The following is a 128,035-nucleotide window of genomic DNA, read 5'->3' as shown; positions in this document are numbered from 1 at the left end:
CTAGTGAGCTTGGGTTATGCACCTTTGTAGTTTTTCTCACTTTGTCTTTTCATTCCTCTGTTCCCTCCTCAGCAGCACTTTCCTGCTGCTCTTCCCTAACTCCCCAGCCTCTCTTCCACCACAGGTGGGTGATGATGAGGTAACAAAGAATGGTTAGGGAGAAGGGAATCCCACCCAAGAATAAGAGTTGGGTTCTTAAGAAGCAAAGGATATTGTGCTGGAAGCAATCATTCTCAACAGTTTCCGGTTTGAGTGATGTTAGAAGGTCCCTGGTAACCCAAGAATCTTCAGTACAGAATGATGTTATCCCATAGGACAACCATGGTAGTAGGAAGGCCAAAACTGGAACAGCAGCTGTGTTGAGAGGAGCTATGTTTAGGTTACACTATATTGTTTGAAGGCATTTTTTATGTAGCCAAGCAATTAAAAAAAAAAAAAACAAACAAACAATCACTGGCAGTAGCAGCAGCAGTCTTCTGAACAGTAGTGGACACAATTTTTATTTGTTCTGAGCATGGTTTGTTTCCGTGGCTAAGACTCTGCAATAGAGCACCTTCATATACACCCTGTTCCATGCCACTGAAATGTCTGAACTAGCAATTAATTATTTCAGGGGAATAGCTTGCATGATTTTGCAACAACAGCATGTGACTTTCATTTGGGCATCCTCTATTAATAAGTTGTACAAACCAGAGGATGTCACAAAGCCTTTCTGTTGCTTCAAGTGGCTTGGTCTGATACTGCTATGGGGTGTCTGCCTTCTCTGAGCTGGGAAAACAGGATGGAAAGGCTTCACTTCTGCTGCTCTGATGAGATATTTGTCCAGATTTAACTTGGCCCATTTTCTTCACCATTCTCCATATTGTATTAGCATTGGCATTGTGCTCTTCTCCAACAGCACACAATGCTGTGTGTTTGTATATGTATTACAAGGACAAAAGGGACCAAGTGTGATCATCTAATCTGACCTCCTTTTTCAGGACAGGAATAGCCCTGTGTTAATTAATTTTCTTTTAAGTAGAATATACTATTTTAAAGAAATTTTAGAACCTACATTACTATCTTCTGGTGGTCATGAATTTACCACAGTTTCAGGCAAATTATATAAGCCTGGGTCTACCTGACCCTGGAAATGATGCATAATCACTATGAAGAAGCAGTCAGCTGCTGTAGAGGAGCCGAACTGAAGCTACTAATGCTAATGGTAATGCTGACATTGACACACCAAGAAGCTGTAGCTTAATCACCATGGACAGTCAAACACTCATGCATACAGCACCGGCAGTCAGTCTTAGACACAATGCAAATGAGGTTTGTGGTATGAGAGTCTTAGTCAAGGTGGATGATCCTGCAGCTGTCACTGGGACAGCAGCACCTCCAAGTTTTTTCCAAATGCTCCCTCAAATCACCACTTCCCTCAGCATGGATTCACATGGTTCCTCTTCCTCTCCTTCCAAGTGAGATCTTGAACTACAGACTGAAGCGTTATGTTGACTTCTGGAGTTTGATTTTGCAATTTGGTTTCCATTCAATAACAGAGAGTCTACCCTGTTATTGAATGGCTTTCTGGAAGGAGAAGAATTAAAATCCACAAGACTTCAGAGGACATCTACCCCATTTGCTTTCCTTCATTGAATTGCAGAATCCCCTAAAACCATCTGCTTTCAACCACTCCTCATGGATTTTGTATTTCATTCTCTCAAGTTTTGTCTAGAAAAAACACACTCTAACTCCCTCTTCTTCAGAGACTTTATTTCACTCCATTAATGAAACTCTTCTGTCATGTTTCTTAGGCTCCTAATTTTGACAAAACATCTGTTCACCTTGGGGTAGGACCTTGCTGTAAGACCCCAAGTGGAGAACTCAAAGGTTCCCAGATCCAGCAGGAATCTCCAAATCTTTCCCATTGTGGAAAGCTGTATCTTCTGGAAGCTGTATCAGAAAGATACAGGATCTCCTCTTTCGGACTGCAGGTGACTCTACATGCATCTCCTTGCCAAACTGCTTTTGTTTTCAAATGGTATCTTATACAAAAGGCATATGTAGCTATCTGCCTATCTTTGTATCTTGTCCTGTCAGCAAGATTTCTGACAAATCACTCTTTTATATATTAACATATTAACATATTAATGCAGTCTGAAATCAATAAACCAGCTTTCAAATTAACAGTTGAACAGGTTCAGCTTCATAAGCTTTGCCTCTTCTGCTACATCTTTGAAGTATTACAGGGGGAAGCATGGCCATCTCTTCAGTTCTCAAGAGCTGGTGGTCTCAGGGATTGGTTCGCCCCCTTTGGTGCTACAGAAGGGTTTGTTGAGCACACTTCACCCACTGAGACTGCACAGATCTGGTGCCTGGATTTCCTTGACCCATGCAGGCAGCATGCACAGACAGTACTGGGCTGTGATTTGGAAGGTCTCCATAGATGGGAAGGGTGCTCCAAGCTGGCTGTCCTGTGCCAGCACACAGCACAGTCATGTGTAGGCAGTCACAGTATATGGGATCACTCCTGCCTCCAACCAAGCATCCTTTCCAAATTCCCACACAGGGAGTTTTCTCCCCATCTCCTGTCATAGGTCATAAAGCATAGGGGTCATGAGGTGGCCCCAGATGCCTGTAGAGGTTAGGCTGAGCTTAGGCAGCCATGTGGGGCTCAAGTCCTTGCTCAGAAAAGCTTGGAGTGGTGCTGTGCTGGCTGCAAGCTGTCAACGGAGGCAACACAAGCTATCTCACAGCTCATTACAGAAACTGAGCCAAAGGGAAGGCACGTTCCCAGCTTATCAGGCCACCTCCTCTGTGAGCTCTCTGATCTACTTTTCCAGTGATTGTTCCTGACCTAGGAGAAGCCCCTGAGAAATCTCACCGTTCATAGCCTGCAGCTAAATGGGCATCTGCAAGCTGCTATGGTGGGGAGACGGCAGGATGGCACGCAAAGTCTGTTTAACCAGATGGAAAATTCCACTCTTCTTCATCACAGCACACCATGCTGAAGAACTTGGGAAGCAAACCAGCAGTGTGTTTATCTGCTTGCCAGGCTGCTGCTCTGCTTTGGTCCCATGAATTGTGCACATTTGCCAGGATGCCTGCACTATCTGCTCAGCCCTCTTTTAGCACTGTGATAAGAAGTGCCTCTGGAACAGCATCTTGCATACTTTGCTCTGCTTTGAAATATTTTTTTAGCACTGCTGACAGTCAATGCAGTGCAACATGAAGGGTGAGGATCCAGCATGGGGACCAACAGAACAGACCTTTCCTTCATCTCTGGCCATGCTGAGCACAAGAAGCCTGTTCCCTGATGCTTGAACTCCTTGCACCTCTGCTAAGTGATCAGCTCTGGACATCTCCGCATCCCAGCTTAACTCAAACCCTGCTACCTCGTGTAGAATTAGTCAAACTTACAGACTCTTCTTACTTAAAGACATGAATGATAAAGTGACTTATGAATGCCAGCCTTTCAAGAATTCAGGAATCCTGGCTGATGGTCTGAAAACCTTTGTGTGCTCTCCCTTTGACTTATTTGCCCCCTTCTGGTGCTTTTCCACACACAAACACACTCTTACCTCTAATCTGCAGCTGTGCTCACAGCTGGTTCAATTAGTTCCCTGTGGAGAGGTGAGAAAAGCGTGTGTGTGTCTGGGCAGAAAAGCCTTGTGCTACAATGTCACTCAGGTCACCAGTGTACAGCCAGTGCTAACCAATGCGAATGAATCCCATGGGATTTACACAGCTGTAAATCCTGGCAACTATGCTACACACTGTGAATGTACTATTGCTGATTTCCTTGCAATGCTATGCAATTAAATTATACAAAAACAGCAAATAAAGTATTAATTATTAGCATACAGTATTATTCAGACTGTTCCTTCTAACACTCCTATACCATGGAGCATCTCACTTGCTAATGGCCACAAGGCACCTGCTGCCTCTGATCACAGCAGAGAAGAGAAAATGCAGAGCAAGTGCCTCCACAAACAATCCCAACCCCGGCGGGGGTGGGGGGAGGCCAGTCGTCCACCTTGTAGTGGAAACATGCTTAGGCACTGCCAAGAAGGGAACGACCCTGAGGAAAGACGTGATCTCTGAGGAATCTTATTTAGGTATGCAGTAACAAGGTTATTTAGTAAGGCTTCAATTCCATTATATGCTTCCCTTGGATGAGGTTTTATATGCATATATGTTTCATCCACATGTTTAAAACATTGTCTCAAAAAACACTTGATTGGGAGGTCTGTTAGCCCTTTCCAAGTCAAATAATTTAAAATGTGGTGTCAGAAAAGAGGATGACATTTAAAGAAGTTGTGCTTGCTCAGTCTAACCAACCAGGCATCTAGCACAAAAAATTACATACTGAGTTCTGGTTAAAATATATAGTTTGCATAGCTGTTGGAGAATATGTAAAAGATTGATAGAAAGCAGTGACATAGCCAATATATTGCCTTAGGCAGGTTCAGCTCCTTTACAACTCAAGAGCAAATCTGCTTATTGAAGGTCAGAAGTGTATCAACGTCTGTTCACAAAACCGGGATTCATGTAAAATCTGTAAGGACAAATTATATTAGTGATACCTCTTCCCTTCTTCCTGTGATGGTGCGAAATGCACTAAAATCTCTGAAAACCAGAAATAAGAAAGAGTATTTTTGATCCTTTCAAGTCCCTTAACATCTTTAATGATTCCCTGGATTGGGAATCCTGCCCACTTTTGGGATCTCCTGTATGATTAACAAAGTCTTCATGCAGAGTATTACCTTTACAGGGTGCTCACCATACCTTCAAATTGTAGACCTGGAGTAAAGCTTGTGGAAGGCTCGGGAGGAGGGGGGAGTTCAGACTGTCTCAGGAAACAAGTTCTGCCTGCTCAGGTCGAATGACAGGCTCTGCCCACTTCCAGCTGCCGAGTAACGGCAGGCACCGAGCTTTGGAAGATGGAAAGAAAGCCTTTGGAGAGGAGGGGTCAGCCACAAGCATCGTTTCTTATTCCTTCTTTGTGCCCGTGACTTCCGCTGGCCCCAGCGAACGAGGCCTCGTTCCACCCCCAGCACGGGGCTGCTGCCCAGGGCCGGGCGGATGGGGGTCAGGGCAGGATGCAGGCAGCGGGGCTCAGGTTATCCCCTGGTGCTCTGGGGAGAGGGGCATGGCTGGAGCAGGCAGTCGTAAGGCTCAGGGAAATGCTGGGCAGTAGAGTCTGGGCTTCTGCTGGGCTGCTGCGGCAGGACACAAACACAAACCAGGAGGCCTCGGTAGGGAAAATGTGTGCTAATGTCTTTTCAAACAATTCCATGGGTTGAGGTCTTTGAAATGGGTCTTAATGTCTCCCCTAACTTCAAGCAGCAGGTTTGTTATGGAGCCCAGACAGCCTAACTCCTGAAACAGACAAGCTGGGGACTCTGCACAAGCCTGAACTTCTGAACTTTGGGGTAAAATTACACTTTGAAGGGGGAATATGCAATAGGCAGTTCGGGAAGGCTGTACCTTCCTAGTACTTCAGACAATGGGGAAAGGAAGAGAGCAACATGTGGTCGGGAGTTTGGGATAAAAAAGAGACACTGCGCCCTCCAAAATTTCGAGAGAGACCCCACGGGGATATGTCCCAGTGGACTCTCTCCTTTTTTTATTTGAATAAATTTGCAGGACTTCTCTGCCTCCTTTGTGGACACTGGCTTCTCATAGTGAGATTTTACACTCAATTGCTTCTCTGCCATTTTGGAGGAACCAGTTTCCACAGACCTGACTGTGGGTGAAAGCCAAAGAAGCAATCTGCCGCGCTACTCTGCACTTTTCATAGCCTGCCTTTTTGGCAGTGTGGCAAAAGTCACACTGGATAACCCAAACTAGCAATGGCCTTTGGGTCAGACACTGATTATGAGGCACATGACAACCAACCCCCAAAACTTTTATTTCCTCCTTAATATGCACCACAGTTTTAAATGTCCAGAGTCTGTAATTCCAATTTTCCAAATTGTAGTTGATGGTAGTTTTCAAGTACTAGATTGAAGCTAAGACAGGCCTCAACTGCTTTTGTTATGTTCCAGGCTGCTGAAGGATCTTTAAAAACATAATGAAGGTAAAGATTGAAGAGACACAAGGAATTGATTGTTTGCAGGTGTTATCAGCAAGCCTGTCTGTTTAATAATTTCCCTGTAAGTCATTCTCCTGCTGCACAACCTGCAGAGACCTGAACCCATGCACGACCTTGCCTCAGACTCCACTAGGCATTGGACTTTCTGCGTCTCCCAGGTTGCTGAACCTCCAGGTGAAGGTTGGGGGAAAACGTCCCTCCCACCTTCAGCAAAGAGCAGGTTTGAGACCACCTGATGGAACTAAATAGGCACAAATCCATGGAGCCTGATTAGATGCATCCCAAGGTCCTGAGGGTTGATGTAGTTGCCAAGACATTCTCCATCCTATTTGAAAATGGTGGTCAGGTGAAGTCCCAGTGATTGGAAAAAGGAAAATATCAATCCTATATTTAAAAAGGTGTCATGCTTTTAAGCCCAGCTGGAAATTCAGCCTTTTACAGCCTTGAACCTTCATTTCACCCCCTCCCATTAGAGAGAAACAAAAGTCAGAGCAATTTACTGGAAACAGTAATGTGATGAGAAAATGAACAGTAACAGCAACAATTTTAATAACAAAAATATACAAAAGAGGGTGATTTACATTTTAAAAAGTGCTCACTGACCAACCAACCAACCAACCAACCCAGCTCCAGGCTCTGGCCCTTCATAGCTACTGCAAGAACATTAACTCTGTCTTGACCCATGGAACTACGTACCAGTGACTGTCACCTCTGTGCCTGGGAAGGTGTTACAAGTTTGGGAAGATGCCGGTGCACAAAAAACTCAAGATGCACTCAGAATTGCAAAGCAAATTAATTTTATTAGTTGCACTAGTAATTAATACAATCTGGCCCCTGGATTCTAGAGAAGCTGCCAAACAGGAGAAGGAGATGGAGCATGGCTCCTGAGTGGGAGGGATAGGGAGGCAGAGCACCTTCACAGCATCCCCTGGATGAAACCAGCATGCATCATGTCTTCCTCTCCCCTCCACCCCAGGACCATACCTTATACGTCTTCCTCAGGAGTGGCTAGTTTCAACATCATCTCATGCGGGGCCAGTGTGTGAGATGAAGTCATAACAGTCCATGATAACACCTCCATGCCAACAATGGCTTTGTTGTATGTTATTCCCCTTTCACAGGTTGAATCTCCTACCAGGTGACCAATACACAGTTTCATTTCTGAAGGTTAAAGTCTTACTAACTAACAATAAGGTCTTCTTCTACATTATCTTGTCAACGTACATAACAGCAGATCAAATATGGCAGGCCTTAGACACATCTTCAGTCCCTGGTGCAGAAGGGACTGGAGCAGATCTTCATGGAAGCAATATTAAGGCCATATACAAGACAAGGAGTTGACCTGAGACAGCCAGCACAGTTTCACCATGGGCAAGTCGTACCTGACCACTTTTGTGGCCTTCTATGTTGGAGCTACCTGCAACAATTGACAAGGGAAGATGACCAATTTTATCCACCTAGACTTCTGTAAAGCCTGTGACAAGGTCTCACATGGCATCCTTATCTCCAAACTGGAGAGACATGGATTTAAAGAGTGGATTATTTGGTGGTGTTGTGGTTTAAGAATGGTATTCTCCAATTTAGTACTCTTGCTAACACTATGCACTGCTTCCCCTCCACCCCCCTACAACTGGAGGCTCAAAAGACAAAGATCATGGGTTGATATAAGGACAATTTACTGGAAACAGCAGTGAGATAAGAAAATTAACATTAACAGCAACAATATTAATAAAAAAAGGTACAAGAAAAATAAATTATTTACATGGCAAGCCCCCCCAGAAAACCCATACCAGACCATTCTGTCCACCATGTTCTCTTGGCTGGAAGGAACCCCTTCTCCCTGGACAAGACAGAGAGAGTGTCGCTTTTGTGTCAAGTAACATCTGGACCTTAGCCACACCTTCTCTTGGCTACGGCAAAAAATTAACCTTGTGCTATCTGAAACCAGGATAGGTGGTTAAGAAATTGGCTGGAGTCCACAGCCAGACATATGTGGTCTGTTGAGAAGTAAAGTAAGTTTACTTATAGAATATTGGAAATTAATTGTGTAGGTTGAAGTTTAATTGTAACTTGCTTACAGTTTAGCATGAGTAGGCCCTGCTCAAAGCTTGGCTTTGAGGTGAGCTGTAAATTAATTCGGTGAACATAAATGGCTGAGCAGGGGAGGAGACAGAGATCTGGAGATCTTCAGATAAGAGCTGAGACCCTGGAGGGCCCCAAGGTTACCCTGGAAGAGAAGAGAAAAGCAGTCTGCCCACATGGACATGGAGAAAGAAACCAATGAGGTGTTAGAAGATCCCAGATAATAAACTGCCATTGGACCAAGAGGCATGTACAGAGCATGTGAAAAGCATGTGAAGGTCAGGTGCACAGACTGTGAGCAGATAAAAGCCCAGGAGTTGTGCTGTTCAGGGTCCCTCTTTGGAGGCACCAGCTCAAGCTGAAATAAACTGGCTGCCTCATAACCTTCTCAGAAGAGAAGGCCCTGGGGTGACTTCAACTTTCAGTGCTTAAAGCGAGCTTGTAAGAAGAGAGAGAGGGACTTTTTACACAGGGAGATAGTGATAGGACAAGGGGGAATGGTTTTAAACTAAAAGAGGAGAGATTTAGATAATGCTGAGTCATTAGGAGGAAATTCTTCCATGTGAGAGTGATGGAGCCCTGGCACAGGTTGCCTAGAGAATCTGTGGCTGCTCCCTCTCTGGAACTGTTCAAGTCCAGGTGGGACAGGGCTTGGAGAAACCTGGAAACTCTCTCTGCCTGTGGCATGGGATGGAACGAGATGGGCTTTAAGGTTCCAACTAACTCTAACCTGTCTGTGATTCTATGACTATACACCTCCAGATCTAGGGTCTTTCTTCTGGGGTCTTGTGCAGAGCCTTCTTTAAATGTCGATAGGCCAAAATCCAGAGGTTGGGTGCTACAACACAAGGTACTAACGCAGGTACCCAGTTGGAGATGCTAAACAGAGAGGTGACAACACAGTGAATTGTATAAGCATAGCTAAAACCATAGAAGTACAATTTTTCAGTAAGAAATAGTGAAAAATCAAGTGCTTGCTTCCCCATCTAGTGCTATATTCAGAAGGAAGCGTATTCCAGTAAATATAAGTCGCCAGTCTCTGGAGGCTGGGGCTATGTGCATGCACTAAGACCAGACACCATAAATGTGGTCTCACGTGTTTTTGCACATTGATCCTATTTAGATGGACAAAGAGTTGCAGTTATAACTGTCCATCTCCTCTTCCTCTTCTACCTGCACAGCTCTTTTCAGAGAATCTTTTAAGAGTGAAAGAAATCAAATATATCACAAAATCATAGAAAGCTATAGGTAGGGCAAGACACTGTGTACTTTAAGTTCCTGCTTGAAACAAAGCTGTCTGCAAAATTAGATCAGGTTATTCAGTCAAACTTGATCCAGTTAAATTTGAAACACTCCAAGGATGGAGATTCATCACCTCAGTGAATATACCACCTCAGTCCATATACCAGGACTGTTCCACTAGCTTGGGAAATCACTTGAAGAAAATAAAGTCCTAGCAAAAAAAAAAATGCTCCCAAATCCTGCCAGGGAATGGGAGTGCAGATCCCCTTTTTCTTGCACACTGTGATTTCTGCAGCGGAAGATGCTGTTTGCACTTCAGCTCTTAGGTTGTGCCAAGAACAGGCTCGAATTGCCAGGATCTCCCAGTAATGCAGGACGGGGAGTAAGATTTCTCAGCTTTTTAGTTCAGGCCCTGAATAGCCCTAGTTACTGACAGCCTTGCTCATGCTTTCAGGCTCTAGAGTCCTGGGCCAGTGTGCCTGGAGAGTCACAACTCAGGAGCAGCACTGACACTGCAAGTTAATTAGAGAAGTGAACCTTGGACTATGAATTCTTCTAAGGCATTTCTTTGTATTTGTGAGTGGACTTAGTTGTCCTTGCACAAATGCACTTTACTAGAAGCAAGCCACATCTTGTAAAAACCCAGCTTGCTTCCTCTGAGGAAAAAACATGAGGAAGGTAGCTTTAATGACCTTCTTGTAGTGTTTTTAGCCCTTTGCCCCTAGGTCTTGTGTTTTGACAAATCCCTTCAGTCTCTCATGTTGAACAATCCTTTGCACTCAGGGCCTCATAAGCTTCCTTCTTGTTATCCCAGATCACCATCTAGTGGGTGCTGGAGATCCCACCACAGCCAGGGAGGAGGGCTATGCCATGGCCTAAGGACACCAGGCTGCTTTTCTGAGCAGCCCTTAAGTGATGTTTGGATGAGCAGAGCTGTGTGTCAGTGGGACATCACTGGAATTTCACTCAGATGGGCTCTTGGTTACATACAAAGGGTTTAAACGAAAAAGCCTTCCCCTTTGTGTCAGTGGTGCCTTGGCCCATGCTGTTATAAGATCTGCAATTGAAATTGCATACATTTCCTGGAAAAACTGAGTAAGCCCTCAAATATCCCCTTATTTTTATAAAGCCAGATTGAGTTCTAGAGTGTGTTGAGCATGTGAGTATCTTCACTCATGAATCAATTCACTCACAGAACATACTGATCATTCCACTTTAGCAAGTATTTTACCCTGTGAATTTTCACACTGAAATTATTGTAAATCCTTGCAGATGAGGATACTAGAAAGGACTGAATGTAATAACAACCTGAAAAACTTCCAAAACTGCACTAGATGCCAGAGAAAAGACAAGGTGTAGGCTGTGCAACTGGTTGGTTCCTCAAGACTGTCACGAGATGATGTCTTTCCTTACAGCTGGAGAAAGGTTGATGGCTCTCTTTCCTCAGGGAAAAAATTATGATTCAGTCCTCACAAAGGAGGAAACAAATGCTTCATAAGAAATCCCCTGCTGAGTTAGAACTCTGAAAACATTAATGGTGGTAACCAACATCACTGTCATGTTGTTAAAGACCCTCAGACGTGGGGTGCATGGCTGACCCCACCCCGATGAATTTTGGGTTAGGGTTACATGCAACTATTAGTTTCCAGGGATGAACCACTGGCTTTCACACTGCATGTTGCCTGAAAGCAGGTTAACAGATGTATTTTCTTTATTGTTGTAATTTCCAGCAAACAAGTGCTTGAAAATATGTGGCTTGGCCACTGCTTAGTCACCCAGTAGCATTAATATAGCAGTTTCTGGCTCAGGGTCATGATGTCACAGGAGGTGTGACCTGCCACAAGAGAAAGCAGGACCTTAACAAAATATTCTGAAGTGAATCTGTAAGACCCACAGAAATGGTCTGGCAGCTGGGAAAGCATGTGACATTGGTTAGTTGAGTGTGACATAAATCCATGACATAAATCCCTGCTGCTGTTGAAAATTCCTCTTAAGGTTGCTTGTCCTTGCCAGCTCCCCCATGCTGTAAGGAAGGAATGAGTTACCTGAGAAATAACTTCATCAGTTCAGAAAAAAGTTTAAAAAATAGGTTTCAACTGAATCAACTCCAGCAGAACCTAACTTATAGAGAGTCCTGGATATATTTTCCCAATTAATAACTGTACTGCTGAAAATCATAGAGATGTGGGTAGAATGGACCTCTGGAGGCCTCTGGTACAACTTTCTGTTTGATCCAGGTCTGCTACCAGAAGCAGTCAAGATAGTATATTAACTGACCTATATGGTGTGAGCATCTAGAAACTGCCTTCTTGTCCGGGACACTGATAGAGCGATAAAGCTAGAAATGAGACAGCGATTACCTGTGGTGCTGTCTTTACTCTAGAGCATCTGATTCTTTTTTTGCTGATGAATGCTTATGACAATGGATCAAAATGCTACTGTCATGCTATGGAACAACTGTGAATGCTCCAGGGTCTGAGTCCATCCAAATGACACTCTCAGAAGTAGAAAGTCTTCAAACAGGGTGGATTGGTTTGGGCTAGGCTTTTTTTTGTAAGGTGGTGGCCTTTTGCCTTTGCGGTTTAGTTTGTTTGTTTGTTTGTTCATTTTTCTTTTGTTTGGTTTTTGTGTGGGTTTTTTGGTTTTCTGGTTTTGTGGTGGTTTTTTTTTTTTTTTTTTTTGTGGGTTTTTTGGGGTTTTGGTTGTTTTTTTTGTGTTTTTGTTTTGTTTTTTTTTGTTTGTTTGTTTTTGGTTTTTTTGGGTTTTTTTTTTTTTTGAGAGCTCAGCTGTGGAAAAATATTTAATTTGTCAAAGTCATAGTGACTTTTAGGCCATGTCCCCTTAGAAATACTGACCTAACAATAGTACTAATCAGAAAGTACGGCATTTATAGTATCTTAATGGCATGCACCCAAAATAGATTCTAGTTATATCAGCAAGTTGACAAGCTCATAGGGTACAGATAACTCTTGTAATTAATTTCTAAAAGTCACAAGAACCGTGAAGTTGGTGTGGGTGGAGTTTACTTTTTATTGAAATAATAAATTGCTAGAATCACATTTATCCTGGTATTACTACAGATTTACTTGAAGGTAAATTAAATCACAATCAGAAACCTCCCAACACTGTTAGGATAAAACTGTTAATTTTCCTCTCTTACGTTAATGATTCTGAGAAGTGTGGGCTCTAATTAGAACATGAATAGAGAACACACTGTGACCTGGTGGTTCTTCAGTGTATGCAACTTTCTGAGGTACATTATTTCTAAAACACTTCCCTTAAATAGGTCACATCACTCACTATGCTGGTACCACACATTCATTAGAGAAGCATAGGGCAGCAATTCCTATAATTCAAGTTGCCCAACATTTTCATTATAAAAGCATGTTCACAGTTTCTTATAGGTTTAATAGATTTTAATGTTCTAAAATGAAATTTTCTGTAATGGATATCTGTATCAGAATAAGTACTTAAATAATTGTTTTTTTAGACACATAATAAGTAATTACTCTGAGTCACTTTTCAAGACTACTGTTTGGCTCAGTTTGTAGGACATGTCTGCTTTGGGAAAGGAACTTAATTCCATAAAGACTGGAGCTAAGTCAGTCATGCCGTATATCTCTGAAAATTACAGTTCTTGTGTGAATAGAAACATGCTAATTCTTTTGGCTAAATTCTCTGCACCAAATGTTCTCCAGGGAAAAGGCACAGACAAGGTTTAGAACCACACACAGACTCAGGCTGCCATGTGGACATCATGCAGCTGCCAGCACTAATGTCCAGCCCTGTAAGCTCCCAATGGACATGCACAAAATAAAAAAATCTTGCAAAGCGATTCAAAGTCTCAGGTCATGATCAGATATGCTAAAATCAGTTTTAAGTCATCTGGGATCAAATTAAAAATGCTGCAGCCCCAGATATCACTGGATTCCATGGCTGGAGCTCTACCCTCAGGGAAAACAGGGATGACTTTTTCAGGACCATGTAGCTTATTGACTAGAGGTAAATTTATTTAAGCCAGGGAAGCATGACAGGACCCATCTCAGGTGAAAAGCAAGACTCTTAATGATATTTTTCTTCTGCCTTGGTAGCTGGAGAGTGAGAGGTTAAACAGAGCTTCTTGCTGCTTAAAGTATCCCCTGGAATGCAGATGTGGTCTTAACTGATCTCCAGGACCTTTTAAAGCTGATGGAATGTGTCTGTTCAGTAACATCAGCCAGCTTTCAGCCCCCTCCCACACAGCCCACTGAATCCCATGAACTCGGGTGGTGTCTTGGTTTGAAAAGACAGGTGTCTGCTAAGGAAGGCAGGAGCCTCCTCTGAAATGGAAAATGTAAAACCCCTCCCTCCAAATTGTTATAATTTTGAAATTAAGGGGCTCTCCGGAAAAGATATGGGAGCAGGAATAACAGTTCTTTATTAGGGAAAGAAAATAAAAATAAAATAAACAATGCAGCAATACAAAACAACACTGACAGAGTCAGGATACGACCTGACACCCTGTGGGTCAGGGTGTTGGTAGCAGTCCAGTTAAATGGTGGCTGCAGTCCTCCTGGAGTGTCAGATGTGGTTCTGGTGAAGCAGTCATCCTGTAGAAGGATGTAGTCTTCCTCTGAAGATCCAGTGATGATGTAGATGGGCCTGGTCTTTCTCTGGGAATCCAGTGGGAAAGGCTGCCCTGACGTCCCAGATTATATAAACTCAGATTATATCCAGTTAGGAATGCTTGGCTCCTCACTCTGGGCGGGCAGAGCATCTCAAAATGGGATTATATCGTTTTTATCAATCATGCAGTGACACTCAATAGCCCATTAACAGCAGATGTTTCCCCAGAGGGAGGATTGGTTTGTGGAAGAAATAAAGAAAACTGCCCAATTAACAGAAGATAACTACCCTACTTCTAACAAATGGGAATAGAATACACACATTACCTTGCAATTTAGGACAGGTGGGCTGAGAGTTCTCAAGAGATTTTTGACTTGATCTTGTCTCTGAATCCTGTCTCAAAGCTCAGAGACCTGAGCTTGGTGGAACTGACTTGGTGGAAAGTAAGACCAGGAAAGCTTTTGAAGTCCCTTGGCAGTGTCAACTCTAGTTGGACTTTGGATTTCCTAATACCATCTCTGCATCCTGAAGAAGTATTCCTATATTCCATTTCATTAGTCTGTCCTTGCTTCCATCCCATGTATAGTTTTTTTGTGTTAATTCACAAGTTCTATATTTACCAAATTTGTCTCCCAACACATTTACTTACTCTTCTGATTGCTGGGACAGACTGTTCTTGTGCTTGGAGGAAATCCTTAACAAACTGCCAGCTCTTTTGAGCTCCTTTGTCCTTCAGAGCTAACTCTCTAAACAGAATCTTCACTTGAATAACCCAAAATAACTTCGCTTGAATAACCCAAAGTCATTCTCTTGAAGGAGCTGCAGTCTGCCATTCATCTTTGTCATGCCTCTCAGAACCGTGAATGCCACAATTTCATGGCTGTTACAACCAACATGACCATGGATTATCATGTCCCCAGACATTCCTCTCTTGGTCATGAGTACTAGATACAGCTGGGTGTCCAGTTGAACTAGAGGGCTATCTAGCAAGTGTGGAAAGAATTTGTCCCTAACATGCTTTAGAAAACACCTGGATTTCCTGTGCCCACTGTCTTGCAAATTCAACTGATAATGCAGCTTACACTGCAAGCAATCATAAAACTCCAAAGAGTATTGCCTGATCTACGGAAGTATTCCATCATATGCTGAAGATGGACATTTACTTACTGATAGATATTTTGTATTTAAAAATAGGTATCCTGTGTAGTGTGGTCAAAATGCTGAAGGGAAGGGATACCATGCAGAAGGACCTGAACAGGGTGGAGAGGTGGGATTTATGAACTTTTACAAAGCAAAGTGCAACTCCTGCACGTGTGTCAGGGCAATCCCAAGAACAAACACAGGCTGAGGGGAGAAAGGATTGAGAAAAGGCCTGGGGAGAAGGACTTGTGGGTGCAGGTGGATAAGAAGCTCAACATGCCCCAGCCAAAGGCACTGGCACACAGAAACCCTCCTCCAGGCTCATTGCCCAACATGGGCAGCAGGAGAGGGGGGATTCTGCTGTCTGCCCCACTCAGGTGAGACCCCACCTGAAGAGCTGCTTCCAATCCTGGGGAATGACATCAGAAGGACATGGAGCTGCTGGAGCCAGTCCAGAGGAGACCACAGAGATGCTCTGAAGGCTGGAGCCCCTCTGCTCTGGAGCCAGGCTGGGAGAGCTGGAGGTGTTCACCTGGAGAGAAGGCTCTGGAGGGACATTATAGCCTGTTCCAGTACCTAAAGGGGCTCCAAGAGAGCTGGAGAGACTTTGGACAGGAGTCTAGAATGACAGGACAAGGGGGAATGGCTTCCCACTGCAAGGGGGAAGGGCTAGGTGGGATATTGCCAAGAAATTCCTGGCTGGTAGACTGGTGAAGCCCTGGTTGCTCAGAGATGGGTTGACCCATCCCTGGGTGTTCAAGGCCAGGTAGGATGTGGCATGGAGCTACCTGGTCTAGAGAAAGGTGTCCCTGTCTATGGAAATGAGATGGGCTTTAAGGTTTCTTGGAACCCAAACCATTCTGTGATGAATCTGTTGTTGTTTTTTTTTTGTTTGTTTGTTTGTTTGTTTTTTGTTTTTTGTTTTTTTTTTTGTTTTTTTTTTTTTTTTTGTTTTTTTTTGTTTTTTTTTTTTTTTTAATTAATACCATTCATTTATTCATAACAGGTTTTGCCAGTTTTGCTGTTATATTCCTGATGGACAATTCTCCTAGCAGGCAAACCAGATGGTTTCAATGGATGGTACTTACAAAAGGAATCAAGAGCCTGGCCCTTGGATTCTGCCTTAGGCTAGTGTGATAGCTTGTGAGGAATGTAGTCAAATGAAGGGCATCGTGCATGCTGTTGTTAAATGAACCTTGAAGCAATCACTACGGGTAAGACGAGAATCATTAATTGCTCAGTCTATACCCCCTGTGCCAGCTGCTGTTGAGCGCAGGATGTGGCACCAGGAGCAGCTCACGGTCTGCCCGCCTGGGCTCCGCAGCCACGGGAGGACGGCAAGGTCGCGCACGGGACGGAGACCCGCGGGCAATTGGCCCCGCTCCGACCGCCGCGGTACACACGGTGCGCGGGCCGCAGGGAGCGATCGGGCCAACGGGGGCCTCATAATGAGTCGGCCCACGGGGACGCTGCCCACACTGCCCGACCAGAGCTGCGGAACCCACGAGTCCGCTGGCACGGCCCCGCCCTCTGCGCATGCGCGGCGCCGTCCCGGAGCGGCTGTAAATCGGGGCGTGCGCGCCGCGCGGGGCTCGCGGTGAGCAGTGTCGTCCGGCTGCGCGATGCATTGTGGGCGCGGCTGAGGAAGTAAAATGGCGGACCTGGCGAACGAAGGTAGGCGGGAGTTGCAGGCGTTGCTACTCTGGCCCACAGTGGCCCTGTGCTGCCGTGGGCCTAGACTGGCCCGGCCCGGCCCGGCGATCTGCGTTCACGGGCCGGCCCGGGAGCGCCACTTCCCCGCAGCCGGTCCCGTCCCAGTGGGGAGAGCGGCTGGACAAAGGGAGCGCCTTGGCCGGGTCACCGCGCTGTCCGCGAGGCGCGGGCGGACGAAGCCGGGCTGGGGCCTGCGTCCTTAGGTGCTTGCCGCGGGTCGGTGGTTCTGGGCTCGCGATGCGGCTACTCCCGGGGCAGGTGGCCCGGGGCCAGTGCTCCCTGGACGCGGACAGCGGGCCCAGCGCTGGGCACGGGCCCCAGAGCGCGGTAGCGAGCACTGCGTCTTGGCTCCGGCTCTGAGCCACTTTGTGCCCCGCCATGTCCAGTTGCTTTTTGAAGTTATTGTCCACAGCTTTCGTAACGCTGTAAATCTTTCCTTTGCTTACACTCATGTTAATCCTTTAGTTAAAGGATTAATAGAAGGCCTGTGTAAAACAAGGCAGGGTATCATAGTAGGTGCACTGTAGTTTTTTGAGTTGAAAACGTCAGAGATGGGCTAGTAAAGTGGCTTAATTTTTTTCTGAAGAGCATTAGAAGAACCTGAGCTGCAATACTGCAGTATTTGGGTATTCTGCCCCAAGGTGTGTACAGTGGTGTTTTAAGTGGCAGTGGATATCTATATTTTGCCTTTGGGAATGACAAATGTCTCTCAGGGTTTTGGCAAAAGCCAGTTTGCTCTGTTGTCTCTCACCATTCCTCTCAGCTAATGGAAGAGGAAAGAGGGAGGTGAATGAAAGTGTGTGTCAGGCTCCTTCTTTCAGGACAGTTTCTTACTTTTGAACTCTGTGACAGTGGCAATTACCGTTCTGATATTAACGTTAAACAACAGGAAGCAAATAAACATTATAGGTGCAGCCTTTGAAGATGAAGCCTACAAACAGCTAACAGTACAATTACGCTTAAGTTAACAAATCCTATGATGCGGTATGTCTTGGGCTGTTGGCTTCCAGGCTCGAGGTGAGTTGTCAGTGCCTGAGGAGGCATGATAAGTGCTCTCAAGAGTAGTAGTAGTCAAATCTCTAATGACTATTTGTGGGAAACTTAGCATCGGTACTTATTTTATATACTGCTATTATAATGACCTTATAATAAATTTTAATGGGTTCTTTTGTCCTCTTAGAATCAGAAGCTTGGCAATACCTATCTTAAGTTATGCAAGCCCCTCACTTTACCTCCCCTTTCTGCTGGGGAACATTAAGCTCAACAGTTTACCAATATTTATTGCATCTTTTGATGATGACTTGTCATGTGTTTCTACTTCTACTTCTGTTTTCCTGCAGGGTCTTGTAGACTGCCTGGGATGGCAAGGGGGAGTGTGATCTCATCCTTTTGTGCCTCCAGAGACTTACCTCACCTGTAAACCTCTTTAGTTTATACTCGCCTTTCTTTCCACAGTTGTCACCTTCATCTGTTGCTGTTCTGTTTCTTCTTGCAATAAGAGTGTGATACAATCTCTCCTCAGATGAAGCAAGATTGGCTTGCTTTGGAACTGTTGTCTCCTCATTCTAATATCATTGACTGTTGCTAGTTTTGTTCCTTTCAGTGCCATTTTTGAGGTGTATGTTCTTTGTATAACAGTGGAAATACATGCATTTCCCAAAATTTGCATCTTTCTGCTGAAACTCAGAGAATTCTATAGTCTTTCTACGGGGCTTATTTGCAGACTCTGTCATGGCAAGGATCTTCTCAGGTGACTGTTTTCTCCTCATTCTTAAACACATCAGTTAGTTTTATTTTTCCATTGTTTAGGTGAATGCTTTACTTCCTTGTGCCGAGGTATTTTCATCTAAATATGCAAAGTAACTATTTTGGTACTGAAAATTCTTTGACCTTCTGCTTCATGTTGATCTTCTATTGTTTATACCATTTGATAGCTCAATGTTCATGTTCACAAAAAAGTGTGATCTCAGCGAAGTTCTTAACGTTCCTGAATCTTGGTTGATCTGTACAACAGTGCTGTCTCAATCATACTTTGTTCTGAGGTGTGAAGCTAATTATTTTTTGACACAGTCGATACAAGTACCTAGAATGAGGCTTCAGTCATTCTTGCAGACTGTTTTTGTTGGTGTGTTTAAACAGTAGCTTTTATTGTCTGTTCATGCAGGTGAAACTCAAGAGTTTTACCTGTTTGATTACTGCAACAAACCTTTTCCTGGCCTTGAAAAGTGCTTGAGATTTGTGTGGCTTGTGTCCTCTCATCTTACTAATATAAAGCTCTTCTAACCTGTAACTTTTACCATGACACCCATCTTTAAATTAATTGATTGGTGTTTCTGTTTCCAACAGTATATTAGTTATCTTTACCTTCTAGGTTCTGATGCTCTTAAACTATTGAATGTCTTAAATCACTGCTGAGCTGTCAGTACTGCCTCCAAGTAACCATTCTACCAATGTCTTTTGCAATTTTGAACTATTTTAATGGATGATCTTTTTGTGATGCATTTCTTCAAAGCTACAAACATTCCCTCTAATAATGACTTCCTTTTTTTTTTTCATTCTTATTGTTCCTCAAGTCTTTTTCATCCACTTGTCTTTGCTTTGTTTCTAATGAGTAGGTGAAACCGCTCCCTTACCTCTTTATATTGGAGTAATGACCAACTGTATCTTGACAAGAGAAGGTTGTTGGTTTAAGAGGGTCCTCTATTGCATAGAAAGGGGCTAAAAGATGACATAGTCATAGTGCCACTTTCCAAAGAAGTTTGTACTGTGAAGTTTCCTAGGAACAGATCCTGGTCTTGGCATTGCCTGTCATGGTGGCAGATGAGTTGATAAGTGTGGAGCTAATGAAGAGCAGGAGAGAGTAGTTTCTCCCTAGCTGTGTGAAGTTTGATCGACTCTGCTGCAAAGATTTAACATTGTGATAGAGGTTTTGGGGACTGTCGTTGTGAGGGTGATTATTGAAAACCAGGGGTTTAGACTGGTAAGCACAATTGCTATTGGTACTAATGTATAAAGTAGTTACTGAATGTTCGTAGAAACTTTCTTTGAAGTCTTTGGTACTTGACTGCCACATGTGTGAAGTGTCAGTTTTAAGACAATCCAGCTAGAATACCAAAGAGAACTCGCACCTTCCTGTCGGTCCTATATATTTATGGGAACTGGATTGCTTTTCTCATTAACTTGCGGCTAAAACACAAGTAGTAGTTTGCTTATCTATGACTTACTGCTAAAGCTGTGTTTTTAAGACAACAAGATCCCCTTGTGTGGGGAAAGAATGACTTAATCTTTTCAATGGCTGAAAGGTTATACAAATTTTTCTCATGGCTAAAATTTGATGGATGTGTACACATTTTCCTTTCAGGAGGTGTCTGCGACTTACTTGGCTTTATGAAATTGCTGAGCATACAGCACAATCATAACAGGTTAACTGTATGTAACTGCCTTAAATTAATTAGAGGTTAGAGAGCAGTGGTGCAGGAAGGGACCTGGGGGTTCCCGTTGATGGCAAGTTGGATCTGAGTCAGCAGTGCCCTGGAGCCAGGAGGGCCAACCATGTTCTTAGGGGCATCAGGCCAACTGGGTGAGGGAGGGGATTTGTCTCTCTGCAGCTTCATCTTGAGTTTTAGGGGCAGTTTTGGTCACCACAGTATAAGAAAGACATTAAGCTAATAGAGAAGTGTCCAAAGAAGGGCCACAAGGATGGGGAAGGGTCTAGAGGGGAAGTTGTATGAGGAGCTGCTGAGGGCACACTTGGTTTCATCAGCCTGGAGAAGAGGAGACTAAGTCTTGCAGTCTTCAACCTCCTCATGAGAGGCAGGTACCAATCTGTACACTCTCATGACCAATGAGAGAGCTTGAGGAAACATCATGGAGCTGAGTCAGGGGAGGTTTAGCTTGGATACCAGGAAAAGGTTTTCCACCCAGAGGGAGGTTGAGCACACAAGGCTTCTCAGGGCAGTGAGCTGAGAAGCACCAAGCCTGAGTTCAAGAAGTGTTTGGACAATGCTCTGTCATGTAGTGGCCTTTTTGGGGTGCCCTGTTGTCCTGGTTTAGGGCAAATTTGGGAGAAAACCTATGAAGGGGTTCCTCTAGAAAGCAGATTCAAGTGGCCCTCCCCCAACTGGTTCATGAAAATATTCCCTTGGAGAAATGTGGAAAAACACCTGTTTATTCAACAGGCAAAGCATTCACCAGCACAAAAATTGAACAATATTAAACAATAAAACCTCCTTCTGCTCTGAAGAGGTGATAAACTCAGGAAGTCTCCTTCGTGGGTTGTAGCTCAGCTCACTCGGTCTCTTTATCAGTCCCTCCAGTGCTGGAAATGCCACAGCCCAGGCCCAGCCCGATGGGCCACAGGTGCGAGCTGCCAGTGCTCTTCTGGGTGTTCAGTCCAGAGCAGGTTTAAACAGTTCCAAGAAAAAGAAAAACAACAGTCCAGGGAACTTGTCTGCCTCAGTGAGCCAAAAACTAACTAAAAGCAAAGGAAGGCTCTGTCCCGCTGTCTGTGCTGCAGACAGCACCATCCAGGAGAAGGATGCGGGGGAGTAAGTGCAATTTCTGATAACAATCTCCGTGTTTCTTCTTTCCCCCTCTTTGCTCTTGGAACCGGTCTTAATGGTGCAGAACTTATTTCCGGGCTAAACAGACTAATGGGGATACAAGTATCATAAAGTCACCTCAGGATGCTTCACCCCTTATCCCTATATAGTCAACTTACTACCAAAACTACATGTACAACACACATGTACATACACAGTATACAGCTATATACAGACAATGGCAGTGACATTCATCAGACAGTGATATTTACACATAGTTCTTGCCCCACAATCAGATCTCCCTGAGGTACACGTCATGTTGTTCCATCTTTCTGCATTATCCACCATATGCAACCTGGTCCCTGAGCAAAGACAACCCCACGATGGGTTTGTCTGTACTCGAGGCAGAATTGATCCAAACGGTCTTCCCTAACAAACCTCTGATATGTGCCACTGGGACTTTGTCTACTGTATGCAGGGGCAGGGGTTCAGATTGGGCAAGGCCTGCTCGGTTAATGAAGCCTTGGGTGTTAAATAACCAGGTGGCCTTTGCTAGATGCTGCTCCCAATTTTTGAAAGATTCTCCACCCAGTGCTTTCAAGGTGGTTTTTAGAAGTCCACTGTACTTCTCCACATTGCCTGCAGCTGGTGCATGGTAGGTGATATGGTACACCCACTCAGTGCCATGTTTCCTTGCCCAGTTTTTATAAGGCTATTCTTTAAATGAGTCCCATTGTCTGACTCAATCCTCTCAGGGGTACTGTGCCTCCAAAGGACCTGCTTTTCAAGGCCCAGGATGGTGTTACGGGCCGTAGCATGAGACACAGGGTAGGTTTCCAACCATCCCGTGGTGGCTTCCACCATTGTGAGCACGTAGCACTTGCCTTGGCATGTCTGGGGCAGTGTGATGTAGTCAATCTGCCAGGCCTCCTCATACCTGTACTTGGACCACCGCCCACCATACCATAGGGCTTCACCCACTTGGCCTGTGTGATGGCAGCACACGTCTCACAGTCATGGATAACCTGAGAAATACTATCCATGGTTAAATCTACCCCTCGGTCTTGTGCCCACTTACAGGTGGCATCTCTGCCCTGATGACTTGAAGCATCATGAGCCCACTGAGCTAGGAACAACTCCCCCTTATGTTGCCAATCTAAGTCTCTCTTTAACACCTCTATCTTTGCAGCCTGATCTACCTGTTGATTGTTTTGGTGCTCCTCATTAGATCTATTCTTGGGGATATGGGTATCTATATGACTGATTTTCACAGATAGTTTCTCTGCCTTGGTAGCAATGTCTTTCCACTCTTCAGCTGCCCAAAATGGTTTTTGCCTACACTGCCAATTAGCCTTTTTCCACCTTTCCAGCCAACCCCACAGAGCATTGGTTACCATCCAGTGTAGAGGTAGAGCTTTGGCCACTTCTCTCTTTCAGCAACGTCCAGGGCCAGTTGAACAGCTTTGAGTTCAGCAAGTTGCCTTGATCCACCTTCTCCTTCAGTGGCCTCTGCAACCCGTCAGGTGGGGCTCCATACAGCTGCTTTCCACTTCCAATTCATCCCTACGATGCGACGGGAACCGTCAGTGAAAAGAGCATAGTGTGTTTCCTCTGCTGGCATTTGATTGTATGCTGGAGCTTCTTCAGCCCATGTCACTTTTTCTTGTTCTTCTTCGTCAGTGAAATCTCTTCATCAATGAGAAGTTTTCACCTTCAGGCCAATTTGTAATTATCTCCAAAATCCCAGGACAATTCAGTTTACCAATGCTGTGTGATGAGAGCAATTCACTTGCTCCATGTGGCATGGTGACTAGAGGGAACCTTTGCTATGAACATCCACCCCAGCACCGGTAGTCAGGGTGCCAGGAGCAGTTGTGCTTCTGTACCAGTCACCTCTGAGGCGGCTTGGACTCCTTCATAGGCTGCTAAAATTTCTTTTTTCCATTGGAATGTAGTTGGCTTCAGGCCCTCTGTAGCTTCGACTCCAGAATCCCAGTGGTCGGCCTCGAGTCTCACCAGGTGCCTTCTGCCAAAGGCTCCAGGACAAACCATGGCTCCCGGCTGCAGAGTAGAGCACATTCTTCACATCTGGTCCTGTCCTGACTGGGCCAAGGGCTACCGCATGAGCCATTTCCTGTTTGATCTGGGCAAAGCCTTGTTGCTGCTCAGAGCCCCATTGGAAACTGTTCTTGTGGTTGACCAGGTAGAGAGGGTCACAATCTGGCTGTACTCAGGAATATGCGTTCTCCAAAAGCTTATGGCACCTAAGAAAGCTTGTGTTTCCTTCTTGCTGGTTGGTGGAGACATCATGGTGATCTTGTTGATGACCTCAGTGGGAATCTGATACTGTCCATCTTGCCATTTTACCCCCCGGAACTGGATCTCTCGAGCAGGTCCCTTGACTTTACTCTTTTTGATGGTGAAACCAACTTTCAGGAGAATCTGGGTGATTTTCTCTCCTTTCTCAAATGCTTCTGCTGCCATGTTCCCCCATTCAATTATGTCATTGATGTACTGCAGCTGTTCTGGAGCCTCACTGTCTTTCCTAGGGTTCAGTCACCCCAGGGCACCTGTGCAGGGCCAGGAGTTGGACTCAATGTTCCTAATGGGTCCCTTCCAGCTCAGCATATTTTATGATTTTATGAAATACACAGAAGGTGAGCAAACTGAAGTAGTTCCTTTCAGACTAATCAGTATCATTTCTTTACCAGACTTGTAGGATGCTGGCATTGCTTCTGTGCTGTTTTGGTGGTGGGGGCAAGGGGTTGGGGGTTGCCCTGATTGTTTATTCTACTTATCTCATGGTAGCTTTTGGACAGAGGAAGGTCAGAGAGAAAATGTGTCATTCACCACTGACTGTCTGCAGACTCTAGAAACAAGATTTTTTTTTTTCCCCTATGGTGACTTCAGATGGATTAGTGGGTGCAAAGTTAGGCTGAGTGACATGTCCAAATAATTCACACCCTGACACCATAAAGAGCTATTTAATTGACAAGACAGCACTATGTAAGTGCCTTAATACTTTTTTGAATTCTTTATCTTTAAATTCTTTTAGATATGTTATCTACTTTACCAAATAGTTGCCCTGCCTCATGGCTTTTCCCTCTGATATGAAAATAAGCAAATTTTTTCTTTTCTAACTTGTAACATTTGCAGAAGTATCTCTTTTTACCATGTCAGTTCTATTCATCATGACATTGCTTGTGAAGATTGGCCATAAATTATCCAGTTGTGTTTCTTGTTGTTTCTGACATGAGGTATGGCTGGATTTTGTTTGTGGAGGTCTTTCTGCAGATAAGCTCTTAGTGGCAGCTTGCTCTTTGCTTTGAGTCTATTGTTAGCTATTGAAAGAGAATCCTGTGTTGTTATCAACACCTTTTGGATGTTGTAGTGCTGCAAATCATCTGTATCTCTTCATATGTTACATTTAGCATGATTATTCTGCTCTTCATAATGTAAATGGTGAGAAAATCCCCAAGAACATTTTTTGTGGCCTGCAGTGTTCCAATAAGCATAATTAAACCTAACTTTGAACTTTTACTTTCTTGACTCTTAGGTGTTTCACAAGTGACAAATTACCACTCCCGAGTATTTTAAGTCAGTTAACAGCCTAACTGCTGTTCTTTTTAACACTCATTCGTTGTTCACAGGTACACTTTTTCTCTCAAGTGATGTATTACAAAGAGTTACAGTTGGAGTAGCTATTCCCACTTTGTTTGCTTCTGGTGTTGAAGAGTCCTTCTTGAAATCGAAGCAAGGACTTGCTTGCCAAGACGTTGCACTGTAGGTTTCCTTTTTTCCCTGCCTCGTGTAGTTTTCCATGTAATCAGGCACTATTCCATTTCTAAATGTAATTTGGAGTAAATTTAAAAAGAAAAAGTGTTTGAAACATTGTTATTCTTAGCTTTAAAAATAAATTCTCATCTTAATAATGATCTGGTGATGTCTTGAAAGTTGTTTTCATGCCATGGTTCCTTCTAAAATTTAAAGATTAACTTGAATCACCAAGATATTTGGTGGTCTGGGTTGCATATCCTGTGAGGAGACTGGGTGTGTTCAGCCTAGAGGAAAGAAGTCTTCAGAGAGGCACATCTGGAGCTTATCAGGGTCTCTGAGGAGCTTATTAGAGAGACAGGCCCAGGCCCATCAGAGTGGTGTATGTTGAAAGGATAAAGGCAAAAGGTGAGAGATGGAATGAGATGTTCAGATTGGAAATAGAGGAAAGGTTGGGTTTTTTGTGGTGGTGGTAGGTTTTTTTCACCATAAGTACAGTCTAGCAGCAGAGAAGAGATTACCCTGGGAGGCTGCTCAGCCTCTGTCCTTGGATGTTAAGACCAGACTGGATAACCTGATTAACCTGGCCTGACATCATAATGGACCTTACTTGAAGCAGGAGATTGGACTAGAGACCTCCATCCTGATTTATGCTGTATCCTTATGGCAGAGGCCCAATGGGCTCAGCAGTGAAGAAGGTGACTGCTTTTTTGGCCCTTGTCATTGCTGTGCCATGAGATATATTCTGTGAGCCTGAGAACTCTACAGAGATACACACTCCTGCAGGTGTTTCTTTCTATTTTCATGAGAATCCATAGTTTGGGTTGGAAGAGACCTTTGAAGACATCACCCATCCCCCATTGTTCAGGGACACCTCCACTACACCAGGTTGCTCCAAACCTCATCCAATCTGGCTTTGAATGTTGCCAGGGATGCCATCCACAGGTCCATGAAGCAACCTGTGCCACGGCCTCAACACCATTGCAGGGAAGAATTTCTTCCTAATATCTCATCTAAATTTACCCTCTGTCACTTTGAAGTCATTCCTCCTTGTCCAAAGTCCTCTCCTGTGGAGCCCCTTTAGGTACTGGAACAGGCTCTGAGGTCTCTGTGTAGCCTTCTCCAGGCTAAACACCCCCAGGTCTCCCAGCCTGTCCCCAGAGCAGGGGGGCTCCAGCCCTCGGAGCATCTCTGTGACCTCCTCTGGGCTTGCTTCAGGAGCTCCACATGCTCCTGATACTGTTCCCCAGGATTGGAAGCAGCTCTTCAGGTGGGGTCTCACCTGAGTGGGGCAGACAGCAGAATCCCCCCCTGCACATGCTGGGCAATGAGCCCAGCACAGAGGGGGGGTTTCTGTGTGCCAGTGCCTGTTGGCATGCTGAGCTTCTTATCCACCTGCACCCACAAGTCCTTCTCCCCAGGCCTTTTCTCAATCCTTTCTCCCCGCAGCCTGTGTTTGTTCTTGGGATTGCCCTGACACACGTGCAGGAGTTGCACTTGGCCTTGTAGAAGTTCATAAAGTTTGCGTAGTACCACCTCTCCAGCCTGTCTGATGGCATCCCTTCCCTCTGGCATATCAGCTGCACCACACAGCTCGGTGTCATTGGCAGACTTCTTGTGGGTGCCTTCAATCCTACTGTTCATGTCACCAAAATAGATACTAAGCCGTGCTGGTCCCAAACTTGGTCTCCACTTGGACATTGAGCTGTTGACTGCAACTCTGAGTGTAGCTGCCAGCAAATTCCTTATCCATGGAGTGGTCCATCTATCCAGTTTAGAGACAAATGATCTCCTCTGGGACAGTGTCAAATGCTTTGCACAAGTCTAGGTAGACTATCAGTTGTTCTTCCCTTGTCCACCAACAGTGTAAGACAATCATAGAACCAAATTTGTCAGGCATGGTTTGCTCTAATTGAAGCTATGTTGGCTCTCACCAATCACTGCCTTATTTTCCATGTGCCTTAGCAGAGCTTCCATGGTCAAGGTTCATGGAGTGCCAGGTGCAGAAGTGAGGCTCACCAGCCTGTAGTGCCCCAAGTCTGCCTTTTCTCTTTTTGTAAATGGGGGTTAGTTTCCCCTTTTCCAGTCACTGGGAACTTCCTCAGGTGGCCATGACTTCTCAATGAATGGAGAGTGGCTTAGGACTCATGCATGCATTTCATCAGTTCCCATGGACTTGTGCACCTTAACCTTCCTTAGATGGTCTCAAGCCTGTTTTCCTATAGCAGGTGGTCCTTCATTCTGCCAGTCCCTGCTGCTTTCCCCATTTATAACTTGGTTTGGAGCACTTCTTGGTGAAGATGGAGTCAGAAACATCATTGAGTACCTCAGCTCTCCATATCCATGGAAACCAGATCTCCTGTTGCCTGCTGGAGAGGGCCCATGCCTTTCTCTTATGACCAATGTACCTACAGAGCTTTCTTGTTGCCCTTGACCCCCTTGGATTTTTTTCAATTAGTCATTTCATGCTGCAGTAAAGGTCTGACACCTTGTGGCTGCTAGAGGTGCATCATGTGAGTGAATGTTTTGTCTAGCTGTGGAAAATATGGTTGACGTGGGAGAGTTTGCTACAGCTACTAGTGGTCATGCATCTAGGTTAAAACTATCATAGTAAATAGTATATATGACTTGAAGATGATATCTCTGCATGAGCTATGGAGGTAGTATTTTATATTTCTGCATTTTGATTTCCACAGCTTGTGAAGGAAGCTCAGCAGGTTTAATAGTACATGTTTTTCTCATAGTACATAGGGCATTTATTTATTGATAGTTAATGACTTGATGGTAAAATATGTTAAAGAAATTTAGCCTGTGAAATCCCACTCTTGAGGTTTTTGTAGTTATTCATGCAGGTTGAAATATCTGCAAAGTGAATAAACTGCAGGAAGGAGTTCTGTGGATTCAGTTGGTTTTCAGTTGTGGATTCAATTTGATTTGACAGCCTAAAACCATTCAGGTTTGTATGGTGCCAGATCTTGAGATTGGAGAGGTACTATCTCTGATGCTAATTACTGAAGTTTTGCTTTCCTTCTTACATGCTTGGACTTCATCTGAATACCTTTATCAAGACTGACTTGGTTAGAAAAAATTGACATTTCTCCAGATCTTTGTTTTGCCATGTTTCTGTCTGCTTCTCTGAAGAAAAAAACCAAATCTAATCCTCAGTTTTTAAGAACTGTTTGCTCTGACTGCTCATCTCTTGATGAAGGAGATCTCATGTTTTCTTTCATGCATTCTACCTGAAGTTTGAAGGTAAGGTGTTTTTCCTTCATATATCATGCTTTATTTTCTTTTTAAGTTGCTGACAGTTTAGTGGACCTGGCAGATCCATTTTATCATAGGTCATCCTTCAGACATCTTGGTGTAACAAAAACTTGAGAACATGACCGTCTGGCCCAGATGTTAGCTAGTACAAATAACAGTGGAATTCTTGTTTTGAGCCAGCACTTGACTGGAAAAACCAAAGAACTACCTAACATCTGCATTTCTGATCTGCAAAAATAAAACCTGGTATGGGGGTTCTTCAGTTGATGGAAACATGGTATGTGTAAGTGCTTTTGTACAAAAAACAATAAATGCTAGAGAGCTCTGCATAAATGCATTTGAAAACATAACTAGAAATAGGAACTAAAATCTGGAGCTGGACATTTGAATGGGAAATTTGACACTAGAGTTTTTTAGTGCAGAAATGGATGATTGAGGGCAGTTTTACTTTGCTTTTGATACCTTCAATGAAAATGTTTACCCAAAATTTAAGTAAGGCTTAGAAAAATAGCATTATTTAATGAAGGTGGTCAGATTAGGCAATCTAGTGATCCCTTCTTGCCTTGGGCTAGAGTTAGGGACTGTGATATTGTTGCAGACTTCAGAAAGGACACAAATGAACAAGTGTCCCCTGTGTCTGTTCCTGAGTAAGCACTGGTACAGTTGTTAGCTGCGAGTGCCTGTTGTCTCATCATTGTTCCTGACCCTGTCAGTTGGTCTCACAGTCAGCAAGAGCAGTAGTGAGATTCTTGGACCTTGAATACTGGATGACTGTGTTCCTTTAGTGGAAAAAGACTATCAGATGTTGCAGCAGTGTTCCCTTTTTCAGGTTGACTGACAGGCCTGGCTATAAGTTTGCTTTATTAGATCCTTTTGCCATTGTCATTTGTCATAGCTGGACACAATCTCAAATAGTTGGAGGTTTTTCACTCTCTTTTGTTCTTTATTGTTTCATCTATTTCTTTTTTACTGTAAGCTTTCTGCTGTTTCTGACATCTGTCTTTTTTCCTGAGTGCTTAGTTTTCAGTCACTGGACTCCATTTCATGTTTTGTGTTACTGTGCATCAATTTCTCTGGCTACTCATTCCATCTTTTGCCAGCTGTCCCATGCTTTTCTCTACACTCTGCATTGTTGTTGGATCTGTTTTTCTTTGCTTTCTTCTCTCTCGTTACTTCAATCCTTTGTTATGCACTAGAGAGACAATTAGATTTTGTTCAGTTCTCTTTGGCATTTGTGGAATTTGGTGCAGGAGTCTCTTGTAAGGTGTGCATGATAATCAAGTCCCACATCCTGGTAGATCTCCCTATTGATTGCTTTGGCAGAGGGCATGCTGCTGTAGCAGTAGCACTAATGAGCACTGAAGTATTGGTGTCTTCTAAGGAAGGCAGGAGCCTCCCCTGAAATGGAAAAGGTAAACCCTCTCCCTCCAAATTGTTATAATTTTGAAATTAAGGGGCTCTCAGGCAAAGATATGGGAGCAGGAATAACAGTTCTTTATTAGGAAAGAAAATTTAAAAAAATAAAATAAACAATGCAGCAATACAAAACAACACTGACAGAGTCAGTATACAACCTGACACCCTGTTGGTAGCAGTCTGGTTAAATGGTGGCTGCAGTCTTCCTGGAGTGACAGATGTGGTTCTGTTGAAGCAGTCATCCTGTAGAAGGATGTAGTCACCCTCTGAAGATCCAATGGTGGTGTACATGGGCCTGATCTTTCTCTGGGAATCCAGTGGGAAAGGCTGACTGTGGTCTTCCAAAACTCTGATTATATCCCCGTAGGAATGCTAGGCTCCTCCTCCTGGGTGGAGCATCTCACAATGGGATGGTGTAATTTTATCAGTCATGCAGTGACACTCAATGACCTATTAACAGCAGATGTCTCCCTGGAGGGAGGATTAGTTGAAAGAAAACTGCCCAATTAACAGAAGATAACTACCCTACTTCTAACAGATAGGAATAGAATACACAACCCCATTTCCAACCTAAGTGTACCACATGGTATTAAGAAATAACTGTCACTTTGAAGTCAAGGTTTAAAAGCTTGGCCATTGCCTCAGTGAAGCCTCCCACAGGCAGGTTATACTGAGGCCCAGGGAATAAAAATGGATCCCTGTCTTGTTTTAACACACTCTGGGTTTTGGGACAGGTATTACATTTAAGGGTCTGTATTGTTTTCACTGTTTTCACTTCTGAAATGGATTGTCTGCATTGCTCTTATTAATAAATGCTTTTAGGATTCAGCAGTATTTGATGGAGAGATGAACTTAAAAAATAAAGGGAAGAAAGAGCAGGCAAAACGATGCCATAAGTAGCTTCATTTCTTGATTATTTTTACCTTTTGTAGAACACGTTATGCCAGTCTTTCTAGATCAGTCTTGCAGTGTTTTTTAGTTTTGCTGCGTTATCCCTTTAAGATAGATCCACAGAAAAATAGAAAGAGGCTCTTCTACCCTCATAATTAAATGCACAGTTCTGGTAATAATTTTCATAATTTTGTGTACATCAACTAAATTTTCACTTTTTCAGTCAAACTGATCTAATATAGCAGTTCCCAAATGGACAGTTTCATTCCTTTTTCCTTATATGGTGATCCAAGTACTTTACTGATCCTGTAAGATTTTGTGATACTGTTCTTTTTTTTTGGTGCAAGGTAGTTCTCCTTGATAGCTTTATATTTCCTTTTTCTTTTATGCTAGCCTTTCAAGCTCTGAAAGTTTTAAAATTTTTAATTTTCTTAGATGTCTAGACTTGTTTATAAGACTGGATAATTGCAAACCTGGAACTTTTTTGGCTAATTTCTTTGTAAATCTAGCTCTCCCTAAATCCCGTTTTCCAGACTGAAAGACATACTGAAATATTGTACTCGTCTTTAGCCCTACAAACATACAGGAGGGCTGCTGACTGCATAGTGTGTGTGCAGCTTCTCTTCAAATGTAACTCACAGACAAGATACATCAGTTTGTTGAACTCCCAGGAATTCTCACCTCTGTTTTACCACACATACTCCCCCTGTGTATGTATATTTTTATTATTCCAGATTCTGAAGTAGTTGTGAAATCTCAAAGGACAGTGGAAATATACACTCATTCTATACATTAATTCTACTCTTGTAGACTAGATGCTGATGTGCTTATTTAGAAAATAACATCCTGCTAATATTTGATTCAGAGCTTTAAGATGAAAGCATATGTGCTCTTAAATTATGCAGAAAAGTCTTGTTCCTTTGTAATGTGTAATATATCGGGTTTGAATTTTAGACCTGCAGATATTAATTTAGGACCTTACTAAATTTTTCAATGATAATGAAATACAAGTGTAATCAAATGTCAGTGTTAGGGGACCTTTAAGAAAGGAGTATGTGGGAGCGTAAAACAAACTCCCCTTTCATTAACGCGTGTCAATGGGGAAGGAAAAGCGTCTATTCAGCTAGTGAACTGCTGCAGCAAAGGGTCTTTTCCTTCTGATGTACTAAAGTATGGTACAAGTACTAGCTTGCAAGTGATCTGGAGGGGAAGCACAAATAGCTTTTAGACATTAGTTGTGTTGTTTGCCTTAAAACGCTCCTTTTTACTTTTGAAGATCAAGTCCTTATAAACATCTATTACCAGGAACTGGTAGAAACAATATGTGTAACTGAGATTTAACCAGCTTAGGGATTCATTGTTGCTAAAAGCATCACAGAACATAACATTTTCATAATAGTCAATATGAATGTGGTTGGAAAAAACTCCAATGATTTCTCTTTTTACAGAAAAACCTGCCATTGCCCCACCTGTCTTTGTATTTCAGAAGGATAAAGCACAGAAGGTAAGGAGATATTGATACTTTTTTTTTTGTTTTGTTCTTAGCCCTGACTCCTTCCTTCCATGGTGATCAGTCCTTTGTATTGTTGTGAAGCTGAAGGTGGCTAATAGAGCATTAACATCATTAATGGGCATAGGGCAAGCAGATACTGAAGGGCTAAAAGTGGGAAGATGTATGGTGGTTTCAAAATACAGGTAGCTCTTCAGACAGAAGATGGACCAATGTGGAAGAAAAAGTATGGTGAAGGTGTGTCTTGAGCATGTGGCAGAGGAGTGCTGACACACTCAGCATGACAAAGATACAAAAGTAATTTTTCTGATAATAGGGTTAAGATAAAGCCAAGAAAACTGGTCCAGATTATTGCTTTTCATCTCAGTGTACTTAAATATCTCTCATATCTTTGGTTTGTATGCTGTGAAGTGTCTAGTTATCTTGGGAAATTGTAATTCTGTTCCCTCACCTCAATATGGTATTTAATTCTGTCTGGTTAAGAGTAAAAGCTAGTAAGATTTATGTGGGATAAAAATCACGGTTACTCTTGTTTCTGTTGAAGATGGTGGGAACCAAGAGAAGTATATGATACACTTTCTGTTGGATCACTGGATTGTTTTGTCATCTGTGGAGTCAGAAATGTTTGAATTGAAATACTGAGTAATTTTTCAGTTGATAGCTTTTCTTTAGTTTAGAACAAGTACCAGACTCAAGCTTTCTCACAGGTTCATTAGACATATTCCTCAGCAGGAGCTTGAAATAGTTTTTCAGCTTGGAAAGGATTTAAGTCTGCTGTCCTCCTAATATTAGCTAAACAAATTAAATCTGCTAGAGAGTAAGTACTTTCAAGACATCCTTTTAATTACATTTTTTTCAATGACTGTTTGCATATATTGTGGAATGGAGTGGTAGTGTTTGCACTATCAATTTTGATCATGTTTCCATTTAGGAAACAGCTCCCAGTCAGTCACCCACTGTTGCTTAGACTGTTCTGAAGTCCCTTCATGGTGAGTGTTCTCTGCAGGTGTCTTTTACCTGGTGGTGATTGTAGCAGTGTGCAATCTAGGCAGAGTGACATGGTCTTATGTTCTTTTTGGCTGGCCTGGTCCTTACATGGCAAGATAGCAGTTCTTGTGCTCTCAAATTCCTTCATGATGCACCTTTGCTTCTGCACCCCTCTAGCGGCCTGCATGCTGCATGCCTTCAGCATTAAGCTGTGCAAACTCCTGCATTGGGCTGTGAGACAGATCTGTTCCATTCTGATAGATCTCAATAAAATATTTGTAAAAATACATTAATTAAAGGGATAATGTATTTTGGGGCTGGCAGAGACGATCTAGGGAGGGACATCTGTGATTTGATCTGCCCAGCTGCCTCTGAGGATGCTGAGATGGTGCTGAGCAGATAACTGTATTCAGGACCGCCTCTGCCTCGCCATAGACAGAAAGTCTGGCTTTGGTGGGTAGAGTCTGGGTTCCTGAGCATCTTGAAGGCACAGGAGTTAGAGATAAGTTATACATTTATTTAAATGCCGGGTGGTGGTGGTGCTGTCATGGAGGCTAGCCACTGTTGCTTTGGGCGTGGAATAAGTCTGGCTTGGGTGAGGAATAGGGCCTGTTCCTTGAAACAGATCAGAGAGTCTAGTGGTAGTATCTGTCAGTTAGCTGCCAATTTTCAAAGTAGTGACAGACATAAATGCTTATGCTAAACTGTGTTGTGTGGAGAGGTAGGATTTTTAAACAGGAAGGGGGAGTGGTTAATAATTTTAGTAGCTTTTATTGTGGTGTATTTGACACTGCGGAGAAAGACTTGTAGAAGCATCTCTGCTGTGCTTCTTGCAGATTGATTGAATTAAGAGCTTGTTGCTTGTGCCAGTAGTTGTTTTTTGTAGTATAGATACAGTAGTCATATAGTCAGAATATGATGCTGTGAGCTTAAAGTAACAGCTGTATATGTATATATATATATATATATATGTATATATATATATGTATATACTATATATATATATATGTATATACTATGCTGTATATATCAGAATCTGGCATTCAGGCCAGCTTTAATCAACTTAATTAAGGAAAAGTGCATCAGGTTACATACTGGTTGAGATCTTTCACTGTATTTTCAGAAAGTCTTAATAGCCTTAATAGGTGTTCCCAAGAAGGGTAAACTCCGTTACTGTTTCTGTAAAAGGTTCTTGGTTAGGTGTGTTGCCTACCGCAAAAGACTGTCCTCTTAAAGTTAACAGGGAAATCTTATAAACAGAGGAGTTTTTCCTTGAGCAATGTTTTGAAGAAAATGCAAAAGTAACTTCAAAATAGTTGTCAAACAACACACTACTTAAATATGTAACTTCTCAGTGTAAATTACAATTTTAATTTAGCAAAATGTCTGTCTAGTCAGGTCACTTTTTTCTGTAAGCAAAAGTGTTAGTGGAGGCTTTTTAGTGCTGATGCAGCAATCTGACAATAAGCTGAGGGGAAGAAAAAGCACTGCATTGTGTATTCAGTTAACTGTCTGTGATGGTTGTTTATATATTGTCTAGTATTTTTCCACATGAACCTGGACTTCCTGAGCAGAATTATTTCATTTCAGCATCTACAGATCCTCTCAGTATTACAGCTGGGTTGATCTAATTCAGTGGTCTTACTGATTTTTCTGGAACTAACAGTAGTGTCTACTATTAAGTTAAACAATGTTCTTTTTCTAGGTATCCTGGCTTAAGTTTGTGCTTGGAAGGTGTCTGACATTTGGGTCATACCAACACCATGGAACACTTGAGGCTTGGAGCAGAGTGGCTGGAAAGCTGCCTGGTGGAGTAGGACCTGGTGGTCCTGGTCAACAGTGGCTGAACATGAGCCCAGGTGGCCAAGAAGGCCAAGAAGGCCAATGGCATCTGGCCTGTACAAGCCACAGCATGGCCAGCAGGACCGGGGCAGTGACTGTCCCCTGTGCTGGGCATCGCTGAGGCATTTCAAATCCTGGGTTCAGTTTTAGGCCCCTCATGACAAGAAAGTCACTGAAGGGCTGGAGCCTGTCCAGAGAAGGGAACAGAGCTGGGGAAGGGTCTGGAGCTGAAAAGGAGCAGCTGAGGGAGCTGGCGGAGCTCAACCTGGAGAAAAGGAAGCTCCCAGGAGACCTTCTCACTCACTACAACTCCCTGACAGGAGGGTGGAGCCAGGTGGAGGTTGGGCTCTGCTAGCAGGGAACAAGGGACAGGATGAGAGGAAATGACCTCAAGTTGTGCTGGGGTGTTTTAAGTTGGATATTGGGAATTTCTTCATTGAAAGGGCTGTTCAGCCCTGTCACAGCTGCCCAGGACAGTGGTGGAGTCCCCATCCCTACAGGTATTTAAAAGCTGTGTGGATGTGGGATGTGGGCTAGTGGTAGACTTGGTAGTGCTGAGGGAATGGCATGATTCTGATCTTGGAGAAGTTTTCAAACCTGAACAATTCTATGGTTTTATGATCTTTTTCTCCACCAGAAATTGTAAAATATTCAGCATGTTCTAGGACAAAATTCATACTAGTCTGGAAACTAATTTTTTGACTGCATCTTCCAACTAAAGATGTATACACTTGAATAAAAAAACATCAGACCTTGCAATTTGACATGTTTATTTAGAGGGGACAAAAAATCGCTAGTGTTCATAATGCTGCCCCTTAATGTTACTTTACATAAGGAAGTTTGAATTTTCTTTTGCAGTTAAAAATGCTTGAGTGTGTCCAGAGAAGGGCAACGAAGCTGGTGAGGGGCTTAGAACACAAACCCTGTGAGGAACAACTGAGGGAGCTGGGGTTGTTTAGCCTGGCGAAAAGGAGACTCAGAGGTGACCTTCCCTGAAAGGTGGTTGTAGTCAGGTGGGGTCGCTCTCTTTCACCAGGCAGCAACTGACAGAACCAGAGGACACAGTCTCAAGCTGCATCAAGGGAAATTTAGGTTGGATATTAGGAAAATGTTTTTTATAGAAAGGGTGATAAAGCTGTGGAATGGTCTGCCCGGGGAGGTGGTGGAGTTGCCATCCCTGGATGTGTTTAAAAAAAGACTGGATGTGGCACTCGATGCCATGTTTTAGTTGAAGTGTTAGGGCATGGGTTGGACTCGATGATCTTGAAGGTCTCTTCCAACCTAGTCATTCTGTGAAAAGACAGGAGTCTGTCCTTGTTTTCAGTTTAGATGTCAATTAATGGTGGATGTCAAGTTTGTAGTTACTAAATGTGAGTGAGTCTGTATTTTCATTATTTTCTTGTCTCCTTAACTGTTTGAGAACTGTTTTTACAATGTGTAAAATATAACCTTGCAAATATCTGAATAGTAGCACTGTTATTTGTGTTTCTGACAAGCAGAGTTCCTAGGGCTGACACCAGTTGGAAAATTGCATCAGCTTAAGGCTCAAACTGTTGAGATCTGAAAGTAATATGAAGTCTATATGTTAGGTATAGAGTATTTCTGTTTACTCCAAATAACTTCTTTATGAGCTAAGCTGTGCTTTTCATAGCACTTTCTGAATTAAGTATTTAAATTGATGGATACAACTTATATCTGTGTTTAATATTAGACACTTTGGTGTTTCTGCTCTGAAACTGCTTTTAGCTTCTGCCATAAAACCATTTCATGACAAGTTTCTGGCCATAGGTTACTTTAAGTAATTTTCTGAAGTTAGCTTTCAACATGCATATCTGAGGTGAAAGTATTTTGTCGTTTTTGGATTGACACATTTTTAAGCAAGTGTATTAGCTCAGACAAATTTAATCAGTAGTAGTGTAAAGAAACACTTTGTCCAAAAATGTTTTTAAAGGAGTGTCATTTGTTCTGCTAGTATGAACTGTTGGTATACTGATTGTTACTGATTGTCATCACATAGGATCATTATGACCTCCCTAGTAACAACAAGTATTGGAAAAGATAAATTCTCCACACGGATTTAAAATTTTTTTGCACTTGAAGACACCATTGTTTATGGTGTAGCTTACACCTTGTCCTCTTCCCTCCACCAGCCTGTGTTGGGGTATTGGTAGAATATAGAAAAGAGTACTTTATTTCTAGTTTGTTGTATAACTAGTTTTGATCAGTGTACTGCTTTCCACATTTGAATTGGTAGTGGTGGCCTTTTAAGATTGACTCTTAAAGAAGGTAAGTTATGTGATACTTGGGTCATGTTCCATACTAAAGTGGTACAAAGAGTTTAAGGGGTAACTGGGGGTCCTAAATGCAAAGGTTTTGGAGTGAATAAGGGGTTATGTTGTTAAATTGTTCTAGCTGTCATGGTTTTAACTATGGAGTTTAAAACTACATACAGAGTTGCAAAAGTGATGTAGGTGATTGGAAGATGGCATTCCCAGGTAGGCTGGAGAGCAAAATCGTGAGTTAATTTTTTTTTTTAATATACGTAAAGTAGGGGTTAGTTGAAGTCCTGCTTTGATGCAGTGTTATTTGGCAGTGCTTGGGATTTGGTGGTTTGGGGAGGTGGATGACTAGAAAAGGTTCTTTGTGGTGTGGCCATGACTTACAGGTTTAGGATAATGGCAGAGAGAGAGCTGTGAATGAAGTAATTTGTGTACGGAGAAGCAGAGCATTCCCTTTCCCAGTCTTTCTCAGCATTCTTTGCATGGATACCCAGTGGAACTGTATTGTAAGTCCATAGTATACTTAAGGAGTTAAAATTTGTGCTTAAAAGCTCATAATTGTGAATATTTTGCTGTACTTAAAAGAACAATCATGAAGGTATTTGGAGAGACAGTTGTGCAGAAAAAGCTTGGGGGAATGTAGAGAGGCTGATAAAGGCTGTTAGGCATATAGATAAGAGTTGTCCTTGGCTCTAAGCAAGTAAAAAATGTGAAAAGCTATACTGAGAGTAGTCTTTTTAGACCATTGGATAGAGGTGCTAGAGTGAGGAAAATGAGGAAAGGGGTTTCAAGTAACTCAACTTAGAATTGGGAGGAAAAGCTGGTCCAAGAGTGCTTGTTCCAGTCTTTATTGAAAAAGAGTATTATTTCCTTGCCTATATTTGGTGACTGTAGTATCATGTGAGTCTTAGCTTTTAATTATTCTTTCATGTCTCTCCTTATTTTCTGCAATACAGAGGAAGCCAAATCTCCAAATAGATGTATTTAGTCTTGGTGTGTTATTTTTAGTTTAAAAAAAGTAGAAGTTGTTTGATCTGGCTGAGCAAGGTGTATTTGTGTAGGTGGCTTCCTAACATTATTCAACTCTCCCTTCATCTTTGCCGTAGTGTTTAAGAGACAGGAACAGGTTTCTGTCAAGTTCTCCCTAGAACTGTATTTTATAAGGAATGTTTTCTTTAGAGAGAGGAGGCTCAAGGAGGGACACATTTCTCCGTCAAAATATTCCAGCAAAAAGGAAGAGAGTGAACTCTTCATCAGCTCCAAAGAACTTCCAGAAAGAGCTTAGATCAGAATTCATGCAGCTAAGAGACTAGGAAACGCTTTCAATAGTATGCATCACTAAGGATTAAAATTAATTTTAAGAGTTCACAGTTTCCTTTGGATAAGCTTTTTTGAGAACAAAAAAGCAGCTGTACAAACATTTGCCTGGAGCAGTTCTGGTTTGATAAATAAATCCTTGAGTCCTTTGTTGGTCTTGTCTTCCATGACTTAAATCATATACTATTCACAAAATTCTGAAACTTACAGTAATTTTTGATTAATTTTTTTTTCTAATATAATTTTATATTTTTAATGTATTTATATATTTGCCATGAAATTCTTATCTTGGATTCAGATTTTTCTTCATAGAAGTGGTGATTTGTAATAGTTACTTCTGTTTGTTTCTTTTGTGGGTCTTGAAGCGGATATTCCAGTCTTGCTTAGGATAGAAATCAGATTTATACTTATTTCCACTTTTTTAAATGCTTGACAGCAAGTATTTCAAGTATTAATACTTGCTTGATAGCAAGTATTTAAAGTATTACAGGAGTTATTAAAATCTGTTGGATGTTCGCTTAGCTTACTTTAGGGTTAGGATATTCTAAACCGTGTCGATATGAACTACTTGCAAAATGTTTTGTCACTTCCAATTTTAAGTGCTTGGCACAAGTGTGCATTGCATGTTCTTGCCTATTCTTCGTTACCAGCAATTTTCTAAACTGTACCTAGAAGTTAGTGTATATTTCTGGTAAGGCTCTTTTTTTTTTTTTTTTTTTAACCTATATTGTAAATGCTATGGCCAGTTCCAGATAGCCTTTTCCTGCTGTTCTCCCCAGACAAAAAGGTAAGGATAGGTGGCTAGACTGCTAGATTTTATTAAATGTTTGGCGAAAAAAAAAAGTTTCTTTAACTCTTCTTATTCTGTGGGGTTTTAAGTTAGTGTTTGAGTCTGTTATTAACAAGTGAATATTAAAATGTTAGATAACTTTGACAGTACAAAAACTCAGCACCCTGAACTTTTACCTGATATCCATAGTAATATCCCCATAAATATATTTTGACTATTTTGAGCCTTAATTATAATAATTTCTTGCATAATAAAAATTTTGTTACCATGACAGGACAAGTGTTACTTGAAGAACTTGGCTCTTAAGTGCTGCTGTTTATTTTTCAGGCTTTTACTTTCTTGCACAGACTTGGGCAATGATGAGCATTTTTAGTCTCTTTGTTCTACCAAGTGTTTTCTGGGAGCAAACTGAGTTATGTCCTTTTGAGTGCCATCTTTTCCTTACTGCTTAATTCTTCAGATACTTCACCGTAAGATGCAGGGAAGCTCAGCCCACAGATTGCAAGTGCACATCCTTGGCCTGCAGGTTATCCATGGATTATAATTCAGTACTTAATCACAATGCAGTTGTTTGTGCTCAAAGTCTTTTTATAACTTTTTTTGTTCCCCAAATGTGTACAGAATATGATAATCTAACTTTTGTTGTACAGGCAGGGATGCACAGCATTAAATGATGTGAAGGAATGAAAAGTCTGTGGCAGAAGTTCAGCAAATACCAAATCCCATTAGGGTGCACTAGTTATCCAGTCACCTCCTCCTTGAAATAGATTGAAACTTGCTAATTTATGAAAAAAAGCATTGGTGTTGCTTTTCAGATAATTCACTGTCATGTAAATATGAAAGGATCCTATGTCTTGTGTGAATGTTAAAATAATTAATTTCTGTAAGAATTTTATAACCAACCTCACCTCCCTCAAAAGTGGGCTGAAGAGGCAGTGAAGAACACTTATTTAGAGTAACTGTCTAATTTTTATATCTGAATCTGAAGGTAAAAGCTATCAACTGTACTTTAGTCCTTGAGAGGGGGGAGGAGTTAAACACCAACAAGCCTGTAGCTGGCAAAATCCTCTTTGCTGTGGAAACAGATGATTTCGGTAACTTTCAAAAGAGTGCATTTGCTCCAACTAAGGCTTTTCGCAATCTTGGGAACTAATTCTGTCAACAGGTTCTATTACAGAGTTTCTATGTATTTTAATTGGTTTCTCAGCAACAAGCAGCTCCTTTTGCCATGCTGTGAAAACAGTGAAATTTTAAAAAATGGATCCTCTCACTAGGACAACCAATCTCATGTTGCAGCCTTGCATTGAAGGGACGTTGTCTTTTCTGCTCACAGTCCCCTGCAGAGCAAAAAGCTTTGTCGGATTCAGGCGAGGACCCCCAGGGAGAGGTTGAGCCCCCCTACCATGGTCTGGGTCACACAGAACCAGCTGGTGAGTGCGACTCTGAGCACCCTGCTCCTGCTGTGGTCTCAGTCAGTGCTACCCTGAGTCCTGCTTCTGAAGCCCAGCTTGCTCCTATTCAACAAGAACTGGCAGGGGTAAGTGTCAATCTACCAAGTACTTCTGCTGCTGAGGGGATTAGAGGAAAAAGTCCCTTCCATTAGGTGGAATCCGTTACTGTTCACTGTAGGTAGTGCAAATCACAGTCTGTCTGGTTCTTTGATCTCAAGTGTTAGTCCTCTCCAACCCTCGTTCCAATTAGAAGAAATGAAATTTGTGAGTCTCCCTAGTAGCGTAACTGTGGAAGACACCTCAAGTATTTTAAAATTTGATGTGTAAACTGTGTTTGCTAAGGGCAAGAGCACATCTAAATAAATGAGAAAGTGGGTCTATTTTTGAGGGATTTGCTTCAAGCAGGTAGAGGACTCTTTGTTCACTCTATGGGCCGTAATGCTGCAGCTTGACAAAGTGAGCAGTTAATACTGCTTCCACTGGATATGTCATGCCAACCCGTAAAGTATTTAACAGATTAAAAGCACCAAGCATCATAGCAGAGTTTTGGATTTGGGTGTTTGGAATGGGGAGGAAATCAGTATCTTGCGGAAAAGTTGTCAGAGCTCATAATTTGATTTTTCTTCTGGTGTGTGGCAAAATCTTTTCTGAAAGATTGGATGACTTAATGACTTCTGCCATACAGTCTTTCAGAGCAACTTTGTGTTCCTAATCTTTCTGGTTGTTGGACCATGTTTTCTTGGTGCAGATGAGTGTCACTGTTCATTCTGGCATCACACCCTAGGCATGTGCTTTTCGTTAAAGCTTTATTAAGGCTGCTTCACCCAATACATGGACCCTTTTCTTGCACTGGTCGTTTGGGGTTTTTTGTCCAAGAATCGGCCATTTTAAGTAAACCCAATACTGAATGGGTTATCATGATAAGGTGCTAATAATAGCTGTAGGTTAAGCACCTCTCAATGTTCAGACTATTGCTTGATTACCTGCAGAACTCTTTCAGTTTTTTTTCTGAAGGTTAAAATTTTCAAGGGTTAATATTTTAAAATATAGCTGGTAAACATGTACAGAAAATCACGCTCTGAAAAGCCAATGTTCATAAAGGAGACAGAGGAGTCCCGCAACTTCATTTGAATAAAAAAGGAGAGAGTACACTGGGCCATATGTCCCCACCGGGTTTTCTCTCTTGAGGTTCTGGAGGGTGCAGCCTTCTCCTTTTATACCAAGCTCCCGGCTGCATGTTGCCCTCTTCCTTTCCCCACTGTCTGAAGTACTAGGAAGGTACAGCCTTCCCGAACTGCCTATTGCATATTCCCCCTTCAAAGTGTAATTTTACCCCAAAGTTCAGAAGTTCAGGCTTGTGCAGAGTCCCCAGCTTGTCTTGTTTTAGGAGTTGGGCTGTCTGGGCTCTAGTAAGAAACCTGTTGCTTGAAGTTAGGGGAGACATTAAGACCTATTTCAAAGACGTTAACGCCCATACCCTTACCCATGGAATTGTTCATAAAGACGTTATCACACATCTTTCCTATAAAACATAATCACAGACTTTTATCTCAGTTTTCTGTCATTTGAAATTGCTGTGTTGCTAGAACTGACCAAGAGAATGGTATTAACCAGGAAGTGGTTATCTTCATCTTGTTCTTAGAGAGCAGAAAATCTTACCCCAGTTAACTGTGTTCTGAAAGAAATTTAAAACCCACAAATGCTGTTGGGTGTCATATGCAGAAAGTAGTGGCTGTACAGAACATCTGTTTCAGCATTCTTTTTGATTCCATTCAGTTAAATGTACCGAATTGTATGGTGCTCAGTATGGGTATGTAACTGGCACACACTGGCAAGTACTCTTCAAATTATCCCAGTGTCTTACAGTAAAACCATCCTTTACCTTGAAATTGAAGATTGATGCATCTTAAGAGGGCTTGTACTGGCTCATTGTAGAGTCAGTTTTCATGCGGTCTTCCCAGGGCCTGGGAAGATGAATGAGCTAAGGCAGAAGAAGAGACACTGCATATTTCTTGTTTACTTGTTTGTACACACACTCACAGATATTTCTGATATGGTATGAATTTAGTGTGGCCATAGGTACAGCCCCTTGCAGAGCTGATAGTTATATCCTAACTCTTTGCTAACCCACACCAACCTCCCACAGCACATGGCCATCCCAGCAAGGCTGCTGATTAAGAGGTTCTGGAACAGCTTTTAAGCAAATCATAGCAGTTCAAGAATGCCTGTGTATGTGCAGAGTGTCTGGACTGAAGACTTGCATTACTGTGCTCTGAAGTCCTTTATATATGACTTTTTGCATCTTAAAATGCATTTTCAAAGGTAAACACTAGATGTGTACTCTTAGAGCTTTCCCTGAATTGCATTGAGATTTTCTGCTTTACCCAAATTCTCCCTTCCTCTCCCTATTTCTGCTTACTAGTGTAAATAAGCAAAAACTGACAATTTAGTTTAAGTTTTGAAGTTCTTCTCTTAGTTTGATGTAACAATTGTGTGAGGAATTAATGTTTGTATTCAGTTAACTACTGTGACTTAGGCTTTTCAGAGGCAGTTGGTAGCTTTTATGAAGCCGATTTCCTTAACTGGAAATTTGTCTTAATTGTAGGAGCCTCTATAAATAGAGGCATACACGTAACTTTTCTCTACCTGGATTTCTGAAAGCCAGGGGCAGAGGGAATAAGTGAAAAGTGGCTTCTGCTCTTAAATGAGAAAATTCTGGGTTGGATTTTGCTGTTACCAGTTTGTGTCTCATCTGCATCTAAGTCCAAAGAACTGAATGGAGATAAATTTAATTACCTTGGTGGTTTCTTACAGGATGAGATGGTCCTGCCTTTTGTTTCCATTGTGTAAAGCATGTGTTGCTGTAAAGTACAGACTGAGTAGGTTGAGAAGAGATGTGTAAAATGGATAGGCTGGACTGCTGTTCGTTGTCACTAAATGTAATTTGCTGCTTTTCCAGTCAGTCAGGTTTGTCATACATATATACCCCTGCTTTTTGTGTAGTGTACCCAGCTTCCTCTGAAGCAGCACTGGTATGCAATTCTGGCTGCAGTGGTGACTTACTTTATCTGTGGCATCATAGAAAAGTGAAGCTTATGCTAATACAGTAGATCTGTGTACCCCCATGGAATCTACCTGACATCTGTTTGTCCAAAGGTACATAGCTTTAATCTCCCAAAACTTTTGGGCTAGGAAGCATGGAAATAACTCAGAGCAGATTCTCTGTTCTGCATTGCCCTCAGTACAGTACAGAGCTGGTTTTGGGTATTGATGCCTGTTACCCACTAAACACAATGATGGTACATTAGTTGTGCTTGTCAGTTACAAAATTACAGTGACAAGATGATTTGAGGCTTGTGCCTCAAATCATATAGGTTTGACTTTTGGATGTGTTACTTGAGCATGGAGAATGAAGCAGATAAGTTTTTGACATTCAGGTGGAAATAATTTGTTTATTTTTAAGGATTTTTGCATATAGATATCTGCAGTTCCACTCATGCAAATTTTTTACCAAGTGTTTTCATTTTCAGGATTTTTGATGAAAGTGGAAACAAATTGCTTTTATATGTGAAAACACTTTGTGTGCAAAATGGAATAAATTTGAGTTCAGATGCTGATTGCTGAAATACATGATATCATGGTTTTCCATTTTAGCCTCAGCTTTTGGGAAAGTATTGTGTGTTGACAAGGGCAGTGAATAATAAGACCACCTTCTGGTAGTATTGTGGACTACTTGACTAATTATGTGGAAAGAGCCATGGATCATCAAGTGCAGTATTAACATGGCTGGGCTAATAGGTGTGTGTGTGACTGCAGGGAGTTGCATTCTAGAACTGTCAGTAGCTTCTTATTCCCAATGCTGAAGATTTCAAAAGTATTCAACTGGGGTGCTAGTGAGGTAGCTATATTTTTTTATGAATGTAAAACAAAACAGAAAAGCCCTTAAAGGTAATTAAATAGGCAAAGTGCAGTGTAAGTGGTTTTAATTAGCATTTAGTGGAGTACTGATAGTACAGTATTATCTGGGTTCTAAATATATGCAGTGCTAAATAGAAAGTTTTGTACTTTCTGGTATTCTTACACCCAAGGTATGCTTCAGATGTCAGTCCTGTGCAGACTTGTGCAGTTCTTCTGTGTGTCTGCCTGCTCTCAGTGCCCAAGTGGGCCGAATCAGGGTGGAGAAGGAGTTTTGGGGCATCAGTGGGCTCTGCCCATGAGCTGCCATTCTTCCATTTATCAGCCAATCTCTAAAGTAAGACTTAGTGAAGGGGAGGTGTCCATCTGCATGTCCTGGGGCAGGAGTGGGATGAAAGCATAGTGTTGGACTAGGTAGATGGTCCAATGTGTCAGAGCTGTCTGAAAGGATGGTGTAGCTAAGGTGAGGGTTGGTTTGTTCCTTCAGGTAACAAGTTACAAGACAAGAGGATATGGCCTCAAGTTGAACATTTAGATTGGATATTAGGAAAAGTATGTTCCACAAAAGGTTTGTGCAGCCATGGAACAGGCTGCCCATGGCAGTGGTGGAGCCATCTTCCCTGCAGGGATTTGTAAGATGTGTAGATGTGGCACTTGTGAACATGTTTTAGCATTGGATATGGCAGTTCTGAGGGATCACTTAGACTTGATGATCTTAAAGGTTCTTGCTTACCTAAGCAATTTGATTATTCTAAGATGTTTTGTAGTGAGATGAAGATGCTGGTGCAGACGTGATCACCTTCCACATTGAAAAGAATCTGTCATGGGGTTATTTTTTTGGAGGTGGAAAGGAGATTATATTAGTTGAGGAACTGGCAGAGAGATAAGAGGAAGGGGCCATAGAAATCCTCAGAAAATACATAAAACCTTTGTTCAAAGACTTTTTAAATATCTAAGATGGTTGGTAGCCTGTGATGCTTGCTTTTTTGTTCTGGTACTGTGGAAGATGTTAGGGGACTATCCATTGCTAATTCCAATAAAAACACGGTCGTACTGGTTTATAGAGCATGCTTTGAAAGACATTCCTCTAATGCTATAATTTTGTTGAAGGAACTAATGTCACTTAGAGTAATTAGGTAAAGTGCTTTGGAATGAACTCCCAAATAATGAGTATGTTTATGTTGAGCTTGAAACTTTATATTTTAAAAATGAAACCAATTTTGAAAACTGTCATTTTCAAATTTTCAGTATATAGAAAAGGTAACTGTAGTAATTGTTACACTGTCCCTAAAGATATTAGTGCTTGGGAATTTTCAGGAATTTCATTGCTTGTAAATGAAATATTTTGAATTAATTAATAATTTGATAGTATCTGTGTGAAACTCTATGCCCACATATAAGTCATGGAAAATGATTGCATTGAGTGTGTATCATTGACATTAAAGAAAAATTCTCCTAACTGATGTTTAAAACATTTGGATCAAACTGAAGAGACTGAAATGTTTAGTATGTGATCTTTGTTTGATCAGTGTAATCTGATTTCAGAGATCTGCAGATGGATCAAGTCCAGAAGATGGAGATGGTAAGAGATTTTATTGTAAAATTAAAAGCCATGAATGTGTGTCTTGCTGGGATGTTTTGTGTTTTCTCTAATCATTTTTTTTTCTACAGAATCTGATCGAGAAGATGGAAGCTACTGCCCACCTGTAAAACGTGAGAGAACTTCATCTTTGACTCAGTTCCCTCCTTCTCAGTCAGGTAAATGTTGCTACAGTATTATATATGAGGGATGTTTTTTCTACCTAGACATTCTTTTTCCAGTCATGTAAGCAGTCTTATTACTGTCTGTTGTGCTTTCAGTTAAGACCACAGCAGCCATGTACTCATGTTAGCAAATTTGGTGAAGCCCAAAGGAGCTGATAGATAGTTTTTAAAAATGTTTTCTGTCTGTAAGTTTATGTGTATTTGTAGTTTCACCTTTTACTCTTGTGCTGTTAAATTGCAGAATTAACCAGAAATCTTCTTGATTTGTTGTGATCAGGTTACTTCTTTCCAAATTTATATAGGTGCTACCTTTTTCTTAGTTACTCTGCTGCCAGGGAAGTTTTTCCAAGTCTCAACTCATGTTTTAGTCCTCTTCTTTTCTCTTCTCCCATTCCCTTTAAAAAGGGGAGGATTCAGTGCATTTCTTAAGCACCTGACAAATGCAAGAGAGAATGGCCACAGCCTGTGTGTGTGCACAGTCAGGGCAGTGAATTTACTGGGGTAAATTGATGCATTTCACTTCCATGGGAATGGTCATGTTTGATAGTTGTTCACTCACAGGAACAGTCTTGATTTCTCTCCTCACGGATCATATGAAGGTTTTAGCTTTGGTCAATGGTTATTTTAGTTAAGATATGTCAGTGTTTGAGGCAGATTTTGAGACTGCTACTTTATTTCTATGTCTTAAGTTGAAACAAAGGAGATGAAAAACTTTGAAGGAGGGAACAGTAAAAAAAATGTTCCTCTCTTACGCAGCACATTTTGGAGATGTGACTAAGGTGAAAGCCTAGTTGTTTTGATTTTAATTTAAAAGAAATAAATGACTGTGAAATCCAAAATGTAGTTGCTGATACTTTATGGGCATAGCATTTTCAAGTCATGCACCAGTGCTAGTCAGGGGAAGAAGCTCTTCTCTTTCAGATCCCAGTTTTCTGGTGTGCAGCTCAGTGGGTCTCCAGATGCCATCCTGTGAATTGAGTGATCAGTGTTGTTGCTGTCTGCTTGCCAACCACTCTTAGTAAAGGAATGCACAAAAATAATGAATACAGAGTTTTGTAGATTTTCTGTTAGAATAATAGTATGTGTATACCCAGGCTCCCCATAATCTCTTAACAGTTGCATTCCACAATGTCTGTCGTATAAGATTAGAATCTCTATGCTAACATCTGTTAAGAAGTGGAGGAAAACAATTTACTCATCTCTTCCTTGGTTAAATTCTGGATATTCCAGGAGTCCAGTATCCTTTCTCAAGCCTCTGCTTAGCTAATGAATTTTGAGACGATGTGGTGATTTATTCCTTGAAGCCTTTCTTCTCTTCTGGTGTATGTTGTTCTCAAGCAGTGACAACTTTGATTTGAATTGCAAGTTCCATGAAGATCTCTTTGAATATTGTTGATGTTATTCAATGGCTTTGGTTTCCAGAAAATCTTTTACTTTTCCACCTTTTTTTTTTTTTTGGTGGGGTTATGTTTCTCTCAAGAATAGGGAAATTTTACTTACATGAAAACTGTGTCATGTTTAACCTTAAGGCAGACAATAATAAAAAGAGAGAAGGAAATAAGAGGAAAAAAGGAAAAGAAAAAAGGAAATAAGAAAGACATTTTCAGACTTAATTATAAAAGGCAAATGCCACATTTTTTAGTACAATGGTCTTCAGAGATGAGCTTCATTTCTCTTTTCAACATACTTGAACTTTTTTTCTAGAGCCTTATAAAAGCTAAAAGAGCCAGTAAATACTGTTTTGCTTTTCATTATGCAAAATTATTTGTTGGAGAAATCTGTCTCCTTCAGATTGTCCTATTTTATAAACTGGATTGTGATTTTTGTATAACACCAAAAGTACTAGAACTGCTGGACAGGGTGTCAACCAAACTTCCCTGTTATTTGCTTCTTTAGGACCCAGCAAAGGGTGGAAAAGAAACACTGTCCTTTGCCTGTTTTTTCAAACATTTTTTCCCTTTGGTTGACTATTATGCTGCTGAGGTGACATCTGCCAGTACTCTGATGTGCTCTCCTCTGTTTCTATAGGAGTTTTGTCTTTGCAGGGTAGTTCAAACGTAAGTTGCCTCTTGGTGAAAACAGTGCAGTCCATCAGAGCCCAGATGTTCACTCCTACTCTCTAGCAGGCATTACACACCTTTCTGCTCTCTCTCTGCAGGGGCCTTTTGAAATGGTATTATACATTTTGCAATGCTATTATATATACTAACACCACTTCTAATTCCTAATTCAGATACAATTGAGATTGGGAATCCTTTATTTATACAAGATTCAGAGAAAATGAAATTTGTTCTTTCTCTGTTTCAGGAGACACTGAGAGGATTTTATGGGCAATGGCTTGTTTGCTACTTCAGTTTTAATGCTGTTTTAATTTAGAAGAAATAAAACCAAAATAAAAAAAATTACTAGAAAAGTAATTTTCAATTTAAAGTCTGGGAACAGGTTTATAATAAAGAACAGCATACACAACTTCCCTTTTTTTTTTTTTTTTCTTTTTCCTTGACTGCAGTAACAAAGAACAATGTCTTTATGCCATCAAGCCTTTGTGAACCCTCTACGGGCAATTCTGACTCAGAACCAGGTGAGCTTCCTCATTTTTTTGCTTATTTCTGGAACTGTTGTTAATTTGTTGTGATCTAAAGTGCTCTGATACTTCAGAAGTACTTCTGTCTGTGAGAATGGAAGTGATGATAGTTCTGATCTTAGAGCTGTTCTCTTGCTTACTTAATTGTTCAACATCACCATTGATGGAGGTAATTAAAATAATATCAAATTTGTTAAATGCTTTGGGAGTGATGGTAGAATACCAGAGTATGACCCTTTCCTGCTAGCCTCACAATAAAACCTTTGGGAAAGTTTCACACGTATACTTTGGAAAAATGTTCTTTTATATTGGAAAGCAAAACAACCATAAGGTATGGTCATGATTGTGTTCAGCTGTGACCTGTGAGCCCTGTGTTGACAGAACTGCTGATTTTGTTAGTCTCCATAGTTCTGGTTCGGTTGTCTTGGTATCACTGTAGTGCACATCAATATCATATGCTTATAACCAAGCACAGTGAGACTGTAAGATGCTGAGTTGTCTTATTCTGAGTACAGCTATTAAGCCCCTAAAAGGAAAGAAGTATAATTATTCTTTGTAAGTTCTAGGGAACTCAATTTTTAAGAGCTGCAGATTTATAATTTTTTTTTTTGAGATTTTGGTATTTAATTTTAAAACCATAACTGTAGTGAGTGTGAGCAAAGGAGTTTATCTTCATACTACAAAAGCATGAGTAAAAGCTTATTATTACAATAAACTAACATTAAGCAATTAAGTTTAACTTAGTTCATGATCATTAGCAGTTAGATAGTTGTTAGCAGCTGTCATGTTCAGTCATACCTTTGATTTTCTTTCTTTAGTTTGATTCTCACTTAAAACCTTTATTATCTATATTAAGTCCTTCACAGAAAGAGCCCCGTTTCTCTGGTGAAACATAGTATTTTTCCTGCTTCTTCTGAAAAAAAAATTTTGAACTTCTTACTTGTGATACCATGTCTGTGATGATTACTGGAAATTCAGGTTTCTTTCAGAAGAAGGGAATTTGTTCTTTGGAAAGCTCCTAATAACTTTGCATATTTATAGAACTTGTGGGTTGTTACAGTGGGGAAAACCTGAGAGATTTTTATGACTGAATGGATATTTCTAATATGTTACAGCTTTGTCCTTGTAATTTTGTATTTCACTTCCAGAGGAAAAGAGCAGTGGATTCCGGCTGAAGCCACCAATACTTATCCATGGTCAGGCACCTAGTGCAGGTGAGTTCACTGTTTACTGCAACAGTACAAAGAAACCAGCTCAAGCATTTTATTTAGTTAGTAGTTTCATCAGTGTAAATAGAAGGTGGCTATACCTATGTGTCTGCAGAAAAATGTCTTGTCTTCTCTGGGGTGGTTGTGCCTATGTCTGCTGTGTAATGCGTATGGACGCATCCATGTTTTGCATTGGATCAGCTGTGAATGTCTGAAGTGGATCTCCCAGCTGTTGCTGCTTAGCAAGCTTCTGTTTGTGCTTGGAGTTACCCTACAGACAGTGAATTTGATTCCTTTGGTAGCAAACCATAAGAAAAAGGGTGTTCAGTGAGTGCCTTGAGCAAGTTCTGGCCATTACTGAGTATTTAGTCTGCGACCAGGCCAGGGCAGTTGGAAGTGGCAGGAGAGTGCCCACTTCTGCTCTCCCTGGCTTTTGGTGGCAGCATAAGTGGCAGGTCCTTGATCTTGCCTGTTCTACACTACAGGTTGGCTACGACTGAGTTTCCTATTTACTGATGTAGACCCAGCCACTATCAGAAAGATATTAGTATTACAGCTCCTCGGGAATTTGAGGGGGAAAAAAACAAACCCAAAACTACATAGGTAATGAAAGCTATTATTGCATAACTATATGGAAACTTCATTTCACTTGAAGGAAGAGTGGTAAATTTAAGAAAGGAACAAGCTGTTTTGAACTTATGAGTGTTTGAACTTTGGATAGCTTTATAATCTCATGTTATGCCCTTTTAATATGGGTGACCTGAAATGGAGCTAATTGCTATGAGTGAGTTCTGTTGCAGTATTTTATTGGATCAGGAGTTCATCTTGACCTTTTTTAGTGAAGAAAACTGAATTTTCTGGGCTTACCATAACCTTCTAGAGTTAATGTTACAATGTTTGCGGTTTTTTTAATTAGGTTGTTTAAGGTCAATTAGCTTTTTGAATCGTAGCAGAATTAGAGTTGTAGTGCCGTGCATCTTACTATAATAACCAAAGAGGCCAGGTTAATTCAAAAAGCCAAAAGGTTGTTAAATGACACAACATAATTATTACAGTACCAACATATTTGATTGCGTGGATAAAAAAATATTTTATTACTCTCTGGAAATTACTTTATTGGAAGGAGAAAAGAAGACTTGTAATGTGTAGTTGAATAAAATGTCAGTGCATAAATAGGATTACTGGTGTACTGTTCATTTCTCTTACATATTGGCTTTTATTTCTTTTATTTCTGGATCAATTTCTTTCTATGCTTTCCTGGATGAGGTAGACAGTATATTTTGAAGTATCTTTTTAGGCTAGGAAATAGTCTTCCCTATTTGGGACTAACTCTCTTTTGAGGCTGAGTAAGGAGGGATGGAAAAGAAGTGAATAGAAGCTTTTCTAGTGTCTGTTTTTTAATTGTGTCTTCTATTGGAAGCAGTTAGAGAAGATTAGATGAAGCTGAATTTTCCAGCTTTAAAACTTCTTGAAAAACCTTTGCACTTGCAGGTCTCCCTAGCCAGAAACCGAAGGAACAGCAGCGAAGTGTGCTCCGTCCAGCAGTACTACAGGCACCGCAGCCAAAAGCTTTCTCACAGATGGGTAAATAATGCTTTTGCATTCTAAATACAGTGGAGAGAGAACAAAAATATTGAATTTGTTTAGTGTGGTGGTTTGCTTTTACTCAACACTCACCTTGGTTTTTCTAGTTTTCTCCTTTCAGAAAAGAAACATCTTAAACAGTAAGTGTATCTGTATCACATGAAGGATAATATAGTTGAACCTTCAGATCTTGTGTAGGGTGACTGTCTGATGTTGCCAGGCCTCTAACTTTGGTGTAGTCCATACTTGAGTTTTGAAATAAAAAGACTTTTAAGAGTGTGGTTAAGCAATCAATCTCAAATGACAGCATTGACCATGGTGTAATAAGCTATTACTGGTAATTGATCAACAGTAAAGTACCTAAATCAGTGAGAGGTGCCTCTGGGCTTGGGGACCATGTTGCAGTTGGAGCTTTGAAGTACAGTTTTAATTCTGAACATAGAATTTTAATTTTTAAGTTTGTTCATTCATATAATGTTTATTGTATTATGGAGTTATGGAATTTGATGTAGCTGATGGCAATAGACATGATTAAAGTGTGGAAGTTAATGCAAAAAGCTGTTTAAAGTCCCTGTCTCCTAAACCCCATATTTCCTCAGCCCGATGCCATTTGTTATGTGGAAGTTTAGTTGAACACAAACAGGAGTAACTTTAGTTAATGCAGAATCTGGCATAGAACCAAACATTTCTAGTTTGATTTCTTGATGTGCTTCCTGACACTGATTGGACTCTACAGAGGACTTAGTATTGGGGTAAAATTTTCAATGAGAGTTCAGTATGTGAACAGGTAGATCAGTCTGAAGACAAGCCCTGCTGGGTGTGAACAGTATTAGATTGGAGAAGGATGGTTGCTTGAAGTCCCTACAACATTTGTATAGATTAATTTGCTGACTTGGTTTTCTGCATTTGGAATTTTGATTGTGCTAAGAATTGCTGAATTGTGGTCCTCATGTCTCTTGCAAAATACTATGGGAAATTTTTAGCTTACATTGCGATGTTTAATGGACTTAAACAAGAAAACTGCATGCAATTTACATAAGAAAACTTTTAGGACAGTCTAAATATCTAGAGAGTTCATGTAATTTTTTTTTTTTGTTTCTGTGTTGCAGTTCTCAGCAGTGGCACCAATGGTGTAAATATCCCTCCAGATTCTGCAGCCACATCACAATCACCAAGTGATGCAACATTGAAAAGTTCAGACTCTGAAGACAAGGTGAGTTGGAGGAGACTCAAGGTAACAGATATAAATATTTTAGGAAATAAGGCTGGAAAGACAGACAGGGATGGCTTCTGCTATGCTAAAAGAAGCTGTTTGAATGCAGAGGCTTTGTTTTGGGAAGGCACTGAATTGGTCAAGGCTTTATAGATTAGGATCAGAGGGGAAGCCAACAAGAGGGAGATCAAAATGAACCTTCACCAGACTTGGACTGATAAAGTAGAGAAAGTAACTAATGCCCTTGAAGAACTAAAAGCTTCACAATTACAGGCCTTGGTTCTAAAGGAGAACTTTAGTACTTGGACACCTGATAAAATGGCAACATGTCCTGGTAGAAATCCTTCAGAGTACTCCTGGAGATTTTAGAAATAAGTTGCTGAGCGTATTTGCATTTGCTGGCTAAGTTGACATGGAAGGTATTTAGCTCTACCTGGTATTCACACCAAAGAATTGGCTAGAAATGCAAAGTTTGAGAGTGGCTGTCATTGCAACATCAGTGAGATTGAGTTTGAGATCCTGAGGGAGCTAATAAATAGCAGAATAAAGATCCAGACTTCAGGAGAGAAGACTTCAGGTTGTTCATTGAGCTGGTTGGTAGGATTCTGAAGGACAGCAGAGCTCATGGGAGCTCATTACCTTCATGGACAACCACCTCAGAGATTGAATAATTTATCCCAAAGTGCATGAAGCTGCGCAAGTTTGGCAGAAGGCCAATGCGTATGGACTTGGGAGCTCCTTAAATCCAGAAAGAGACTGTGCATATATCTCATGAAAGGAGCCAAGACACCTGAGAAGTATACAGAAGGATTGCCTGGATGTGTGGGAGAAATGGGAAAGCCAAAATTTGGCTGGAGTTGGAAATTATAGGGAATGAAAAGCTGCAAGCAAAGCTTCCTCTAGTATTGGCAGCAAAGGTAAAATATGGAAAATTGCAGACCTTCTGCAAAATGTTGAAGGGAACCTAGTGGTGAAAAAAATCAAAAAATCTGAGGTACTCAATGCCTTTGTGTCGTTTTCTATTGAAGAGGTCTGCTGTCAGATCTACCAAGTCCTTTATTTAGGGGAAGTTTGAGAGAGTGAATTATTACAATAAATTTGCATAAGGACTGTTTCAGACAGTTTGACGTACACAGGTCCATAGGACCAGACAGGATGTATCCATGGGTGTGGAGGGAGAGTCATGGTTTAACCCCAGCTGGCAGCTAAGTACCATGGAGCCACTTGTTCACTCCCTCCACTCAGCTAGGATGGGGAGAAGAATCAGGAAAAAAGTAAAGCTAGTGAATTGAGATAAGAACAGTTATTTAAGTGTTGAAACAGAGTAAAGTATAATAATAATAATTGTAGTGAAAAGGGGAGAGAGACAGATAAAACACAAAAAAAAGAAGTGGTGCCCAGTATAGTGCTCAGCACCCACTGATCTGTGCCCAGCCTGTCTCCCAGCAGCCATCAGCCAGCTGGAAAACCAGCAGTTCCCCCAGTTTACACACTGGGCAGGATGTTTTATGGTGTGGAATATTCCCCTGGTCAGTTCGGGTCAGCTGTCCTGGCTGTGTTTCCCCCCCCACCCCAGCCCCCCCTAGTTTCTTGTGCAACTCCCTGCTGGCAGAGCATGAGACACTGAAAAGTCCTTGACTTGGGGTGAGCGCAACTGAGCCACAACCAAAATATCAGTGCATGATCAAGATTATTCTCATCCTGGATTCAAAATACAGTGTTGTGCCAGTGTTGTACTGGGAAGAAAATGAACTCAGGGCAGGGAGCTGGGGGGTGCTTGTGTGAGACCACTACCTGTCCTCAGAGAGTTGTGGTACTGTAGTGGGTCCCAGTTACTGGGGAAGAAGAAAGCATGGCACACGTTTCCATGAATGGCAGGAAAGAGGTTCCAGGAAAGTAGAAATGGCTCAGCTCCTTCCTCTCCCTTTGTGGTGAAGGAGTCCTAGGATACGTGGCACCTTAAAGGGATTGAGAACAGTCAGCATAGATAAAACAGAGACCGACCCGAGGGTTTTTTTATCCTCTGAGATTATTTGCTTTGCAGAGAGCCCTACTTGTTGATTTTGACTTTAGGCAAGATCTTTGTATGGTCTGAAGTATCATTGTCATAGCCAAAATGGAGAGAGGTGTACTGGTTGGGTGGAATTTAAAGTAGGTGATAAATTGGCTGAAGCAGTGAGCTTTGTGGGTAGCAGCCAGTGATTGGAAGTCTGACAAGTGTCAGTCACTAGAGGCATTCCTTAGGACTGTTCAACATATACACAAAGGAAATACTTGATCTGGTATTTTCCTGTGAATGTCATCTTCACTTTCAACTTTAGCCTCATTGGCTATTAACATGAGGCTTAATGATTCCACATATTGTTGGTCCCTAACCTCCAAAGTAATCTCTCCATTTTTGAATATTATTTTTGCTTCTAATTGTTCCAATAAATCGCTACCCAAAAGTCCTGATGGAGCATTGGGCATATATAAAAACTTGTGAATTCCCCATTATTTCCCAAGTTTATATTTCAATGGCCTACAAAAATAAGCTCTTTCAGGTTGGCCAGTTGCCCCTTCTACCATGACATAATCATCTGTTATTGGTATTAAAGCTTTATTTAATACCAAATATGTTGCCCTTGTGTCTATCAGAAATTCCATTTCCTTTTCCTAGTTCCCTAGTTTCATTATAACCAGAGGGTCTCCTAGGGTGAGATCCTCCGGTCCACATCAGTCTCCCTTAACATGGGCAACCACTGCCCTCCCTTTTTGATCTCCTCTTCTTTGTTCATTGCCGTTTCTTCGTTCTGGGCACTGGTTCTTCCAGTGTCCAGCTCTCTTGCAGAATGCACATTGATTTCTCCCTAGCTGAGGTGGTCCCTGCCTTAGTGGCCCTTGTCCACATTTCCCTTTTTCTTCTTCCCTTACTACTGCTTTTTTCATCCTACTTTGCACTTTTCTTCCTGGTTACTAAATACTCTCCATGCCTCTTCTGGCAAAGTCTCTAAATCCCGTGCTGTCGGACCTGTATCTTCTGAAATTTGTGTCTAATGTCCCCTGTAGGTTGTCCTAAGAATAAACCCACTAGATGTTGTATCCCTTCCTCAGACTCAGGATCTAAGGTTGTATAACGACGCATTGCATCCCTTGAATGTTCTAGAAATTCAGAATGTGTTTTGGAGGGACTTTGCTTAATTGTATATAGGGCTGACCAGCTTATTGTTTTAGGAATTGCCCTTTCTAACCCCCTTACTATGAAGTCTTGACAATCCTCTAGTCTTTCCATATCACTAACATCATTAGCATTCCAATGTGGATCCTGAAGAGGAAAGACATCTCTCATATCACTCTGTGTTATTCTACAAACATCTTCTGCTAAACCCCCAGCTGCCTTTAAAACCAGTTGTTTTTCTGTTTCCATTAGGGCATCCAACAACAGCTGGAGATCTGACTAATCAGGTTGATGCTGTTTAATCATAAACTTCATTTCTTTGCAACACCTATTGGTTCACTCCGATAACGTTTAGCAATCTTTTCCCAAACCTCTAAATCCGCTGTAGAAAAAGGGATTTTAACTAACATTGTCTTCCTTCAGGACTTACTGCCTCCCTCGAAGGTGCTTGTCTAATTTTCTTAGTTTGTTTCCAAGTCTGGGATGCTATAGGACCCTCTAGAGGTGCTCCTCTTGTTCACTGTTGCTGCTGGGTAGTTGGAAAGATTTAGGAGTAGTTGAGGTGGGGGATAGAATAAAAGCTGGAGTTGAACTTGAGATAGAAGCCAGAGTTGATTCAGCTGAGCTTAAAACCGGAGCTGGAGTTGAAATGGAAATAGCTTTGTTTAAAGCTGGAGCTGGGGTTGAAATAGTGGGTTTAATTGGAGTAGGGGATGGAATATGAGCTGGAGTTTGGACAGAGATGTTAGAGGGTGGAGCAAGAGCTGGAGTTAGAATTGAGGGTGAAGTCTTAGGGGGTGGAACAAAAGCTGAAGTCTTGACAGGGATGTCAGGAGGTGGAACAAAAGCTGGAGTTGGAGTTGAGGGTGAAGTCTTGGGAGGTGGAATAAGAGCTGGAGCTGGAGTTGAGGTTGTTCCCAAATTTGCTGCCCCTCTCTGCTTCCCTTGCCTTCTAGGGGGTAGTTTAAACAGATCCCCCAACTCTTGCTCCAGTGAGTCAGCTGGGTATACCTTGTCTGGGTGTGTGCAGCATTGGTTCATGGAGCATGCACTACAGCACCATTTCAGCCTCCCTCTGCTAGCGTCATTATCTTTTTCAAGGGCCAATACAAAGGGGTCAGATAGAGCCCTGAGTCCACAATCCCTCTGCCGCTCAGAGTGATTCTGGCTGGAGAAAAACAGGTCAGCATACATCACCTCTTCCCATTTCTGTTCCTGTCTCAAAAATAACATAAGCTGTAACAAAGTCTCATAATGTAGAGTTCCAGTTGGAGGCCACCTGACCCCCTCTTCCAGCCTATAAAGTGGCCACCACTGTGTGGAAAGTTTCACGAGGGTCCTTTTATTTTCTATCCACCCATACCCTACTAGTTCCTTCCAGTGTGCCAAAATACACCCGAAAGGACTACTTTTGGGGATCTCTACTCTGTTTGCTTCCCATTGCTCCCCTTCTCCTTAACAAAACCAGCACTCTACTCCAATCCTTATTACCTCCTCCTTTGCTTCTTGTCTTGCTTCCATCCAAACCTGGCTTCACAGATTTGTACAGTCCTTTCCCAGTCTTCTTCTCGCACAGCCCACTGCTCAGGTACTAAATGTGACTTTCCGCACACCAGCTTTAAAATCCTTGATTCTAGATCAGCTTGATCAGGGAGCTGTTGACACTGGGCACACTCTCTGTGCCAGTTAGCAGAAGAACAGTAATAATGTCCTGCACAAATCTTACACTGCAGAAACACCCATGCACAATGCCAACCTTGAGATGTACCAAAAGCTGCAGGAAAATTCCCACAAATGCAAGCTATTCCATTCGCCCCTTCTTGACTTTCTAAATTCTCTGCAGCTGGTTGCTCCCAATCCAAAGCCACTAGTCCCCCAGCAGACATCTGATATAAACCTTCTAAATATACTCTCTCATTTCCCCTGTCTATCCACCAGTTTACTGAATTCACAAACTCCCACGAGTCGAGCCCAAACCACTGAAGCAAAGGACTTCCTCCTATCTATCTGGCCAGATTGGATTCTCAGACCAAAACTACCGCTAGTATAATTACAAACACAATCCCCATACCTAAAACCACAAATAAACTCTTACCAAAGGTTTCAAACAAACCAGTTTTACTACTTCACACTCAATGTGCCACAAAAATACACCACAACTCCAAACATGATTACAACATCACAATCTTATTATTTCCGTGGGAAACACTTTGTGCAGTCTAACAATATACAAACACACTACACTAAAGCACTCAAGTTCTATGTTTTAAATTCCACAAACATAAACACCTGAACAGCAAAGTGCTGCCCCTATAATTTCTCTGAGTCCTTTTAAAGTGAACACTGGGTGTTACTGTAAATTCCGTCCCCCATAACGAAAACACATGCACAGACACACACACAGTCACAACGGGGAGGGGATTTATTAAGGATCATGCACCCCACTCACTTTGTTTTTCCCTGGCTGTTTCAGTCGCCCAAAAACGGAACCAGAGGTCCAAACTCTCACTTGCGTTGTGCTAACAGCATGTCTCAACAAACACTCCCACAATCATTCTGATAGTCAGGACACATTCACAGTAGCATAACAACTTGAGACCAGGATTTGCCCTTGTGACTGCTAGCCCCACTTGCTACCAGACTGAGCCCTCTATGGCGAAAGAAATGTCTAACTCGCCTTCTGTCAGCAACAAAAGCCCAAGCTCTGTATTGCAGTTCAACAACCCTTTCTGCTCATGACAACCAGATTTCAACTGCAACTTCAGATTGCAAGCACACTACAGAGACACAAGTGGCACATGGGATGTCTCCCATGACTTAGCAACGGCCTTTCTTGACCACACGTACACCTTACAATGGCCTTTCTTGACCATGCGTACACCTCACTACTTAAAACGGTTTCAATTTATAAACATACCGTTTTGTCTGGAATTTTAGTAGTCAGGGGTCCTTGTCTGCTGCTGGATGAACAGTCCAGGCAGTGGACCCCAGTCTTCCAGGAATATCCTAGGGATGCCCCAAGGGGGTCCATGACCCAGGCTGGTCTCACATCCAAGCAGAGTCTCCTCCTGTCTGGCTCGCCAATTGAATTGTTAAAACCAAAGATCACGGACAAAGACTCTAACTAAAGTTAGAAAGTAGTACATTTATTACGCCATCGGCGGGGGGGGGGGGGGGGGGGGGGTGTCCCTGACATGCATGACCATACCACACATGCCTTCTGTTTATTTCCCAAAATGAGACATATGCATAACCCCAGCACCTCCCATCTCTGCTCTGTATTAAAATGAGGTTATTAGTCCTTCACACGTGTGCAATTCTTCTCTTGAATTGGGTTGGTGGTCTCTAATTGGGTCAGTGGTCCCGGGATGAAGTCAGGAAGGTCTTCGTCAGGTCTCTGTAACCCTCTGGCACCATTCTAGGCCCCCTGTTCTGTGATGGATTGCCATGGAGTCCAGGTGCTGGGCATTGTTCTACTGGTTTCAGTATGTTCCTATAATGGTTCACTTGCTCCATGTCCTTCTACAAATGAGCTCATCATATAACAATTAGCTTTAACTTAAGCATCTAATAATCATTAACCTATCGTTGATGTATCTAACTTCAATATCAATTGGTTCCAACCCTCAGCTAAAATCTTAACCCTTTAAAATCATGATTGAGAACCAGACTACAAAATGTAAAGCTGCCACATGGATTTTTTGAAACTTGATAGGAGATCTTGGGCAGCCTAATATAAGTTGGAAGTTGGTGCTGCTTTGAACACAGTTTGGAGCAAGTGATTGTTAGAAATTCCTTCGAACCTTTACTAGTCTGTGATTTGCTAAGAAAAACGCTTAACAACAGAGATATTATTTAAATGCAAAACATGCCTTGTAGATCTGAAAGTGTTATTGGCTTGTCATTATAAATGAATGTGTGACTCACCTTGTCATAAGGTGTTTTTATTTAAAGAAACTCAATGTCTTTGGCTACATTTTTCCATTTCTTTAGGCAGCAGAATGTCAGAAAAAGGAAACCAACAATACTTCAGATGATGACAGCTCTGAGAAGGCTGAACTAAATGCACAGCAAGCATTTGTTTTTGGGCAAAATTTACGAGATAGAGTTAAGGTAAACACATTTGTTCTCTTGACTAAGAGTTTATGAATATATGTAAAATTAAAAGCTGGGAACACAGCAGAGTTGTCTGCTTAATAAAACTAGTCTTCTGGACATTTAATAAATGAATTCTGTTAAGTAACATAAGAAGCTTTTTTTTTAAAAAAATGCATCTACTGCAATAATGAGTAATGGCTAAAGCTCAGTAGAATGTAGTGTCTTCTCTTACTTTCTGAGTTAGAATGAAGTTGAAATGTGGTCCTAAGCTGCTCCCATGCAACCAAGACTTCACAGAAAAGATGGAAAAATAGGCTGAGCCTGGGCTTAAACTTGTGCATAGAATAACTGAGTTGGATTGTTAGTAGTAGCTCCTGTTGAACACAGGTTTGCTCAGGTTTCCTAGCATGATAAAAGAAGGTGTAATATTGGGATATATCTTGTTTTATTGTAGAAAGCATTTGTGGATGAAACTTTGTCTTTAGGAAGAATGAGTTGAAAATTTTGTAATTAAAATTATTGATATATACTTGTTCTTTTTCTAGCTAGGAGATGAAAGCAATGAAACTGCTGATGTGCCGAATGCTGGCTTTCTGACATCAGATATACCCCCTGCAACTAACTATTTTCTGCAGTACATCAGTTCCAGGTGAGACTACAGGGAAACCAATAGAACAGTTCTCCTTGCTCTTTATTTTCTTTATTGAATATTCTTTATGATTCAGCTCTTTATGCAGGATCTGGATTCAGCTCTGGATGCAGGGCTTACACTGGGTCAGTGGGGACCCAGACTTCTGAAGAATGAGGTGGCAGTCTTCAGATCTGGGGGAATCCTCAATCATCTCATCAAGGGAGATGCGTTTGATACTATCTATTTGACCACATCCTCACCAAAGCCTCTTCAGAAAACCAAAAAGCATGACATGAGAAGTCTTCTCATGAATGATCAGAAACAGTGATAAATTAAATTTGAGCTGCCAGTAGAATCTTGAGGAGATCTGCACTGTATTTGTGTTGTTCAGTAGGTTTCATATATGATATGGGTAAAAGGAAGAATAGTTAAATTTTTTTTTCATGATAATAAGCTTTTCAGAGTGGCCTGTATGAATAAGTAGGAGCCTAACTGTGGGAGGTTACTTCTGATGAATAACAATAACATCGATAACATCAGAAGAAATGTGATGTATAGGTAGAGGTAGCCAGGAGAAAACTGCTAATCCTGTCTTATGTAGTGATGAGCTCTGAGGCTAAAGTAGTGATAACATGAAATCTATATCTCTTTGAAGATGCTACCTTAGTAGTGGTCAAAAAAATGAAGTAGTGCAAAGAATAAGAAAACAGAAGATACAGCTGTGAATTCATGGAAAATGTGAGGGGTAATCCCACCAAGAGTGATGAAGCAGAGCAACATTTCTGCTCCTGGCATAAGCTGAAATTCAGATTGAGGCAATGAAATAATTGTAGGAAAAGCACCAATACATGCTTTCTTTGTCCTTATATTCAGCATTTTTAAGATACTGTTGTTCACCATAGAGGCAGTAGGCAGTTTTGCAGTCAATGAACTTTTCAGATGTTGCGCTGGATAGGTAGAAAACACCTTTGCCCTCTTGATGCCAGATCAGTGTGTTTCCAATAGACACAGTCAGACTTGTTCAATCAGATTTGGCAGACAATAACTGCTAGTATGTGACCTTAAAATACTGGAATATTTTTTCATATTTTTCAACTCATATCACATCTACTGTCATTTCATTTGAGTCTTTACTTCAGGAAGATTTATTCATGGTGAGTCAGTTGCAAGAAACCTAGATTTCTACTTGTCCTAAAAACAATAGTGTCTCTAAGGGGAGTTGGCTCTGGTTTTCAGCTGAGATGGCAAAGCATTATGGTAATCAACTTGTAAAAGGAAACTCCTCCCTTTGTGTAACACTGTCAGTTCTTTAAAAACTGTAAATGTGCTAGGTGGCATGGCAGATATTGGTAGGCCACACTGAGTTCCTTGTCAACATTTGGAGCTCAGAACTGTGGTATTTAATTCCCTTAGGAGGTAAAGCTATCTTCCACTGAGGATCTCCTTTGTTCTAGGAATCTCCTTAATCAGAAGTAGCAACTCTACATGTACAATTTAAAGGTTTGTTTGGTTTCACTTGAATCATGTAGATGTGAATCCCCGTTTTCCAAACTTGGTGAAATGCACGTAGGCTTGATTCAGAATGGTCTGCTTTTGTATGTTCACTTTGTGAGCAAGCTGGTGTCTTAGAAAGGTATGCCTGATGGGAAGGGACAGGAACAATGACAGGAACAATAAGTCTTTTGAGTCTGTAAAAGAATAAAACTCTTGTCCTTCCTAAATAGGATTAAAAATTTGTTAATAAAAATACTAATGGGAGGGAGATGTTTATTCTATAAGGAAGAAATAAAGGCTGAGATTTGATTGTGAAACTTCTTGGAGAGTCTGTATTGCAGCTAGACTGATAAAAGGCATTACTTATCCCTGCTACCTTTGCTTCAGTTATGATCTTGCAAGTGCTTTTGTTTCTGTTTTTTCTGTTTCTGAGAGAATTGGCCTAAGATGTGTAGTAGTTCAAGTTTGTGCATGTAGACTACTGTTTAAAAAAAAGTATGTTATATGATTAGACAATAAGCCCTCACTTAGCGTTCAGCATTGTTTTGTATGTTAATAGTTATCTGACGGGGAAGATTTTTACAGAGACAAAATCATTTGTTGTCATTCTGAGAGAATTCTTGTTCTGTAAAACTAGAATATGCTTTCGTGTTAAGTTGGATTAATTTTTACCTAGGTTTGTGTCAACCAATGCTTTCTTAAAGCCAGTGACAATCACTCACTTTCTGAGAAATTTTATTAGTAGAAAATAAAAGAGGTATTATTTTCAGCCTTGTAAAACCTGGCTTATTTATTGGTTTTTTTTTCAGTGTAGAGAACTCTACCAATAGTGCAGATGCGTCTAGCAACAAGTTTGTTTTTGGACAGAACATGAGTGAACGGGTCCTAGTGAGTATCCACTATGTATATGTTGTAATTTTGCCAGCAGTTTGTTAGAGATTCTCACTCAGGAATTTTGAGAGCCTTTAATTATACTTCTCACTTGAGTATGGGTTTTTTTCAGTGGTTTCCTTTGAAGGTAACTTACTTTGAATGCAGCACAGGAAGTTCATTATGAGCTGTTGTCTGCCCAGCAATACTTTCCAGGATTTCCCTTTCAAGCTCTCAGTGTAAGGAGATTCAGTGCCCTCTCCATAGTACATGTGGTTCTTGTACCCAAGCATTTTATGGCACAGCTTGTTGCTTTAAATGGCTATTGGAGTATAAGTATTAGACAGTATTTTATGTTTTTTGTCCTCAAAATTGAGAGCAGTTCAGTAATGTGACTCCCCCCAGGATTGAATTTCAAGCCCAGCAGTAAAGGAACTGCCTCAGGACTGAGGTATGATTCTGGAAATGCTGTTTATGATGTACCAACCTGAGGAATAACTTCTAGTACCTCACTGTTTCCTGCTGTTGTTTTTATTCCTGTGCTGGAACAAAATGGAAATGTTTAATACTGAATGTTCAGACCTGTCTAACTACCGAGCAGGAGTTCAGTCAATTATGCCATGAGTAGCTGTAGCTGAAATTGACTTGCTGTGTTGAACAAAGCAAGTCAAAAAGCTTCAAAATAAGGATTGAAATTTGGTATCAGTTCAAGGGAAAATAATTTGAACTGTTTTTTAGGTCACACTCCATTCAGTTCCTTGGCTGACAGTAAGATAGTTTTGACTGTGAAAGCATGTTGTCTAAGATTCTTTTTTTGCCATATGGTTTATAAATACTAAAGCTGCCCTCAGTACTTGGTCACTAGTCTTGTTTAGCGGAATTAGTGTATGCTTTCTCTCTTCTTTTTACCTCCTCTTATTTCTGTGATAGAGTCCACCAAAATCAAATGAAGGTAGTACAGAGAGTAATAAGGAGAATGCTGCTACAGAGTCTGGGTCTGAATCGTCTTCTCAGGAGGCCACGCCAGAAAAAGGTGAAAAACAAAATATTATATATAATGGTAGTTAATTCCTTTTTAAATTACTGTATTTTTCAATATCCTGTTACTTTTCAAAAACATAAGATTTTTATGTTGCCTTTACTGTCTCCTGTAACCAAGAGTTACAAGACTGAGTGTGGAAGTTGCTGGATATAAACATGTGCAGGCTGCACTTTCTTTTTCATTGTCAGTCTGTGGTTGTGGGAGTATCTTCAATGGAATAAAATTAGAGGGAATTAACAGAACTGGTAATAGGACTTGGTAAAGAACGTAGGAGAAATGTGGCAAAGTTTTTTTTAACAATTCTGTTTTATTTCAAGTGACTGAATTTCTGGCTCAAATGTGTACTGCATTGTGTGGGTGCCCCACATGTTGCTTGAAGTCAGAACTGTTTGCTGGATTCTGTGACTTCAAATTGTCAAGATATTATGGAAATTCTGGGAACCGTGGGGTTTTTTTCAATAAACTGCTTGCAAGCCCAAATGGAAGTGAAAAATTAAGTGCACTGTCCATGTGTAGGCACAGCTGGCAAGAGTATCAGTATTGCTGGAGCATCTACAGATAAGCAGGTGTCCATGCAAAGGTTTTGAACTATTGCATGTAGGGACAAAACTTCTTGAGAATTTATCTATTTCGTTCCTTATGCTTGTAAAACAAGTATTAAAAGACAAGCTTTAACTTCTGCTTTAAATTTCAATCCTTTTTTACGTGTTCTATTGAAGTCTGTTTTCTATTCATTTCAAAAGGTCTCAAAATTCTGTGTGAGACTTTTGTATATTTTACAAAATTTTATGCTAATCATTCTCAGACTCTCAAAATGTTGTTCAGCTAATAATATTTCAGAATCACTGGCAGAGTCTGCAGCAGCCTATACTAAAGCAACAGCAAGGAAGTGTTTATTAGCGAAGGTAGAAGTGATTACTGGGGAGGAAGCTGAAAGTAACGTGTTACAGGTAAGAAACGGATAGAGGAGCTTTGAGTTTGTGGGGATTCATATGGATGTCTGTCACAGTAACAAGTCCACAGATAGGCTGGATTTAAATCTATACAGGGGACCCTCAGCAAACCCTGTTCCAGCTTAGATGCAAGCACACCACTGGCCAGAGGTCTGGGCAGAGAGAGATCCCAACCAATCAGCTGTCTAAACCAGGAAGTTTCAAACCCACTATATAAGCAGGCCTCCATAATAAACAATTGCTGTTATCGCCTGGATCTCTGAGAGTTTGTATTGTCCCTGTCTCTGACCAACGGCCCCATGTAACAGATGTCCAGTGAATGCATACCATCTGATTCCCTACAATTCAGCCTTCCTCTATATCTCTAATGTATTTTCTTGTGTTAAAATGCAAACTTTAGCTATTTATATCAGATCCTTATTTATTAACTTGTTATCCATTGTTTTTTAATTTCCTCTTTCTGAATAAATTTTAGTGTATAAGCCATCCAGGTGTATCTTAAGCATACTTTCCTGAATCCATCACATAGAAGCTTCTATTTTCTGTGAGACAGTTATTTGAAAAAAAATTTAAATTAATTAAATATTTTAAAGTTCTTTAATTGTTGTACTACTGAAGATTTTCTAAAACTAGGAATGGATTATTTATGCCAGTAGTCTAGTTTCTTGCAAAACAGAAACTATATCACAAACACTCAGGAATTTGGTTTGAGATACTTAATTGAATTAGTGATGGTGTAGAAGGATAGTTGGTCATGACTTGGACTGCTGATTTTAATCGTGATATATTTAACATTGTAGTTATTAATTAACTTAAATATACTTGCTAACTCCAGTATATCCTTAAGAAAAACATGCAGGGTTTTCATATAAAATGAAGTGGTATATGTATTTTTTCCCATCTCTCTTTATCCTCCAATTATAGTTTGATTTTTTCCTTGAGATATTTTATTTCTCAGCATTTGAACTGTGTTATTTTCAAGGATAACTTTTTTATTCTTACAGACATGATGCTCTATTCTTTTGACACCAAACAGTTGCACTATCAGTATCTAATGCCTATCAGTTACACTTGCATTACCTTACGAAGTGATACTCTATAATGTTTATCTTCTTGGACTTCTTTTTACCACACATAAATTGGTCTTTAAGTAGTTCTTCTGGTGCATCTCTGTTTCTATGTAATTCAGAAATGTCTGGATGCTTCACATAATTGAACAAGAAACTGAAGAGATAAGAATCCTGTTTCACTTAGGAAAACCACAACTTTTGGCGGTTGTGTTTTTAAATTACAACATATTCATGCAAGTCAAGTCCTCTATTAAGTATACAGCTTGTGTTGTTAAATTACAACATATTCATGCTAGTCAAGACCTCTATTAAATGTACAACTAATATGTTGTAATTTAACAGACATCTTGCCTAACTTTAATTCTTTTTTTTTTCTTGTGAAATGTAATGCATTAAAATTCCAAGTGGGACTTGTAAAAACAGAACTATGTTAATGTTGCAGAAACATACAGAGCTAGATGTTTTGGCGTGAAGAAGATGAGAAATGGAGGGAATGAAAATGGAAGTATCATTTGCACTTAGTGCATGCTCATCTGTGGGGAACTTGAGGGGTGATGGTTTGAGGTATAAAGCCTCAGCAGTAACAGTAAAGTTGGATTAGAGAGGGCGATACAGAGTAAAGATGTTTGGCATGGAAGAAAAAGGGAGCTTGTAGGTCAAGCTCCTTCAGTATTCCTACTGTTGGAATAAATACATAGACACCTTTTGAATTTTATAACCTCTGAACCCTCAGTTAATAAAGTCAGTTACTGATGACTCTGTATGGTTCAGGCTTTGATAATGAATTGATAATGAGCTAGCATGTTTGTTCATCCTTTGCTTCCTTAAAGGAAGAATTTTGCTTTGCTTTCATTATATTTGCTGGGTCTTCCCAGAAACAAATAACATATTCAGTGGTGCAGTGTGTACCTAAGGCTTTTTAAAGAATTGACTGATATAAGGCAGTCTCTTATGACATTAGGTTTCCTCTGTGAAAATTTATATCTTACCTGAAAATTACTTGTTGTTTTGATCTTGAACCCTCTTATTGTTTAAAAATATATAGCTTCTTTTAATAAAACTTGATTAAAACAGACAGAATATTTTGAGAAATTTATTGCAAAAGAGAGGATGATTGTTTTGGTTTCCACAGCTATAAACAATTAAAAATTCCAGTATGAAATCTTAATTTTTTTTTAATCAACTGTAGGTGACTAAGAAATATATGATTACTTCAATCAACCACTATGCCATAGAGATATTTTCTGTTACAGATTCAGTGCAAGCTGTTTGTATTTGATAAAAGCTCTCAGTCTTGGGTGGAAAGAGGTCGAGGGCTCCTGAGACTCAATGATATGGCTTCAACAGATGATGGAACATTACAGTCTCGACTGGGTAAGAGGAACCAGGGGAAGTGAGATACTGGGTTACAGTCATGCTATTTTCATAAGGTTCTTCCGTGACACACAGCAACATTCACTTCAGTTTGTATTAGCTCCAGCAACTCAGTAGCAGTTTGGACCTTTTCTTTTGCTTTGGTTAGTGCCTGCAAAGAGGGTATCTTCATACCCTTATATTGCAGCAGATGTTCCAGTTACTTTTTCCCCCAATAAAAGCAAGCCATGTTTAGTAACTAGAATATTTGCATAGAAATTTATGGTAACATCATTCAGATCTGGCTGTTTTGGATGGGTCGCTTGTGATGAGGGAAGTCTGAATAGTGCACGATTGTTCAGGCTGGCAGGAATGTGCATTAGCCTGAGATTAACTGCTCGGATACCACTGCTGAACTTTAATGTATATAAGGCTTCAGACTAAATAGCTTTAGATATGATTAATAGCCTTGTTGCAGTTTAAGCCCTGCCAGCAGCCAAGCCCCGCCAGCAGCCAAGCCCCTTGCAGCCGCTTGCTCACTCTCCCTCCAGCAGGATCAGGGAGAGAATTAGAAGTGTATAAAAGTTAGAAAACTCTCCGATTGAGATAAAGGCAATTCAATAAAGAAAGCAAAAGTGGTGCATGCAAATTGCAAACAAAGCAAAACAAACTAATTCAGTGCTTACTGTGGGCAAGCAGGTGTTCATCCATCTCCAGGACAGCAGGACCCCATCATGTGTAATGGTGACTTGTGAGGACAAATGCCATCACTCTAAATATCCTCCCTTTCTCCTCTTCCCCCTACTTTATATCCTGAGCATGGTGTTTTGTGGTCTGGAATATCCCTTTAGTCAGTTTGGGTCACCTGTCCCAGCTGTGTCTGCCTCTAACCTCCCACATACTTGTCACAGCACAGCTGGTATGTAGCTGGACAGATAAATATGGCCATAAACAGACATCCAATTCGGCTTGCCTAGTTTGTTGTAGAAAATAAGTAAAGTCCCTAGGTGAGCAATGATAGGATAGATTTGAACTCAAACAAAGAACCCCAGCCAATTCCATTCAATCCTGAATGCACACATACCATTGGTCAAGGAGCTAGGCAGTGCAGAGACCCTGACCAATCAGTTGTCCAAGCATGGGAACCCCCTATAAAAGGGGATGTCAAACAATAAACCGAGCTATTTGTCACATGATCATTGGTAATTTCTGTTGTACCTGTCCCCAACCTATGACCATAACGTACTACATACTCCCATTGTCCTCATCAGTGTAGTAGTATGAAAAGAAAAAAAGGCCTTGGCTCTGTGCAAGCACTGCTCAGCAGTAATAAAAAACATCTCTATATTATCAACTGTTTGTTCTCTCTATTATCAACTGTATGCTCAGCACAAACCCAAAATACAGCTCCATAGCATTGACTGGGAAGAAAGTTAACTCTACCCCAGCCAAAACCAGCACAAGCCTACATTCTTCTCATTTACAGTTGTGACAAAAGCCTAAGAGGGCTTATTTGTAAAAAGACTGAAACCTTTTAGAGTAGAAAGTGCCTTGACTGTTTTGAGCTTCCTGATGTGTCTTTTTCCACCTAACTGATCTTGTAACTTGGCTTTAGTGATGAGGACTCAGGGGAGTCTCAGGTTAATCTTAAATACCAAGCTCTGGGCTCAGATGCAGATCGATAAAGCCAGTGAGAAGAGTATCCGGATCACCGCCATGGATACAGAGGACCAAGGAGTTAAAGTTTTTCTTATATCAGTGAGTACTGTTTATGCTTAACCATCCTACTAAAGTTGATGCTTACTTAAACTGTAGCTGAGGTAGCATTCCATTTTTCTTTGCACCCTACAATGTCTTAACATCACCCTTGCCCCAAAGACAAGGCACTTGGCAGATTTCCTTGTCTAAAAATTCTCGCTAGTTGTGAACAAATGCCATATCAAAAGCTACCCTAGGAAGCCATGTTGTTCAAAGCATTGCCCATGGAGTCATGGGATCTGTTCCACACATACTGAAACTCTAACTATAGTGTTTCATGCTGATTTTCTGATTTAAAAAAAATCAGAATCTATTTATCTATTAATAAATCCTTTATTAATATATTTTATGCAGTAATTTAACCAAAATTGGATCTAGTGGAACTTTCAGCACAGGAAAACTGTCATTGTCTGCAGTGCGAGAGGATGAATAGTTACCCACTGAAAAGGAAACACTAAAACTGTCAAGAACATCATATTAGTACTTAAGGTTTACACATTGTAACTTCGATTTTCCTTTGATGCAGAGTATTAAAGCAGTAACAGGATAGCGAAAGTGATTTCTGTGCTTACTAAATGGGGAACGGCAATCACAATTAGAATTACTAAAACACTCGGGATCTGATCATACAGTCAGTAAGGGAGAAAGCTCATTCCCTAATGCCTGCTAAAGCACTAACAGATTTGGAGAGGTCTGAGAACATTCTTTTGATTTGCACTGATTTTACACAAGATGTGGCAGGGGACGTTCCTAGGGATCAGAAATTGAGAGCATCAGCAAATGGTCAGCTTTCCCTGTGACATTAAGTTTGTAGGGCTGGGATCTGGAATACCAAAATTGAACTTAATGATACCAAATATGCATTGATGAAGGAAAAAAAGTTAAGTTATTGGATAAGTTTTTCTCCTTAGTTTTCTATTTTTGAAAGTTTTGAGTTAATCTGTCATAAGGTTATTAACTCTTGATTTTAGTATTGATAAAAGGTATCTTGTTTGGAATTACTTTTTCATTTCAGCTTATTGAAGGAGAATTTTGCTGATACAGAGTTGACAGATTCAAGTGTCAGATGGGGGTGGATGTAAACTATTTTTTATGAAAGAATTTGGGGAAACTATTTTTTATGAAAGAATTTGACAGGTAGTCAAAAATGCTTCCCTCTGAAATAGAGACCGTTCAAAAAAAAATTTGAATAATTTCCTGTCTGTTCATTGAGTTTTGTCATTATATCTCATACTGAAATTTTATGCCAGTGCCTCATGAAACAGTTGGATTGATTATGATTATAATGTGTGAAGTTGAATTATTGACAGGCCAGCAAAAATCTGCAAGATTTTAATTGAAGGTCTTTTTTATATGAGCTTTTGGGAGGTGTCAGGAAGGCTATGTGATTTCTGTGTGAAGAAGGCTATATGAGATCAGCAAATACTGGGTATGTTAGCCAGAGAAAGTTGGAACTAAGCAGAGGAATATACTCTTACTACCAGAATTCTCTGTATCTAATGTCCTGTGTGTACCACAGCCCATTCTGACTGGTTTAAAAAACACTTCATGAGAAAACTAAAAAGTATATTGTGAGATTTGGCATGACTGGTGTGTATTATGTCATCTGTGTTTTATTGTGTTATAATTCCATGCACCTTTTTCTTATTTCTGAATATTAAAAAATGCAGGCAAGCTCTAAAGATACAGGGCAGTTGTATGCTGCATTGCACCATCGGATCTTGGCCTTGCGCAGTAGAGTGGAACAAGAGCAAGAAGTCAAGAATGTAGCACCTGAGCCAGAGGTAACGCAGTCAAATGAGGAAGACAGTGATGATGATGATGTCATTGCACCTTCAGGATCAGTTGGAAGTGGTAAGTAAGAAATGGTGTTTTCTGTTTTCCATGCATTTTTTCTGTGTCATTTCTTAAAGCAGTCTGTGCTCTTTGTGTATGTCTATGGAGTAGGACTATTGCATGGCTTTCCTTTTTGAATGCAACTACTCTTTGCTTCTTCTCCAGCCCCTGTGCTGCCTCTGAGATGCCACAGTTTAGCAGAGGTTTTCTGTGCTTTTTTTCATTTACAGGATTTCTAAGGGTGTTTCTGAGTTTCATTTTTGCCTTCATCATGGCCATGAGTTGCACATAAAATCTGAGATGACTCAGGATCAGTAGACAGCATCCAGACTGACTTTTCAGTAGAGAGCTGTTTGGAAAGCAGAAGGCTTACAAAGGGGCAGAGTGTAATGTTTTTTATTGTGCATGAGGAGACCATAATTTAAGAAAAATAGTAGTCTTCAATTTGAGGAAGGCTTCCTTTTGTAATCTCAACTTGGAAGTCATCTGTGCTTTGCTTTCTTGTGGCTGGGAACATCCAGCCTTTGATAGTCCTCCATCCTGATTTACAGAAGGGGAAAACAAAAGGAATTAATATGAACAAAAGCAGTGGGAAGATCGAAGAGCTTGGAAAGTGAGCTTTTAGGTTTTGGGATGCTGCTGGGATTCCTGAACTAGATTAATCAAGAACATAAAATTCTACAATAGACAAATCTTAGTCTGGAGAAGGCCATATGCAAGATGGGGGAGGAGGAATTCTACAGTTCTCATCTCTCATTGAAGACCTGAATCTGAGACTTATGTAGGCTACTTGGGATGGGTCTCTTACTGCAAGGCAAGAAATAAAAGATATTTCTTATGACCAAGAACTACTTTTATTGTTTCAGGTCCTAACGATGAAGGTGATGGGCAGAACGTTGGCAGCACATAGCAGATGTGAGCCAATCTGCTTGCAAGGCTGCTATGAACACCATCTTGCAGGCATCTCTGGATACCCCAGGCCAGCGATTATTTCAGGCAGTTTTGAAAGCTCCAGGACTTAAGAACTGTGCATCTCTTTTCTGTTTGTTTGGGTTTTTGGTCTGGATCAGTAGATTCCACAGAAAAAATAGCAGACTTGGAAACTACCTGAATGTGGTTTGGGACGTTGAAAGCTCATCATATTGATGAGCAAAAAAAAAAAAAAAATCCAACCCCAAAACAACAAAAACACAAAATGCAACCACCCCCAACCATTTCCCCTCTTCCTTGTAATTAAAATGGCACATTACAGCTTGTCACAGCTTTTCATTGGGAACTTTTGGCTGTTTCTTCAGTAGTTCATGTCTTGCACGTCTCCAAGATAGAACTTTTTGACACGGTTCCAAATTGAATTCTGCTTTTATAACCCCTACTCCCCTTTACGCAGAGAAACCCGGTCCTCACCAGCTCCTATGCTCACTGGCTGCCCCTTTGGGTTCCTTTATTTTGTTTTTTGGATTGTAGATGGGGCAGGTTATGTTTTTACCTTTTAATCCCAACATAGGTTGTGGATGTGGACACCATTGTTTGCTGTCTAGTGGGTTTGTAAACAGAAAGAAACAAAATGTTGTTGTTCACCAGAAAAGCTTTTTTAATGCGATAAGAGACTTTAAAGTCTGCAGGACGTTTTGCTAACTCCTTTTTTCTTCCCACTTCATTATTATTTTTTGGGGATTTATATTGTGGTGAGACTTTTTTATTTTAGTTTTTCAATAAGATGCTCTTGTGTGTTGAAAAAGTGAAACTATTGTTTTGTACTGTTCTTTTCTGTTACTATTTAAGGGAGAGCTAAGCCACTATATATAATAGATGTTGCATACAATTTTTCTTAGAAAATTTTGTTTCTGTGGCTACAGTAAAGTGCAGGAGGCATACAGGTTACACCTTCAGAAAAGTTAATGACAAAACAGCTGTTAGCCCTTGGAAGAATAAAATAGGCTCATGTAATGAGTGCTGCCACCCATTAAAATAAATCTGTATAATAAAGCAGCTCTCATTTAATGGCTTGATTCAACAAGCCATTTAAGCACTTGTGTGACTTAACTGTATGTGAATAATCTTACAATAATCTTACTGAAGTCAATGCAACTCTTCATGCTTAAAGTTGAAGACATTTTTTTAAATCTTGCTGAATTAATGGCCTTAAATAGAAAGTTTAACTTCTAGACCCTTCCTGTCCCTGTTCCATTTTCTGAAGTCTTGCAGCATGAAGAAAAAGGTAATACTCCAGCCTTGAGTAGTTTGGGCTGAAGGTTACTGTATTCTGTTCCACCACAAATAAAAGCAAAAATGTGGTTTTTTTGTGTGTAATTCTGAAGTACTCCTACTGTAACCATAACTCTTTTTTTTTTTTTCTCCTTTGGATGTTTTTTAATCATTTGAGCCTTTTGTGTGAAAGTTGAGTTTTATTTTCTTATTGAAACATATGGTATGTTCTTCTTGTCCAGCAAGGTTGGATTTTGGTAGTCACCAGGTCACTTTCACTTTAAATTCCCCAAATTGTTCTATTTCCTTTATAAATAGTTTGCTGATAGATAATTTCTGACTTGCATGCTTGCTCTTTTGTAGGTTAAGGATCTAAAACGCATCACCTAAAAGAAAATGAAAGGGGAAGAAGCATTTGACGTAGCATGAATTGAAAACAGAAACCCCGGTTATAGCACAAAGTCAACTTTGAAATTTAGCATTCAAATAGCAAAACAGTCCATATTGCCTCTATTTTAATGAAACACTTTTCACTGGCAGTCAAGAACAAGTCTTCCCCTATTTTCTGTTGTTAACCATCACTGAAGACTGATGCTGTTGGGGCAGAGGGTGCTTTCCCTTTTCCTGATAGCCAGTTGAAGGAACATCTGTGATTTCTTTTCTGGCAGTTGAAAAGGGCTGTGCCAGTGCATCTTGATCTCTTTGGATTGTCTGCTCATGCCTTCTTGCATTTGGTTTTCTTTTTTCCTCCTTAGGGTTATGGCGGTTCTTACCAATGAACAGACCAGTTGCTGAACCCCCTACTCTTGCCATGCTTCAACAGGAACATGGCAGATTCCTTAGTATCCACCACACAATTGTTTCTGCATCACAAGGCACTTTCAAGTAAGTGATCTGCATTTTGGATCTGGGACCTTTTTACATTGTTGAGATATTCAGATTTAAACTACTCTTTTCAAAAACCCTTGCACCGTAAAGCTGTTTCTTGTCAGCAGCTTGTTCATAAGGAAAATTAGTAAGGTGTCTTGGCCCGCACGGCCTACTTCTGCAAAAACAGGCATTATTTCCTGGTCCCAGGCTCTATGGTGTCCCTGCTGAGTCTCACTTTGAAGTGTTTTACCTAAAATGCAATTGATGGTGCATGAAGATTCAGAAATATTGAGTAAGCATGCTTGCTTTGGGGTTTGATGGTACACAATCACCTACAGCTTTCTAAAAATTTTGGCAACTATTTACTGATGCAGATTTTATTTTTAGCTAGAAGCTTTGCGTAAATGTTTATAGTGAAGGCAGAAATATTGCTGTGCATCCCGACAGAATTGTGTTGCTGTGCATCCCAACAGAATTGGCAATGGGTTGAGTTCAGGCTCTGCCCAGCAAGATACCAAAGGTAGCCAAAGCAAAACCCTGACTTAGCTCTCTGCTTTAAGCCTTAGTAAGCCAGTGACAGGCAAAACCAGATAATGCCCATGTGTCTCAAAAGATATATGTAAGACTGTCATATCAAAATGTACATGGGAATTACATTAAAACCTGTACATGGGAATTACATTAAAACCTGTGTCAGCAAGCAAGCAAACAAAACACCCTGAGCCCCGCGTTGTGTTTCCGTACCGAGCAGCAGCTGTTCAAGGGGAGGGTAATGGTGACCAGCTCTGCTGCCTTACAGCAGTCTTCCCCTTGATCATGCTTGTGCTCCATCTTTCCCCTTAGGCCTCCTGTTAACTTTTGTGTGGTGTTGACAATTCCTGTATAGTCTGTTGGCTGCTGACCCACACAGGCACAGCCTTTCAGGTTTCCAAGTGGAAAAAAAATATTGAAGAGTGTAGTAAAGTTGAACATGCTTGCTGATGACTCAACAGTGTACTCTGGCAACCAGGAGGGCCAGCCATATCCATGGGGGGCATCAGGCCAACTGGGTGAGGGAGGGGATTGTGTCTCTCTGCTCTGCACTGGGGCAGCCTCATCTTGAGTTTTAGGGGCAGTTTTGGTCACCACAGTATAAAAAAGACATTAAGCTAATAGAGAAGTGTCCAAAGAAGGGCCACAAGGATGGAGAAGGGTCTAGAGGGGAAGTTGTATGAGGAGCTGCTGAGGGCACACTTGGTTTCATCAGCCTGGAGAAGAGGAGACTAAGGGGAGATCTCAATGCAGTCTTCAACCTCCTCATGACGGGAGGTTAGGGACAGGTCTGTACACTCTCATTACCAGTGAGAGAGCTTGAGGAAACAGCATGGAGCAGAGTCAGGGGAGGTTTAGCTTGGATATTAGGAAGTTTTTCACTCAGAGGGTGATTTTAGAACTGGGATGGGTTCCTCAGGGCAGTGATCACAACACCAAGCCTGAATTCAAAAAGCATTTGGACAGTGCTCTCAGTCATAGGATGGGGTTCCCTGTGCAGGACCAGGAGCTGGATTTGATGATCCTGATGGGTCCCTTCCAACTCATCGTGCTCTATGATTCCATGAAAATGTTATTAGAATGGTGATGTCACTGAAACCAGAACTAAGCCTCGTATCCATAAAATGAAAAAAAATATGACACCCACAGGAAGCACAAACATTAAGGTAAGAGAATGTTGTCATTACAACATCTTTCTGTAGTCCAGTTCCCAGTGCGTTGCTTTAGAGAAGACAGGGCAGGAAATGATCTAATGAATAAATGAGTCCTCAGCCATCCTGCACTAGAACTAGGATGGGAGGTGACCAGATTGTTAGAAGCCTGCAGGAATAAAAACCCTCCACCTTTGTAATGGCTCCTCTCTGTTCTCTGAAGTATCAATTGATGCCATTGCTTGGGTATTACTGCCATTAAATGACTGCTCCTAACACATCCCATTCTGCGGTTCAGCTGGTCTCTTGCTCTCCCAGTGAGTGTAGAAAATGGTTTGTTTACTTTCTAGAACCATGTTACATATTTCAAAATTTACCATGTTTCCCATAATCTTCTCTAGTTTTAGGAATTCCAGTTATGATAATTGCTATAATTTGTCATACAAGATTTTATTAAACTGACTTTTCACTGTGTGCTTTTTCTCCCAGTGTTACTTGGTCTTTCTGTGCACTGACTGGCTTAAATTGAACCCTAGTCCATTCTGTGGGTAGCAGATTTTCAGACAGGATGTTACAAAGATGGTTTAATTTTTTTTAAAGGGTTTCTTTTTTTCCCTCCTGTGAAATCATCACAGAACAACACAGGTGCAAGAGAGAATTGCTAAATCAGACAGTCAGCCTTGATTCTTTTCTGCTAGGTGGAAGTACAGGTATCTCATTAAGAAATGCTTACAGATAATTTCTGTAAATAAAAGACCTCATTTGAAGGTAGTATTCAGAGCTCCCTTCTGGCTACCTCCTTTCAAGGACTCCTTTCCAAAACTCTTCCTTTTGTAAAGATACAAAAGCTGAATTTGTCACTGAGAGCACTGGCAATTCTGTTGCATGGGTAGGCAATGAATACCTTTTCCAGGGTTATCTGAATTAAATGTGGGGTTATTTTAAATGAATCACTCCTGATCAAATTCTGGTAGCTTACCTTCAGCTTCTAATGAAACTGGAAAAGCCAAGTGGTGATGTTATGTTTGATTTCCTTCTCCTGTTCCAGAGACCAGGAGGTATCATTGAGCCCCCACTGCAGAGTTTGTGCTGCTGGTAACTGAATATCCAAATGCTGACTGTACACTGTCCTCTGAGAAGCAGCTTGCTGTCAGTAGTCCTTTTAGCAGACAAGATAAATTCCTGTTCTGGAGAATTCAGAGCACAAATTGTGCTGCAGACAGGAGACCTATTGGACGAGGCCCTACAAAAAGCTCCCGAGAGGGAAGGATGGGGTAATGTTTTGAATGCAATTTGCTGATGAATGGTTCTGCCATTTTTGAGAAGGTTTTTGAGATCAAAGGAACCCCAATTGTGAGAAATGACACTCATTTAAAAAATTAGAAGGTTTATTAAAACCTTATAAAAAAATACAACAGAAGACTGAATAGAGAAAATAATACAGTGCGCTGGGAGCAAAGGATTCCATCACCATCTGCTCATCTTCACAATGGATCTTTTAACCCTTTAGCTGCTCCCAAAGTTTTGTCAGTAGACTCCTTCTTCACTGTCCAGTGGTGGAGATCACTTTCTTACATCTTGAGTGGAGGTCAGGTACTACCATAGTAACAAGCCGTCCCTCCCAAATGTCCCAACTACCCAGGCCATCCTGTGGGAACAATGCAAGGGGGGAGAAACATAACTATACATCTACAAAACTTCTCTTAACATATACATCATATTTGCTCTTTAGTTGTGAGAGTCAACCATCGCATTACTCATCTATAACAAACCCCCCTTTTCCTTTTCTATAAGTCATTTGGCTCAAACAATTAACTCAAAAAAATTTTCTCTCTTGAATGATTCATACTAACATCTGTTGATGTGGGCAAGGATAGTGGGAACTGGAGAAAAAATCTCAGGTTTTCCCTAGACACATTTACTTGGAATGGACAAAAGGACATCACAGAGGTCCGGTAGGGCTTTGACTCCCATCTACCTTGCCTATGGGGTTCGTACCCATAGTAGGTGAATCTTAGTGGTGACTACAGAGCCCAACTTGGTCTTGCCCTCTATTCCCTTTTGTATTAAAAGACAATTGAGGAATAATAGAAGTCCAGTATGACCTTTTTTGCCTCTACCTACCATGTGGGGTTGCTACTCGCAGCAGGGCTATGGAATCTTCTTGGTGGCGAACAAAGGGGCCAACCTGGTCTCGCCCTCCATTCCTTGTCTTACTTTTCTTGTGGTTCTTAAGGAAGCTGCTCCATTACCTCTTATGGTCCCTTGTGTACTTCCCCTTAACAGATGATTGTAATTCTTGCCCATTAAAACAGGAAAACAGTTCTCAAGCTGGCTGGTGGAAGCTTCACTCTACTTTTGGGCATCTTGTTGTTTTTCTGTCTCTTGGTCTCTGCTTGAGAGTCAATCTCATTTCACCCAGTCTGGATGTTATAATCCATTCTTTGGTTCTTCTACTGGGCCTTCAACTCTGTTGGCATCAGTCCATCCCTACTCTGCAGTTTGCACAGCCAGTAGGGTGGTGAAGCAGTACCTGAAAGGGACCTTCCCACTGAGGAGTTAGGGGACTGATCTCTCCATGACTTGATCATTACCCAATTTCCAGGATTAATAGTAAGGATTCTGAAATCCAGGGTGGTAGTTTGAGGAATTGCCCCTTTATGTCTTAGCCGTTCTAAGGTTTGTGCTATAGACATAACATACTCCTTGGCATAGGCTTCCTCTTCCTTATAGGTAGCAACCTTCTGGGGCACAGTCAAAAAGGGTAACCCAAACATAATTTCATAGCTGAGACCCCCAGATCTGACCAGGGCTGAGTTCTAATTCTTAACAAGGCTAAAGAGAGACATTTTATCCATGACATCTGGGTTTCAATCATCAGCTTAACTAGAGTTCTTTTAAGAGTTGGATTCATCCTCTCAACACGACCAGAACTCTGTGGATGCCATGGAGTGTGTAATTCCCATTTTACACCCAGGGCTTGAACAACTTTCTGCAATATTTTAGATGTGAAATGAGTTCCTTGGTCTGAATCAATCCTGTTCACCATCCCATATTGGGGAATGATTGATTCTAGAAATGTTTTACTCACAACATTGATATTTGCTTTAACAGTCAGTACCGCCTCTACCCAATGAGTCAAGTGGCGTACTATCACTAGCAAAAACTTCCACCGGTGTACCTGGGGAAGCTTGGCGAAGTCTACTTGGATGTTTTGAAAGGGCTGTAAGGCTAGTTCTCGCCCTCCTCTTGGTGTTTTCCTCATGACTTTCTTATTCACTTATTGACATATCACACACTGTTCAGTTACTTGATCACTTAGTGCTTAAGTACCCCAATGTACCATGTATGCCTTCTAGCATTTTCTTGGCAAGGGGTTTATTCAACATTTGTCTCCCATCTGCTAATCTCCACTTCCCTTAGTTATCTTTCTTGGCTCCTATTTTAAGGAGTTCTTCCTCTTCTGTCCCACTGAATATAGGGACTTCTTGCATTTCTCTCATGGAGGCTAATACCATAATTAGTTTTTCTGTCCCTGATTCGGCTGCATTTTTAGCTTCTAAATCTGCTAAATTGTTCCCTCATGCCTCTTGAGTCACCCCTTCTTGATATCCTTTAACATATACTACTGCCATTTCCTCTGGTAATTGTAAGGTTTCTAACACTTCTGAAATAAGTTTCTCATTAATGAGTCCCTTTCCCTTTGAATTTAATAGCCCCCTCTCTTCCCAAATTTTTCCAAAGTTATGCACTACTCCAAAAGCATATTTTGAGTCCATATATATTGTTCCTCTTTTCTGTATTAATATTTCCAGAGCTCATTTTAGGGCATATAACTCACGTGCTTGGGCTGACCAGTTGGAAGGTAGCTTTCCCTTTTCTGTAGCTACTAACTCTTCATCTACTATAGCATACCCTGATACCTGGTGCCCCTGGATTACCCTTGAAGATCCCTCAATGTACAATCATTTCCCTCCTTGGAGTGGTTGATGTGTTAGGTCCTCTCTTACTTTAGTTTGATAGTTTATAACCTCTAGGCAATTATGTATTAGTTCCTCATCTGGTTCTCCATACAAAAACTGGGCAGGGTTGAGTTGGTTACTCATTATTAGCTCTAAACCATTATCTATTAAGATGTCTTCATACTTTAACACTTGGGAATCGGTGAGCCATTTCTCAGCCTTTTGGCTCAGGATACTTCTAACTGTGTGTGGGCTATATATCTTCAATTTTCCCCCAAAGGTTAATTTTTTGCTTTCTTCTACAAGTATGGCAGTTGCTGCCACCGCCTGAATGCAGGTTGGCCACCCCCAGCTGACAGGGTCTTGCAGTTTTGATAAATCGGCCACTGATTTCCTAGATCCTCCCTAGTCCTGGGCTAACACTCTATGTGCTGCCCCTTTTTCTATATCAACAAACAGATAGAAGGGTTTGTCTAAGGCAGTAAGACTCAGTGCCGGTGCACTGACTAATTTTTGCTTTAAAGCTTCAAACTTTTGCTCATCATCTTTTTCCCACCTAATTTCTTCTACTAACTTTTCATACAAGAACTTGACGGCCTGCGTGTATCTTTCAGTGCATAGCCTACAATATTCCAACAAGCCTAGAAACCTAACTTCAGTCTCAGTTTTAGGCGGTGAAAGTGAGACTATCCCTGTAATTCTCTCAGGTTTCAGTCGCTGGCTCCCTTGACAAATCACATGTCCTAGGTATTTTACTTCACATTCTACAAATTGGAGTTTCCCTTTTGATACCCGAAGACCTTGGTCCCCCAGAAAATTTAGCGCCATGGTGGATTCCCAAACTTCTTTTTCTTCCTGTCCTGAGAGAAACAAATCATCTACATATTGGATAAGATTTATCTCAGGTTTGATGGAGAAAAGTTGTAGTACTTCTCCTAGTGCTTGACCACTGAATAGGTTTGAGGATTCTGAAAACCCTTGGGGTAACCTGCTCCACCAAAGCTGTTGCTTCCTCCCTGAATCAGGGTCCTTCCATTCAAAGGCAAATATATCTCTATTCTGCTAGTGGGCAAGCCCAAAAAGCATCTTTTAGGTCTATCACACTAAACCACTGATGTGATGTAAGTAGTGTATAGGGGTTAGGCACTACTGGGTATCGATTCAATATTCTTTTATTCACTTCTCTTAAGTCTTGGACAAGCCTGTAAGTCCCATCTGACTTCTTTACTGGTAATATGGGTGTATTATGGGGGGACATACATAGTTCTAAGGTTCCCTCTTCAAGTAGGCCCTGGATCACCAGCTGCAGTCCTCATCTCCCTTCCAGGGAGAATGGACATTATCGTACCTGAACTGGATGGTTTTCATTAACTATTTTTATTACCATAGCTTTCATGTTTAATTTACCTCGATTTTTCTAGGTAAAAATGCCATACCATTTTATGGTATGGTACAATACCATACTATATTGTTTTATGATTTTTTTTCCTCATCTTCTTCCCTTAATTGGAGAAGTTTAACTACCATTTTTGCTTCCTCTGGGAGTACTCCAGTGTCCAACTGCACCTGTAAATCCCATCCTAATAAATTGCACCCAGCTTCTGGAACTAATAGGACATTCCCAATCCCTATTTTTTTTGGCCCTTCAAACTTTACTTGCCTTATAACTGAGACTTTGAATCCTTCCCCTTTAGCACGTACTACTTGCATGGTATCTTGACCCTTTTTATACCCCTTTGGAATTCTGCAAACACAAGTTCTTTCAGCCCCCATGTCTACTAAGAATTCAAATTCTTCCTCCTGGGGACCTATTTTTAAAGTTATCAAGGGCTCCTGATGGTATTCAGTCCCCAGGAGGTAGAGCCCCTGACACCCCTGATCTTCTGCTTCTCCTTTTTGCTCAGTCTTATAGACCCTCAGGTCCTTTTCCTTCTGGGGACAATTCTTTCTGATATGCCCATTCTCTTTACAGTAAAAGCAAACTGGTCCTAGGTTCCTTTGTTTCCCAAACTCTGCTTTTTGTGTCCAGTCCCAAGGAGCTGCATCCCCCCTCCATCTATCTTTCTGTACTCAGAGCCCCCCTCCCTTACCTGGGTAGTTCTTTCCATGCTGGTTTCCTTCCCTAATGGCCGTTACCATTATCTTGGCTTTCGCCTTGGCCTTCTCTTCATCCCTCTTTACATACACCTTCTGTGCCTCTCTTAAAAGATCTTCTAGTCTCCTTGCCAGCCATCTAACTTTTTTAACTTCCTCTGTATATCTGGCCAAGTGTGAGTGACAAAATTTATCTTTAGTAAGATCTGTCTGGCCATTGTATCAGGGTCATATTGCTGGCCAGAGGTCTATGTACAAATCACAAATGGGACGGGACTGCTGAGGAACACATCTCGAGCTGTTTATTTTCTCGCATCACTCTCATTACATGGTTATGACAATGGGAAGATGCCAGCAGCTCACATCCCCGGCAGGAGACAACTCAATGTTACAACTTATTTTAAAAGCTTTTTGACCAATCACACCAAGCATATTGACAGTAGATTTATCCAACCACTATAAGCATACATACCTTTGGTTAAACAATGCTTGTTTATTTCAAATACAATACCTGCTTGTAAGCCTTAAGATACAATGCACAGAGCTCCATTATTAAGCTTAGAACTTCCTAATATCTCATTAGACATACTTTTCTATAGCTTAGGGAGTTATTCTAGCCAAGCGTTAATACACAGACCATTGTTCTATTTGTCCTTAATTTTCTACTTCTTAAATAATTTTTCTGCTGACAAATCTTATGTCTACTATTTAGCTCTAATTGCAGTTCTGTTTTCTCTGAGGCCTGTCTTCTGCAGCTTTCCCAAAACCCTTTGATTTTAAGGATTCACACAGGTCAACCCCTGAATATTGCCTCATATTTTTCCTCAATCTTTCTAGCTACTCTGTTGGGGTTTCTTCCCTCTTTTGCTGCTCATCAAAAGCTTTACAAGCATTTTGATTTCATGGAGCTGCTTCTTTGATACCTCTTATAAATAATGTTCTGTACTCCTCCATGTCTTGTCTTCCCCCAGTGCTGTTGTGGTCTCAATTGGGGCACACTGTGGGCATTTTCAGGTCCCCAGGAGGTCCTTGCACATGCTCCCTTTCCCATCTCCGTATCCCAGCCACCCGGATCATCTGTCTTTCCTCTGGTGTGAATAACGTGGTCATTACTGATTGCATCTCTTCCCATGTATAAATATTGGGCCCCAGAAACTGGCCTAACTGTTCCACTAATCCAAGGGGGTCCTCTAGTAATTCAATGGGGTCCTCTTATAATTCTTTCTTGAACATTCTCATGTCAGAGGAATTGAGAGGTACAGTTACAAATCCAATTCCTCCCTGCACCCCACCCAGTGGTATTTTTCTCAGAGGATATGATATTATTGCTTGGTTCCCATCCCCTGATCTGCTTTCCTCTCATTGTGCCATTCTGTTCCTAGTGTTTTGGCTAGACCCATCAGGGGGCAAGGGAGGTACAGTTGGGGCTACTGGAGATGGAGAGGGAAGTGTTCTAACAGGTCCCATTCTTTATTTTCTGATACCTTAAACACACTCACCTTTGAGGTTGAAGTCTCCCCTTCCCAGTAGGTAGCATAGCCACCCTCTCCCTGATTGAATGGTTTCTTAGCTGTTACATAGATGTTTTATGCCCAACATATCCATCCTTCATCTGATCTATATCTCGGCCAGTGTGCATGATCACTCCTAATTTCCCTTTTAGCCCATTCTACCATGCAGTACCGAATCATTTTGAGCTCGTCCTTCTTTCTGGTATTGGGGTCATATTTCCACCGGGCTAGTTTCCTTCCTAGTGGCCTATCTGGGGGTATCCCTATTGGTACTCCCTCACTTCTTCCTTCCACCTTGGGGAATTCCCTACTTGTTCACAATCCCATCTCGACAGGTAACCACTGGCCCTCCCAGCAAGGCCCGCCTTCCTAAGAAAGGAAGAGGAAAGGAGGGGAAAAAAAAAAGAAAACAAGGAAAGGAGGAAAGAGAAGGAAAGGGAAGAGAGAGAAAAAACTTTACCTCTCTTCCAAAAACTAAAAAAACCCCTACGATCCAGGGACTTCCATATCACCAGATTGCTCCCTGCCATTCCTCATGCTCTGGTCCCACGGTTGCACTCTGCTCTCTGTCCTGCCTGGCTCCCTCCCCCCAGCCTGATCCGGCTTTGGCTGCAGCAACCCCCCCCCCCCACCCCCATCTACTCTGCTCAGCTGTCCTGACACAAGCGCACTCTTCCCTGATGGGCAACCCCCGCCACAAACTCCACAAGCCCTTCAGCAGCTGCCCTGCTCCCAAGTCCCCAAAATCCTTAAATCTCACATGTCTCTCCAGCCAAGGGGTCCTTGTCCATGGGGTCCCCCCATGTGTCCCACTGTTTTTCCCTTCCGACTGTCCAATATCCTGAAGCTTTAACAGACCAGGACAGGTCCCGTGTATTACTTGTTTGAAGCTGACCATATGTCAGAATTACCAAATTACAGTCTGGCCAAAAATAGTTATGAAGATGGTACTCACCTCCCCTTCCCCTTTTTTCTTTATTCAGTCTCCTGGTGCCTTCGGGGTTTTAACCTGTGATTACTGGTAGTCCTGGGAAAGTCATAGAATCTGCCAAACTTGTGGCAGGGGTGTGCCTCTTTTGAAAAGTCCTAGGGCCACTGGGGCGAGGCATATATCCCGGACCAGTCCCCATTTGTGAGAAATGATACTCACTTTCAAAAAATTTAGGAGGTTTATTAAAACCTTATAAAAAAATACAACAGAAGACTGAATAGAGAAAATAATACAGTGCGCTGGGAGCAAAGGATTCCATCACCATCTGCTCATCTTCACAATGGATCTTTTAACCCTTTAGCTGCTCCCAAAGTTTTGTCAGTAGACTCCTTCTTCACTGTCCAGTGGTGGAGATCACTTTCTTACATCTTGAGTGGAGGTCAGGTACTACCATAGCAACAAGCCGTCCCTCCCAAATGTCCCAACTACCCAGGCCATCCTGTGGGAACAATGCAAGGGGGGAGAAACATAACTACACATCTACAAAACTTCTCTTAACATATACATCATATTTGCTCTTTAGTTGTGAGAGTCAGCCATGGCATTACTCATCTATAACACAGTTATCTGCAGCTTGTAGTACAATGAGGAGCTCCTCTCCCCATTTAAGGGAACTAATATCCTGTATCAGCAAGTTAATTTATCAACAGTAAAAACATTTGGAACCAAGTTAGTGTTTTAGGAGTAATGTTACATTAATTATGCATTGCTTTCCTTGGAACTTGCCCATTTATAGTAAGGTAACTGTTCCCTCTTATTGTAGCTGTCTTAACAGCGTTGACTGCCTGGGGAAGGTCTGCAGCCCAAGGATATGTATCTGCTGAATAAACCACTACCAGTAGTGTACTGTACCAGTTAGCTGCAGTCTATCCACAAGGCAAGTGGAAAGCTGTAGACACTGGTATGCAGAGTCTTGCAGCTACAGACATTGTACCTGCTACAAAGCTGGAGAGATGCGAATTCTTTGTCACACCTCCCTTGTCGGTGGAAGACGCATTATGAATCTACTGCATGGGATATGGTCTCCGAAGACCTTTTAAGAGTTCCTTGGATGCCAGAAAACTATTTGTTACTTAATGGTGTAGAGTCTTGCCGTGTGCAATATTCAGAAGATGCAGCATCTTCTGGTCTGGCTGTGATTTCTGTGCACAAGTTACTTTGCCTCCATGTCTCGGTATTTTGTGCTCAAGTGTGAGCACTATGCTGTAGCTTGGGTGAGGTTCTTGTAGTTGAGTGGGCCCTGTGGGGCTTCTTGACAAGGTGTGGGATTACACTGCACTGAGCCCATCAGTGAGGGTCTAGAGCCAAAGCTTCTGAAGAAGTGCTTGGCTCTGAGCTGAAGATGGGGAAGGTGGGGTAGGGAAGAAGTTGTGGGTTGCTCACAATGTGTTGGGGAGCCTGGGGTCTTTGTCCAAAAAGCATTTCAGGAGGTCTAGAGCTAAGTGCTTCAGGGTTGAAAGTGAGGAATATCTGAGGCTTCTGTATGGTTTTTATTGAGGAGAGAACATTTGCAACATATGCCACCCTGCAGGCAAGTGTTTTCTCCATCGTGCTGTCTGGAAGGGTCACACAGCCCTTCATGTGGTGTGCTTAGGAAGAGCTTTGGAGAAGGGTAAAGCTGTTCTAAAAAATGCTTCCTTTATTAAAGCACCAGTAAGTGCCTGATGGTGGCATTGATTCTGTGTATAAGAACAGCTAGCTCTCTGGCATGCAGAGGAAGCAATGATATAAAATTTCAATAGCCAAACCGAATTTTATTTCTATAGCCTTTATTTTAAAGAAAGCAAGCGAGCCAGGGCTGGGTGGCCGGGGAGTCACCGCTCCACTAACGGCACTCACCACTTACAAGTTCGGCAAAATATATATACTGCTTTAAAGCCTACAAAGCATTTTCCAATGTGCTTGGTTAGTCCAAATGAGCAAATATCAATAAGCTGGGATCAGCAATTTCATAATCTTTCCAGGTGGTCATTGGCTTCCTGTCCTTCTTGTGGTCATCTGGAGGGAGGCCTTACACCGGTGTCTGCTACATGATTTTGTCAAGTGCATCAAGCTTTTTATTATATGTAAGCATTTAGTCGCTTTGTCACTATCCCTTTGTTTTACCACAACTTCCTCTATTTTATTCTAAGCATCAGTTGTCTGGCTACCTCATCTCTTTACTCTACTATACTTCTTCTATTTCAATGCTTTATTTAGCTATTCAGTCAGAAAGTTTCAAAACCGTTCTTTGTAGTTATCGCAGGGAATGTATCCACTTTCGACACAACAAATACAAGCATTTGCTGATTTTATTGCCAATTGACATGAACCACAAAAACATTTTTCACAATGCCCAAGCCGAGGGTCAGTGGAAGGCCCTGTGTTGTGAATGCACTCCACACCCGCTCCTTCTGGCACTGAGACAGCTCTGGAACGGAGGTGATTTGCCTGCCACGTTGTGAGTGCACCCCAGCACATCTACGGTGTGATACAGCACGGCGCAGCTACCGAACCCTGGCCATGCCCCTTCTCCTTTTCCTGCTGCCAGGCTCATGAAGCCCCAACTTTACTGCCAGCAGGATACAGCACTAGAAAAAATTCCTTTGGATAATGGAGCAGTAGCATCCAACTCCAGCTGTTTTTAGCTCCTATGAGAAAGAGATATTGTGGGAGACGCAGCATACTGGAAAATGCAGAAATCAAGTATTTAATATGCTTTTCACATACAGGGAAAAGAGGTAGAGAGGTGAGAAAGCTTGAGCTAACAAGGATACAGTTGTAGACTTCTTCACTCAGATCTTGGAGTTATTTCAAGAGTCAGTAAAACAACTGAACGGCTTTGCTTGAAGGGGTGTCACTGATAGGGGAGATGCATGCTAATGTCTTTACAAACCAATTTGATGGGTCTTAACATCTCTACTAACTTCAAGCAGGTTTGTTACCAAGCCCAGATAGCCCAACTCCTGAAACAGACAAGCTGAGGACAAACCTGACTTCTGACCTTTGGGGTAAAATGACAGGTTCTAGGTGGAATATGTGGTAAGGCGTTTGGGAAGGCTGTACCTTCCTAGTACCTCAGCCAATGGGAAAAGGAAGAGGGCAACGTGCGGCTGGGAATTTGGGATAAAAGGAAGCTGCGTCCTCCGAAACCTCGAGAGAAAAAACGCCATGGGCCTGTGTACCTGTGGACTCTCCCTTTATTCAAATAAAGTTGCAGGACTCTTCAGTCTCCTTTATGGATATTGGCTTTTCATTGTGTGATTTTCTGTACATCACCAAGAAGGCACAGTAGAGAGTTGTCTTTTTATTAGTGTACTGTGAACAACTAGAAAAATCAATGTATACAGCATCTCTATAGCCTGTGTCAAAGCATCTTGATTATTTCAGAAGGAAATACGACCATACAGCAGTATAGACACAGAGAATTAAATCAAAATCTTTGAAAATTTATTAAAGATATTTCAAGCGCCAATAAGTAAGAGTTGTAGACCCGACCAAAAACAAAAACGAACCACAAACAAAAAACAACCCTTGCCCAACAAAAATGCAAAATACCAACAACAAAACAAAACCACACTGATCTCCCCACCCCGCAAGCAGCCAGCAAAGACAAACGGTGGGGTCACAGCCCCAGGCTTAGGCAAACAGCCTGGGAGCCGCGGGTGGGGCATCTGGGAACATAAGGTAGAAATCCCTTAGGCCAGTGACAGTGCGGGTGTGCTCGGGCAGCGGCTGGTGCGGAGCACAGTCCCAGCCCGGGCAGAAGTCCCGGCCCGCGCGGGGATCCTGGCTCCCTGCGGGAGGGAAGGGGAAGGGGAAGGGGAAGGGAGGGGAGGGGGATGGGAAGGGAAGGGGCCACCGCGCTCGCCACGCGCGTGCCCGCGGGACGATCCCTGGCCTCGCCCTCTCGAGGGGCGGTGCCGCGGCGTCCTCTCGCGATACCTCGGTTGTGCCCTTGTCGCCATGGCGGGCTATTGGGACGGGCCCGAAGGCGAGCAGTGCCCGCAGCGCACCTGGCTCGCCACGCGCGTTGGCGCGGCCGCGGGTGGGCACCGGGGGGAAGGGAGGCACGCGGGGGGGCGGCGAGCGGGGCCCGGGCCCGGGCAATGACGCGCAGTGCTGTGTTGCAGGCCTGGTCGGGGCGGCGTATCGCATCATCCTGCTGCGGCCCGGCTCGGCTCTGGCCGCATTGCAGACGGCGGCGGCGGACAGTGTCACGATGGGTAAGGGCCGGGCCCCTCGGCACTGTAACTATAGGATGGAATTCCGCAGGGACGCCAGCCTCGCCTGTGCCCGGTCTGGCTGCGTGCGCCCTCACTTTTGCCCTTGCCTCTGCCCCTGCACGGTTTCGGTGGTTCTCTCTTCCACCGGTCTTGGGTCGTTGTTTAGTCAAGAGCCAGAACACTGAAATGGAAAGACATGTCCTTGGTTTGCAGGTGAGGTAACATATTTTTGCAGTCTAGAGTAAAAGGTACATTATGTTTTTTTGTATTTCTAGAATACTCAGTTTGTGGGCAACAACATAGTATAAGCAAATTTAGGTTTTTACTTAATATATTTAGGCGTTGTAGGTTTTTCCCGTCATGTCATATAGACAAGGAGAAACCATGTAGTTGTCTTGAATTGTCTTTGAAAGAGAAAGTGGATGCTGAAGAGAGGAGCAGGAAGCTGAAGGGGCTGCATGGTTGAAGCTCACTCTGTCCCTTGTCAAGTGCAGTTTTCCTCTTAGCAGACTTTTGCTTTTCAGTCTGATTCAGTGGTTTGTGCCACCTCTGTCTCTCCCCAAATGCTGGTGCTTTGAGACGGGGCATAGTCAGTCCAGGTTTGCATTTTTGAGTAGTGCGACTCTAACCAGGATCTGGCATCTCCTCTAATGAGTTGAGGTCATTATGAAGGGACTGGATCATGTAATCAAGTGTGATTTCAATAAATCCCTTAATCCTAAACAGGCATATTGGGTCCTCTTACCACTTTCATACATGAGGAAAGATTTGTCCTGTCTGCCATTCAGGAGCCGCACCTCATTGCCTCAAGCTGTGCATTTGGCCTACAGATGCCTTGGTCCAAAGCAGGGAGAGCAGGAAAGTTGAAATGCAGTCCTAGGTCTGGGGGTTTTGTTTCTGCAGTGCTCTTTTCAGTTGATTTTGGCATCAGCATAATTCATTTTCTGCATAGGTTTGTAACAGGAGCTGCTTGTTTTATATACGGATTGAAAATTTTTAATCTGGACATTTTTGTTGTTCCCAAGAAAGATGAATTGAAATCTGCACATGGTGCCTGGTAGACAGATTCATGTTTCATGATCAAGAGTTTGTATTAGATACAAACCCAGCTGTTCTTGACACAGCTCTTTGCCAAAGTTTGCAGTTATATCAGTGTAGGGTCTGATGGGACAAAGTGTGTAATTCAGTGGACAGGGTGCTTCTACTTTGCAGTTTCTTAGTTCAATTCAAAATTTTTAATTTCAAAGTCAGTTTACAAACAAGAATAATTGACAAACTCAATAAATTTTCCTACTATCCAGTAACCATTGTGAGCCCCAGGCAGGCAGAGGAAGAAAGTGCCAGGACTAGCAGTGTATAGGGAGAGCAGTGCCCTTGGGGTTGCTCTGCCTGGTGCTGTGAGGTGGCTTCACAGGGACTTGAGGGCTAAGTTACAGTGCAGAGTCCAGGCAAAGCTGGGGAAGTGGCTGCACAGACACCACTGCTCCCCTCCAGTCCTCCCAGCTGTCAGGGGTGCCCCATGCCTTGTCGGGAAGGGCTGTTAGTTGATACCCTGGCAGCATGCGGTGCTGTTTGGTGGCAGTAGGTGTGGAGTGCGCTAAGGCTCCAGCTCGAAGCAGTGCAGGGGGAGAAACCCAGGGAAGCTGAGTGGGACTGAGTGAATGCTGAGTCTCACTGTAGCAGCTGGGATAGGATGTCCCTGGGAAATAGGAAAGGGATCTTTCTTCATTTACCATTGTAGTTACTGTGAATATTGAAGTTGTTCTCAGTGTGAATTCTCTGGTCCTTGAGGATTTTGGTTTTTGTTTTTTTACTTCTTTGCAGCTACACTGGGAGCTGTGTTTGGCTTAAGTACCTGTCTCAGTGCCCAAGTCCGGGAGGAACCAGAGGATCCTTTGAACTATTTCATAGGTGGCTGTGCAGCAGGAGCTGTCTTGGGAGTGAGAGGTAACTGTGGGCAATGTCTGTGTTGAAATGTGCCCTTGCTGGTTTTAGAAACTTTTCAGTTGGGGAAAAATGTTAAAGAATGTTGATGTCAGGCTTCTTTGGTAATGATTCATCTCAGCCTCTATTCATGCCAGTTTCATTGGCATTGTGTGGGCCTGCTAAAGTAAATATGGCTGTAGGAGGGGAGGATACCAAAGGGAACCTGAAGTGATATACAGAATGAAAGGAGAGCTCACTCAGTACTGCCAGTAAGAGCTACCAGTTATACCTTAAAATTGCAGGATAGGAAAGATATAGTTGTGGAAATCCATGTTTTTTTGGCAACAAGTGTGTGATTTATTTTAGACAGCAAGTACAATCTAGTATCTGCCTTGTGAATTTGTTACATAGTCTGATGGACAAGCTGTGTCCTGCTGCTGTTGCTTCTATAGCCCTTTGTAAGCCTTAAGCATCTCCTGCAGATACTGACACAACTCTGTTTTCTGTAGACATTCATCCTCAAACCTAATGAAGTGAGGGATTTTTTTAAGTTTTAATTTTGGTGAAAATTTACTTGTCCTAGTTGTTGAGCTCATGAGAGTTCAAAGCAGTGATAGTTATTTTTGTCACTCAAATGAACCATTTAAGATTGCCCACTTAAGGGGATGGGGCAGTGGATTACTGAAATTGATATCTCAAATTGCAAGTCATAAGCATGAGAACTCAATTTTATAAAAAGGTCACTTCTCCAATTCCCCTGGCCAGACAATGTTGCTGATGGTCAAAGGACTTATGAAAAATGGCAGTCTATCAAGATCTATTGCAAAGGACTTGTGCCTTAATGGGTCTTTCTGGTTTGATGTGTTTTCTTCAGCTCACAGTTACCTCACTGGCACCACAGCATGTCTGGGGTTCGGAATAACTGCAGCTCTCATGAAGATCGGTAACAAGGAGGGCTGGAGGCTGACGGGACCTCCTAAGCTGTAAATGTCACCTTTCCCCCTGTGAACTGGCTTCCAAACGCTGTATGTACTTAGGACATCATGTAATAAAGATTTGGTCCAATCAGCAGTTGTCACAACATGGTGGTGTCATATGGCTGTTTCCCAGCATTTGGGCTGAGGTGCAGAAAGCTGGAGCTGCTGAAGAGGAAGCAGCATCTTCTGGTCTGGCTGTGATTTCTGTGCACAAGTTACTTTGCCTCCATGTCTCGGTATTTTGTGCTCAAGTGTGAGCACTATGCTGTAGCTTGGGTGAGGTTCTTGTAGTTGAGTGGGCCCTGTGGGGCTTCTTGACAAGGTGTGGGATTACACTGCACTGAGCCCATCAGTGAGGGTCTAGAGCCAAAGCTTCTGAAGAAGTGCTTGGCTCTGAGCTGAAGATGGGGAAGGTGGGGTAGGGAAGAAGTTGTGGGTTGCTCACAATGTGTTGGGGAGCCTGGGGTCTTTGTCCAAAAAGCATTTCAGGAGGTCTAGAGCTAAGTGCTTCAGGGTTGAAAGTGAGGAATATCTGAGGCTGGAAGGGACCCCTGAACGCCAGCTGATAACTGGAGCAGGTTGCTTATAGCTATATCCGATTGACTTTTTTATGAACAAACAAGGGTGTCCTGCAAACCCACTAAGGAGATGGAGAGCATGGAGGCACAGGATACACAAAGAGAGGTGAGAACTGGATCAGTTTGCCTGGAGGAAAGGTCAAGATTTGATGTACTAGCACTTTTTCACTACTTAGTGGCTACAGAAAGTGGAGGCTCAGGTGTGCAGTGAAGGATGGGAAGTAACAAGATAGGGAAATTCTAACTAGATAGAAAAAAATTCACAAGCAGGATAGGTAAGTACTGAAGAATGGACTTGTAGAGGATGTGAGAACATTTTTGGGGACACAGAATTCAACTGGTCATGTGGGAACAGTGTGGTACAGAGATGGGACACTAGGGGATGGGTGCATGAGTTATAGAGATGGAGAATGTGAGCATGGGGGACGCCAGTGCGTGGGAGAAGGGAACATGGGGTGCAAGGAGAGGGGACAAGATGAGATTGGTGCACCAGAGGACAGCAGAGGGAAAGACGGTGATACTGGGACACAGTCACAGCCATGGCAGGCTGTGTTGCTCTGGGGCTGCTGGGGTCCTGGGTGTTTGCGGGGTGGTCCTGGGGGCACTTGAGGCTGGGCCAAGGGGCTGGTTTCCTCCTGGAGCTGAGACCCCCAACTCTTTGAGAGTCACACAGCTCAGCACAGCACAGCTCTCAGGAGCACAGCAAGTGGTAGTGGACCTATCTGCTCCCTAATGGGGGTGTGGGAGTAGGCGATTGTTTCCTACCTGAGGGCTTGGGTGGGGGCTCTGCTTCACCCTGTGCTCTGGAGAAGATCAAGGTTTAAGAGAGGGGCCTGAGGGGCCAGGGATCCCCAGCAGGAGCTGCTTAGGGTAGCACAGAGTTTACAGAGCTCCTGTCAGCTTCAGCTAGCCCTGCTGCCTGTCCTCAGAGAATTCAGTGACCCACTGTCCCAGCCTGGGGACTCTGAGGCCTTGGACCTCCCTCTGCCTCAGCCTCTCCCAGCTCCTGGCTGAGGCCACGTGTTCTGTCCAGTCTATAATTACCCGAGCACATTCCTAGGGGGTCACAGAAGTTCCGCAGAGCAGCAGCAGGCGGTAAGGGGGACAAGTGCAGGGCACAGCATAACAGGCCACGCAGTAATGCAGGGGCACGGCATACAGCAACCGCTTCACTGGGCTGCAGTGCATGGCCTGAGCGAGGACAAGCAACACTGCGCAAACAGCGAGCAACATGGTGGGGGCAAGGGGTGGCAGTAATATGATAGTCAGCAGACCTCGACAGTACGCAGTGCAGGGGAGCATGACATGTAACATTGCAGACAACTAGCAGGATAACGCATCACAATGTGTGACAGGCAGTGTGACACACGACAGGCAGTGCACAGCAGGCACTGCCACACACCAAGCAGGTGTGACAGGCGCTTCGCTGGGGGCCAGCAGCTTGGTTGCTGTTGGACCATCAGTAGTTTCAGCTATGGGGCAATGGCTGAGGAAAGGTATGGTTGTGTGTGCTATAGGACTGAAGGTCTGAGTGGTGACAGTGGCCTGAGGTATGTGGGGAGGCAGCCTTAGCTGTGGGTCAGTAGCTTCTTGCTAAGGGTTCAGAGATGAGGCAGGTGAGGAGATCAAGCTCAGATATGGGGCAGTGAAATGGGCTGTTGTTCTCACCTATGAAGCTGCGGTTTTGCCAAGAAGCATCAAATTCAGTAATGGAGCAGTAACAGAGTGTGGTGGCCCTGGCTGTGGGGTAGAGGATTTGGTGGTGGATCCAGTGGCTTTGCTATGTGGCAGTACCAGTAGCAAGACCCCATGTCCCCAGCCAGTACTCCAGCCATGGGCCAGAGGCTCCAGCTGTGCAGACAGCTCCCTGACTCCCTGCTCCATGTGTTTCCACAGGCAAGATGTGGGTTGCAGAGGGGCCGGCCCCAGACCAGTGGAGCCTGCGGGATGGGGCTCACGCTGGACACTTCCTGGCTGTGGCTGACCATCTCCGCACCACAGGACAGCTGGTGGATGTGGCCGTGGGCCCAGAGGGTGACATGGCTCATGCTGTGGTCCTGGCCTCCATCAGCTCCTTCTTCCACCGCTTCCTGGAGGGCAGGACCAGACAACTCGGCCAAGATCCTCTACCTCATGTCCCCCTGCCACCTGGGGCCACGCTGTGGGGCTGGCGGGCTGTGCTCACCTTTGCCTATGGGGGAATTGTGCCCCATGGCCAGGCAAAAGAGGTGGAGGAGGCTGCCCGGGCCCTGGGTGCCCCCCGACTGATGGCTGCCTGCGCCCTGCGTCTGGAGATTGACAATCAGGAAGAAGGTCCTAAGCCCCTGGAGGAGCAGTGGGAGACGCTAAGAGCCATGGAGCAGCTCCATGCCAATGGTGTGGGCTGTGACCTTCAGCTCCAGGCAGGGAACGAGGTCATCCCAGGTGGGCAGGAGGTGGGGATCCCTATCAGGGGCTGAGGAGTGGGACAGGGTGCTGTGGGACAGCCAAGTCCTCTGGTGGGGATGATAAGACTGCAGCTCCAGGTGGGGATCAGGCTCTAGAGGTGCCCACAGGGCTGCTCCGTTTGGCAGAGCTGGGACTTTGATGGGCATGGGGCCAGGACACCTGAGTTCCGGGGGTTGCACACTGTAGAGGGTCCCCTGCTGCTTCCCACCATTATTCCTCCTTCCTCCTAGTTCAGCGACTGGCCCTGAGCTGCTCCTGTGACTTCTTCCGGGCCCTTTTCACCTGCCCCATGCGAGAGGCCACCCATGACCCTGCTGACCCGTTGGTTACGGGGCTGTCCCCAGCCGAGCTGCGTCTCCTCCTCTCCTTTGCCTACACAGGAGCTGTAGCAGGGCCATGGCCCATGGTCTTAGAGGCAGCTGAGACCTCCCTGCGCTACCAGGCCTGGGGGCTTCTCACTCTCTGCCTGGATGTTTTCACCCATGGCCTGACCCCAGAAACTGTCCCTGATGTGCTGGCCTTTGCTGTGGCCTATGGGTTGGATGAGGTGGTCCATATAGCAGAGAACTACATCTTGGCCACCTTTCCCTGTGTGGTGGTTACACCGGCCTTCCTGGATCTTCCTGCACACCTTCTCATCCGCCTCCTCCGCTCTGATGGTCTCAATGTCCTCCACGAACTGGAAGCCTTGGAAGCAGCATCTCGGTGGCTTATGGCCAATGGAGATGGCCAGGAGGATCTAGCCAAAGAGATCTTGTCATCTGTTCGCTTTGCCCTCATGTCCAGCCTGGAGCTGAAGAAGGTCCCATCTGTGACTGCAGGGGTAGCTAACCCAAAGGTCCTCCGCGAGCTCATGGTAGCAAGTTTCACCCCCATGGCCCAGCTGCCATGCCGGGTACGTTCCTTGCAAGAAGTGTTGGTGGTTTGTGGTGGAGACAAAGTAAAGGGCAACCTGGCTGCCCGGAAGCCCAGCAGACACCTCTGGTTTGCAGACCGCTACCTCAGTGCTGTGGGGCTGGTGAAGCAGGTTGAGTGGCGGGCACTGGGACACTTTCCTGATGGCCCACGCTTCCGTCATGCTGTAACTGTGGTGGGCAACAACCTCTATGTCCTGGGTGGAAAGCACTACTACGGGGTCCATGACACCTTAACCAGTGTCTACAGGTGAGAGCTACAGAGGACTTGGAGTTGGCATGTGGCACCCGGACATTGTGGGAGGTATTGCTAGAGCTAAGAGCTGCCCCGTGGATCCAAGACATTGTGGCATTGCAGCTGGTCAAGTGGCCCCAAGACATTCTGGGAAGGGTTGGGTATAGGACTCAGAGATGCCCTCCTACTCTGGGGTGTTACAGGCTTTTTGGGAGTAGGAGCAGGAGGCTTCTATCTGGAGATGCCCCAGGACATTATGGGTTTGATATTGTCCAGAAGGAGGGGATATTCCCATGCAAGGTGACCCCAAGGCATTATGGGACTGGCAAGTTGTAGGTAGGTTGTTGCCCTCAGTGGTGCCAACATCAGCTCATGGTGTTATAGGTAACAGGTAGTCTCTTGCCCCTTTGCCTTTCAAACCCAGGTACCAGCCTATGGATGATTCCTGGGAGCGTCTGGCCAGTATGACATGTGGACGGAGCTACTTTGCTGCTGTGGCACTTGGTAATTTCATCTATGCCCTGGGGGGCAGCTCAGGGGAACTCTACTGCACAGATACTGTGGAGTGCTACGACCTGGCTAATGACACCTGGAGGTGAGGCTGCTCCAGCCGATGCCTAATTTTCCTTTTCCCTCAGAGCCCCTTATCTTGGCCATGGTGCCTACTGAGTGCTTTGTGACACTAAGTCTCCAGTGGAGGATGGACCTGCAGTGGTATTTGAGAGGGGTTTACTGGGTGTTGAACAACCATGTCCCTTGGGGACTAGGTGTTAGCCAGTGTTGACTAGTAGGTGGCAAATGAGTTTTTGGCCAGCAGTGTGTTCATTGCAGGTCTTGTTTGCCATCTGCCAATGAGAAAAGTAGTTTGATTCCTCTTATAGGGAGAAAATTCATGGGGTGATGGCCAAGGTTGTCCATTAATAGAGCCCACTGTGGTTGACCAATGGTGTGGCGACTATAAAGTGTTGAACAGTGATGGCCCCATCTGTGGGGCATCCATTCTGTGTCAGCTGATGTTGTCCACTGGGGCTCATTAGGTGTTGGCAAGTGTTGCCTGCTGAGTGGTCAATGAAGCCATGGCTCACCAGGGAACCCCTAGGTAGTTGGTCACTGCAGGACAGCCCTGCTTAACCTGTCCTTCACCCTTCCCTCTCTCCTTGCCCAGGAGGTGCCAGCCCCTGCCAATGGCTCTGTGTGGGCATGCAGCGTGTGCCCTGGATGGTGAGCTCTACGTGTCGGGTGGGTGTGATGAAGCATACCAGTGTCAGGCATCCTTGCTCCGCTATGTCCCAGGTGCACCTGTCACACTCCTGGCCCCCATGAATGGCCAGCGAGCTGGCCATGTCATGGAGGAGGCAGGTGGGCAGCTGTATGTGGCTGGGGGCCTGTGTCAGCGGGCTGGGCAGACTGGCTACAGGGACCAGCTGACCTTTGAGGTCTACAGCCCCAAGAAGAACGTCTGGGTCCTCCTCAGCCCTCTCCCCCGTGCACATGTAGTTGGGGGTGCAGCTGTGCTGGGAGGGGAGCTGCTTGTTCTGGGAGGGTACAGTCATGAGACCTACCAGGACACGCACCTGATCCACGCCTACCAGCCAGGTACCCGGCGCTGGATCACCCGAGGCACCTTGCCCCATGCCTATACTGACCTACAAGCCTGTGTTCTCACTGTACCCCCTGCCTTGCGTGCTCCCAGCTGCCTTAAGGACCCCTTGAGATCAACTGAAACTCCCAATAATGCTTAGGGTATACTCTTTGCAATCCATGGGATACCCAGATAGCATCCATGGGTACCTCTATGGAACAAAAGTGTCCAGATCCCTCTACAAGAGTGGGTCCCTTCTGTGGTTTCCAGCATCACCTCACCCTCAGGGTACGTGACCTAGACTGTTGTGAACCTGTGGAACATAAAGCTTCCCCACACTGTAGCCCTCTGCCTCCAAGAATACTCAATCCCCTTGTCTGAGCCCTTCACTGAGAGCTAGGAATTCCTCAATTTCCCCCCACACTTGGGTTGAATAAAAGTGCTTTCTGAACTGTCTGTCTGGGTCTTGTTGTTTCTGATGGGGAACCCAGACATCCAGGTGCTTCTCACAAGGAACAGGAGGAGAGCAGGAGACCAGTGACCTGAGTGTCCTGGGTGGGTGGTGCTGGGCACTGGGACTCTGTGTGCCTGTGTTCACTGGGCACGAGGGTGTGTGTAGTGTGTGTCTCAGGACTGAGAGGGATCTTGGGGTGCACAGGGGATCCTGAGGGAATAAAGTAATGGAGGTGCCAGGATTTGTGGGGGTTGACGGTGGGATAGGATAGGGGGTCCTGGGGGCTTTGGGGTTCCTAGGTGGTTTTGAGAGATCTTGGATTCCTGGAGTGGATTGGAGTGCTTGTTGTGTGAAGAGGTGGGAGAATTTCAGGGAGGAGTTGCAAGGAGAGGCAAAGGTAATGGGATTCTGAGAAACACTGGGATACCAGTAGTGCCTATGGGGGGAGAACTGGTTGGCTTCAAATGTGTAGAAGACAAAAAATTGTAGTCTAAAGAGTTCTGAGGAGAAGGGGATAATCACTTCCCTTGGCCTGCTGGCCCTGTCTCTGTTAACCCAGTTCAGGTTTTGTTGCCCTCCCTTTGCTGTCAGGTGCACTGCTAGACCTTGTTCACCTTTCTGTCCACCAAGATACACAGATTTTTTTTTTTTTCCACAGCTCTGCTCCCCAGATGTCTGTGGCCCCACTGTTGGAGCTTTCAGACTGTGCCAGCACTGGAGCTGCTTGTCTCATTGTTTTCCCAGGAAACAGGGATAGAGAGGATGGTGTGGTTAGAGGACAGCACCAGCAGTCAGACTAGTGCCTTCTTACAAACACAGTATGTGTATGTCCATGGACACACTTGCACACCAGACCTTCACCAGCAGACATACTCATGCTGGCCAAGCACAGGCACGTGTTCCCACCTGTGGAACATGGGGAACTCCAGTAGTTAATCTACCAGAAGGCCATGCTGACTCACAGCAGTTTGACAATACATTTGGGGCAATTAGAACTGGAACTGCGTTTCAGGCTAGAAAAATGATTCATAGAATCCAGCTGCTGCATTTATGCACGAGTTCTGGAGCGAGCCATTCGACCCCCACCAATGGTGACTGTTGCCTCGTTCTCACACCTCCCAAAATGTTTGAGTGACATCTAGACAGGTGGTCACAAAGTTTGGCCAGCTCTGGAATGCTTTGTTCTAGTGTAATCCCTTACAAGTCATATCTGTTGCCCTTCAAAGTCTCCCACCCTACTCCTCCATATCTGGCCATCCCATAATGGGTCATGCAGAAGCATCAACACTTGCACTTTCCTTATTACCTGCCAGTGTGATGCTTTTTCTTGTGTGATTCAGTACCACAGGGAAGAATCACACATTTGGGGTCAAAGTCAGGAATAGGAGTATAACTGTGCAGTTTTGAATGCCAGAATACATAAAGCGTCTAAAGCTGTTAAAGAGTATCCAAAGGAGGCCATGAAATGGGCAAGGGTCTAGAGGGGAAGGGTATGAGTAGCAGTTGAGGGCACTTGATGTATTCAGTCTGGAGGACATCGAGGGGAGACCTCATCGTGGAGAACTCCCCTGAGGGGAGGCAGAGGCCAGCTTTGATCTCTGCTCTCTGGGACCTGGGGCAGGACCCTCATGTGCCCCCCTCATGGGGGCATCCCAAGGGATCAATATTAGGAAAAGGTTCTTCCCCCAGAGGGTGTGGTCAGGCACTGAACAGTCTCCCCAGGGAATGGTCACAGCTCCAAGGCTGCCAGAGCTCCAGGAGTGTTTTGACAACGCTCTCAGGCACAGAGTGGGATTGCTGTGGTGTCTGTGCAGGGCCAGGAATCGGACTTGATCCTCAGGGGTCCCTGCCAACACAGGATATTCTAGGATTCTGGGATTCCATGGACTTTTCTTCTCTGCCTTCACTATTCCAAATACTGAAGACAAATTTCTCATTCACTGCCCTGCCAGGACTTGTGACAGGTCCAATGAAATCAAACCAGCACCCCTTTTAAATTCAGGCACAGAATATTTATTATGTGATTAAGAACCTGGCACTGGGTAGAAAGTGTGTGCATAATTTGAGCAGAAGCAGTTGTGACAGAGCACAACATAAATTCTGCTTGCCCACACTCACCCCAAAACTAGGCAGTGGCAGCCCCAGACTATCACTGACCAGTTTAGGACATTATCTTCCTCAGCCAAATACCCAAGTAATTATTTTAGCTCTGGAAACCTCAGGCTGTTTGAGAATACTAAAGGAAGGAGCTGGATGGCTTCCTCCTAGGCTAGTAGATCTTTCCCTTGTAAAACAAAGCATATAAAGCAGAGCCATGACCCTCAATCTCTTTCTCTGAGTGTACAGAAACATTTACATGGTGTTACCGGCATATTTCACTCTGACATCACCAATGGCCTCAACACCCCTGTCTAGGCTGTAAACAGATGGGGCCTTCAGGAAGCTAAGGTCTGTGACCATCAGCTTCCTGGAGAAAGGCTTGACTGATGTATGTAGAGGACTGTGGTGAACCCACAACTCCTTTGTGGTGCAGAAGGAGTAACTTGCAGGACTGCGCTGTATCCCCAGATCTTTAATTGTGCAGTAGGTAACCTCAGGGCACAACTCCACTTCCTTGATTGTACAGAATGTGGGTTGCTGGAGGGGGATTTTGAAGCTGCTGAGATGCATCATAGGGTTTCCTGTTGACTCCCTCCATTCCATCAGTGGATACCGCACCTCTTGGGTCTGCAGGGACTGGTGCCAGGAGGGTTGTCCCACCAGACACATCCATGCCAGCCAACCTGCTAGAGCCAGCATGGTCAGGACCAGCAGAGCCAAGGAAGCCAGGTAGAGCATCCAGTGCAACAGGCAGCAGTGCCTCAGCACCCACTGCCCCCACTGCAGACCCTCCCCACCTGCCTGCAAACGCAGCACAGGTACAGCCCGTCCTGGGATGGAGCATGGGCAGAGGGGAGGAGGAGAAGGTAGGGGGGAACATGCAGGTTGGGTGAAGTGTGTGGTGTCCAGGGGAGGTGGTAGTGTTGGGGCATGTGTGGAAAGCATGGTGTTGGCTGACATCAGTGGAGGACATGGAGATCTGACAGTGGAAGAGGCCTCTATCATGGCAGTGGAAGGCACTGCTGTGGAAGTGGTGGGAAATGTACCAGCAGACCCCATGAGACTGCCATAGATACTGCTGGCAGCAAGGGTGGTTTGAGAATGGCCACTGGTGCTAGAAGAGCTGCTGCTCATAGTTGTTGGCAGTGAGGTGGCATTGTCAAGGGTGGCAGGTCTATGCAGGGTGATGGTGGTAGCAGCCGTGAGAATGGTGGCAGTGCTGGGGGTCTGTGTGGGTGTCATGATGGGACTGGCTGGTACAGGAGTGGTGGTGTTGGGAACTCTGATGCTTGTCAGCACCACAAGCAAAGTCTTTGGGGAAAGGGTGGGGGTACAAGAGGTGCTGAGGGAAGGTCTGGTGAGGGGAGATCTTGTGGTAGTAAGGGTGGGAAGGCAAGATGAGGTAATAGCACAGGGCATGGTAGTGTGCTCTTTGGGGATGAATGGATGTGGGGGGAAGGTGCTCATGGTAGCTTTCTCTGTTGTTTCTTCCCCATAATTATATTCATCCCATCCTTCCTCATCCACATCCTCCACGATGCTGCACTTAAGCTTGAAGTGAATGATGGGCTTCTGCCTATGCTCAGCAGGGCTGTGGCACAGTACCTTCTCAGGTGCGACCTCCACCTTTGTTTCCTCCAGGCCCCGCTCTGGCTGATAAACAATGTCAGCATTCTTCTGGATCCAGGTCTGGAGGTAGTGCAGGTCACAGTTGCAATGCCAGGGATTCTCAGTGAGGAAAACATACATGAAGAGGTGCCCCTTTGGGAAAAAGTCAGTTGGCAGGGTCTGCAGCTGGTTCCCTGAGAGCCAAAGGGTCTCCAACTTCTGCAGGTCCTGCAGCAACTCCTTGGGTAGCTCCTTCAGGAGGTTGTCTGAGAGGTCCAACTCCTTGAGTGCCCTCAGCCCTGCAAAGGCCTCCTGAGGCAGCTGCTGCATCTTGTTCCCTCGCAAGTCCAGGTTCTGCAGCTGTGGCACTGTGCGGAAAGCCCCTGGGGCCAATGTCTCCAGGCTGTTGTGAGCCACAGCCAGGTGGGTGAGTGCAGGCAGGCCCTCCAGGACAGGTAGGGCTGACAGTGCATTGTGAGAGAGGGTCAGCTCCTTCAGGGACAGCAGCAAGGCCCCTGTGTGCAGAGCCACCAGCCGATTGTTGGCCAGGTCAATGTCCTGAAGCTGGGCGAGGGACAGAAAGGCAGTGGTGGAGAGGGACTCCAGGCGATTGTCACTGAGCAGCAGGATGCCTGTCTCTGCAGGCAGGTCTGGGGGCACTGCGCTGAGAGCCTGCCCTGTGCAGTTCACCTCCAGGAGGTCCTTGACCTTGTTAATCTCTGAGGAGCAGGGCTGGGCTGGGGGCAGCAGGGCCAGAAGAGTAACCATGGTCAGGGCAAGGACCTCCATGACCTGGAGGGGGAGAACCGAGAGGTGTGGGTGCAAGCAGGCATGCGCCTAAACATTGCCTTTCTTCCCACACAAGCACCATTTGTAGCAAAACTGGTATCCCCTACCAGACCCTCCGGCACCCTCTGAGCTCTGCAGCTCCTCCCTGGGATGGTGTAAGGGAGAAATGAATCCCACACCTACTGCCATCTTGTCCTTGGAGGCCAGCAGATGACATTTTGGCCCTTTTGCTCTCCATGCTCTCTTCCATAGTGGGGAGAATCTGACTGATGGGCCTCTTCACAGCAATGCCTTCTCCACTGCAGCAGCATTGCTGCCCTCACCACTTGTAAAAGCCATGCCTCTGCAGTGTTTGTGTCCTAGCATACCCACACCCAGCTCAACCCAGACAAATCGTGTGCTGGAAGAATCTCCCTGAATATGCTCTTACCCAACACCAGCTAAGCCCTCTGCTAGATTTGGAGGGTAAGAGCATGAAACAAGAGAAAAGATGTGTCTTCCATGAGCAATCAGGCCCCTGTGAACACTCTGACTCACCTGCAGATCTTCCAGTATTTGCTCTCCTGCTGCTCTGCCTCCTCCTGCCCACAGACCAGGCAGTGCTCTGGGACAGTGCTAGCGGGGAGCTGCCCAGCCCTCTATCAGCACCCACAGTTGTGGGAAGGGAGCTGTGGTTTCCTGAGCAGCCAAAGCCATCTCCTGTCCTTTCACACAGCCCTTGCTTTGGCTGCACTGCCACATCACCATCTCTCCTTGCAAAATGTTGAGGATCAGCAGGCATTGCCCCAGTGGCAAAGGGTCATGGCCCACTGCAGTCTGCACTGGATCCTGCTTGCTCTGCTGCTCAAGCCAGTTTTCCCCTTACGATTTGCAGGAGTGCTTGCAGAAAATAATTGCATTGGCTTCTGGAGAGAAAAGGGGCAGGAACAGTGGCCACAGCTTCTGAGAAGGGGCTGAGGTGGTAACAAAATGACTCTATGCCCATGATGCTGGAGAAGCCCTTGCATCTGGATGCAGGCAGGCCCATCTGGACCAGAATGCCTTGAGGCTCAGAATGTCTCTTGCTTCTGTGATAGGAGTGGGATGGACTGAGGCTCTCCTCCTTCAGCAGCTGTATTTTAAGGCCCTCTTCTCCAGCTTGGCAAGCCTGTGAGTGAAGATACTCTTTGCCTTTTCTGACAGATGGACTGCATCTATCCTCAGCAGACCAGGTTGTTCAAAGCAAGTCTGATGGTCTGAGCAGCCAAACCCTTGGCTGTGGCACCAGTCCTGTAACCATTTGTTGATTCCCCAGATTGGACTGTCTCTTTCAAACCCCCTCGCTTTGACTGGGAAGGTTGATGAAAAAACTACCTGTGCTCCAGAGTCAGCAGCTACTGCTGCTCCCAGGGCTCTGTAATCCTTCTTGATGCTGCTCACTGGCACCGACTGTACAAGGCATGGTAGTTGCTCAGTGACATCTCTGATATGAGTCCATGGTAAGCAGAGTGCAGCAGGCCAGTAAACAGTGCCTCTATGCTTCTCAGAAGAGAGTCTCTCTCAGCTTGGTTGCTGGAAGACAGAGCTTAGATGCAAATTATGAATGGTATGTGTGATGGTAACTGCATTGGGGTACTCATCTGCAGATGCATTTCCCTCTGCCATGGAATCTTAATCTCGAATGGTATCTGCAGAAGAAATGGAGTCTGAAATGATACCTACATTTACAACAGTAATTGCAACAGCATCTGTGTCTGCCTACAACACATGAGTTATCTAAGCTTGGAATATAAGTTGTTCTTAATAATATTCTTGGCCTCTTTTAATTTTATTTTTCTTTTTTTTTATTCTCCTATTCTCCCTTGTCCAAACAAAGAAAACATAGACAGGGTCTTTGGGGATTGAGACAGGAGGTGTCATTTTAACTAGAACCTCTGATTCCCCAGGGTTTTTTGCTTCTTTATACTTTTCATTTTTACAGTCAGATACACCTGTGTGCTTTGGCTGCTCCATTTCCTAGACCCAAATTATATAACTTCTCTAATTTTTAAGTTAATGGTTTTAATTATATTCTAATTATTTTTTTAAAATGAAGTATTTAAGTTATAAGTAGTGTGTTAGTCTTAAATCACTTTTAGCCAGCATTTAATAAAGTTGTCATATGCTCCTTTTATGGGAACACAGCTTGGGAAAATTACTGAAACTTTACATTTTGCTAAACTAACTCAGATATGCTTCAATGAACAAAATCGGGCACAGGGAAATATATTATTGAAGCTGGACATCTAGAATGCAGAAATTATGGACTTATAAGGATTTTTTCACAGAAGCCAGAAGATAAAAAACTAACAAAGACTCAGTATATGTGTTGGAAAGTTCCTACTGGAGGAAAAAGATACTAAAAAGACTAAAAATAAGGACTAATTAGCATAAGAAGCAAAATTCAACAGCCAATAGAAGACAGAATACTAATTATGAGAGTTATGTAATTTAGAACCAATGATCATTAATTCCATTAATTTATACATTGCTAACAATGTATGAGTAAGTGAAAAAGTTTTGCATTGATGTCTGTATGGAGGCTGAAATTTTGTTTGCCATACACACTCCTCTGGACCAAGAGGTTTCCCATGTTTTTCTTCCAGTTGAGAAGTCCAAATGTCCAGGGCTTTAGAGACCTTGACCCGAGTATGACGTGTCCACCTGTGTTCAGCTGTCCTGGCTGCTGTCTCTGCAGTCCCGGTTGGATGTTCTGAACAGCAAAGTCCAAAGGTAGTGTCTGTGCTAACTGTGCTTCCTGTCAAAGAGATTTAATGAGACAAAGTATCCTGGCCACATACCAGTTTAAATATACATCTTCACCTCCCTGCCACATTGAAAATTAACAGGGTAAGAATCCCAAACAATTCACAAAGGAATAATTGAATATTCCCTCAGGTTTGGCTTTTACTCTTGCCAAAGCAAATGGAAAAGCCATACCCATTGTTATGAACAGTTTCCAGGTATTCCCCAGAAACGTGGTCAGGGCTTTCCTAGTTCCCATGGCAACACTAAAAGACCGATATTGAAATGCTAATTAGCTAATTGCTCTGTTTGTTTTCTTTAAACTACCTGGGAACAACCGGCCCCCCACCCCTCCACGCTGCCACTCTGAGACTAACATGCAAATAGAAACCCCTTAGGATCATGGGAGTATTTTTAGGAGGGAAAAAAAGAATATAAATCAGAAACTGAACACAGTAGAGAAATCCAGGCAAATGCCCTAGCTGAGGAAGAGGGAAACACATCCCCTGATTGACTTTTAACTGTCGCCATCACCTAAGAAGGAACAGACTAGATTAGGCTCTGAGAAGTAGGGTGATAGAGAGACAGAGAGCCCTGGTGCTGCCACCAAGGAAGGGGCGGGGACAGCTGTTGTTCTGGACTTCAGCAACAGACTCTGCACACCACGCCTCCTCATCCTCGGGCCACCGGTGTGCCACAAGGAAAGGAGAAAGGACAGCTGCTGCTCGGGATTCCAGTGACCGACTCTGCACGCCGCCTTCCTTCTGGCTGCCTGGGAAAGCTACGACTGCGGGGGCGAGCTCTGCGTCGAGCCCCCTGCCCAGCTGATCTTTTTAATAAAGAGCTGAACATTAATAAAGACATTAGCCCTGTTCATTTCAATTTGGGGGCTCGTCCGGGAGAGCCACGCCCGAAGAGGACCCCCGGACAGCTGGACAGCTGGACCACCTGCTTCGAGGGACCCTCGGGAGTTGCTGGCTACCTTCGGACCCTAGGATCAGCGTGAGACGAGCAACACAGAGGAGCGTCGGATTGGTAAGAAAAACCGGGAGACGAGCGAATGAGTCCGGCAGCTCGGACCCCCGAAGTGAGAGGGACCCGCTAGTACCGCGTTTCCAGACTCCTGCGAAGGGGCCGGCCGGGAACGGGGGGAAGCGAGTGGAACAGAGGAGCGACTGAAGCATCTCCTTAGAAGTAAAGCAGGCCCTCCTCCGAGCGTGTGGAGGTGCCCTATGGGCAAAGTAAGTCCCTGGCAATCAGGGCAAGGGGAATACCTCCAGACGGGTAGGTGGGATGTGGAGGTCCTAGAGGACATGTCCCCGGCCCCGGCAGGATGGGATAGGACGGCAGGTGGGATGTCCCTGGCAGGTAGGGCGGGGTGTCCTAGCAGGCAGGAGTGACATGTACCTGGCAGACAGAGAGCATATCCCCAACAGGCAAAAGGCATGTCCCCACCAGGCAGGAGAGGATAACAGGGCAGGTAGGATGTCCATGGCAGGCATGGATGGAGGTCCCCGTCAGAGCAGATAGGGGAATGGCCCTGGAAGGCAGGGCAGGATGTCCCCGTCAGAGCAGGCACTAACCCGAGTAAGCAGAAAGGCAGGAAGGCAAGCAAGCTAAACCTAGTAAGGTCAGGCAAGGGGGCTTGGCCGGAGTTCGAGTGTAAGGCTCGGCAGGACGTTCGACCTTACCTCGGCAGGGAGACCAAGCTTCCCAAGCCTAGTAGGAGAGTCAGGCAAGGGGGCTTGGCCGGAGTTCGAGTGTAAGGCTCGGCAGGACGTTCGACCTTACCTCGGCAGGGAGACCAAGCTTCCCAAGCCTAGTAGGGTCAGGCAAGGGGGCTTGGCCGGAGTTCGAGTGTAAGGCTCGGCAGGACGTTCGACCTTACCTCGGCAGGGAGACCAAGCTTCCCAAGCCTAGTAGGAGAATCAGGCAAGGGGGCTTGGCCGGAGTTCAAGTGTAAGGCTCGGCAGGACGTTCGACCTTACCTCGGCAGGGAGACCAAGCTTCCCAAGCCTAGTAGGAGAGTCAGGCAAGGGGGCTTGGCCGGAGTTCGAGTGTAAGGCTCGGCAGGACGTTCGACCTTACCTCGGCAGGGAGACCAAGCTTCCCAAGCCTAGTAGGAGAGTCAGGCAAGGGGGCTTGGCCGGAGTTCGAGTGTAAGGCTCGGCAGGACGTTCGACCTTACCTCGGCAGGGAGACCAAGCTTCCCAAGCCTAGTAGGGTCAGGCAAGGGGGCTTGGCCGGAGTTCGAGTGTAAGGCTCGGCAGGACGTTCGACCTTACCTCGTCAGGGAGACCAAGCTTCCCAAGCCTAGTAGGAGAATCAGGCAAGGGGGCTTGGCCGGAGTTCGAGTGTAAGGCTCGGCAGGACGTTCGACCTTACCTCGGCAGGGAGACCAAGCTTCCCAAGCCTAGTAGGAGAGTCAGGCAAGGGGGCTTGGCCGGAGTTCGAGTGTAAGGCTCGGCAGGACGTTCGACCTTACCTCGGCAGGGAGACCAAGCTTCCCAAGCCTAGTAGGAGAGTCAGGCAAGGGGGCTTGGCCGGAGTTCGAGTGTAAGGCTCGGCAGGACGTTCGACCTTACCTCGGCAGGGAGACCAAGCTTCCCAAGCCTAGTAGGAGAGTCAGGCAAGGGGGCTTGGCCGGAGTTCGAGTGTAAGGCTCGGCAGGACGTTCGACCTTACCTCGGCAGGGAGACCAAGCTTCCCAAGCCTAGTAGGAGAGTCAGGCACGGGGGCTTGGCTGGAGTTCGAGTGTAAGGCTCGGCAGGATGTTCGACCTTACCTCGGCAGGGAGACCAAGCTTCCCAAGCCTAGTAGGAGAGTCAGGCAAGGGGGCTTGGCCGGAGTTCGAGTGTAAGGCTCGGCAGGACGTTCGACCTTACCTCGGCAGGGAGACCAAGCTTCCCAAGCCTAGTAGGAGAGTCAGGCAAGGGGGCTTGGCCGGAGTTCGAGTGTAAGGCTCGGCAGGACGTTCGACCTTACCTCGGCAGGGAGACCAAGCTTCCTAAGACTAGTAAGAATGTTAGGCAACGGACCAAGTAGGAGTTGGGGGCGAGGCTTAGCAGGGGTACAAGCCTAGAAAGTCCAACAAGAAGTCCAAAACTTAGGCTGAAGAGCAAGAGAACAGAGGACAATAGATGTGAATGTGACTATGATTTTCCTAACCAAGAAACAATGTAAAGTGTCCAGAAGGTAGTCGTGGTTTAGTTAAGAGACTAAATTCAGGCAAGGGATTCAAAATGCTAAGTTGTGGGAATGGAGCTGTAATTGCCTGTTAGTATATTCCATTTTACATAGATACACCATTTAAAGTATTTTCTTTCCCTTTCTTTCTGAGGCCTGAAAATGGGAAGAGGTTATAGTAAAGGAGCAGATCCTTCCAAAGAAAAAGCCAAGAGGATTCCCCCTAACAGCCCCTTAGGGCAATTGTTAGACCAATGGGATTCTCTGGAAGCCACGAAGGGTCTAAACAAGAGTAAGATGATACATTACAGTATAGAAGTATGGCCGAAGTTAGAATTACAGGGAGAATGGCCATGGTATGGAACCCAAGATCAGTGGATGTGTAATCAGCTAAACCAACACCTAAAAACCCGAGAGGACCTTGATATAGAACAACTATCTTATGCAGCTTGCTGGCTGGAGAATTCTATAAATAATGAGACTGTGAGAATATGCAAGTTACAAAGAAATAGAGAAGAAGACAAAGAGAATGGAGAAGAAGAGACTAGAAAAAGAAAAAGATGGGACCCCCTTGATTACCTACCCCCTTCTGCTCCTGTTACCTCCCCAACAGTTTCCCCAGTTAATCCTTTGGCCCCTCCTATTATTCCTTTCCCCGGGTTTCCCCCCTCTATTCCAACCACCTCCCCAGTTCCCTCCTCCCCTTCTCCAACGGGAGCGCCCTTGCCTAGTGCGCCTGCCTCAACTACTACCTCCCTACATGGGGCCTTAGAAGAAGGGCCATATTGTAACACCCGATCCAAAGCACCACAGGTAAAAAGGCTCTTTCCCCTTAAGGAAGTCCCCATGGGTGGAGTAGCTGGAGGAGTTGGATTTGTAGATGCACCTCTGACAGCTTCCGAAGTCCGGGGATTTAAGAAAGAGCTAGGAAATTTAGTAGAAGACCCCGTTGGAATATCTAACCAGTTAGACCAATTTCTAGGGCCGAATATTTATACCTGGGGAGAGCTTAACTCTATTCTAAGCATTCTGTTCTCTCCAGAAGAGGTCCGGATAATCCGAACGGCAGGGGTGAAGATATGGGAAAGAGAAAATAGATTGGGGCCCCCAGGGGACCAAAAGATACCCTTAGTAGACCCCAAGTGGAATCCCAACCAGGAAGAAGGAAGGCAAAACATGAGAGACTATAGGTCACTCATGATAAGAGGGATCAAAGAGTCCATCCCTAGGGGAAGCAACACGAAATTGGCCTTTGATAGTACACAGGAGAAGGATGAGACGCCAGCAATGTGGCTTAACCGACTAAAACGAAATTTCCAGTTATATTCAAATATAGACCCAGATAGCCCAGAGGGTCAAGTCCTCTTGAAGGTCCAGTTTGTCACCAAATCCTGGCCCGATATTAGACGGAAGCTAGAAAAGATGGAGGACTGGCAAGAAAAGAATATGAATGAGCTGCTCAAAGAAGCCCTGAGAGTTTATCTAAGGAGGGAAGAGGAGAAGGCCAAAACTAAGGCTAGAATTATGGTTGCAGTTGCTCGAGAAAGTATAAGAGCAGACAGATCACCAGCACTGCCGTCTAAGTCAAGTGAGAATAGACCAGGGCCATTACCAAAAATTAGAGACCAACCAACACCATCATATGGAACAAATAAGAACTTTAATGAGTTCAGGAAACCTGAGGCCTCACAAAGCAATAGGAGGTGCTATTACTGAGGTGAGATAGGACACCTTAAAAGGAATTGTAAGAAGTTTCAGTTTGATGAGGTAATGCATAGAGAACAAGAAGTCTTAGAAGAGATTTCAAGGGGAGATGACTAGGGGTGTCAGGGGCTCTATAAGTTAAGGGACCCAATGAACCATCAAGAAGAGCCCTTGGTAAACTTTGAGGTGGGTCCCCACTATGAAGAATTTGAGTTCTTAGTTGACACAGGGGCAGATAAGTCCAGTATAAACAAGTTACCAGTAGGAATCACCATTGGGAAGAAGGTCTGTGAGGTTTTAGGGGCAGAGGGAAGACCATTTAAAGCATCTATAGTTGAGAATATAGAAATCAAGGGGAATTCAAGACAATGCTTGGCAGACTTTATCTATCTGCCCAATTTAGGGAGTAACCTCTTGGGAAGAGACTTGCAAGTTCAACTGGGGGTAGGGATCATCCCGAGGGATGGGAGGATGGTAGTCCAGGTCATGAGGCTGACCCAGAGAGACATAGAGGAAATAGACCCCAGAGTATGGGCAGAAGAGAGTAAGTGTGGATACTTGAACATCACGCCAATAAAAATAGAAATGCAAAAAGATACACCCCCTATCCGAGTCAAGCAATACCCAATATCCCCCGAGGGCAGGAGAGGATTAGCCCCAGTGATCGAACGACTATTAGAGCAAGGTATTCTAGAATCCTGCATGTCCCCCCATAACACCCCTATACTAGCCGTAAGAAAAGCAGAAGGGAAATACAGGCTAGTTCAAGACTTAAGGGAAGTAAACAAGAAGACTATTACCAGACACCCTGTAGTATCCAACCCCTACACCCTTTTAAGCCAAATTCCAAGGGAACATGCCTGGTTCACAGTTATAGATTTGAAAGATGCCTTCTGGGCATGCCCGCTGGCAGAGGAATGTCGTGACTGGTTTGCATTTGAGTGGGAAGATCCTGACAGAAGGAGAAAGCAACAGCTAAGATGGACACGCCTCCCACAGGGGTTTACAGAATCCCCAAACCTCTTTGGGCAAGCACTAGAGGAACTACTAGGGCAGTTCACCCCTGAAGAAAACACTCAGATCTTACAGTATGTAGATGACATTAGTATCTGGAAATGAGCGAGACCGGGTAAAAACCACTAGTGTTCGACTCCTAAATTTCCTGGGAGAAAACGGTCTAAAAGTATCCCAAGAAAAACTACAATTTGTAGAATCTGAAGTGACTTACCTAGGTCACATAATTGGAGGAGGGTATAAGAAACTAAGTCCCGAGAGAATCTCAGGTATCCTGTCTATCCCAGCTCCCAAAACTAAGAGAGATGTAAGGAAGCTACTAGGCCTGGTTGGTTATTGTAAACTGTGGTTAGATCAATACACCAAAAGCGTGAAGTTCCTTTATGATAAATTAGTAGACTCTGAGCCTGTAAAGTGGACAGAAGAGGATGAGGAACAGCTACGAGGCTTGAAAGATAAACTATCCTCAGCACCCATTCTAAGCCTACCTGACCTTAAGAAAGAGTTTAATCTGTTTGTGAGTACAGAAGGGGGAATTGCATATGGGGTATTAACCCAGGAATGGGGAAGACAAAAAAAACCAATTGCCTACCTCTCAAAACTATTAGACCCAGTAGCCAGAGGATGGCCAACTTGCCTACAAGTAATTGCAGCTGCAGCTATCCTGATAGAAGAAGCCCAAAAATTGACTCTGCAAGGGAAAATTAAAGTCCACACCCCCCACGATCTCAAAACAGTGCTAAGCCAAAAAGCTCAGCAGTGGTTGACTGACTCCAGAATATTGAGGTATGAGATCATCTTAATGAACACAGGGGACTTAGAGTTAGTCACCTCCAAATGTCTAAACCCTGAACAATTTCTTACCGGAGAACCCCTAGCAGATCTAGAACATGATTGTGTTGAACTCATAAATCTACAGACCAAAGTGAGAGAGGATTTAGAAGATGTACCCTTGCCATACGGGAAATCCCTTTTTCTAGATGGGTCCTCAAGAGTAGTAGAAGGGAAAAGAGCCTCAGGATATGCTGTCATAGATGGGGAAGACATGAAAGTCATGGAAAAAGGGAAACTGCCCTCGAACTGGTCAGCCCAGTGTTGTGAAGTCTATGCTTTGAAAAGAGGATTAGATCTGTTAAAGGGAGATCAAGGAACTATTTACACAGACTCGCAATATGCGTTTGGGATCATCCATACCTTTGGAAAAATTTGGGAGGAACGTGGCTACTTAAACTCCAAAGGGAAGAACCTAGTACATGAGAAACTGATAAAACTAGTATTAGAATCCTTACAAAAGCCCGCAGAGATAGCTGTGGTGCATATAAAGGGACATCAGAAAGGACACACACGTGAAGAAAAGGGAAACCGATTAGCAGATCAGATAGCTAAAGAAGCAGCCTTAGACCCAAGAAACCCAGTAAAAGCTTTTAAAATAGAAGTAGGACCAAGTAGAGAAAGAAAAAAGGAAGAGCCGAGGTTCAGTGAAAAAGAATTAAAAACAATAAAAGAACTAGAATTACATCAAGGGAAACAAGGAGAATGGTTAACTCCTGATGGGCGTAGGTTCCTAAATAAAGCCCTAGCTCAAAGAGTGCTAGTAGAGTTACACGAATTGACCCACTGGGGAATCCAAGGTTTGTGCGACCACTTCTTACGGGAAAATTTATGCCTTGGAGTTTATGATCTGGCGAAAGCAGTCACAAGAGGGTGTGCGATTTGCCTGAAAACTGACCAAAAGGTAATGAGAAAAATTGCGTATGGGGGAGGAAAAATTGCTTTGAGACCTTTTCAAAACATACAAGTAGATTTCACTGAAATGCCCTCTGTGCAGGGGTACAAACATTTACTAGTGATCGTAGATCATCTCACTCACTGGGTGGAGGCCTTCCCAACCAGAAAAGAAACTGCACAGGAAGTGGCAAGAATAATCCTAGAAAACATCATACCACGATACGGCCTGGTCAATAACATTGACTCGGACCGAGGCCCACATTTTGTTGCTCAAACTTTGCATCAAGTAACAAAAGCCCTGGGGATAAGGTGGAGATTACACACCCCATGGCATCCTCAGAGCTCTGGAAGAGTAGAAAGGATGAATAGAACCCTTAAAAATGTGTTAACTAAATTAATTGAAGAAACAAAAATGAATTGGCTCAGGTGTTTACCTCTCGCTCTCTTGCGCATCAGAACCAGACCTCGGTCCAACATGGGGGTCTCTCCATATGAAATGATGTTTGGACTCCCTTTTTTAATCACCCCTTTCAGTACAGCAGATTATCTGGAAGGGGAGGCAGCAACCCAGAAATATTTAGAGGTCATAGGAAAATCCCTAGAAGGCCTCCGAAAGAAGGGGTATCTTCCCCAAACTTCCCCTCTAGACACCAATGCGCACAACATCAGTCCTGGGGATTGGGTGTTGATAAAGTCCTGGAACACTACTACTCCATTAACCCCCAAATTCGAGGGACCTTTCCAGGTACTACTCACCACACACACTGCAGTGCGGACCCAAGAAAAAGGCTGGACCCACGTCACCAGAGTCAAAGGACCAGTGCCACCCCCGGACGCCGGACCAGACCCAACAGTGCCACCTGCCTCCTCTTGTGCATGGACAGTAATTAAGAAACCAGAGGACCTAAAATTAACTTTAAGGAAGACTTGCTAGAGACTGATATACAGTAAGGTGTTAAGAACTGTTTCTGAGTTAAAGTACCATAGAAAAGGTTTAAGTACTTGGTAATTGTTTAATAAGACTAAGTGTCCTTTAGCAAAAGGAGTTACAACTTGGTTCCTAAAGAACAATAGAATTACCCTCAGGCCTGAGTGAAAGCATACAAATGTCAAAAGAAGTTAGCCCTCAAAAGCCAAAGACTGTAAGTTGATGCGGGCTTAAGCCCGATCAAAGAAATAGAGGAGGGATTTGTTATGAACAGTTTCCAGGTATTCCCCAGAAACGTGGTCAGGGCTTTCCTAGTTCCCATGGCAACACTAAAAGACCGATATTGAAATGCTAATTAGCTAATTGCTCTGTTTGTTTTCTTTAAACTACCTGGGAACAACCGGCCCCCCACCCCTCCACGCTGCCACTCTGAGACTAACATGCAAATAGAAACCCCTTAGGATCATGGGAGTATTTTTAGGAGGGAAAAAAAGAATATAAATCAGAAACTGAACACAGTAGAGAAATCCAGGCAAATGCCCTAGCTGAGGAAGAGGGAAACACATCCCCTGATTGACTTTTAACTGTCGCCATCACCTAAGAAGGAACAGACTAGATTAGGCTCTGAGAAGTAGGGTGATAGAGAGACAGAGAGCCCTGGTGCTGCCACCAAGGAAGGGGCGGGGACAGCTGTTGTTCTGGACTTCAGCAACAGACTCTGCACACCACGCCTCCTCATCCTCGGGCCACCGGTGTGCCACAAGGAAAGGAGAAAGGACAGCTGCTGCTCGGGATTCCAGTGACCGACTCTGCACGCCGCCTTCCTTCTGGCTGCCTGGGAAAGCTACGACTGCGGGGGCGAGCTCTGCGTCGAGCCCCCTGCCCAGCTGATCTTTTTAATAAAGAGCTGAACATTAATAAAGGCATTAGCCCTGTTCATTTCACCCATGGCATCTTACTTTCTGTCACCAGCTTCAAGTGGTGTTTCTTTATTTGTCCATTTATCCTTTCTACTTAACCTCAGGGTTCTCAGGGTAAGAATTCAGTTAAGGAATTTTCAGGGTGCCAGGGGGTGTGGAGGTCCCACTGAATTCTCAAGGCAGCCATAATCCCTTGAAGGATCTCCCTTTAAAAATAGTTCCCCATCCAAGTCCACTGCCTTCACAATCCCATATTCAGAAGTCATTTGGTAATGATGCAATAGTTGCTGAAGTGACTAGAAACTCCTCTGGCCACCCTGCCAGCCGGCATACCACTACTAGAGGATACTTAAGTCCTCTTGCCCAGGGCATCTCAGCAAAATACACTCAACACCTCTGGAAAAGGCATATTGCTCAAGGTCATTTCCCTGCATTGCAATCTCCTTTGTAGTCTTCACTCTTAACTTTAGCCAGGCACCCCTCAATAGCTCATTTTGTTGAAACAAAAAAACCCAAGGCCGTTCATCTTGAAGAACGTCTCTGCCAATCCTCGAGAGTCCAAACAGCTTCCCCCATGGAACTGTCCCAATATTTGCAGGATCAAAGCTCCTGGCATCTACTGTTTACTCTCTTTTGCAACTCAATTCTCTCCTCTTTCCTCTGCTGCACCAACTTTAATTATCTCCAAATTCCTCTGGTGGAAAAGACAGCATCACCAACACCACTTCCCCGCTCCTCCTGGCAGCAGCTGAGTCACAGGGAGCAAAGGGTGGATCCCAAAGACCTCTGGCAGAAGTGCTGCTTTCTGAACATCTCCATTGGCCAGTTGATTACCTATTGTCTCTTCTGGGCTATCTGCCTGATGTCCCCTAACATGTTTTATTTCTACCTCTTTTGGTAAATGTACCACCTCAAACAGGCGTGTAATTGAGCTCTGATGAGCGAACTAATGTCTTTCATTGCAAGTTACCAAATCTCTTTCCTTCCAGCTTTCCAAATGCATGTACCACCACACATGCATACTTGGAATCTGTAAATATATTCACCACCTTTCCTTAATACACTTTGCAGGCTTTTATTAAGGCATACAGTTTTGCGCTTTGTGCTGCTTATGTGCATGGTACCTTTCCCCCCTTTTTGCAATCCCCTCCCCTTTACTATAGTATATCAGATAACTCGTTTTCCTCCTACTATCCTTGAAGATCCGTTAATAAACACCTTTTTCCCATTTGGCAGAAGGGTCCACCAAATCTTCCCTAGCTTGAGTCTGGAGATCTGTTACCTAGATACAGACAAAAGCCTCCTTTAAGGTTCCTTTCTCAGGGCCAGTTAAACAGGAGGCTGGGTTCTCAAGTCTAAATCCTCCTGTTCCATTTCACACTGAAGCAGTCTAGTGCCAGTCATCCACCCAGAACTTGGTGCCAAACTTTAACAATCCTGCATTCAGTTATCATCGAAGCTGTGGCCGCACAACTCTGCAGACAACAGAGCCTCAGTTACCGTTAGAGCAAACAGTGGGGCCACCCCCTTGTTTCACAAATATTTTAGCACTAGAATTCCTTTGGCACAGCCCTATACCAGAGGACCACATTGTTCTGAGTACCTTCAGCATAACCTAAGCGTACCAGAAATAGCCTATGCATTTTCTCTGCTCAGCAAATTCCTTCACCATCCCTAAGTCTGGGCGTGGGATGTCCAGAAAAGCAGTATTTCCAAAGAGTATTTCCTCATTCATTAATAATTCACACAGGAGAAATCAGTCTTTGCAACCAGTCCATATAAAATTCCAATTCCTTTTCCAGGCCTGGGAGAGCTAAAGCTGGGGCATTAATCAACCTTTCTTTTAATTTTCTTGCAATACCCTTGTTATAAATGAATGCTCCAATTCATTAATTAAAGAAAATTTATTAATTGGTCCAAATAAAAATTTAGAGAATAACAACGAAAAGCCACTATCCAATAAAAACGGTCAGTGCCGAGCCCGGGTATCGGCGCTGGGTGCGACACAGGTTTGACCGCTACAGCAGAGGGTCCCCTATGTTTCACCCCGACTGTCCTGTCCAAGCGATTTTTATACATTTTTTCTTGCCCGAGACAGAGACCCTTTTCTTCCTTTTCAGACTGCACATATTCATGTGGAGTTCTTTCTCTGTGGCAAGTTGAACATGTCTGGAGAGTGATGAGCACCCATGATCGCGTTCCCGGATTCGGTACTGAGACGTATCTCCCCGATGGCTCCGGCTATCTCAATCTCAGATATTTATCGCATATTCATCGTCCAGGTGCTCCTTGGATCACCCTGATGGATGATCCATCTCCGGGCTGGCCATGTTCATTTGATTGTAAATGAGATTCCCCCTCCCTCGTCCAGGTGGTTTCCCTGTCACTGGCTTGTGCATTTTAAAACTTCTTATAAGAGTATATCTTAACAGTATATAACTATAAAATATACAACAATTTTATTTGCATGAATTATCATATACACATATAACACCCTATAATCCTAAAAATTGTCATGGTTCCCCTTCAGTCCTGGGTGTTATAGATGAGTAATACAATGGTTGACTCTCACAATTAAAGAGCGACTATTAAATATATGTTAAGAAAAGTTTTGTAGATGTATAGTTATGTTTCCCCTCCCCCTTGCATTGTTATCACGGGATAGCCTTAGTAGTCAGGTCATTTGGGAGGATCACCTTGTTACTATGGTAGTACCTGACCTCCAATCAAGCTGTAAGAAAGTGATCTCCCACACTGAACAAGTGAAGAAGGAATTGATTGACAAGACTTTGGGAGGGGCTAAAGGTATAAAAGGCAGAACATCCATTGTGTAAACCAGCACATGGTGACTGAATTTGTTGCTCATGGCTCTGTATTCTTTTCTTTATTCAGTATTCTGTTGTGTTTTTGATAAGGTTTAAATAAACTTTTAAATTTTTTTGAACATGAATGTCATTTCTCACATGAGCAACCCTGGACCTCCTCTGAGCCAACACACTGTAAGCATTAAGTCAAAATAAGCCCTAAACATTCAACCTTTCTCTCCATCACCTGTGCCTTCCCTTCAGACACTCCAAGCCTCCTCTGCAGCCAGAAAACGGAACAGTTTTACAGTGGCTTTTCTTACCACATTGCATTGTGCAGTCTCATGGGCCCGGGAGTCCACTGCAGCCCCTGCCCGCGGGGGTGGCACCTTTGGGCACCTTCTGTAGCTGAGCCCCAGCTGTCCCACAGCCTCAGCTCAGTCCCGTGCCACTCCCACTGGCCCCTAGCCCATGCTGGCCTCGGACAGAAACCCCCTCAAGTCCAGAATAGCAAGCAGACAAACCCAAATCCTCCACTCTGGCTCCATAATGACCTGGGAAGGTGTGGGGTAGGAACAATACCTCCCTGCTTTGCCTCTTCTGGAAGCCAGGAATGAAAAAGACTTGCAGCTGACCCTGTACTAGACCATAGATTTTGAAGATAAGGCAGAGAACTTCCCAGTCCTCACTGTTCTTTCCCTATCACGTAGCCTCCCTCTGCTATTTGCCTTAACCATATTTCTCCACATTCCCCTTCAACCAATCCTTTCCCAAACTAACACTGTATTGCCCCTTCTGGGCGTGGGTTGCCGAGACCCTTTCTTGGTGCCTCTTATTGTCTCTTCTGGCCGTCTACGTTCCCCATATTGCCCCTTCTTGGCATATTACCCATATTACCCACTCTGGGTGCCCATGTCCCTGTAGCTACTTCTGGGAAAATGTGCAAACCATTTCAACATTCTCCTAAAGGACCCTTCAGAGGTATTTTGGGATTGTCAGCCCTATAGTCTAGACCCTTTTTTTGATTTTCCTTTAAAGGACAATATGGGAAAAAATCAATAAAGCAAACATAACAGTGCTGGGTGTGTGGTCATAGCCAGAGGCATGCTGGCTAACCATAGCAACTCTTCTTATATACCCTTTCTATTGAATCAGTCAAATGTATATTCATAAATGATTATACATATTCAAACATTTCTTTGAACTAATTTACATGTTCCAGGAACTTTTTAGCATGGTCCTTCCTCTGATCTGCCTTTTTAGAGCATGTGCAGTAATCTTGTGTGAAAAATGCCAATCACCTGGTTTTTAAAATTTTAAAAGTTTATTAGTAATAAAATAGTTATAGAAAAATAGAAATAAAATTAGAGCAATAAAAATTTGGACAATGAGGATTAGAACACTACAAGACAATAAAAAACAAGGAATTACAGACGTCCGGATGTTTTTGGGCACTGAGCTGCCAAAAACATGCCTTGTGAACAAAGGAATAACCCTTAAAAGCAACAGCTTGTTGCATATTCATATATCTCATACATGATGCATAAATTCCTTGCAAATTAAGAATTTTTCTGATTTTTGTCAACTTCTTCCCCTTAATCCTGGTGGTTCCATAAAGACAGAGAGAAGGTGGAAGAATGTTTGTCTTTTCCGATAAGGAGGCCGTAACTCTTAATGTGCCCTGTTGCTGTTATCTCTGTGCGAGGGATTATTTTATCCGTTTTCTTGAGCTAGTAAAAAATATCTTACATTGCAGAGTTTCTATTTTAACATTATGTTATAACCTAAAACTATATTTAACACACTACTTAAGAGAATTAATACAGCATAACTTTCTAACTTTACACATATAATATTCATTTTGATATTTGTGAAAAGCCAATCATAAAATATGCATTTTTCACATCTTGAATGTGGTTTTGAGGGTCGTGTGTCACCTCCTTACAATGGCTTCCTGTTCCATGGTTTCAGCAGATGACAGTTGTTGATAGCTGAAGTGTCAGTAGCAGGGGTCCTCATCATGCCCGTTCCTCAAATGTTATCTGACCATGCAGACAGTTTAGCTATTTCAGTCATTGCAAGTTAACCACAAGTATCTAAATCAACATCAGCTACTTCACAAATATGTCTGAGTTATTTTAATTATTGTCAGTTGGTTACAAAAATAAAAGCATTAGTTACTATTTCACAACTATAGCTACTTCTGCAAAAGTTAATATTACATTATAATGCACATAGCATCCAGTTTAATATTTGCAAAAGCCAAAACTATAATGTGTGTTTATCACACCCCAAAGTGCTACTTACTGGTGAGATTTGCCAAGACCCTTCTTGACTCTCCTTTATTGCCCCCTCCGGGCATCCATGTCCTTTCCTATGGACTCTTCATGGACCCTCCCTGGTTTGCCTCTCCCTAAAGACCCCTTCATAGACCCCTCTGGTCTGCCTCTCATCTGTCTCGTGGACAGTCTTGGGTACCGAATCTATCGCCTGGTGCTGGCCAGCCAGTGCCGGCCAGCCAGTGCCAAAGGGAGCTGACCACCAAAACTGGGTGAGGAATGTCTTCAGCTCTTGTTGCCATGTGCTGGACCCAGAGAGTGGAAGGATCCTGGACTGAGCCTTCAATTGTCTGGAGAATGCACAAAATGCCAGACGTTTATGTCCAAAAAGGAGACAGAGGAGTGAAATGCAGTTGAAAAATCAAAACCCCACAATTCCTATAAAGATTTGTAGAGATGGTATGTTTATTACAGTGCTGGATGCATGTGGGGATCGTTCCCCTTCAAAGGACATGTGTGCCCTGAGAACTCCCGACCCTTTTCATCCTGTTCAGCTTGGAAATTTGCATTCTTTCTCCTCAGCTGGGGCAGTTTTACTAGTGCTGCAGAGTTACCAGACTAAACAGCATATTTTACTTATGCTAGTCCTTCAACTTTATTTGACTAAAGGGAGAGAGTCCACTGGGGCACACACCCATAACCTGGGGTAGTTATGAAGTGGGTATGTATGTCAGCGCCCGGCACAAGTGAGATAGCTCTCCAAAACTTGTGCCCCGAGCCTCAGTCTGACCCACACCTTTATTCCCAAAGCTGTTCCATATGCAATACATTGTACAACTTTACCATGCATATTCAACCCCTGGCCCCGCCTGTCCTCGCCTCTCATGCTAAATAAGTCCACGCCCTTCTGGGCACGCGTGGTTTGCTGTGGTGGTCGTATGGGGGTCTCTCGATGGTCCTGAGGCTGAAGATTGTGGTCTTCCTCATGACTGAACTTTTGAACTTTTCTCCTTCGCGTGTGTGCTTTTGGTCCTTTTTGGTGCTTATCTGAGTACGTCTGTCAGTCTTGATAGGCGTGGGGACACAGGAGCCTCTTTTATCTGGGTTCTTCGCATCTTCAGTCCTTTCTGGTATTGTTCTTTATGCAAGAAGCTTCAGAAATTTGCATTTTCTTATGCCCTTTGTACTATGGCAGATGTTTCTTAAGTAAAAGGTTGAAAATTCAACACATAACTCTACAAGCTAGAATGTAAATGCTTAATTCATTTTGTTAACTTAAGTGAACTCCAAAAATCTCTGTTTCAGTACTACTTAAGAAAGATTAATACAGCACTTTCCAACATAACACATATAGTATTCATTTTAACATTTGCGAAGAACTAATCATATAATATGCATTTTTCACAGGGTTGATTTTTCTAAGAGCCAAGTTGGAGATCCTGTTTCCTTTATGTCTTGGTTTAAGACAATTTAAGAGGTGGATGCTGTGAAAATTGCATATTATATGATTGGCTCTTCACAAATATTAAAAGGAATACTATATGTGTTATGCTGGAAAGTTATATTGCATTAATTTCTTTGTAGTACTGTATTAATATTTTTTAAGTAGTGTTGTAAATATAGTTTTTAAGCTTTTTATTGTACTTTATTGTCCTAACTCTGATTGTCCAAATTCTTATTGCTCTAATTTTTATTATCTTTTTATAACTATTTTATTACTATTAAACTTTTAAAATTTTAAAAGTGATTGGCATTTTTCACAATTTTGATCTAACACCTCACTGCCAAAGCCTCAGAAGATTCCCAGTGAGGAAGGTGTGCCCTGCCAAGTTTGGCAGTCTCGCTCTGTTTCTTCTGGCATGATCGGCAGACGCAGGTTCCAACCAGTGGACAAAAAGATATAATAAAACAAAGAAAAGGGAAAAGGCTCCCTAAAACTGTGGTAATTGGCCTCCTAAGACTAGTAGTGTACATGAAGACCCAGAAAGGAAAAAGCATTGTAAGTACTTTTCGGGGAGGCGGATACAGGGCGGGGAATGAGAATGTGTGCGTGTCTGAGAGGTGGGCTGGTTATCCCAGACCTGCCAAGTGAGTGAGGAGTCTCCCACACTTTGGTTTTGTCTTTTCATGAGAAAAGCAGCCAGTAAAGAGACGAAGCGAGTGGTAAAAGGAGTGAGAGAACTCCTCCCCTGGGGAAACTGGGACTGGGTCTCAGGGAAGGGGTAGGACCCCTTGGAGAGAGGGAGGTGAGGCTTTTCCTGGCACAATCCACTGGGAAAACGGGATTTAAAAAAAAGTGGAGGGGGCCTCTAAAAATTCTGCTGGGTTGAAGGATAAAAATGTCTAAGAGCATCCAGGATTAAACCTGCTGGGTTGAGGGATTAATATGCCCAAGAGCATCCGGCATTAAGCAGAAATGTGCCGGATTGAGGATATGTCCAAGAGCATCCAGAGTTGGACAACGCAGGTGGATTGAAGGATACCCAAGAGCATCCGGGGCTGGCAAATAAAAGGTACCTTATTGTTGTCTTGTTGTGTGTGTTAGAGTGAGTCACATGCAAAATCAGCTTCCCGGGCGAGTGGGAGGCTGTGGCAAAAGGTCTACGTGACCCACAAACAAGCCATTGTTCCCGGGCATGTGGGGGGCCGTGGTAAAAGAGAGTGAGTTACATGCAGACAGTCTCACAGGTGAACTGGCACCAGAGGAGAACAGATTCAGGGCCCTTCCCAGAGGCCTGACAGTACTAAAGTAGTGGAAAGGCCAACCCCAAGCTGGGAGCTGCCGACCCTGCAGCCATGAACCTTGTGAAGGCTATCCACGGTCCAGTTTGGTTTCCCCCAGAAGAACTCCCTCCTTTGCAGTTCTGACAGCAGACCCCGCCTACACCCTGCCCTTGGAGGACAAAGCCTCGGTGCGGATCCCTCCCCTCATTCCCTTTCTTCCCATCCCTGCCCTGGGTCTCATTCCCTTGGTAATGACAGCCTCCTGCTGTTCAGGAAAACTTTCTTCTTGAAGAAGATGTACCTTATCGAAACACAAGAAACTCAGTTAAAAGACAGCTGTCTCCTGATCTTTCCTCAAAACATAAGAGAAAGGCTATAGAGGATAAAAAACAAAAGGAGTGGGATAAAGAGATTGGTTTATTTCCGCTAAGAGAGGTTCCAATGGGAGGAGGTGGAACGGGGTTTGTAAACACCCCTTTGACTTCTTCTGAAGTCAGAAATTCTAAAAAAGAAATAAAAAGAATTTTGGAAGATCCCATAGTCACTGCCGAGCAATTAGACTAATTTTTAGGTCTGAACATTTATACTTAGGAAGAGATGCAATCTATAATGAAAATAGTTCTTTCTCAGGAAAAAACGCAATTGATCAGAGCAGCTAGAATAAAAATTTGGGAAAAAGAAAACCAGCAGGACCCTCCAGGAGATCAGAAAATGCCAACAGCACCTCCTGATTGGGGTCAAAATGATGAGGAGGGGAGGAAACACATGAATGATTATTGTAATTTGATAATCAAAGTAATAAAAGAGGCGGCACACTGAGGGCAAAAAAGGCTTTTGAAGAATAGCAGGGGAAAGAAGAAACTCCAACAGAATGGTTAGACAGACTTAGGAGAAATATAAAACAATATTCTGGAATAAACCCTGAGACTGTTATGGGACTAGCTCTGTTAAGTATTAATTTTGTCACTAATGACAGGCCAGATATTAGAAAAAAACTAGAAAAATTTGAGGATTGGCATAATAGATCGTTAGATGGCTTATTAAAGGAGGCTCAAAAAATTTATGTCTGAAGAGATGAAGAAAAAGCTAAAGTGAAAGTAAAAATTATAGTAACCACTATGCGAGAAAACAATTTCCAGAGAAAGCTAAAACACCCAGGCACCACTCCTAGACATGAAGGTCATAGAGACAGGGGAAATGAAAAGAATAGAACCCAAATACCAACCAAATCTCAGGAGCATTCCAGAATTGTCTGTTTTTACTGTGGGGTCGAAGGACATTATAGAAGAAATTGCCCTAATCAAATAAAAGATCTGAAAATCTTCCGTGAAATGGGCACAGAAGAAGAATAGGGAAGTCATAGGCTCTATATTTTGGGGGACAGATACCATCTGGAGCCTGTGATAACTTTAAAAGTGGGTCCCCAAGAAGAAAAATTAGAATTTGTGGTAGACACAGGGGCAGAAAGAACCTGCCTGTTAAATATTCCAAAAGGTTATAGTGTAAGCAAAGATACTGTAAAAGTAAGAGGTGCAAAAGGGGAGAGTTTCACAGTTCCTGTCATTAAAGATGTGGTAATTGAGGGAGAAACTAGAATTTGGATGGGGGATGTCTTATTGGTCCCTGGGGCGGGTAGCAACTTATTGGGAAGAGACTTACAAGTAAAACTAGGAATAGGGGTTATACCAGAAGAAAGGGAAATGACAGCTAGAGTTTTAAAACTTAGCCAAGAGGATGAGGAAAAAATTAACAAGGAAGTTTGGTCTGAGGAAGGAGATAGGAGAAGTTTAGATATTGACTCCATAAGGGTCACGATTGAGAGAGAAGATTCTCCCATACGTGTACATCAGTATCCTATATCCTTAGAAGGACGGGAAGGTTTGAAGCCAGTAATAGAAGGACTAATAAAGGATGGGACATTAGACCCTTGTATGTTTCCTCATAATACCCCTATTCTCCCAGTAAAGACACTCGATGGGAACTATAGATTGGTTCAAGATTTATGGGAGGTTAACAAAAGAACTCAGACTCACTACCCAGTGGTACCAAATCCCTACACTCTTCTAAGTAAAGTCCCACCCCAGCATCAGTGGTTTAATGTAGTGGGTCTTAAAGATGCTTTTTGGGTTTGTCCACTATCTGAGGAGAGCTGAAATGTCTTCGCCTTTGAATGGGAGGATCCACAAACTGGGAGAAAACAGTAATTTCAGATGGACAAAGTTACCACAGGGGTTTACTGTATCTCCAAACTTGTTTGGGCAACCTTTAGAAACAATACTACAAGCTTTTCCCACTCCTCCTAGAATACAAATTATCCAATATCTAGATGATCTTCTATTATCTGGGGAAGCTGAAGTGATGTTACAGAGGCTACTATAATGTGGTGGTGCGTGGCTACGCAGAAGGAGCAGAAAGCTTTGTGAATTGGAAATGGGAGTTTCTGTTTCGTAAATATGAGGTTGGAGTTTCTATTCTGTATTTTTATGTGTATTTACCCTTCCCCCTGAAGCTATTCCCATTGGATTTCACCTGTAATGTATTCATACTGGGCATTGTTCCATTGGTTTCACCTTATCTCTTATATTCCCTTATAAAAACTGTAACCCAACCCCAGACCGGGGTCACTTGTACGTGCGGCGTTCAAGCAAATACAACCTACTTCGGACTGCACAACAAGTGCCCAATCTTTTGAGTCTCCTTATCTCATTCATGGTAGCGCTCTCAAAATAGCTCTGTCTGTATGAAACGAACCCCAGAGTTGGTTGTTGCTTCTCTCTGACTGCTCCTGGAAGCGCCTGGCCCACGCCCCAGGAAAAAGGAGCCGGGCGGAAACAAGGAAGTCGGAGAGAGAAAGCGACAAGTGGCGCCGCAAAGTGTGGCTCTGATACAGCAGCTGTTTTTAGGGTGCGACAGATAGCGCTTCGGTTTGGGGCTTTTTCAGACGCGTTTTACACCGCCGTCACCGCGGGAGACACAGCCACTGACACCGCCACCGTAGAGCCGTCGGCACTACAGTCTGCCCGGCGGGAAAAAGCCCTTGGACCACGTCGTCCATGAGGGGGTTCTCACCCCCTTCCGCGCAGCTCCGCAGCACTATCGCCGCTGAGAAACTGTTCCGGTTTCTGTCCAGTTCTATTTTCAGCGAGGAGGAGACGCAACTTCCACACACCGTGGAAGACGGCTTCAGACTGGGAACCGCTGCTGTTTTTTGTTTGTTGTTTTCTAATGGTCAACAGTTAGGTAAGTTTCAATACTAGCGTGGGAGGGCCCCGGGTAGTGAAACTGGATGGAGGCACTTGTGTTCGCATGGAGCGAAAGGGCCACGCAGCGCGCAGTGCGGGCAGTGCCGCCGCCGATTTGTAGGCTTTTTCAGTTTTTTTTCTTTGTTTTTTTCTGGCAGCAGGCGGGTGGGTCTTTGCTTGTGGGCAGAATGGGTGGGAAATTGTCCACACAGCAGAAAGAGATTTATAACCAAGTAAAAGTAACCCTGAGAGAGTCAGGAGAAAGTTTTTCTAAGTGTTTTGTGAAAAAATTTATTAAGTGGTTGGTTTTAAGATTTCCAAATGTCTCAGCTCAGGATGTGAGGGAAAAGGGTTTTTGGAAGCGGGTTGGCACAGTTTTAACAGAAGGCACCAAGAAGGGGGACCCTTCAGTCAAAAAAGGCTTCATGAGGATCTTTTTGTTAGTGTATGACATGGTTAAAGAAGGCGCGGACAGTCGGGAAACATGGGAAACTGAAAAGAGCCCATCTGCTTTATTTCCCCCTTCTCCCCGACCCCCACAGTCTGAAAATGCTGGTCGCTCTGTTGAAATCTCTGTTTCTAACCCCTTTCCTGATCCTCCTCACAAGGATTTCAGTTGTGGCTGTTCCCAAAAATGCTGTACCCCTTCTAACCCCTTCCCTCAACCCCCACGGGATGAACCGCCACAAGATGGCGGCGGCCGCATGGCGGGGGTCTTTGTCTCATCACAAGATGGACAAAGAAGCGCGGCAGGGACCCCTCCTTCTCAGAATTCCTTTATACCATCCCGCACGCCAGTCCCTGACCCACCTTCCCTTTGTCCTGACCCCTCCTCCTCTCTTGCAGCAGACCAAACCCCTCCCAGGTGCTATTGCAGGCCTCCACCCACAGCACCGCCCCTCCAGGTGGTTCCTTCTGCTCCACCCCTTGAGGTTCCATCTCCCGATCCCGCCCCGCTCCACACGGCATCACCAACCTCAGCCACTCCCACACAAACCTCCACCCCCGAGCTTCTGGACCCTGCCCCCCCATCCTGTTTCCCAAGCCCCGGCCTCTGGTTCCCATGGCGACGTGAGAGGCGGGGGAGCCGAAGCCAGGAAACAGAAAGCAACCTGAGATTCAAATTCTCTGTTCCTAGCTCTGGTATTATACAATGCAAGAGGACAAAACCCCAGATGGGAACCACTTTCATATGAATGCATAAAGGAACTCTGCAAAACAAAATGTGAATTTGGGCAAAAAAGCGAATTTTTTAGGAGCATGTTAAAAGCAACTTTCAATTCTAACACCTTAGTTCCCACTGATTTAAAGCCCTTGTTCAGTTGCTTGCTCCCTCCATCAGAATACAAAATGTGGGAAAGAACTTGGAAAAGGTTTGCAGGAGACCTTCTTCCAGGAATTTTGCAGATTGCCGATTATGCCAAAGATATAGAGGACGACGAGATCACCCTCGAACATCTTGTGGGTGAGGGGGATTGGAACCAATCTCAGAAACAAGCAGAAGGGATCCCCAAGCCAGTGTTAGACCTCACCAAAGACGCAGCAGAGTGGGCATTTCTTAGTATGCCCTCAAAGGAACCTATAATACCTTATATTGCTCTCAAGCAATCTGTTTCAGAGCCATTCATGGATTTTGTTGATTGAATGAGAGACACGGTCAAGAAAAAGGTGGAAGGGCAAGAAGCACGAGACGAAATCACATTTGAAATTGTTACCACATATGCAAATGAGGCCTGCCGGCGAGTCATCATGGCTCTTCCAGCGTCTCCTCCTCCAACGCTGGATCAGCTCATCGAGGAGTGCACAAGAAAAGCCACACTGATGGCAGAGGACTTGGTGAAAAGTCCTCAGGAAAAAGTGGTTGCTCTGACATCAGCAACCCCAGAAACTCCAACATCGAGTTCTCCTCCTCCCAAACACAGGTGTTTTTACTGCAATCAGGAAGGCCATTTCATCAGCCAGTGCCCCTTTCGGGGGACAGCCCCTCCTCAGGGGGGGAGGTGGGGGGGGGGGAAGAATTCTCCAGCCAGCAAAAAAACTAATTGGGGAGCGCAGACCTATCCCGCGTGATGATACAAATGGGGTGGGTCAGGGGGTTGTTGGAGACCCCACAGATGACGCAGTTGCATCAAACAGGAAACACCGCAAGGGAGGAAGAGAAC

General features: G+C 43.5%; 4 protein-coding genes across 5 annotated transcripts; 3 read left to right on the top strand and 1 right to left on the bottom strand.

The window, feature by feature from the left end:
* Positions 1–16,730: 16,730 nt before the first annotated feature.
* Positions 16,731–87,987, top strand: RANBP3 (RAN binding protein 3). 2 transcript variants are annotated; one of them, XM_053999261.1, is made up of 19 exons: positions 16,731–16,819; positions 32,193–32,248; positions 40,803–41,006; positions 46,381–46,417; positions 46,507–46,593; positions 49,109–49,180; positions 50,332–50,397; positions 51,883–51,975; positions 53,085–53,188; positions 60,339–60,458; positions 60,989–61,092; positions 63,378–63,456; positions 64,369–64,471; positions 65,306–65,430; positions 67,757–67,877; positions 69,472–69,614; positions 71,285–71,468; positions 72,317–76,222; positions 85,529–87,987. In XM_053999261.1, the coding sequence occupies exons 1-18, from the start codon at positions 16,798–16,800 to the stop codon at positions 72,358–72,360; spliced, it is 1,764 nt and encodes a 587-aa protein (XP_053855236.1). In that variant the 5' UTR covers positions 16,731–16,797; the 3' UTR covers positions 72,361–76,222; positions 85,529–87,987. The 2 variants fall into 2 exon arrangements, with proteins under 2 accessions (XP_053855236.1, XP_053855237.1); XM_053999262.1 differs by lacking the exons at positions 40,803–41,006; positions 85,529–87,987 and having other exon boundaries at positions 72,317–73,744.
* A 688-nt stretch (positions 87,988–88,675) lies between these two features.
* Positions 88,676–91,964, top strand: NDUFA11 (NADH:ubiquinone oxidoreductase subunit A11). Its single transcript, XM_053999697.1, has 4 exons — positions 88,676–88,792; positions 88,878–88,970; positions 90,795–90,917; positions 91,771–91,964. Exons 1-4 carry the CDS (start codon positions 88,711–88,713, stop codon positions 91,881–91,883), a joined length of 411 nt encoding a protein of 136 aa, XP_053855672.1. The 5' UTR covers positions 88,676–88,710; the 3' UTR covers positions 91,884–91,964.
* Positions 91,965–93,872: 1,908 nt separating this feature from the next.
* On the top strand, positions 93,873–98,086 carry KLHL33 (kelch like family member 33). Its single transcript, XM_053999730.1, has 5 exons — positions 93,873–93,947; positions 94,348–94,875; positions 95,130–96,063; positions 96,473–96,643; positions 97,214–98,086. The coding sequence occupies exons 1-5, from the start codon at positions 93,926–93,928 to the stop codon at positions 97,788–97,790; spliced, it is 2,232 nt and encodes a 743-aa protein (XP_053855705.1). The 5' UTR covers positions 93,873–93,925; the 3' UTR covers positions 97,791–98,086.
* A 2,101-nt stretch (positions 98,087–100,187) lies between these two features.
* LOC128819285 (platelet glycoprotein Ib alpha chain-like) lies at positions 100,188–103,173 on the bottom strand. The gene is made up of 2 exons (XM_053999355.1): positions 103,119–103,173; positions 100,188–102,584 (listed from the first exon to the last, which is right to left on the bottom strand). The coding sequence occupies exon 2, from the start codon at positions 102,579–102,581 to the stop codon at positions 100,437–100,439; it is 2,145 nt and encodes a 714-aa protein (XP_053855330.1). The 5' UTR covers positions 102,582–102,584; positions 103,119–103,173; the 3' UTR covers positions 100,188–100,436.
* Between the last annotated feature and the right edge of the window lie 24,862 nt (positions 103,174–128,035).

Source organism: Vidua macroura, chromosome 26, assembly GCF_024509145.1.
Source record: "Vidua macroura isolate BioBank_ID:100142 chromosome 26, ASM2450914v1, whole genome shotgun sequence".
NCBI classification, from domain to species: Eukaryota; Metazoa; Chordata; class Aves; order Passeriformes; family Viduidae; genus Vidua; species Vidua macroura.
Note: the sequence above shows the minus strand (reverse complement) of the source record. Positions and strands in the feature narration are given on the sequence as shown.

Excerpts from the sequence above, each read along its gene's own strand:
- NDUFA11 (XM_053999697.1), top strand. The coding sequence starts at position 88,711 with ATGGCGGGCTATTGGGACGGGCCCGAAGGCGAGCAGTGCCCGCAGCGC. Across the intron at positions 88,793-88,877 it reads GCGCGTTGGCGCGGCCGCGG|GCCTGGTCGGGGCGGCGTAT; the intron begins GTGGGCACCGGG and ends GCTGTGTTGCAG. Across the intron at positions 90,918-91,770 it reads AGCTGTCTTGGGAGTGAGAG|CTCACAGTTACCTCACTGGC; the intron begins GTAACTGTGGGC and ends TGTTTTCTTCAG.
- KLHL33 (XM_053999730.1), top strand. The coding sequence starts at position 93,926 with ATGGGGCAATGGCTGAGGAAAG. Across the intron at positions 94,876-95,129 it reads AGGGAACGAGGTCATCCCAG|TTCAGCGACTGGCCCTGAGC; the intron begins GTGGGCAGGAGG and ends CCTTCCTCCTAG. Across the intron at positions 96,064-96,472 it reads ACCTTAACCAGTGTCTACAG|GTACCAGCCTATGGATGATT; the intron begins GTGAGAGCTACA and ends TTTCAAACCCAG.
- LOC128819285 (XM_053999355.1), bottom strand. The coding sequence starts at position 102,581 with ATGGAGGTCCTTGCCCTGACCATGGTTACTCTTCTGGCCCTGCTGCCC.
- RANBP3 (XM_053999261.1), top strand. The coding sequence starts at position 16,798 with ATGGCGGACCTGGCGAACGAAG. Across the intron at positions 65,431-67,756 it reads CTGAAAGTAACGTGTTACAG|ATTCAGTGCAAGCTGTTTGT; the intron begins GTAAGAAACGGA and ends TTTCTGTTACAG. Across the intron at positions 67,878-69,471 it reads AACATTACAGTCTCGACTGG|TGATGAGGACTCAGGGGAGT; the intron begins GTAAGAGGAACC and ends ACTTGGCTTTAG.